Source organism: Kogia breviceps, chromosome 5, assembly GCF_026419965.1.
Source record: "Kogia breviceps isolate mKogBre1 chromosome 5, mKogBre1 haplotype 1, whole genome shotgun sequence".
Lineage (NCBI taxonomy): Eukaryota > Metazoa > Chordata > Mammalia > Artiodactyla > Physeteridae > Kogia > Kogia breviceps.
In genome coordinates, this window is record NC_081314.1 from 67,539,975 (window position 1) to 67,667,657 (window position 127,683).

Below are 127,683 nucleotides of genomic sequence, written 5' to 3' on the forward strand. Positions count from 1 at the left end.
CAAAGGGAATTCCTTTGTCAGTTCCCCAAACCCACTTCGCTGGTGTAATTTTTGCCTCTCCCACTCCTCACAGCAATTGGGATCCGGCCATACATCTTCCCAGAGACACCAGAGACAAAGAGGGAGAAAAAGAGAGAAAGAAAAAAGAGAGAGAGAGAGAGAGAATGCATTTTATTGTTCTGTTCAAGAAAACAAAACACAGGAAACCTCTGGCAGGAGGGAGAGAAGACCCAGATTTCCCTCCTGATTCCATCAGCTCGTGTGGCTGAAGGCAAGTCAAGTAATCTTGGTAGGCCTCAGTTTCTACTCCTGTGAAATGGGCTGAGTATCTAGCCTGAGTATCTCTCAGAGGGGATGTGAGCATCAGAGCCAGAGCCCTGCACCCAGAAACATTCGGTAGGTATGCTGAAGTGGGAGCCCACCTAGATGGCCCATCCTCAGACCCACTGACAAGCCTTCAGACATGTTCAGCATTTCCCACTTTTTCCCCTTTGTTTTTCAGGGGTCACTCATCGACCTACATACACTGTGTGACATGCACATGTAGAAGCTTGTGACGGGATGTGACATCAGGAGAGCCAAGGGGTGGAGGCACAGGAAGAAGTGGGCACTGGGGCACGATATGAACGTTCAGTGCCAAACAAGAAACACAAGGCCCCAGCCACCCCAGGGGTCAGAGTTTCACGTGTGACCAGTTGTCACAGGTGCCACTTATAAGAGCTGGGCAAAGCCCTCAGGGAGTTGAGTGGAGGCCTCAGACTGATGATGCTATTTTAGTAATGAATCATTATTAATCATTTAAATTATCAAACAAAATGTATTAATATTTTGTTAACTGTTAAAGTGCTAATGATGGTACTTACCAATTAATGTCTCAGAATGATTATGACGGTCACTGTAATAATGCTATGCTGAAGGGATTTTTTTGCCAATAGATAAATCAGAAAGCAATTGAGGTATATAACAGTGATTGTAGGACCGATGTGTAATGACAACAAAAAATAAGTCTGCATGTGTCCAAATAAGTATGCAGGTATCAAAAATGCCAACGGTCAGCCTTGACCACCAAGCTTGGTCAAAGGGCTCTGTCACAAAGAGGCGTTGGGCAGCAACAGCCCGGCTGCCAGAGCCCACACAGGCGAGGGTAGTAAGGCAGCCTGGGCCTGAAGGGGGCTGAGTCTGACCGGAGGACACTGGGAGACGCAGGCTGCAGGAGCTTGGGGGAGTGAAGCCAGCATAGTGACCAGAGGGGGCAGAAGTAAAAGCCAGCAAAGGGTGACGTGATGAGCGACGGGGGGTGGGGGGTGGTGAGAAGCATGCTGAGAAACGGCAGCAAAAAAATCTCTCTTGAACATTGTGCCAGTCCTGCAGCCAAGCATTGCAGTATAATCAGCAGGTATTAAGAAAATAGAAATGATGGGAATTCCCTGGCAGTCTAGTGGTTAGGACTCAGCGCTATCACTGCCGTGGGCCCGGGTTGGATCCCTGGTCGGGAACAAAAAAAGAAAAAGAAAAGAGAAATATGGTCTCCAGGCACCTGGCAACGCGGGCAGATGAAGACAGAAACTGACAACACGGAGGGATGATTGAAGTCCAGGGGCAACTACCTCTGCCTGAAGGAGCGGGGATGGGCCGCTAGAACCAGAAAGACAACCATGGCTTACACCTGTAATTAGGCAAAATGCTTACTTTAGTTGTAAGCGTAAAGTTGTAGTCAACTCTTTCTGTGACTTGGCTATTTACCGGGAATTCAGTCATTTCTTTGTTTTAAAGTCCCCACTTAAGAACTTCAATGGGATGGACCTACCTAAACTCCCAGTGTTCAGGCAGAACCGTTCACATCGTAGAGTCCAGAAAGGGACATCCTGACTGATTGATCCTGCCCAGGGACCTTGCTGAGTTTAGCATTCCCCCACAGGGGTGAGCAACCCAATTTATAAAGACATGGGATAAGCCTTGCTGTCTCCCACACTGGGCAGAGAAGCAGGGTCACCTCACAGAATTGGCTAGTTGCCCAGCCAAGAAAGAACTCACCATGTCTGTTGATGGGCTAGGAGATAATCACGGGAGAGGAAGGTTTGGGGCAGTGGCCTCCAATTCCCTGCCGGAGGAGGCCTTAGGGAGTTGTTGAATCTGTTTTGAATTCTTCCAAGATCCAGTTTGTCTGGGCCCTTAATCAGCTAGAAATGGTAGTCATCTTGGATGCAAGCAGTGGAAGCTGCAGCTAGCCTGGACTAGAAATAGAAGTGCACTTTCAAATACTCAGACATTTCCTTTTGGGGGAGGGGTCTAGGGTTGGGGCTTATACTCTTCTTGGCTTGAATCCCCAGAAACCTAATGGAAGGCCTCACACTGTCTTTTTGTAATCATGCTCACCACGTGGTGTTAGAAGGAAGTTGAATGCATTAAAGAGTCAGCCATTCTGTGCTGTAAAATAGGAAAATTCCAGCAACCTAAAAATCTCACAATGCCCTGAGTCTTTCAGCGAATTCTAGTGTCACCATCCACTGGTGGTCAGCTTGCCATGGGGCTGTGCACACAGTAGGGTCTCATGAGCACTTGTGCCCTCCCCTCCCCTCCTGGGGTAGGCCCCAAGCACTTAAGGTTATTATAACAGGTTAAGTCTCACTCGCCAATTTGTTTAACCTCACACCACGTTGGATATAAAGTCCTTAATCTAAATAACGGTCACTCATTTTCCCCCTGCCTTGAAACAACAGCTGGCAGCGCCTGGCAGACAGGCTAACAGGCTCTTATGGGCTGAAACGTGCTGCGGCTTGTTCCTGCTCCATCTCTCCTCCTTCTCAGCTTTTCTACAAGCCACATGCAAAAATCTGCCCCATTACTCGATTATCACATTTCATATGAAATTAGGTATTGCAGGTCTCATGTTATTCAATTAGCTTGGCTCAGGCTGAGGGCATGACTCAGAGGCACTCCCAGTTTCACCACCTTCCAGTCATGGCTCCTCCTTTATCCTGACCCCTGGGAGACCCTGTCTTGCTAGGATACCCTTCTTTCTGCTGAGGCTTTGGTTAAACCACACTCTCAGGCCCCTTAGCAGGACAAAGCTTTCCCCACCAGCTTCAGTTCCACCCTCTTGAACCCTGACTTGCCCGTGTCTCCTAGAAGTATCCAGATGAATGACCTCCACTGGCCTCCCTGATGGTGTGGCCCACAGCCCTGCAGACAAGCCCTGTGCTTACCCTGGTTCTGGCAGCTTTTTCATTCTTCTCCCTGTCACTAGACTAATGGTTTCTCTAAAAAGCTTCAGCCCTCCAGGCTTCAGTGTCAGCAGCTCTGGGTGGCCCAGCACACACTTCCTCCAGGTACACGTGAGCATGCTAAAAATCCTGGTCCCACCCTCACATCCTGGCCTGGTAACGTCCCCCTGTTCCACTTTGCAGCCTTCCTATTCTCAACTCCCACGTTTACATTTCATCAGAGTCAACCTCAGGCTCTCTGCAATCCCTCCATCAATCCGCAGTGATGTTTTTGGCTACACCCCCTGCCCCTGGAAATGACTTCCACCACTCCAGAGGCAGACACACGTGGACCTCCTTTTCTTCCTGGCACACTTTCCCTTCTGTGCCCAACTGTCTCCAGAGGTGTCAGGAAATGCGTTTGGGTTTTATTTGCTCATTCAGCACAGTTGTCTGAGTACCTACTATGCGTAAGACCAGATTCTTTACCTTCAGGATTTATAACCTAGAAGGAGAGATGAGAAAAATAATACAACTGGTAATTACAAGAGAGAAAGTGCCTCTTATGAGAGAGGTAGAGGAAGGCAGGACACTGGTGAAGCTTAATCTGCATATTCACTCTGGGAATTCTGGGTTATCAAGTCTGAATGACAAGGACCCTATGGAAACAGTGAAAAGGACTTTTGGGTCTGATGATCAGGTCTCAGGAGACTCAGTGAAGACTCTTAAAGACAAGATAAAGAATGAAGCAGGGATTTCCCTGGTGGCGCAGTGGTTAAAATCCACCTGCCAATGCAGGGGACAAGGGTTTGAACCCTGGTCCTGAAGATCCCATATACCATGGAGCACCTAAGCCTGTGTGCCACAACTACTGAAGCCCACGTGCCTAGAGCCTGTGCTTCACAGCAGGAGAAGCCCCTGCACCACAATGAAGAGTAGCCCCTGCTCGCCGCCACTAGAGAAAGCCTGCGTGCAGCAACGATGACCCAATGCAACCAAAAATAAATAAAACTGATTCTTTAAAAAAAAAAAGAATGAAGCAGTTGTGGTTCTGCCCTGTGGACCCAAAATTCACTTTTAGCTAGAAGAGAGTAAAGTACTGTTGAAAGATCCAGGTTCCCCTCTCTAATAATGAGCTGAATCAGCTTCCTAAGAAAGGCTTCCCCTAATTTGGGGGTTCCCTTTGGCAACAAACCCTCTTAATTGCTCTAAAATTCACATGACTGTTTGAAGCAAAATTATAACATTTTCTTGTGGGTTTTATAATATATGTAGATGAAATACATATGATAACTGTAGCATAAAGAATGGGGGTAGGAAGTAATGAACCCCTGTGGTTGCAAGGTTTCTACATTTTACTTGAAATAGTAACTCTAAGTGGATTGTGAAAAGCTAAGGATGTATGTTGTAATCCCTGGGGCAGTCATTAAAAAATTAATGCAAAGAAGTATCGCTACAAATCCAATAGATAAATTTAAATGGAATTCTAAAAATCCAAAAGAAGTCAGGGAAGGAGGAACAGAGAAATGGAAAACAGAGTGGGCAAATGAAACTAAATTCAACCATGTCAATAATTACATTAAATGTTAATGGGCTAAACATTGCAATTAAAAGGCAGAGATTGTCAGAATAGATTTTCTTTAAAAGACTATTTGCAGTCTGCAAGAGAAGTACTTTAAATATAAAGTCACAGATAAGTTTTTTTAAATGGATAAAAAGTTATAGACATTCAAAGCTGGAGAGACTATATATTATCAGATGAAATAGACTTCAAGGCAAAGGGTATTACCAGAGATAAAGAGGGACATTTTATAACGGTAGAAGGGTCAATTCACCAGGAAGGGAAGACACTCATAACCATGTATGCAATGTATAACAGTGCTTCAAACATATGAAGCAAAAATGGACAGAATTAAGGGGAGAAATAGGAGAAATATAATCAAAGATGGAAAGTTCATCAGTGAGGGTGGAGTTGTCTGATTTCACCTCCAGGACAAATGGGCTTGGGAGGCTATCCCCTGAACCAGTGCTGGGCTGTAGTCTGTGGCCTGTGGTGAGACACCTCAAGGAAGAAGCCAGGAGGGAGCCAAGCATCTGTTCAGCAACAAAACCTGGAGAGATTCTTCAAGGCTGGCACACTGGTGGCCCCAGGTGATGTTTGTGGACTGCCTAGAGCTTGGACCTCCCCTTAGGTGGGGAGGCAGTGGTTGAGGGTGTTGAAGCTGCTTCTGAAGGTAGTGGTGATAATGCCCAGGTGGCAATGATTATTTTTGTTGACTGTTCTGGAACAGGATGCCAAGTAGTGGAGTGGAAAGCACCAATGGAGGCCAAAAAGAGCTTCACCCACTTCATTATTAGCTGCTCAGGATTCCTTTATAATATACCTGATGAAGTGGACTCAGGTGTCAACGACCACACAAGAGCTAACCTTACCCTTAATAGTCATCAAGACTGATGGGGTCTGAAGAAGCAAGAGGTAGCCCAATGGTTCTTAAACTTGAGTGTGCAGCAGAATCACCTGGAGGGCTTTTTAAAACAGATTGCTGGGCCCCATGCCCAGAGTTTTTGATTCAGCGGGTATGAGGTGGGATCATATGCTGATGCTGCTGGTCTGGAGATACTCCTGAAGAATGACTAAGGTAAACAAGTGCCAAGGGGACCCGGAAGAGGGGAAAGTCTTTTTTGATACACTGAGTCGGTGTGGAAAGTCACAGTTGGGGGTCAGGGTGAGGGACATGCCAGGTAGAGGAGACAGAAAAAACAAAGTACATTTATGGGGCTGACCTGTTATGTCCATATATAGAGCAGAGCAGAGAAGCCTGGTGAGGTGGACCAGAACCCAAATCAGGCTTGGCTTAACTTAGAAATGAAGAACACAAGCTCAGAAATTGGATATGTGGGTTCAAAACCTGTTTCTGTTGCTTATTGGCTGTATAACCTAAAAGAGGTTACTTAAACTCTCAGAGCCTCAGTTCCACAATCTGCAAAACGGGGCTAATGCTAATACCTCCTCTCAGGATTGCTCGTGAGCGAGTGCAGGTCAACTCCTGGCACTCCTGGGTAAGAGCTCAGGCAGTCAACGCTAAGGTTCTTGCTGAACACTAGGCTAAGGGTTTGCAAGCAGAGCACACGGCTGACCCATCGGTGGGCCGCTGTTGACCATATCAGGCCTGGGCTACAACTTTAGCAACCAGCTAGTCAGATGGTATTTGTGAAATCCTTCCTGAGGACACCGGCTTTTGGCTCAGATAGTTCCAGGCCTCCAGCTGATGGTGATCACTTTCCTGGAAGTTAGGCTGTCCCCCAGCCCTGCTCCTTCCCGAGCCCCTTGGCAACCATAAGGGGTGGCTGAGGCAGCTTTACCGGGACCCAGGCTGAGGAGCTGCAAGCAAACTAGCCTGGGATTTATCACCGGCTTTTGGAGTTATCAGCTGGCATCCAACAGTGCAAAAGGCAGCAGCTTTTGGATGTCTTTTTTTTCACAGTGAGAAGCAAAGGGGATTGAGTCCATCTGCATTAAGGGAAGGGAATTCATCCTCCTCCTCCCCCCACCTCCCCGTGTTCTGAGATAAATTGGTTCATTTCCATGAAAATTTAAAGTCAGAAAAGAATGCTTGCTTTTTGAACTGTGAGTTAAATGGGAAAGGGGGAGCTGTATGCCCAGGACAGAAAAGCTGTGCCTGTCCCCATCCTCTCCTGGTGCCACACAGGACCCCAGGATGTGGGCACAGCTCCTGAGTGGTTCTGTATGGTCTGAGCCTTTGTGCTTGCAGCACTACAGGAATGTAGGTGCTGGCTTAGATTAGACTGAAGTTTCTATAACTCCTTGGAAATTATAATCTGGCTCCTGCTCCCCACCTTCCTTGGGAGCCAGGCTTTCACCAGCGCCACTACCCCTCTTCTCAATCCCAAGTAATTTGAGTTCTTTCCTCTTCTTATCAGTTAAGGCCTTAGCATGTTCTGTGGCCATGTCCTTTCAGGGTCTTACCATGGAGAATGGGCAGGGATGGGGAAGGAGGCACTGGTCCCACAGCCTGGAATCTTCTCTGGCAATTTCCTCATCCTGGGGCTTGTCCACAGCAAATTCTGACCCCTCAATAACGGTGCCTTGCCCCCAGTACCATCTCAGTTAATCCCCATCCCTACCCCCCGCTTTCTGTCTTTGTGGTTTGAATGGAGCTCAGGATAAAGCCAAGCCTGGTCATCTTGGGGAAGCACTGTTCGTGGTTGGAAATCATGAGCAAAATTTGAAAAATAGTAAAAAGAAAAAAATCCTGCTTAGGGAAGCAAGTTTCCTAGCAGGGGGAAAAAAAGCTAACTGGCAAAGTCCAACAGGAATTATCAGAAATAGTCTCTGGATTTTTCTCCTTTAATATCTTCCACCCCCCTCCCCATCTTTCCCCACAACATGGGTAACCAAGAGATACCCACATTAAGGTGATTGTCTAGGAAGAATCAACTTAGACATGAAGCCAAATTCCTAAGCAGTTTCCACTGCAATCCAGATTTCCTCGTGCTGCCTTCTCCAACTCCTCCTTCATCCAAATGCAGCTCACATTATATATCTGCTCCCCCGGGGGCTGTTGGCCCGGGCAGGTGTTTGTGGCAGAGCCCTGGGACCCATCCAAGGGTCAGACCTTCCGGGCCCTGTGTGTGGAGGTACAGCTTAAGGGTGTAGGTGGATTTATCTCATCGGCCAAGTGTTGCCTGAGTGAATGTCTGCATGAACAAAAGGACAGTGAACTCCCCTCACTTAGCCTTGCAAATCAGTCTCCCCACCTTCCCAGCCCAGGTGGGGGTATTTTCCTCCCTTGAGACTGAGTAGAATAAATGAGGCAGCAGCCCCGGTGGGAGGCAGGGGAGCTGGTTGTGAACTGATTGAGTCATCCCTCCAATCCCATCCCCCACCTGCTGTCCATAGATTTAATTCAGCCTCCATCTTCTCTTGCCTCCAGTAGGCATCAGCCTCCACTTACCGCAGAGCAGCCTTTTTACAAAGCAGCTATGAGTATGTGAATGGCTCAGGGTTTACACACACGGACCACCAGGTGTGGAGCTCTGCAGAGGCCTGGAAGGGAGATGCAAGCAAAGGTCCAGTCTGGGTTAGGCCTGAGCTCTTAGCTTCACAGGGTTCAGGGGGTTTTCTATCTGCAAGTATGTGTTGGTTCCTGCTGGTCCAGGTCGGGGTCTGAGGGGACTCATCTCCCATAGAGAATGTTATCACCAGGACAGCCATAGGTACTTAACTCCCCTGACTTCTTTAACCACCCCGGGGGAGGAGAGTGTGCTCCTCTCTGAAACACTCCCCCCCCCCCCCCCCCCCCGCGCGCCGCCCGGAGTGTCTGCTGTGTTCTGTGAGGCGTGGGCCTCCATGGAGGTTTATGGAATGACTCTGAGGCATCTGGGAATGCAGCTTTGGAGGGGGGTGAAGATGGATCATGTTTCTCTCCCAAGCCCTTCCCCAACTCCTTGGGACCCAGGAGTGGCAGGAGCTGGGCCTCTGAGAGTTGACTGGCTTATTTTTAGTTCAGATTCTAGCTCACAAGCCTGATTGTTTTTCGGTTTTGCCGAATTTGGGCCAGGTCCTGGCAGTTTCCTAGAACCCTGGCTTTGGCTGTTGAAGGTCTGTGGGACATGAGCCGCGGGGGCAGGGGAGTCCCACCAGCTTCCTGACCCAGGGCACTGGCAGAGCACAGACAGCCTAGCCAGGCTGCTCTGGGGCCTGGACCAGCTGCCCCAGTTGGAAGGGGAAGGAACCTGGGCCTCCCAGCGCTGAGCCTTTGGTGATTTGGGATAGGAGGGGTATAGACTTAACATCCTGTTTAAATTTGGCACTAGTAGAATTTTTTAACAGGGGTTATGACCCTCCCCACTCCCTCTCCCTGGCCTTCCTTACATATTCCTCTAATCAGTTTTTCCCTTTTGGCTCTAATTCTGCTCTTCACCTTGGAGCTTGGGTCCTGACCGAGGGAGAAGCAGTGTGATCACTGCGATTTCTTGAATGCTGCCTCTGAACAGAGCTGACCACAGACAGGCTGCCGGGAAGCCCAGCAGCCCCCAAGGGACCAAAGACGGGAAAGAGGAGAGGAGAGACAGATGGGTGTGAATGCACGTGCGCGTGTGTGTTGTCACATGTGAGTGTGCTGTGGCTAGAGGTGGTGGTGCAGGAGGTCTGAGAGGAAAGACGAGAGAGAGGGAAAAATGCCTAATTACAGCCAGGCACAAGTGCCTGCAAGCCCAGTCCTTGGCTGGCCGGCCATGTGAGCAGAGGCTCTGTAAGCGAACACCCAGCCCTTCTGTGACTCCCGGGCGGGGGAGCCCACATTCCTGCCCGGCAAAGGCTGCTTTAATCAAGGCTCCAGATCCTTCCTGCAGCCGCCCAGGGGGGACTGTAACGCTAAACACATTAGTGTGTGAGATTGAAAGGTAACACATTCTCATGGAAGCCCCCGGAACAATGGGCCTCGGGTCTGGGTTTCATTTGGAGGAACTGTGCGGTGGGAATTTCTCTAATCAAATAAAAGGAAAATGAAAAACTCTATCATTCGCAAACTTTAATGCTCTTAATTGCATTAATTTGAAAAACATACAAGGTCTTTCTGAGTGTGGTGTCGGAGCCTGATAGGAGAGGAAGCTTGGGGCCTGGTTGGGGAGAGGCAGGAGTCTGATGGCAGCAAAGGGTGCCCGGGAGAGGCAGCCAGTGTGGCCGGGGCCTGAAGGATGGCCTGGCAGAGACCCAAGTGATAGGAGGTTAGGCTTCTGTCCCCCTGTAGCCCCTCCCAGCCCTGGTATTTCCGGGGCCTCCACGGTGGCTGAAGAGGCCTGAGAGCCCCATCAGGCCACTTGGCTTGGACCTGCTGCTGTCACTCACTCCTCATCTGCCCAAACCCGAAGGGGAGGGGGCAGCTTCTCTCTGCTCTGTCAGCACCCACAGCCCGGGGCCAGCTGCCCATCCTGCAACACATCCCACCCTGGATGCCTCCAGAGGCCCAAATCCCAGTCTGCCCCTTCATTCCCATTCCGCCATATTGGACCTGCAGGGGTGTACCAGCCTCTTCCTGCCCCGAACTCTGTCTCCATGGAGGATGGAGCAGAAAGAAACGACCTGCATTTGGGTGTTGAGTCTGTCAGGATGGGATCCGAGTTCCCTAAAGCCTGAAGGAGTTAGGGCCTTTCCCCTGCCGTCTGCTGCAGGGCCGGGGCTAGGAAGGCCTCAGTTTTCCACTGAGTCAGGGCTGAGGGACAGTGGACTGGGCCCTGCAAGGAGTTGTGGAGCCTGGAGGTAGGTTCCTAACTGAGGCACAGCCCTCCCTGGAAGTTTGGGCCTGTGACTCACAGAGAGATGTGCCAGGCACCGGACATGTTGGGGTTTTATCGCAGCCCCTCTGCTCTCAACCTGCATGACCTTGAGGCAGTCGACCGTCATCTGCAGGAATAATGTAAACCCTACCAAGGCTGTTAATGTTGGTTCCCCTCGGGGACCCCCAGTCCTTAGGAGACAGTGGGGGAGTGAGGGTTGTCTGTGTGTACACAGGAGCTTCAGGCTGTCAGTTTTAGTGGCCACGCAAAGGACCCTCTTTCTCCATCCCATAGTTTTCTCCTTGAATTACTGGTGTCTTGTGGGTCCCTCAACTTAGAATTACTGTCTTATCCTTGAACTTGTAGAAAGCTCATCTCATCTCTCAAGTGTCACCTCCTCTGTGAAGGCCTGTGATGTGCCTGAGAGAACTGAGTTCCCTGGCAGGTACAGTGGGAACATGATGTTATTGTTCCTATTTTCTGGAAAACCGAGGTTCTGAGAGGTTTGTTGACTTGCCCAAGGTCACACAGCAGCAGAATCAGGACTAATATTCCATATAATGGCCTCCATTTTCTAGCACCTGCCATGAACCCAGCACTGTGCAGGTCACTTTATATTTTGTGTTTTTTTAAAATAAATAAATACATTTATTTATTTATTTTTGGCTGTGTTGGGTCTTTGTTGCTGCTCGCGGGCTTTCTCTAGTTGCGGCGAGCGGAGGCTATTCTTCATCGCGGTGCATGGGCTTCTCATTGTGGTGGCTTCTCTTGTTGTGGAGCATGGGCTGTAGGCGCACAGGCTTCAGAAGTTGTGGCACGTAGGCTCAGTAGTTGTGGCTTGCGGGCTCTAGAGCACAGGCTTATTAGTTGTGGCGCACAGGCTTAGTTGCTCTGTGGCATGTGGGAATCTTCCTGGACCAGGGCTTGAACCTGTGTCCCCTGCATTGGCAGGTGGATTCTTAACCACTGTGCCACCAGGGAAGCACCCCCAGCACTCTTAAATCTTTTTCATGAAGAATTTTGTCAGCCATCAGCCAACACCACTTACTTAGAGCGCTGGGCAGGGATGAATGAGGGATACAGTCCTTGCCCGGGTGGAATGCAGGCTGCCAGGGCGGCCAGACCTGCACCTTCTGGGGGAAGTGGGAGAGCGGGGACAATCTGTTTCTCCTAAGAGTCCAGCTCTTGTGCTGGTTCTGCCACTAACCAGCTGTGTGACCTTGAGTAAGTGAGGCAGCGCCTTTCCTCAGTTTCCCCATTTGTACCACAGGGAGGTAGAGGCATAAGGCCTCTAAGGACCCTCCCAGCCCTAGGATTTGAGGATTCTGTGACTTCTGAGAGTGCCATGGGCTAGCTATGCCTGGGTTCAGGAAGGCAGTGATCAGTGGGGGTCCTCATGAAGGTGCCTTTGTCTGCTCTAGTCTTGCAGTTTCATTGTCTGCCAGAGCTCAGAACTCAGGAGGCGGGCTCATCTGGGGTAAGAGGAGCCCTGGTTAAGATGATTTACAAAAGCAGGATGTGCTCAGGTTAGCAGGGCCTGATGGTGTGCTGAGGAGCAGGCAGATGTGCTCCCTAAGCTGGCAGATGTTATTTTTTAAGAACTTCTGAAGGCACAGTCCTGGCGGGGAGGGAATCTCCTGGCATTGTCTCTCCTGTGCCCCAGCAAATGCTCAGTGACTTATGAACATGACCTGATTTAATCCTCCCACCTGATCTATCGGGGCAGAACATTGCCTTCTCCTCTGTCCCAGATCAGAGGCAAAAGCAGCCCATAAGATGTGTAAGTTACCTGGCTGGGAAGTGGTAAAGCAGAGGTTCAGAACCAGGCCCAGGTGGTGCCCGTGTCCAGGGGCTGTCCCTCCACCATGCCACCCTGCACCTCTCCATGGTGGGAGGGTGCAAATGGCAGAGCTGGCAAGTGAATTCCAGCAGCAGGGATACTCAGAGAGGGAAGCCTCAGACAAAAGGGTTACAAACTGAATCCCCGTGAGCCTCCATTTAAGCAGATCCAATATACCCAAATCTAAAAATAGCCCTTTCTATTGGAACTCTTTCCCATATGAATTCATTCCCATAGAAAAAGAATCACTGATTCTTTTCTTCAAGAAGCCAACTCCATTAGTGCATTAAAAATACAACTCAAGTTGCCAAATGTGATTTCATATGCAATCCCCTCTCCCTATTCCCAGAACCAACAGACTTCTCACTCCTGATCCCAAAGGAATACTCCGCCTTGCCTGAAGAGAAGTTCGCCTACAGTGAGGGGGTCTGGTGATCAACATGGCAAACACATGTCCTGGATCTTCTGAGACTGTTCACTGTCTAATATTAGGTTTCCATTGTCCCATGAGGATACTTGGAACTATCAGGCGTTGGGGACTGATGCCTTAGTTAGAACAATGTGGTCACCACGGAGAGGAGGATGCTGTCCTGTCAAAGCCATTTTCCAAACTGGCAGGGCTGAAGGGTAGGCCTGGTCAGAGCGGGGAGCCCAGAGCCAAGCCTCTGAGGTTGGGGTGGGGATGGCGGGGGGCATGGGGTGAGCCAGCTGAGAGGCAGCCCCCTGGGTACCTGGGATTTATTAGCGAGCATGCCATGCAAAACAGACAGGCTGCAGGGATCCAGGGCTCCCTCCAGCGCTCCTCTGCATGGGAAGTGGGCGGGCCGGCCCTGGAGGGTGGCCAGGGAAGAGCAGCTCCGTGATTAAAGGCTTGGAGACCAGGACTTTTGAAGCGAGACCGAGGTGGCTGGTTATTTACACATTTCGCTCTGGGCCTGGCCTCCCCCCTTCCCCCACCACCCAGCAACTCTGGCACCCACAGCCTGGCCCTGGGCCCCACTCTGGCCTCCAGGAGGCTGGCAGGGAAGGCAAGGATTTCCAGAACCTTGACTGGGGACCTGGGGTGTGCTGGCAGGGGCATTAACACACAACATCACGAATCCTCCTGACCAGCCTATAGGGTGAGAGTTACTAGCCCCATTTTACAGGTGGAGATACTGAGTTGAAATGACCAAGTGGAACGAGGACCCAGTTCTTCTGATTCTATTTCATCACAGCAAAGAGATGGGAAGAGAAATCTGACCGAACCTCTCTAATGAGGGGGTTGTTTCCCCAGGGCTGTTTATGTGTGAAATGAGAGTTCTTAAAATAGTAACAATAATCTGATAGATGCTACATACACTTATTGAGCAGCTACTACATGCTCAAGGTTACTGCATGTAATCCTTCCAAAAATTTCCTGAGGTAGATATTACAATCCTCGTTTTACAGGTGAGGAAACTGAGACTCAGAGAATTTACCTGACTGGCTCATGGTCACAGAAGCAGGATTTCAAGCTTGGATTGTTCTGTCTTCAAAGCACACAGTCCTTCCATCACCCCATACCTCGTATAGCACCCACCTTATGGTTCCTGGAACTGCTTTCTCTATGGGAAGGATGTTCGGGAGGTGAATCTCAGGAGCCACCCTGGGAGCATCCACAGAGCACAGGAGGATGACCCCAGGAGGCTGCTGGCTGATGAGCTGTTTTCTGGGGTCCCACACTAGCTTGCTTCCATGCACTGGCTTGTGCTGTTTCCTTTCTGCATTAAAAACTTTTTTTTGCCTGTCAAATCCTACCCATCCTTTAGGCCTGAGCTTGGGTGGCTCTCCTTCCACTACTCCTCTTTGATCTGCTAATCACAGTGTGCACTCCTCTCTGAACTCTCTCTCTGCTTCTTGTGTAGCAGGTAGGACTCTGGGCCTTTCCTGTTTGTTTGGCTCAGTGGTTGGAGGAGGGAGATTGACTTAGGTTTAAGGAAGGGCTTCCTGGCTGAAATTTCAGAGTGGGGATTACGGAGCTCCAATTTGGGAAGGGTGAGTGAGTCGTGGAGAACCGTTTCTCTTGGTGAATTGGGTGATGAGGCAGCGAGGCCCACCCCCCTCATATGCGGCTCTGGTCCTGCATTGCTCTTTCACATTGGGAAGTCTGGGGTTTCCTGGCAAGCATACCACAGCCCTTCCTCTTTTTTTCTTTTTTTTAAAAAAATAAATTTATTTATTTATTTTTGGCTGTGTCAGGTCTCCGTTGCTGTGCACGGGCTTTCTCTAGTTGCGGCAAGCAGGGCCTACTCTTCGTTGCAGTGTGTGGGCTTCTCGTTGCGGTGGCTTCTCTTGTTGTGGAGCACGGGCTCTAGGCACACGGGCTTCAGTAGTTGTTGCTCCGTGGCATGTGGGAATCTTCCCGGACCAGGGATCAAACCCGTGTCCCTTTCATTGGCAGGTGGATTCTTGACCACTGCGCCACCAGGGAATTCCAGCCCTTCCTCTTAAAGCTGCATAATCATGGTTCCACCATGGTGTTGTAGAACGAACTCAGAACCAGGGGTCCCACAGGCTTGGGGTTTTCGTGGCCTCGGTCTGTGTGTGCCTGTGTGACCTTGGACAAATCAGCTCCCCTCTCTGGGTCTCAGAACTGGCCAGTGGGCTTTCCACTGGATTCAGAGGAATCCTGAGGGCCCCTGCTCTCAAGGAGCTCCCAATCTAGAGAGGGATACAGTCAGGTAAACAGATCATTATAAGTCAAGGTGGTTACTTCTGCAATAGAAGGATGGACAGTGCACTGAGGGGAAATAGGGAAGATCAGAGGATACAGTGACCAAGCCTGCCAGGGGGAGTCAGGGGAGTCCTCACAGAAGAGGTGACATCTGAATAAGGATTTGAAGGTTGATGGGAGTCTGTCAGGCAGAGAAGTGGGGGGTACCCCACTTTGTGGTTTACCTGACCTCTATTCCTGACTTCTGATAAGAATGTGCCTTGGCTTTCAGAGAGGGAGGGTCCTAGCGCCGCTAGGGAAACCTCAACTCAGCCACCATGTAAATCCTGACAAGATTCAGTGCGAGAGCGGCTCACAGAGGGAGTAGGTGGAATGATTGGAACAGAAACCAGAGAAGCAGGCCAGAGGAGGGAGCTTCAAGAGATAAATATTCAATATCATTAAGTGCTACAGGGATGGGGAGAGATGAGGGTGGTGAAAAGTACAAAAATTACTGGAATAAGGAAAAAAGACTGGAAGGAAGTACTCCAAAATGCTCACAGCGGTCACCTTGGAGTTGTGCGATTATGTATGGGTCGTTTTTCTGCTCCTGCACGCTACTCTGCACTTGCCGATTTTTCTATAATGAAGCATTTATTCAGTAATCCAAAAAATGGAACAATTGAAACTTGTTTAGAAAAGAAGGCATTGGTGACCTTGGCAAGAGCAGGTTCGGTAGAGTGGTACAGCCAAGCCAGATTGCAGGGCATTAAAAACGTGGCAGAGGGTGAGGAGGCAGAAGAAGTGTGCGCGACGCTCAGGGAGGTTTGGCAGGAAATTGAAGGATGGTGATGGTACCTGGAGGCCGCGAGGCTGAGCAAAGTTGTTTGTTTTTTATTTAATGGGGGAGGGAGTTTTAGAAGTAATGAAATTTCCTGAGTTGAAAAATCAAGATCTTAGAAAGAACTTTTGTGTCTCTTCTGGGTCTATGACACAGAAGGAGAAAATTTATTGGAATTTTTGGGACTTTTCTGTGGCTTTGGGGGACAATAGAAAAAAAAATGGTATGAAACTGGGATTGTCCTGGAAAATCCAAGCTTTGTGGCTGCTGAATATTGTGTGGGCTTCCAATCAGAGGGGATGAGCAAATGAAGCGGTAGATAAAGAGAATGCTGAGAAGTAGGGACACCTATGTTCACGGCAGCATCATTCACAATAGACAAAAGCTGGAAGCAACCCAAGAGTCCCCTGACAGATGAATGGACAAAAAAAATGTTGTATATATGCACAGTGGAATATTGTTTGGCCTTAAAAAGCAAGGAAGTTCTGACACATGTTACAACATGGATGAACCTTGAAGACGTTATGTTGAGTGAAATAAGCCAGTCACAGAAGAGCACAACTATATGAACATACTCATGTGAGGTACCTGGAGTAGTCAGACCCATGGAGACAAGAAGTAGGATGGTGGTGTTATTGTTTAATGGCTATAGGGTTAGAGTTTCAGTTTGGGAAAGAGAAAAATGTTCTGGAGATGGATGGTGGTGATGGTTGCAAAACAATGCAAATGTATTTTGTACCACTGAAATATACCCATAAAATGGTTAAAATGGAAAATGTTATATATATTTTACCACAGTTTAAAAAAATTAGAAATAAATATATAAAAAGAACTAAGAAAGGAGGAGGAGGAGGAGGAGGAGGTGAGGAAGTAGGTAAGAAGTGGTAAAGCGAGGACTCTGGGGAGGCAGAACTGGGGAGGCCTGGGTGTCCCAATGGGGATAGTTTTGGAAAAGTGGAAAGAATACTTCCTATTAAGAGCACAGAGTGAGTGAAAGGGGAGAAAGAGAGACAGAAGTATGATGGAGAAGGGGATGGGGTCAGGTCAGGCACCCAGAAGGAGAGTCTTCCCCCATCTGCTATGGCTAAGATTTGGAGAGCAGGTTGGAATTTTTCATTCATTCGTTTGTTCCACAAGGTAGGACTTCAGCACCAGCAGGGCCACCAGCATATACACAGTACTTTCATGCCAAGTAGAGAAAAAGCATCTCCCCGCTTCCCAGGCAGTCACAGCCTCAGGGGCACAGGCTGAGTAAATGGACAGCACCTCTGTGGGAGTGGGGGTCCCACCCCTCACGGGGCTGAGTGCCTCTGAACTGTAAACAACATACCCGAATGGACCCATTGACTCTTTGCACCAGGCACCGTGCCAGACCCTGTAGAGTTTCCTGAGCTGTAGAAGACCCAGCCCATGCCTTGAAGTATCCAGTGCTGCCAGGGTTGAGGAAGCAGAGGGAAGAGAGGAGAGGCAATCAGTTGGGCAGCATGAGCCTGAACTCTGTGTACTTTGCTTCTGCAGGGCTCTACTTGCAGGAAGCAGGGATGAAGAGGTGGCAGGAGTGATTGTGCCGGGCATTGACATTGCAGACCCAACGCAGGGCAAGGGGACGGGGCACGGGGAGGGAGGACCACACTGAAGTGGCTGGCCTAGGGTCCAGGTTGGAGGGGGAGCCTGGCTTGGCTGGGGAGGAAGGCGCCTGAGAAAAGCAAATATGCGTTAGGTGCTTAGTCAGCTCAAGGCCTGGAGGAACTGACTGGTAATACCCGGTGCCCTCAGGCAGTGATCCCTCTCTGTCCTAACCCAGGACACAGAGCTCTGCGGTCAGCACTGACTGCTTCTGGATCACCCCTAGGGCAGGATGCTGACAACTAATTTTATCTAGAGGTTATCTGACCTGCCCACTGCATCTGGTATGTGCCAGCCGCCTTCACTGTCAGCACAAGATCATTATCTTGAGCCTGTATGTGACTTAAGGTAACAATTTGGGGCTGGGGAGACCAGAGTTCAAATCCCAGCTCTTAACTCTACAATTTATAAACAATGTGACCCTGGATACCTCTCAAGTTTCTTTCTCTGTAAAATAAATTCAATTAGACCACCCACCCCCAAGGAATTTATAAAGATTGAATGGGTTAATATATATAAAGCACCTATTACAATACCTGTAAAAGCCAATGGATGTTCAGTAGATGTCACTTCACACACACACACACACACACACACCCCCACACCCGACTTGTTTAGAATATCTATATCAGTAAGGTTTGCTACCTGGCCCGTGTCAATGGGGTTACTGCAGTTGGGTTGGCCCAAGCTTCTCCCTGTGGGCATTCAGAGACCCATTCTCTTTGCTTGGTCCCAGGTGTTTCTTCTCCCTCCTGGTTCCTCCCCCACATCCAGTGGGTTAGAAACAGGGTTGCCTCTGCTGACTGTGGCAGGGCCTTATGGAGCTTCAGTGCCAGACACTGCATTTCTGTGGTATTTGTGGTGAAGTATGATGTAGTACACTGTGTGGTACCCTGTGATGAGGTGGAGTAGACACTGGGATCTCTCCAACAGACACTATCTTGAGAAGAGCCCAGTGACCTCCTAGCTGGGCTCTCCTCTGCCAGCATCCCTTGCTGCAGGGCAGTAGTTCACTTGGTGCAGAGCCCGCTTACCATGTATCGCTCTGGGTACCTAATATGGCCTGGTGGATGGATGAGCCCATTAATGGGGGACAAGAGGTTCACAGTGGTCAATTCTGCACGTACTTACTGAAGTCTCCCAGGTGTCACGCACTGAATCTTTGGCGACTCAGACCTGAATAAAAACTGGTCACCACACTCAAGGAGCTCAGTATGGCAGAGGACATAGACCCCTAGCTTCACCTGGGCTTAGAGCACTCCAGAGACATGAACCATAGATTCAGTCAGAGCAGAAAGCAGGCAACTAGCTCTCCCTAGGTAAGTCTGGTAAGGCTTCCCAGAGGTGGTGCCCTCGGAGGTGGGTTTTGAAGGAGGACTAGGAGCAGAGACCCAGGGGCCAGGTATTCCAGGTTAGCTCTCAGTAGCTCCAGAAGGCTCTGACTGGAGGGATATATGTTCGGCAGAGGTTCTCCAGGGACTTGCAGTCGCACCCTGATTGTCTGAAACCCACGGGGACTTTGACAGGATAAAAGGAGCAATGATGGGGCTACAGCTGTTTCTGTTTAGAGGGAGGTGGGGGAGGGAGGCGGTCAGAAAACCTGCCTGCACCCAGCTCTCCCAGTTGTAATCTAGTCATTTCCAGTCAGGGAAGGAGGGTGGCATAGAAGGAGAGGGAGGAACTGGGTGGGCTGGGCTTGACCAGCGGGGCACTGGAGGGGCTGGCTGTTGGGTGGGAGGATGCTGTTTATTTGACTACAATGTATATTTAAAGGTCTCAGTTACAACGGGCCCCAGGCACTCTTTAACAAGCTGCAGCTGTCTGGTCTCTCATTAGCTTTCCTGACATCTTCTTGGGGCTCGTCCTGGGGGAGCAGCCCCCGAGCCTCCTCCCTGGGGGTCAGGGCCCTGGAAGGCTGACTTCTTGCCCCCAGTACCGGTGCCACCATGATGAATGCTGCTGCTGCCCCATGCAGACAAACGCCTTCCTGGAACAAGACCTGTTTTCTTAAGACAAACAATCCCAGTCAACTCTGGTGAAAGCCCCTGGAGGAAGGTCCCAGCCTTGCCTGCCACTGCCTGCCCCTCTGCCTCTGGGCATTGGGAAAAGACCCATCAGGGGCCAGGCAGCTCTAGGTACTGTCCTCAGAGTGGGGACAGAGTGGGGTCTCCAAGGACAGCAGGGCCTGGACATCTTCAGAGGGGAACTGAGAGAGAGAGAGAATAAGTCCCTGCAGAGAAGTGGAGAAGTGGAGGCACCATGGGAAAACAGGGTTTTCAGAAGCTCAGCAACTGTTCTCTGCCTCTCCCTACCTGTGTCTCTGCTCAGGTTATACGTCTCTTGGCCTCGGGTCCCTTGAACATAGACTAGGCCAGTTTGTTAGATGAATGGTTCTCAGCACTGGCTGCAGACTGGGGTCACCTGAGGAGCACTGAAGAAATCCTAATGCCCAGACCCCATTCCCAGAGATCCGATTCAATTGGATTTCAGGAACTGCCAGTTTTCCCCGAAAGCCCTCCAGTGATTCTAATGTGCAGCCAAGGTTGAGAATCATTGGTTTGGGTGGTTCCCAAGGTCTGACTCTATGGCTTATTAGGTCTTCCTTGAAAATTCCTGGTTCCTTAGCAAACACCTCCAGGAAGCCATTAATTTGCAGAATGTGGGCCCCAAATTTCCTCTACTCAGAGTTCCTCCTGAACAAACCCACCTGGACTGGAGCAGGAAGGGACCTCAGAACGCATCTGGTCCAAATCAGTTTCAGAGATGGCAAACTGAGGAGTCCTCTTCTCCACGTGAGGAACCCCAGCCCACGTGGAAAGTGTTTTGTTAATGTAAACATCCACAACGTGGGAAACTTATTATAGGTGGAATAATTGAGGATGGAGAGCAAGACTGGAGCATTGGAATTATAATTACTCTCTGTCTTCCCAACTAGATTATAAGCCCCTTAAGAGCAGTGATCAAGTCTCCCCTCTTTTTTGGTCTCCTCCTCCTGACTTAGCAATAAATGACTTTGTGGATGGATGGATGGGATGGATGGATGGGCACCCACTGCTAGACTTGGCTACAGGTCACCTGGACTGCCATCACCATTGTCACTGCTGTGAATAATGGAGGGGAAGGGGTTGGGGGAGGCCCTGAAAGAACCTGGTGGCCTTGGGACTCAGGGGAGGGCCATTAATAAGAAGTAAGGGGGCTTCCCTGGTGGCTCAATGGTTGAGAGTCCGCCTGCCGATGCAGGGGACACGGGGTCGTGCCCCGGTCCGGGAAGATCCCACATGCCGCAGAGCGGCTGGGCCCGTGAGCCATGGCCGCTGCGCCTATCTGTCCAGAGCCTGTGCTCCGCAACGGGAGAGGCCACAACAGTGAGAGGCCCACATACTGAAAAAAAAAAAAAAAAAAAAAAAAAAAAAAAAAGAAGTAAGGACCCAAAGCTGGTCTTGACAGACTTGCTGTGAATGGCACAAGGGCAGATTACATGCCCATTATACTCTGCTGTAAATTCACATCTCCCAGCACCTATCACAGTGTAGCCAGGAAGTTCATTTTCTCAAAGGTCTTGTCCTCAAAAGGCCAATTTTGCCAAAGGAAGAATGTGGGCCTGCAGGCATGGGGGAGCGGGGGAGGGAGAGGGGCTCCATGCTTGGTGAGGACAGGAGTTAGTGCCTGGACTGGGTCTGTATAACTCTCACCAAAAGATAAAGACCCTGCCCTCAAGGAATTTACAGTCGATGAGTAGAAGCTGTCAGGAGAAGAGCAAAGTGGTCCACAGAGGAGGATGTGCCGAAAGGGTCTGGATGTCGACTCAGAGGAGGTGACATTTCAGCTCAGTGGGGTGTTCTCCAGCATGGTCGAGGAGTCTGAAATCTTTTTAAGATTCGTTAGCGGATTCTGTTGTGCAGACGGGTTTAGGGCATGGCTAGTGGCTGGTGGGAAGGCATCTTGGGCAGAGGGTACTGCATGATCAAAGGAAGGGAGGTGGGCTGAGGGCACACAGGAAATGGGCAACAGTCAAATGTGTCTGGAAATGGTCCTTTGGGGGAAAAGAAGGAGATATGACTTGGGTGGGAGGATGGACTTGAAATGGCTTTTTGTTAGAATCCTTTACAATAACTCCCCCAGGAAGCAATAATCCATTTCAGTCCTCTGCACACGGTGCTGATTTGCCCATGTTGCGGGGCGATCTGGTGCCGATTACCAGGTTTCGGTGCATTAAGTAATGCAACAATAAAATTTGGGTCATTGCAGCACAAAGTCCCCTTTATTTTGACAAGTGTAGTTTTTACTATGAAGTGTTATCATAAATAATTAAATTAAACCAGCAAATGGCTTGTAGTATGCTTTGCTGCAGTAACAAAGTCTCTGTAACCCCAGACACTAAGCCACTCCTTTGGGGGATTCTTGGCTCAGAACCATTTGGGAATTTTTCATAGCTCTAGTATTTGAACTAGTCAAGGGAGAGGGTAGAGTGGAAGGTTCATCTCACTCCCCTGCTGTCCCCTTTCCACCAGTGTGTCCCCATTTGGCTGTGTCCCATCCTGTCATCTGACCTGTGGTCTGTTGAATCTGAAGGGATTGCTCCCCAGCCCTCGGCTGGCCTGGGATGGAGGGGTCGGGGGCTCAGAGCACATACTGGGCTGTCTTTTTCTTTCTTCCTTCCTTCCTTCCTTCCTTCCTTCCTTCCTCCCTTTCTCTCTCTTTCTCTCTTCCTTCCTTCCTTCCTTCCTTTCTTCCTTCCTTCCTTCCTTCCTCCCTTTCTTTCTTCCTTCCTTCCTTCCTTCCTCCCTCCCTTTCTTTCTTCCTTCCTTCCTTCCTTCCTCCCTCCCTTCCTTTCTTTCTTCCTTTCTTTCTTTCTTCCTCCCTTTCTTTCTTCCTTCCTTTCTTTCTTTCTTTCTTCCTCCCTTCCTTCCTTCCTTCCTTCCTTCCTTCCTTCCTTCCTTCCTTCCTTCCTTCCTTCCTTCCTTCCTTCCTTCCTTCCTTCCTTTCTTTCTTTCTTTCTTTCTTTCTTTCTTTCTTTCTTTCTTTCTTTCTTTCTTTCTTTTTCTTTCTTTTCTTTCTTTTCTTTCTTTTCTTTTCTTTCTTCTTTCCCTGCCCAGGTACCAGGTACATACTTTGGATCTTAGAGTGGAAGGGCTTGTAGGGACTCTCCAGACCATCTGACCACAAGAGAAGGGGAAACAAGGAAAAGAGGCAGGAGTGAGTTTTGTTGGATTGTAGGGAGCTTTGAACCAGGCTCTTAGGGGACATCCAGGAGGAGACCCTGAGAAATAATCATCAGAATCCTCAAGCATCCAGACCACTGCCCACTATATCTAGACAGTTCTTAAAATAAGCAAGAGAGAAGCAGAGAGATCTTTCCAGTAGAGAGGGGAAAAAAACATGCTGGAGAGAATCCCGAGAGGAAGAATGTGCTGGTTACAAACAGGGAAGAGTTTTCAGACACTCCTCAAGGTGACTGGACAGGCTTTTCCTCCTCTCCCATCCGCTCCATCCCTCCACCCATCCTCTTCCGTCATCCTGCCTGCTGGACATCCAAGCACCAGCTTCCCTCCTCCTCCCGGGGCCCCTTAGCTAAGGTGGCAGCTGGTAACTGGGTTGGAGAGGGGTGCATTTCTGTCATCGCCTCTTTGGGAGGTATTCCAGGCCTGTGGGACTCCGTGCAGGGACAGTTCCATTCTTAGAGCCAGAATTCCCAGCGAGAGTTCCAGAACCCAGGCTCCCTCAGAGTCCCAAGCCACTTCCAGGAACTCCCAGGGTCTCCGGACTGAGCCAGCTCTGGGGAGAGCCTCCTGTCTGGAGGAGCTCGTCAGAATGAGGTGCCTGACAGTCCACATGGCTTTTCTGCCCACCCGCCTTTCTGAAAAACAGACCGAGTGTTTTTCATAGCACCTTCAGTGGAAAGGAAAGCATGTTGTTCTAACTCCAAGGAACTCTGAGCTGTGTAAACAATAGACATGGAGCTTGGAACAAAAACCACCCGCAGGGCACACAGAGCTGTACCAGAAATTCCAAAGAGAAGGTGGCAGAGACTCCAATGTTCCAAGGTGGTGTTTAACAGTGCTCACACTTAGATGCTGGTGTGGTGTCAGGTGGCATGGGGTTTTGGCTTGGGGCTGTTGATCTTCCGTTGGAGGGTGGTGGCCCCCTCTCTCTCTCCACCACCCAATGCCTCCTTCACAGGGAACGTGCACAGGGGGAGGGGGAGCGAGCCCAGCTGACCTGGAAAACCTGACTGAGGAGGCCTGTGCCAGCTGGGAAGCCAGCTTACTGGTCCTCTCCACCTCCCACAGGCCTATGGGTTCAAGGCCACCCCTTGGGCAGTGGTGGCAGGGCACCAGAGGTGAGAGGAAGAGGGGATTCGCACACTAGGTGGTATCTGAAACTGCTCCCAGAAACCCACGGGTAAACTGTGTCCTCAGGGAGCTTCTTCTGAACTGACCTGCCCTCCCTTCTGGCCTCCCCCTCCTCTGAACCCCAGGGCTGACCTGGGTACCCTCCTCTGTGCCTCACTGTACCCTGTCACCCTCAAACCTTATCTCAAGTCTGTCACCTACCTGCCTCTGTGCCCATTTCCATATACAGTAGGTGCTCAATAAATCCCTGTTGAACAGAACAGGGTATCTCTAGACAAGGCCTGATATTTGGAGACTCTTCAGGGCTGATGGCTTTAGTGGGTGGCCTGGTCCCCTGGCCGCAGCTGCACTTGGCCTTGGGGGACCATTTGGGGAGGAGGCCTGGGAGTCAGAGCCGTGGCACCACCCTCAATCCAGCCACCCGGTCTGTGGTCTGTTCCCTGTCACAGCCGGAGCCTATCTCCTCCTCACCAAGCAGGTCTGTGGCTACTGCATTCCCTCCCTGTCAGGCACTGAGGGGATGTGTGTGTGGCCAGGTTGGGGGGAGGGGACTTTAAACAAACAGCCCTGGTCCCAGTCAGTGCCAAGGCTCACCGCACCCCCCACTTCCCCCCAGACAGACGCGGCTCGCTGGACCGTGTGACAAGGAGCCAGCAGAATTCATTTAGCAAAAAAAGATTTGGTGCTCTGTCTCCCACTCCCCTGGCCAGACCAGATAGCACCTGGGTACCCCTCCTGCTCCCCCACCCACCTTGGGACTTTCACCCCCTAATCCTCCAAGTGGGGAGCGGTCACATGGGCCCACAGCTCTCGACAGGAAGCTGTCGGCACTGCTGGCCTGCAGGGCCGGCTCCCTCACCACCGGGAAGGCAGGCTGCCGTCCCCCAGCCCGGCTCGCTGAAACCCAACCCCTCTTTCCAGCTGCAGCACGAGAGAGCCCCAGGCCTGGCCTTCCCCAGGGACTCTGCAGCCTGCAGATCTCACGGTCAGGGAATTTTCCCCACATAGTGTTCCAAGCCGGCAGAGACTCCGGAACAATGGGCAGGGAGAGACAGCGACCATCTCCCCCCTGCACCGAACCCCGACCAGTCCAGGGAAGGGGAGACCCAGAGGACAGAGACCATCAGTCCTGGGGAGGCCTGTGCCTTGGGAAGCAATCCCTGGAGGATCCAGGCCCAGATCAGTTTGGAGCAGTCAGTCCCCAATTCTTCCAGCACTTTCCTCCCAGGGAGGAAACTCACTTATGCTCACCCTGACATCCCAATGGCCATGCGTGGTGAGCGACCCTGTGTCAGAGTCAGGCCTGCTCAGAAAGGCCTCCCGTGCTCCGCAGAGAAGGGGATTGTGGCTGGGTAGTGGGGAGGCTCAGGTTCCAGAACAGTCACTAATTCCTTTACCTGGGGAAAAGCCTAGTTACAAAAAAAAAAAAAAAAAAAAAGGGCTTTTATTGCTCCTAAGAACAGACTGTTCCTCAAACTCAGCTAATAAATGATTGTCAAGCAGCAGTCCTGGTAACAGTAGAATAGAATGGGAAGATCCCATAAAGCCAGGAATGGTTTGAACCCCAATTTCACCACTTACTAGCCATGGGGCTGGTTCAGCTGGAGGGATCCCCTGAGATACATTATAAACAGCTCTGAGCCTCATTTTTCTCACCTGTAATATGGGACTATTATTGCCATGCCTGCCTCCATTCATTTAGCAATCATTAAGTACCTACTATGTTTCAGTCATTTAGTTGCTGTAGACTGAAAAATAACAGCATCTCCACCCGAAGGGTCACATCCAATAGTGTGTATGAAGGTGCTTGGAAAACTGAAATGTTGAAATAAATAGATAAGGACCAATTGTAATGATTTCATTAACTTCCTGCAAAAGAGGCTGCTAAGGTGATTTTTTTTTTTTTTTTTTGCGGTACACGGGCCTCTCACTGCTGCGGCCTCTCCCGTTGCAGAGCACACGCTCCGGACGCGCAGGCTCAGCGGCCATGGCTCACGGGCCCAGCCGCTCCACGGCATGTGGAATCCTCCCGGACCGGGGCACGAACCCACGTCCCCTGCATCGGCAGGTGGACTCTCAACCACTGCGCCACCAGGGAAGCCCTGCTAAGGTGATTTTTAAAGTTCTTAAAAACGGTTTTAGGTTAACCAGACCTGTCTGTGTAATCTAGCCTGCACTATTTATTTGCTTAGCAAACTGTTTCTTCATAGTGTAAAAGGAAAGACTTCAGAACCCTCCAAGGCAGATTGTACCCCAAATTCAGAGTTAGTGGGGTTGCTCTGAATTAATTAGGTCTTTCTGTAGCTTAATGTATAAACCTGGGCTCAGGAAATTTGGCCTTTAAAGCAGGTACCCTTTCAAACGATGTGGATTTCATGGGACTATTTTAACTTCACTTCAGCTCCATTACCCTTTATGGGCTGCAGGGATGGTAGGGGGAGAGGGAGGGGTGGGATCTGGTGCAAGTCTGCTTCCGTGAACCATAAAACAGCCTTCTCCCAACCCAGTAAATTCACACTTTCAGCCCCTGGGCGTGGGCCTCCTTCAGCCCCGGTGAAGGCAGGTGCGAAGGCTCCCAGTCCTACTTTTGCGACTGGTTGCCTGATGGGGTTTCCTTCTTCAACCTCTCACTGGCCCCTCGTGGTCTTTGGACCGCAGCACCCCCCCAACTTTACTGAGGTATAATTGAAAAATAACATTATATATATTTAAAGTTTACAATGTGATGATCTGATATACATTGTGAAATGATTACCATAGCTAAGTAACATATCTATCACTTCACATAGGTACCTTTTTTTTGGTGATAATACTTAAGATCTCTTAGCAAATTTCAAGTATACAATACACTGTTATTCACTATAGTCACTAGGCTGTACATCAGGTCCTCAGAACTTATTCATCTTATGACTGAAAGTCTGTACGCGTTGACCAACATCACCCATTTCCCCTCATCTCCCAGCCCTTGGCAACTACCATTCTACTCTGTTTCTATGAGTTTGACTTTTTTCTTTAGATTCCACCTGTAGGTTTTACCATAAAATATTTGTCTTTCTCTGTCTGAATTATTTCTCTTAGCATAAATGCCCTCCAATTTCATTCATGCTGTTGCAAATGGTAGGATTTCCTTCTCTTTTTAAGGCCACTGTATAAATATATCACATCTTCTTTATCCATTCATTTGTCGACAGACATTTAGGTTGTTTCCATATCTTGGCTTTGTGAATAATGCAGCAATGAACACGGGAGTGCAGATATCTCTTTGACATAGTGATTTCATTTCCTTTGAATATATGCCCAGAGTGGGATTGCTGGATCAAATGTTCTATTTCTAGTTTTTTGAGGAACTCCATACTGTTTTCCATAGTGGCTGCACCAATTTACATTCCCACCAGCAGTGCAAGAGGGTTCCCTTTTCTCCTCATCCTCACCAACACCTGTTATCTCTTATATTTTTGATAATAGACATCTTAACAGCTGTGGGATGATAAGTCACTATGGCTTTGGTTTGCATTTCCCTGATAATTAATGATATTGGGTACTTTTGCATATATCTGTTGGCCATTTGTATGTCTTTGGAAAAGTGTCTATTCAGGTCCTTTGCCCATTTTTTAATAGAGTTATTATTATTTACTATTGAGTTGTAAGAGTTCCTATGTGTTTTGGATATTAAATCATTTTTGGATACATGGTTTGCGAATATTCTCTCCTATTCCACTTGTTGCCTTTTCATTCTGTTCATTGTTTCTTTTGCTGTGCAGAAACTTTTTAGTTTGGTGTAGTCCCACTTTATTTTCGCTTTTGTTGCCTGGGCTTTTGGTGTCAAATCCAAAGAATAATTGCCAAGAACCAATATCAAGGAGCTTTTCCTCTATATTTCTTCTAGGAGTTTTAAGGACTCAGGTCTTATGTTCAACTCTTGAATCCATTTTGAATTGATTTTTGTGTCTGGGATAAGATAGGGGTCCAGTTTCATTCTTTTGCATGTGGCTGTCCAGTTGGACTTCTTATTCTGGCTTGTGGTGGTCTCCAAATTCTCCAGCCATCAGAGTGCCGCCTGGGATCCAGGTCACTCTCTCATTTAAGAATCTCTTGGCTAATTCTGAAACTCTTCAGCCCCCGCCCACAGGTCTTTCCCACCTCCTCTTATTACCTGCTCAGTGGGATTCCAGGTCAACTGTCCCTTTAGCCAGTCTAATACCATAGCCCCTAGCCACATGTGACTAGTCTGAACTGAGCACTTGTGGCCAGTCTGAATTGTGCTCTTAGTGTAAAATATACACCAGATTTTGAAGACTCAGGATGAAAAACGTAATGTGAAATATCTCATTATAATTTTTATATTGATAACACATTGCAATAGTAATATTATAGATATATTGTGTTAAATCACATATATTTAAAAAATTAATTTCACCTATTTCTTTTTAACTTTTTAATGTGGCTACTAGAAAATCTGAAATTGCATCTCTGGCTCCCATTCGTGGCTCACATTATGCTTCTACTGGACGGTGCTGCTCTAGAGCATCAAGTAGTATAGAAGTGCCTGGGCTGCGGGTAGGCATATTTCAGTGACCTTCCTGAATTTCTGCTTCCCTTTTTTGAAACAGGATTAAAAGTACCTGCTTCAGGTGATTGTTGCAAGAACACAGATGAGTTACCAGTTGTGATAGTGCCTAGAGTGTACAAGTTAACATAATACATGTTGGTTTCCTTTCCAAATCACGTTTTGAAACACCCCCTAGAGCAGTGGGTCTCCATCTGGTATGCACCCAGATTCACCTGGGCAGTTTCTTATTTTTAAAATAAATTTATTTATTTATTTTTATTTGTTTATTTTTGGCTGCACTGGGTCTCCGTTGATGTGCACAGGCCTTCCCTAGTTGCATTGAGCAGAGGCTACTCTTCATTGCGGTGTGCGGGCTTCTCATTGCGGTGTCTTCTGTTGTTGCGGAGCACGGGCTCTAGGCACGCGGGCTTCAGTAGTTGGGGCACGCAGGCTCAGTAGTTGTGGCACAAGGGCTTAGTTGCTCTGAGGCATGTGGGATCTTCCCAGACCAGGGCTCAAACCCTTGTCCCCTGCATTGGCAGGCAGATTCTTAACCACTGTACCACCAGGGAAGCCCTCAGTTTTTAAAAAAAATGTGCCCAGGCCTGGGTCCCATTCTGGTTTAATTGGTCTGTGAGGCCTGGGCATCAGCATAATTTCAAAGCTCCCCAGGTGATTCTCATGCCTAGCCAGGGTTGAAAACCCCCGCTCCAGAACTGTTTGCTCCTTCACTCCTCAGTGCTCTGAACCCCTTCCTTTACACAGTGTCCCTTTAGCATTTTACATGTGTTTTGTGCTACTTTAATTATAACCAATGTTTCTGAAAGCCTACCAAATGCCTGGCACTTTACATATATTTTCTCTAATCCTTCCCACAACTCTGCAAATAAATTAGATTTTACTCTGCGAGTAAAAACCCCATTCTGCAGATGAGGAAGCTGGGACTTAGAAAGGTTAAAGTAACTTACTTGTTCAATAAGTGGAGGGGAGTCAGGGGGAAGCCCTCCACCCAGCTAAGTCTAACTCCAGAGTGCAAGCCATTGACCATGAGACTACACTGTCTTTTTTTGTTTGTTTGTTTGTTTTGCGTTACGCGGGCCTCTGACTGCTGTGGCCTCTCCCGTTGCGGAGCACAGGCTCTGGATGCGCAGGCTCAGCGGCCGTGGCTCACGGGCCCAGCCGCTCCGCGGCATGTGGGATCTTCCCAGACCGGGGCACGAACCCGTGTCCCCTGCATCGGCAGGCGGACTCTCAACCACTGCACCACCAGGGAAGCCCCTGTCTTTGTTTTAAATTCTACAGTAACTAGACTGTAAGCTTCTGGGGGCAGGGATGGTTTCTTTTTGTTTGCAGCAGGACTCAAACAATGCATTTTTTGTATCTGTTTGAGAGCATCCTTGAGCAGGCTGATGGGCTGGGGGCCCACCTGGGGATGAGGAAGGACTGGTGTCTGTGCTGCTCTCCAGCAGTGGAGCGGGGCCTCTCAGGGCTGCCTTCCACAGGCCGGCCCCTAACAAGTGCAGGAAGGCTCTGGAAAGGACAGCAGGCAACTGACAGAGGCTCCTTGGTTTCCAGTCTAACATTCTTCTACAATCAGTCTCTCCTGGCAACTCTCTGGCCCAGAAGCAATGTTGAGAACCCAGGTTCTGCAGGGCCAAGAAGGCAAGGGGCCTGATTTGTGTGGCTCTGAGCTGGTGGCAGGTGCCCCAGCCTCACCCCAGCTGTGCCTCTCCGACCCACAGGCCCCCTCCCCAGTCTGCTGCAACCAAGGGCTATTTGGATTTTCTGGACCAGCTCTGAGTCCATATAATTTTATTCTTTTCAAAATAGGAGGTTTATTAAAGGTTGACTAAATGTGATTCGTTTTCTACTTAAAAAAAAATTTTTTTTTAAATTTTATTTTATTATATTTTTATACAGCAGGTTCTTATTAGTTATCTATTTTATACATATTGGTGTATATATGTCAATCCCAATCTCCCAATTCATACCACCACCACCACCACCCCCCGCCACGTTCCCCCCTTGGTGTCCATACGTTTGTTCTCTACATCTATGTTTCTATTTCTACTTTTGTAAGACTTCGGATACAAACATTCTTAAATCAGAGGGTGGAAGCTTTTGCCTTGACCCACACAGTGGACTCCCCTACAGTCGTCCAAAAGTAGGACAGGCCAACTGCACAGCAACATGGGAAGATGATTTTATGTCATGACAAGTGATGGGAAAATCCATCCACATTCTGAAAATGGCATAATAACAATTATTTTAAAAAATTTTTAATAAAAAAGAGGTGAGAGAGCTGGGAAGGAACTACACGAGAGTGTTACCAGTGATTGTGTTATGGTGGTAAAATTACAGTTAATTCTTTTTCTTCTATTTGCCAGATCTTCTGTAGTATGTCTATATGACTTTTACAATAAGTGGGAAGAAAAATTATTTTGGGGTGATCCAGCCCAACAAAAACCATAGGATTTGATCTGCACTCCGTTGTTCTCTGCCTCAGTCCAGGCCACCTCACCCTCACTCCTTCCTGGGAGATGACAAGGAAAGAGGGGGGAAGCCAGCCAGGCCAGGCCCTGGGGTGAGGACTCTGACATTTTTCCCCACAGCCAGTCTGGGAGTGGAAGACTGGAGGGCTTCCTCTCCTCAGCCCGACCCGCTCCAGGAGCAGGGTCCTTGGCCTCCATAATTAGGCCCCTGTTGCTCTTCGGGGGCTCCCCCATGCCTCCCCCAGGTTTGGAGCCGAGCACTGGAGCAGGTCACTTTGGACACCCGTGCCGGCTAGGCACAAGGGCAGGGCAGCCCTGTGGTTTAGTCTGGTGTGTGCAGGCTTGGCAGGGGTCCAGAAGTGCAGTTACTGAGGGTAAACAATTTCCCCTTTCCTCTTCGGCTCTCTCCTCTCCCTGGTGTCTGGGGACCCTACCCAGAAACTAGCCCAGCCTCGCCCAGCCTGCCATTTTGGGCTGACGGGACAAGCAGGCAATGGGTAGGTCTTTGGACCTAAACAGAACCTGGTTCAAATCTTGTCCAGCTTTGCCCCTAACTTGATGAGCAACCTTGGGAGAATTACATCTGGTCAGAGCCTCATCTGAAAAGAGGCATAATAACCCCTGTGTGGCAGGGCTGTGATTAGGGTCCGACGGACAGAAAGCACCTAGCACAGGCTCAACAAACAACAGCAATTATTGCTGGAGCCAGGGAGCTTCTGTGTCCCAGGCTCCTCCTGAGCTGGGCTCTTGGGGCTGAGGCAGGGGGATGGTGGAGGCAGGGCGTAGGAGCCGTAGATTTGACTCTAAGGATCAGCGCCTTTTAGTGCTTTGCTCTTCTGGCCCTGACTGAGGGGCTGGCTTTGGGACTTCAGGCTGCTCCCTTAGCCATCCCTACTCCTCCCTTTCTTTACATCTGCTTGGCTCTGGAGGGGTGAGGTAACGCCTGGGAGAGAACCTCACTCCTCCTGGAGGGTATAATCACTGTCCTCTTGCTGGAGGCTGGATGATGATGGTGAGAGGGTAACCTCACCCTGGCCCTCCTGGCCTGGCTGTGCCCCAAGGCAGTATCGGTCAGGAGACAGAGACTCCAGTCTAGAAGGCTCTCGTGGTGTTCCCCTGAACACATCCACAGGCTTGGAGGGTATTTCTGAGGGACAATGGCTGTTTTTATAGTGCTTGCAGCACTGTAATAGTAATATTAATCATCGTAATTATTATGTGTGGCACTGCGCAGTTTGCAAAGCCCTTTCTCATACCCCATCTTATTTACTCCTCTCAACAAACAACCTCGCGGGGTGGTATTGTTATTATCTCCACTTCAGAAGTGAGGCCATGGAGGCCCGACAAGTAAATGACGACCATAGGTAAGTGATGTGATCTCTTCTGACCACAGATCCTAGAGAGTAAACATGGTACACATGGGCTCAACAGCAAGACCCCTGGGGGCTTCTCCCTTTGCTCTGAGTGCCTACACACACCAGGAGGAGGTCCTTTCTGTTCTCTGTTCAGTAAAGAAAGGGAGAATCTGATTAAAATAGAGGTGGGGAAAACAGAGGGGAGGGAAGGTGATTTTCCCCAGGTTCTGGATGTGGACTTAACGAGCTGAGACAGCAGATGCCTCTGTGCCATGGGTGGTGTTTCGAGTGTAGGAAGGGTAGCCGGCTCCACACTAGGTGCCTGTTAGGTGGCCACTGCCAGGACACAGTCCAGTCCTTCCCACAGCCCAGCCACAGCCTTGGAGAAGAGAACAAGGTTCACCTTTGTGGTGCACCCCTGCCCTGCTGGGGAAGAGAAATCTCTGGGAAGGTTTTCCAGGGAGCAAGACCGCCCTCCCCCCACTCCTTCCCCACCCCCGCCAACACAGAGTGCTCAGAGGGGCACTTGTCCTGGGGCTGGGTCAAGTGCCATGTCACCTACCTGCTACTACAGAAAGGCATGGGGGCAGGCTTGCCAAGACCAGCAGGGAGCTGCTGGCAGCCCGCCCAGTCTCCCTTTCCCCATCGGCAGAGAGAGAGGTGGCCCAGGACCCCACCTCCTTAGCACTTGCGAGGCCCAAACCCAGTAACAACAACTGTGGAGGAAAAGAGCCTTTGGAAAGAAAAAAAAAGAGCTTTTGACTTGCAACTTGCCACCATGTGCTATGGGGTAGGCAGGAGGAAGGGAAGTCCCCACCAATTGTCCTGAAGCCAGCTGTCGGTTTAGTTTGGCCACCGCCTGTCCCTCTGCCTTTGCGGCCAGCTGTGTGGTGGTACTATTTTCAGCATGAGTGGCAGAGCACCAATGTCCTCCCTGCAATCAGCCCACGTCTGCACCTGGAGCACTAGGGGCCCCTCCACTGGGCGGCGGGCAAGCAGGGCCTCAGACTAGTTCCTGGAAACGTTATTGTTCTTCTCCCTGCTCTGCTCGGTGCCTTTGCCAGCGATTACTCAGATAATAAGGCACTGTAGTAACGGTGACCATTTATTGATCACCTACCATAGGCTATGCTTCGTGCAAGGCGTTTCATTTACGTTATCTTATGCGTTCCCGCTTGGTCCTGCTTGTTCTATACCCTGCTTTAGAAAGAGGTCTGAGGGACTTCCCTGGCGGTGCAGTGGTTGAGAGTCCGCCTGCCGATGCAGGGGACGCGGGTTCGTGCCCCGGTCCGGGAAGATCCCACACGCCGCGGAGCGGCTGGGCCCGTGAGCCATGGCCGCTGGGCCTGCGCGTCCGGAGCCTGTGCTCCGCAACGGGAGAGGCCACAACAGTGAAAGGCTCAGGTTAAAAAAAGAAAGAGGTCTGCTATGTAGAGAACAGGTATATTGCTTCTTGTTCATTAAACTTGTGGCTGATAGAGTCTTCTCTTAAAACAAACAAACAAACAAACAAAACCCCACATTGTTTTCATGGGAAAATAGACTTCATTTATATCACTTTGCTTTGCAGGAAAACCTCCAGAAACCTCAGTGGGCACTACTTCTGCAGACATGTCACCTAAAATTCACTAGCATCTTCCTGGTCCCAGCTGTTCTTCCCATCAGGGAGGCTGTATTTTAGGGTCTGTTTCTCCAGCCTTTCCCTCCCTTGCTCAACAACTGAGGCCTTTCCTATCAGAGTTGGAGGGGCAGAGGTTCTGGGCCCAGCTATGGACTGGTGGGCCATCGGGGGCCTTGGCAAGCCTCCCCTTCCCAGCCACGGGGGCCCTGGAACGCTGCCCGTGAAGGAGCTGCCAGGAGAGTGGAGGGTTTGTGGGAGGGCTGTCGGTGTAGGGTGGGAAAGGAGAACATTTCTCCAGCTGGTGGCAGGAGCTGGCTAGCCAGAGGCTTTGTTCACGGCCCAGTGCAGTGCGGCTCTTGTGTTTATGAGCTTTGTGAGATTTAGAGTGCTCTGTATTAGCCACAGGTTTTTTGGGGTCACATCAAAGGTTAGAAAGCCGTGGAAAGAGTTCTTTCCCCATGAATCACACTTCCCCAAAACTGTAATTCTCTGAGAAGAGCCAGCTTGCTTTATAGAGCTGGCAGGAGAAAGGAGATAACAGGGACTCCTGGGGAGTTTTCCTGTAGAAAACTTCTCTGGAGGGCTAGACAAAGAAATTCCCAGTAGAGGAGCCAGAGGAGGAGAAAGACCCACTGGGACCAGGTTGAGGGACTAGGATTTGGGTATTGGGATGAGGGGGCAACAGGGCTTCAGATGCTGCTGGCCTGGAAGGATTGAGCCCTTGCATTCATTGCACAGCTCCAGGGCACACCCTGCCTTCTGCAGTACACGACCTACACAGCCACATATAGCAACGCTTTCCTTTCTCCCTCATGGATGGATTGTTTATATCGCTAATGGGCTCCCATAGAATCCTCTAGATGGTCGAAGAATATGATTATCCAGGTGCTTATCTGCACCACATTTCCAGCCACTTCACAGTTGCACCTTTGAGAACAGGGACCCTAACTTCGTAGCTTTTGTTTTCCAGCCTGACACATAGTTTAAACCCAGCAAATGTTTGTGGAATGAATGAATAAACATTGTCGAGAGAATTCTTTTAGCATTTAGGGACTGGTATGGCTAACTCAAGTATTAGGAGCCAAGAAGACCTTTGATTTCTTTGAAGAGAAAGAACTATCCAAATACACCAACTGTTTTAAGACCCAAATGGACCACAGCCCACTTTTAGGAAGCCCCCAGATGAATTTTTGTTTACTTAGTTCCTCTTTCATTTCTCAAACACTAGTCCCTGTCTCAGGCACCATGATGGGATACGCTTGAGAAGCCCACAGTCCTGATGGGGTGACACACACTGGGACTTACAATGGAGTGGTCAAAACTGTCAAAACGAAGGGCACGTGTGGGGCATGTACAGGGGCTACAGGGCTCTAGGAAGAGAGTGGCTCACTCACTGCCAGGATGGCAGGCTTCACAGAGTGGGTGATGGGGGCAGGGGCTGGAGAGCAGACATGGAGGGAAACTGTCTTTGCTCTGCTCTTACCTAGGCTTTGTCTCTCTTGAGCACAAAGACATTAAGTGTCTACTCCAGGGTCACATGGCTAATGAGTAGGTCTCAAAGCTGATTCTTCAACGTCATATCCTGTGACCTAGCACCAGCTGTCTCTCTGTGCTTGAGCCCAGGCCTTGATAACCTGTCTGTCCAAAAGTCCCTGTGGCCTCACAGAGCATCTGATGTAAGAGGAGGCCTCAGCCATGGAGTTGATTCCTGAGCCATCCTGATGACATGTCTGGGCCTCTTTTTACCTGTCGTCATTCTGTTAACAATCCAGCTTGTTCCCAGCTCTGCACCTATCTTGCTCAACAGTTTGTTGCTCTGCTGACCTACTTGGCAGCTCTTGTACTTCCTGCTTTGTTCCCCAGGCTCTGCCTGGCAATCGTCCTCGTGGATTATAGCACCTTTGCATCCTCGGGCAGCTGGCCTCCAGGTTGTCATGAGGCACTGGGGGCTTCAGTTCCTCCAGGTCAAGGCACACCTCACTCCACCAAGCCTCCTGCACAAGCCAAGGCCAAACAGAGTCCCTGCCCCTGCTGCCAGATATACCCAGCTGGGCTCCTCTGCTAGGACTTCATCTCTTCCCTCAGCACACCAACAGGAGCACTGCCCATCCCTGCCCCATGGGCTGCAATAGGAGAGAGGCCATGGGCTCCACAATCAGACAGACCTGGTTCAACTTCAGCACCTGTCAGTTTTCAGAAGTTCCTTAACTTCCCTGAGCCTTATTTTCCCATCTGTAAAATGGGAATAGTAATACCTACCTCACAAAAATATATGCACAATCCATCCCTGGTACATGGCTGAGGAAGTGGGACCTGACATGATCTACTACTTATAAAAGTTTTTCAAAAGCTCCTCACGTACTAGGCTCTGGCTCTCTTGAGCACAGAGAGGTTAAGTGTCTACTCCAAGGTCACATGGCTAGTTAGTAGGTCTCAAACCCAATCTTTCAACTCCACATCCTGTGACACACCACCATCTCGCTTTCTGTGCTCAAGCCCCAGCTTTGATAGGTGGTCCAATCTATGGGTCTTTTTTGACCCTGAGATGCACAGAGAGAGCCTGAGTTAGCCCATTTTACAGTGAGGGGACTTGGGCTCAGTGCAAATAAGTGAGTTTCCCTAGGTTGCCCTGCTTATCAGGAGGGAGCTGGGTGAGAACCACTTGATTCTGCATTCTATGGCCTCAAAATAAATCCTTCCCATCTCTTCCCTCCACTGTCAGGGGACCCAGCCCTATTCTGAGAAAGCCTTCTCTCCCCATGATCAGAATGTCTGTGAGTTCAGGCATCATTCTGGCTCTTTCCACGGTCCCAAGCAGACCCTTCAAGTGCAGAACAGTGAGAAGGCCTCTCTGGATAGGTCTTGGGGGATGAGGAACCCGGTGCCTGGAGCCCTGGGAAGGAGGAGACTGCTGGCTGAGATCCGCTCCGCTCCTCTTGCCGCCGCGTCAGCCCAGACTCTCCACCCCCCCCAGCCCCTGGCCAGAGCAACCCTGTGGCCAGTTGACGGTGGCCACCCAGCCCCCATCCCCAGGCTGCCGATGTTGGCAGCCTCACGGCCATGCTGCACAACTCTGCGCCTCTCCTCCTCAGTTTATTCCTTCCAGATACACAGTTGCTGCTTTTTATTTGGATCACTTTTCTGTGTTATGGTATTTCGGTTGTTTTTCCACTCCTTCCCCCCATCCCCCTGCCTTTCCCCCATGGCAGGATTCCTGAGAAGACTAGCTTTTGGAAAGAGCTGCAAGCACATCTGCTCTCTGGCTACAGCATTCCAGGAGGGCCCTGTCAGGGGCTCGGCTCTCAGGGAGCCAGGACACGCTGGGCAGCAGAGGCTGGGGGGCAGGGTTCAGGGGCCCTGGCAGTGGAGGCCCGTGGTGGGCACACTCCCTTCAGCAGGCAGGGCTGAGCCTCAGGGCCTGGGGGTGCTGCCTAAGCCCTGGGGCCACAGCTCACCAGCTCCCCGGCCCTGCTGGCTGTGACTGTTGGCTCTCTAGGCTCAGAACTGCGTATGCCAGACTTGGGGTGAGAGAGAAACCAGGAGCCTTGGAAAACACCCTGGCCCTTCATCTCTTTTGTCAGAACCTCTTTGGTCAGCAGTTCTGAAGGGGTGGGGGTCCTGTGTGTGTGTGATCTGTGTAGGCGAGGTCGAGTGCGCTAGAGAGTGTGTGCTGGTTGCGTGCAGGCTCGTAAGTGACAGGGCCGGGGTTCGATTCCTGACTTCCCACCAAAGGCTGTGTGAATCTGGGCAAGTCACCGCGAAGTGGGCATGATAACATGCCTCCCTCCAACGTTGTTGTGAGGGTGAACTGAGTTAACACATGAAAATACTTCCTTGCGCGTAGTAAGTGCTCAATAAGTATTTTAGCTATCATTATTATATATGCATGAGGGTACGTATGGAGTTTAATAGATTTGGGGTGGTGCTTCTTGGACTTTGGAGTGTGGCAGTCACCTGGGAAGCCTGTTAAAAGTGCTGGCTTCTGGGCCTCACTTGCAGAGATTCCGATCCGGCAGGTCTTAGGTGGGCTCAGGAATTTACTTTTTAATCCAGAGACCCTGGTGGTGCTCATGCACTGGTCCAGGGTCTGATCTGGAGTTGTCTGAGGTGTCTGGTGAACAGATCCTTGGGATCCTGGGCTCTGGTACATCCATCAGAACTGCTTTGCAAATGTAACTGGAGACCAGATAAAGGGGTGGCGTGGGATGAGGCTGAGGATGGACAGGAGCCATCTCAGGCAGAGCCTTGAGGCTCTAGGAAGGGATTAAGGTTGTTGGAGTTTTAGGCATGGGATAGACACAGTCCTACTGAGTGATTTGGGTTGGACCAGTCTGGTTTACAAGCCCAGGGCACAGCAGACGGCAAAGAGGGTGTAAAATTGCAGTTAGCTCAAGGCCAGAGTGGCAGAAGTGTCTGTGCCCGTATAGAAGCAGCAGCAGTATCTGGAGGGAGAGAGAATGGCCCAGATTGAGCAGCCGTGCCAACTCCCTGCTCCCTCAGGCTGGGCATCTGAGCCACTGGCAGAGCAGCCAAGCACGGCCTAGGCTCCACGAGCTGATCGCCTCACCCGCTGAGCCAGGCTGTGGCCGGACTGGAGGGCCTGGCTTAGGGTAAGAATCCGGATCTGTCAACTCATCCATTCAAGAGCTTGTAGTTTCTTGATTATTTTTCTCTTTTTCTCTTAGTAAAGATCTTTTAGAAAAATTCTTTATTTTGGCTGAGCTAAGGAAAGAAGGAGGTGGGATGTACTGAGGCTGGGGAGAGGGCTGGTTACTGCTCCAGGGAGGAGCCTGGGGAGGCCAGAAGTGGGGCTCCTGATGGGGAGGTCACCCCTTCAGGAGCAGGCCTGTAGGGGCAGCTCTGAGAGCTGGAGCCTCACCTGGGATCTACTTTCAGGCAGTGGATTTGATGTGTTAATTAAGCGTATGTGAAGGTGAGTGAGTGTGCCCGTATGTGCGTGCATGCATGTGTGTGCGTAGATGTACATGTACACAGGTGAGGGTTGCATGCACGTTTATTCATTCAATTCATTTAACGACAACCACAAAATATTTATTGAGTGTATACTATGTGCCAGACACTGTTCTAGATATCTGGGATCCATCAGTGAACAAAATGAAATCCTTGCCCTCAAGGAGCTTACTTTCTATGGGGATTTTGTGTGTGTAGAGGGGATGGATATGTGTTTGTGTGTATGAGTCTGTTGGACACACATGTGTGAAGAAAGAAGAATAATAACATGTGAGTGCACAGGCAGACCTGGGTCAAGAACCATCTGCCATTTTCTAGGCATGTGATCCTGGGCAAAATATTTAACTTTTCTGAGGCCTGGGTTTTTACAAAAAGGGAAAATGATCCCTTTCTCTCACAACTGTTGTGAGACTAAATGTAAAAATACTTGGAAAGCTCCGGGCAAAGTACCTGATATATGATAGTTGCCAAATGATATTTTTTTCTTCATGTCTCCTGTGGATTTGGAGGAGATATTTCTACATGTATATAGCAAGTGTGCATTTGCATCTGGGCAACACTCTTTGTGTATCCAAGAGGCTGAACGTGAGGATTCTCCCTGAGTGAGAACCTCCCTCCCTTGGGATGTGTCCTGCACTGTGGAGATATCTCAGGTCTGATCAAAGGTGATGGTGTTGCCTGGAAAGTTCCATTCCGAGACAGAAGGTCCATTATAAAGCGGGGAGAGACAGGCTGCTAAGTCTGGAATCCCATGAGTTGGCCCATTTCAGCCTTGGTTAGGTCTGTCCTGAGTCCTTCCAACAGCAGTGGGACTGTGTGTTTGCAATGCTGTTTTTAGTGCACAGTAAGAATCTTGGCCACCCCTTAGCTGACACCCACCTACAACAACTTGCAGCTTCTCTTTTCCTACTTCCGTGACTCCCTGGCCATGCTGCCCCCTCTGAGACCTTCTTCTTAGCCCCCAGATCATTTGTAGAAGTATATCCAGAAGATGGACCCAGAAGGCACCTGCGGAGGCAGGATTGCATTTCTGTGTAATCTGCTTGGGACCGCCAAGACCTTTGCTTTGAGCAAGAAGAGAGATGGGTTAGGTTCCTGCCCTCCTCCCTTTACACTCTTTCCCAAGGAGAGAGTCCGCGGTTTGGGCTATGTCTTCTAAGAGGCTGACTCAGAGTGTCTACCTTCAGCCTCGGTGTCCCTCCTCTGCTCCATCTCCAAGTGTCCATCAGATGTTCAACTGAGCAACTGAGACTCCGTGTGACTGACGGGACAGATCCATCTTCTTGACCACAAACCAGCTCCCTCTGGGCATCCAGATGTTCTAGTGAATGACTCCAGCATTCTTCCAGACATGCCAGCTTGAAGCTGCTGAGTCATACCTCACATGTCCCTCTGTTGTGTTTCCCACAGCTGATCAGATATCCAGTGGTTCCAAGTTACTCCCCCAACCAGTCCTTTCCCACCCCCATTCCTGCTGCACCCCTCCCCTGGTCAGGCTGCCATCTCCTCCAATTTGGAATGGCCTCCCTGCCTCCAGCCTCCCCCTTCACGAACAGCCAGGCCACCGGCCTTGTGCTCATTGCTCTCTCTCAGCCGCTGCCCCCAGCTGCTCTCTCCATCCACAGCACCCTCTCCTCTCCTCCACAAACTCTTTTCCAATCTAACTGGTCCCCTCGTGATTCCCAGGACACCACACCTTCCTGCTACCTGACCTTGGCTGAAGTGGTTTCCTTTGCCTAGAATCCTTTTCTCCATTCTAAGCTTTTACCTAAATTCTAGCCATCTCTCACGGTATATAAAATCCCTGGCTGAGATGTTATAAGGCACGGGCGCCTAGAGCCCGTGCTCCGCAACAAGAGAAGCCACCGCGATGAGACGCCCGCGCACCGCAGTGAAAGAGTAGCCCTCACTCGCCGCAACTAGAGAAAGCCCGCGAGCAGCAACGAAGACCCAACACGGCCAAAAATAAATAAATAAATTTTAAAAATTAAAAAAAGAAAACAAACATGATGAGAAGGTGGGAAAAGTGGGGGAAGGGAGCTAAGCTGCTAGCAGTTTGCTAGAGACAGAGGATTTAGTTCACCTTTGGGGCAGACTTTTGCTCTGTTTCGGGAAAATCAACACCGATCTAAAACTGTGTAATCACTGTCAGAGCGAATGCATATGTTCACTGTTCTGGTTCAGCAATGTAAATAGCCGTGCCTTGGGAGACAGGGACTGCCTTTTCTCTCCTTTTTTCCCTAAGGTTTGAGGAAAAGAGTTGTGGTGGAAGTTGTGGACTGGTCCCTGTGGAGGTGACTATTTTCAGTTGAAGTTTGGAGAGTCGCTTGCAAGAGATGGCAAGCAGAGACTAGCAGGCTTCCTGAGGAGGTTGGAGAGTCCCTGGCACTGCTGCTTTGGAACCCAGGTGACATTTCTTGACACAGAGCTGGGGAGAAGCACATTCTATCCATGTCTGCACAGAATGCAGCATCCCTCTAGAACACTGGGGGCGTCCGAGGAGGCAGCAGCCATGGATGCTGAGGACTCCACAAGGACCATCTCCAGCAGAAGCTCCTTTCATGGGCCTCCATAAGCCCTGCACGGTGACTGCTGTGGATAGATGGATTTGTGACATCATTTGAGATGCCCCACTGGGAGCTCCCAGAAGTATTTGAGGGAAATATTGCATGGAGTGGGGCTCAGTGTCATTGTAACTCATTGTTAAAGTAGCAACAAATTGTTTATACCCTTGGCAGGTGGAAACTAAATACACTAGAGATAGACATAAAACCATACTACACTGTTAAACATGGCTGCCTCTGGGTGCCAGTATTCTAGAGAATTCATTTTCTTTATATTTTTATGGAATAAAATATAAAGAAATATATATTTTTCTCCACATTTTCCACTACAAGAATTTGTAATTAGAAAAACAAAAGCTATGAATAAGGAATATCTCTTTCCTTCCCTTTCCAGGCCCAGTGGAAGCCTCTGCTGCCTAAGGCTGCTGTGGCTTCTTCCCCTGCTGAACTCAGGCAGTAACTCCTGGGTGCAGATCCGTGTTTATTCATTGTTTTAGGTACTCGTGCCAGCTCTGCAAGCTCCTTCAGGAGAAGGAACACATCTCCTTCTACTCAATCCTCCCCCATCACTCTCTGCTTGCAGGAGCTACTTCTCAGAACCTGCCTGGCCTGCTTCCACCCTTGGCCTTCATACTCACTGTTCCATCTGCCTGCACCCCCTCCTCCCTGGTCCCCCCCAGACAGCTTGTGGGCTTCCTGCTTCTCACCTTCAGTTTTGACTCAAATGTCTCAACGAGGCTTTCCCTGAGCAGGCTATTTAAAATTGCACACCCTCCCAGCACTCTTTCCCCCTTTCCTGCTTCATTTCTCCCTACAACATAGATCTCCATCTGACGTGCTATGTATTGTGCTTCTTTATTATGTCTCCTCACACCGATCTGTAAGCTCTAGATGACAAGAATTTTTGTCTGTATTGTTCTCTGCTGTAAGCTCACCACCAGGATGTATGCCTGGTATGTACAGAAGATAAGTGTTTGTTGAATGAGTGAATACAGTTTATAATAACACTAGTTACCATGTACCAGATCCTGTGCTAGGTGCTTAGTAATTCCCTCATTCAGTCGTCTTCACAGTGTTTTGAGGTACACAGCAATATCTCTGTTGGAAAGACGAGGAAACCAGAGCTCAAGAGAATTAGCTAACTCAGGTGAAGGCACACACTCTCACACGGCAGAGTGGGGTGGAATGCAGATCTGTCTGCTCCAGGGGCCAGGAGCTTTCCACTGTAGGAGACTCCTCTGTCCTCATGGTTGTCTCTCACTGTGCTGACACCCCTCTGCGTCTTGGGCACCATTTCCCCCACTGCAGGAACCATAGTGCTGCTGCCCTGAGCTAGCATTGCTCCAAGTGGGCTCCTCTCCCAGTTTGCATCCCTTTTGGTGACCCAAACCCTGCAATCAGAGAAGCCAAATTGTTCCTTCCCTGCCTCACTGCCTCTACTGTGGGCGCTCTAGGTTATGGTATAAATGAGCAGGCCCAGAGGTTTTCTTTCTTTCTCCCGCAGCCCCATTCTCCCAAAGGGAGGTTGGTTGCTCCCTGAGAACCTTCTGCAGACTGGCAAGGTGGAATTACAGCAAGAACCTAGGAGATTCGGGTTCATGTTCAGGATCTGCAGCTCACTAGCTATGCCATGACTTTTGGCAAATCTTTTAACTTGTGCATTGACACAATGAAAGGAATTCTTCTTTCTTTGTGGTTTGCCTACAGTACTGTAATGATGGCAAGTGTAGAATCTGTCTCATGGGGGTGTTGTGTAGTTGCATGAGCCAATTTGATTATCATACTTAGCACCATGCCTGACAGATAAGGCTTAATAATTGTTGGCTGATATTGTCATCAGTCATGAGTAGCCTGGGAACTGGGCAGGGTTTGCAGTCAGCTGGTAGGATGGGTTGTGGGTGGATTGTAGCTAACCACTAACTCCAATCAGCCTCCAATCTAAACTTTCCTAGAGCTTCAGTCCTCAGAGTTTAGAATTCCTTGTTCAAGGTCACATAGTCATGACTTTTATAAGGCCTTGATTGGGACACTTTTCAGAATACCTAACCTCTTTAGTCAGTACACTATATTTCTGCTGGGAGGTAATTGTTGCTATCTCTGCTGGGCTACACAATTTGAGGAATAATTTGCACAAGCATCAGTTGCCACCAAGACCAAGGCATGAAGCATAATTATCTCAAGTGGAAACTGTGATTGAGCCTGTGCACTGAGGCCTGGTTTGCAGGGGCTGCAAATGAGCTGCCACCTCCAGAGCACTATGTGCCTGCTAGATGCTGGGGCTGTAATCAACTGGAGCCTGTTTCCAAACACCCATTCTCCAAGTTCCAGTGGGTCAAAAGTCCCGACTCTGGTGAATGTCAAGATCCCCGCAGAGGGACTTCCCTGGTGGTGCAGTGGTTAAGAATCCGCCTGCCGATGCAGGGGACACAGGTTTGAGCCCTGGTCTGGGAAGATCCCACGTGCCTCAAAGCAACTAAGCCCTTGTGCCACAACTACTGAGCCTGCGCTCTAGAGCCCCCAAACCACAACTACTGAAGCCCGTGCGCCTAGACCCCGTGCTCCGCAATGAGAAGCCACCTCAATGAGAAGTCTGCGCACTGCAACAAAGAGTAGCCCCCACTTGCCACAACTAGAGAAAGCCTGTGCGCAGCTACGAAGACCCAATGCAGCCAAAAAAAGAAAAAGAAAAATCCCTGCAGTCTGTGGCTGAACTGAGTGAGACCTTCCCATTGTCTAAGACTTCATTTATAGTTTTCAAGGGAATTTGCTATCTAGTTGTGGTATAGTACGTATGATTTGGAGTAATCTATCTGCCATCACTCCCCTGACATCTCCTTGCTCTCCCACCCACATGGTTTCACCTGGGAAGATCTAGTTCTGTTTGTGCCTGAGGGGAAGGAGACCAGGGATCCAGGCCTTCCTTTTCCCTCATGTGAATGACCATAAGCAACAGGAGAATTCATCTCTTGCGCTCACCATGGCCAATATCTGCTCTACACATGGGCCCAGGGGCCACACTTTCAGTACTTCTGAGAAGTTGATGATGGCATCTGTGAAATGGGAGGTCTTTCATCCTGAGGCAAGGGTACAAGTTCTGCCAGCCCTTTGTACCATCTGGAAACAACGCTGGGAATCATATTTGCAGGTCCAGAAGTGTTATTTGATTGTTTCATGGCATGAAAGACTTAATTTGAGGCTTAGTGGAGAGAGCAGACTAAACAAGATTTAGGAAACATGGCCTACAAGGGCAAAAAGTGCTGAGTTTGAGTAAAAATACACATTCTACACGTAGTCAGCACTCTCAGAACACTGGAGGTAGGCAGAGCTGGAACCAGTGTTCACAGATAATTCTCCAACTTTATTTTACCCTCCCACAGGCCAGGGTCTTGTCATAATTACCTTGCTTATACAACCCTTGTTTGCATCTCCAAGAGAGACAGCCATGTTTGGAAGAAAGAATATGAGTCCCCAAGTCTGAAAGGAGTCCCAAGAAGAAGGAAATGTAAGATAGTGAAAAATGTGGAGTTTTGACTAAGTCAGACTTCAGTTCCAATCCTTGTTATATCATATACCATCTATGAGAACTTTACAGCTTCTCTGAGTTTCAGTGTGCATAGTTCAAGATGGAACAGATAATATCTATCCTGTTAGATTGTTATAAAAATCATTAAAACATATGTAAAGCATTGAAAAGCTGGCTTATATTATGTATTGAATAAATAGCAAGAATTAATATCTGTAAAATGGAGGTATTTCATAATACCCACTTTGCAATATGGTTGTGAAAAGTAGGGGGGAAATGCTTTTGGCCTATAGCAGATGTTTAATAAATGGTAGTTGTTAGTCCTGTCTTGCTGTGAAATATATGTCTGACTTTCAGCAAAGTCACCTCTGCTGACAGTGAAATGGGAAGTATTTCTACTCTACTCACTCCCATAAGGACTGCAGTGGCAACTGGCAATAATCACACATGCCTCACTTGATTTTTGGAGTTGTGATAAATAAAATCACATACAATATATTGGAAGCCAGACACAGGGAACAACGTACTAGAATGAAACACATTGGGAGGCAAGGGACTTGGGTTCTAGTCTTGGTGCTGTCTTTTGCCAAGTGACTGTAAGCAAATCGCCAAGTAATCAGACCCTCAGGTACACACACTGCTGACCTCTCAGCAGCTGTGAGAAAATGCAAATGTGAGAAATTATCGCTATTGCTCCTTGAGGGTAAAGACGGCTTTCCCTTTTTAATCTTTGGAACCCAGCAAAGTCCTTGGCATATAGTGGGTACTCAGTACTTTCATTTAATGAATTATAAATTGCCCAGAAATCATATTTTTAATCATTGGTGAACTTTTTTACCCATAAGCTTATAGCCTTTGGTCTCATTATGATTGGTTGGATCCCTGGGCCTGTGTCCTGCAGTATTTGTATTCCATGCTAACCTTAACATACTCAGATATGTTATTCAGATGCAACTGAAAGCACACACACCCACAAAACCAGCAGTAAAGAGAGAAGAAAGCAGCTCTTCTGTATATGGCAGCTGTACGGGGACGGTTTCATAATCCTACACCCAGTTCTGGTTTGGTTACCACTCCTCTAGGTTCCTTATTACTCTATGTACCCATTCTACAGAATTCATCCCCAGAGTGAAGGTGGTAGCCACTGAAGAGGCTCAAGCTGCTTTTGAAGATGACTCTTCATGGGTAGTTAAGAATGTGAAAGATGCCTTACAGTTCTCCTCCTAATGGGAGATGGCAGGTGGCAAGTGGCAAGCAGAAACATGGATGAGGGTGCTGGGCTTCCTGGTGCCAAGGGAGAGCCGTTGAAGACTTCTTGGCAGTAGAGAACATCACACGTGCCCTCCACACTACATACCGTTCCAGAATTGTTCAAGTATTTGGTCTCTGAGGGCTTTGGTAGAAGAGGAAAGCTTGTAGAGATTGAGAGAAGGGAGATGGAGAAGACCAAAATGCTAACAGTCCCCATCATTACGTGTGCACTGTAATAAACTACCCTGGACCAAGGGCACTGGCAAAGGTTGGATGTTTTCCAGATCTGCCATGTATCATGTCTTCCCATCTTACTGAGGAGCATCTATGCTCTTAACTCATTTTTAATACCATCTCCCACCCTCAACTTCTTCCTTTTTTCCTTCCCCTCTTCTCCACCCACCCATCGTTTCTCCCTCCCTACCCTGAAGTCCGACTAAAGGTAACCTCAGGCAAGCCTCACCCAATCACCCCAGCTGGGTTGGGTGTCCCTCTGCAGCCTTCAACTCAGCGCACTGTAATTTCTGGTTTATTTACTTACTGTCCAGTTCTGAAAAGTAGGACCTTTATCTTGTTCACCATTTAATCCCCAAATACCTCCAACAGTGCATCACACAAAAGAAGATGCTTAACAAATGTTTATTAAGTGTACCAGGTTATACTTCTAATTTATTGCATTTCCCCCCACAGCTACTACAATAACTAAGCAAACAGAGTTACATGTCAGTCTTTTCTCTTTGCACAGTAGACAAAAACTGTTGGAAAGCCAGATACCAATCAGCTATTTTTTTTCCTGGTACCAGATCATCCTACTGGTGAGTTCCTTCAAACCATTTAAGTATAGCATTCAGTGCTGCATAATTTGTTCAAGATCACAGAATAAAATGTAAAGTTTTTCAATTAAACTTACAAAAGCAGCAAAACTCTACAACAAAATCCTACAGAAAAAGTACCAATCTCATTTATAAACATCAATTTAAGTGTATTAAATGTAACAAAACTTAGCAAGATACAAAACCTAAATCCTAGTTACACGAATCCAACTGCTACAGAAATAACGACCTTCTCCCCACCTAGTCTACTTATGATTCAGACAGTAGCTTTTATACCCAACTTCCCCCCGCCCCACCTCTGGCTGGCCCTCACCAGGGGTGGATGCCGGCCCCAGCATTAGCATTAGCCCTGGCCCTAGCCCTCACACTGCCCCTGTCAGCCTCGTCTGCCAAGGCCTCACTGGCCAGGTACTGCACTGGCCAGTGTTGGGGTTCTTTCTTATGGAGCTTGGCCACGAACCCCAGGACTTTCATCTTGCTGGTTTCCAGGTCGCTTCGGGGACCCCAAGAGAATTCACATGCCGGTGGACTGGTGTGAGAAACACGCCGGTAATTGAGGTATCTCAGCTGCACGAAATCTTCCATAATAAGCCTCCTCGGGTACCCAAAGAGGAAGTGATACTTTGAGGGACGCACCTCCAACCGACGCAGCATCTCCCAAACCTGTGCCTCCCTGGCGCTATTACCTTTCATGTAGATAAAGCCCAACATCATCATTAAAAGACCCAGTCTGGGGCCATCTCCTCCCAGATCCTCCTCCTCCTCCTCAAGAGGTTTTAGTTTGTTGATCAGGATGTTAAGTGTTGTGCTTGCGGTCAAGCTGTTTCAGCTTGAAACCAAAGACATACCGCAGATGCTCTGCGGCCCTTGCGATGACCTCAGGGAACAGATCATTTAAGTCTCTGATAATGTATTTCACCATCTCGGAGAGGGTGATGGGACTCTTCTTCCTGTCCTTCACCAGCAGAAACTGCACCAACTCGGCCACCATCTGATCCAGACGGAGGCAGGCCCTGCGCCGGGACAAGGTTTTGGCTGCCAAAGCCCTCGCACCTTTCAGGGTAAGGGAGGGCTCCGCAGCCCCCTCCTCCCTTACAGCGCCAAGGTCCTCCTCGGGGCTCTCTTGCAGGAGGGGGCTCAGGGCCATCTCCTGCGAGAAGGTCAGGGCCTGGGTCTCACTGTCGTGGCCACCATCCATCTCCCCCTCGGCCTGAGGGATAGGGAGATCCCCCGCTCTCTGGTTTCTGCAACATGTTTTCGGGCAGGCAGATGCAAAGTGCGTACACTGGCCGAGGGGTGTGCAAGCCGCTGCACAAACCCGGGCAGGCAGATGCAAAGTGCGTACACTGGCCGAGGGGTGTGCAAGCCGCTGCACAAACCCCGGCGGAGGGGTTGGACAGCGGCTGGGACGGCTGGAGTAGGACTAGGAGACATGACAGAGGGAACTTTGCGGCTTCCGGGCTGCACCGCAGAGGGCTCGGGACGGCCGCACCGCCTCCGGCGCGGAAGACCCGCGGCGAGGCCACCGCGCAGCCTCAGTGCGCGCCGGCAAGCCGACTTGCCCGACCACTTCCGGCCAACTCAGCCAACATGGCGGCCCCCAGGCCCCGTGAAGCCCCTCCTTTTACTGCTCCCGGTGTGGTGGGAGTGAGCACAGCCTTCTCAGGATGCCAGGGCTGTGGAGGAATGTGTCGCCAGCGCTGTTTTTTAGACTCGCAGGCTGGAGGGGTGTAATCAGGGCTTTTCTGAGGTTTCAGTGTACAAGGATGAAATAGGGATGGAGTTCCAGCCACGTACTTTCAGCAGGTGCTTATTTCTATGTGTGTATCTAAGATTTTGAGTAATTTACTGTAACTTAGTGCGGAGTGCATGAAGGTGAAGGCTGAGAGATAAGGCTGTGCGGGACAGTTAGTGACGGGTCTTGACAGGGTGCTACGGAGATTGAAATGTATTCTGAACACGATGGGAATTCGTAGTACAAGGGGATTTAAGCAAGGGAGTGTCCGGACCAGATCTGTATCTTTCCAGTCTCTCTGGTGGCAGTGTGGAGGGTGGATTGGAGTAGGGCTGACCAAACGCTGGGAATCCAGCTTGGAGTATTGGTATTATTATAGTGCAGAATAGTAACTGAGACTCGCCTGTCTTTTTCGTTGTTATATCCTCAGTGCCCAGAGCAGTGCCTGGCACATAGAGGCACTCCATAAATATTGTAAAATGGATGACGAGGGGGTAAGGATAGCAGATTCTACGGGGGTCAAAGAAGATGGTAAAAGATATACTGAGGTACAGCTGGCAGAAATAGTAACTGATTGGAGGAAAGGGGAGTTTTTTTTTTTTAACCTAATCAAACTTAACTAGTCCCATTACTTTTTTCTTTTTGCTTATTCTACTCTGAGCTTTCTCCTACTACCAGTCTGTCTCTCTCCCTCTCTCCCTCCCTCTCCAACTCCTCCTCCTCCTCCCTCTTCTTCCTCTACTTCCTCCTCTCCTCCCCTCCCGTGTCCTTTCCTCCTCTCTCCTCTCCCCCTCCCTTTTCTCTTCTCTTCTCTCCTCCCCTTTCCTCCCCTCCTCTCCACTCTTCTCATCTTCTCTCCCTCCTTTCAAGGCTCAGCTTAAATGTCACCTTTCCAAAGCCTTAGTCTCCACACATGGAAGTTATTTACTGCCATTTCTGAATCACCATAGCAATTTGTATTTGTTTAACACCCACTTGTATAGACCTTATTGTGCACTAGGCTCTGTTCTGTTGTTCAGATATTAATTTGTTTAATTCTCATTAAGGTAAGTACTGTTATCACTATCCCCATTTTATAGATGCGTCTTTCCTATGGAATTTGCTATTTATTAGCTATGTAATCTTGGGCAAGTTACCTAAACTCTCTTTCCCTCGGTTGCCTTATGAGTGAAATGGGCATAATAGTAGAGACAACATTGTGGAGATCATGTGAAGTAAATGCATGTAAACAATTTAACACAGTGCTTGGCACATGGTGTTCAGTAAGTGTTAGCTATTATTTATTGCATACTTTTAATGTGCTGATAATGTACTAATTTTTTACATGTATGAACTCATCTACTTCTCATAACAGCCCTGCAAGATAAGTGGTATTATTATCTGCATTTTACAAGTGAAATAACACAAAAAGAGGGTAAGTAACTTCCCCAGCATCACATGACTGAGCCACTATTTCAATCATATGGTATGACTCCAGAGACCATGCTCTTAACCACTGTATTAATAGATGTTCATTATTATCATTATTATTGACCATACTCTGTATAATAGTTATTTTTGTGCTTATTACCCTCCAAAACCAAACATCCCAAAAGCTAGGGCTATGTCCTTAACTCTTTTGAAGAGCCCCTCAGCGTCAGCACTCAGTATGTAATTGTCACTGAATAAATGATGAAAGGCTTTACTTTTTTCCAGAGGAAATAGCATTTATGTTAAGTAATATATGACAGTTAGACTTTTTTTTTTTTGGCCGCGGCACGCGGCATCTTTAGTTCCCTGACCAGAGATGGAACCGTGCCCGCTGCAGTGGAAGCTAGGAGTCTTAACCACTGGATCACCAGGGAAGTCACTAGACTTTTCTAGATATAATCATGAACTCTTCATTTTTAAAAACTTCTGAAAATATATACCCATTTCTACTTTATGACTTAGAGAAGCTGAAAGTGTGTGAATGAAGCAGGAGGATGTTTATTATAGTTTAACTTGAGGCTGTTATTGGTTTCTATTATGTAGAATATAAACATAAACATTTTATGTGCAGTATAATTTAGTCCTCACAGATCCCTATTAGGAAGGTATTATTATTCTCATTTTACAAATGGGAAAGTAGTCACTGAGAGGTTAAACCACCTGTCCCCCACCACCCATCTGTTAAATGCTAGACTGGAAATGAGGACCTAGATCTGTCTATTCTGAAAATTGTACTCATGACCACCATGCTGGACTGCCTCGTTGTCAGTTTCTCCTGAAGGTAGAACCACTCCTACCTAAAAGGGCATCACTGGAGGTAAAATAGTCTACTTACATATCTTTCTCAGTTCAAGTATTGCTGAGGAGATACAGAGGAGATAGATGCATGGAAAGGAGCATGCAGGAGATACATTGAATGGGAAGAATTTTGAGGGGCAAATTAGCAGTAATATGACTGGATTTTGAAAACTGAATCAATAATGTAATGCTACTCATCAAAAAAAAAAGGAACAAACTACTGATACAACGTGGATGAATCTGGCTGATGTTATGTTGAGTGAAAGAAGAAAGATACAAAAGATTATATACAATATGATTCCAGTTCATCTGATGTCCAAGACAGGTTTAGCTAATCTGTGGTGACAGAAATGAGAACAGTGGAGGCCTGGAGTGGGGTTGACTGGAAAGGGATATGCATTAACTTTCTGGGGGTGTTGGCAATGTTATGTATCTTGGTTTAGGTGTAGATATACATTTGTCAAAACTTTTCAAACTGTACCCTTAATATCTGTGTATCTCATGATATATAAATTATACCTTAAAAATTATAAAAATAGAAAAGTTTTAAAATTGAGGTATAATTGACAGATAACATTAGTTTCAGGTGTACACCACAGTGATTTGATATTCATGTATATTGTGAAATGATCGCTACAATAAGTCTAGTGAATATCTGTCACCATACATAGTTACTAGATTTTTTTTCTTGTGGTGAGAACTGTTAAGATCTATTCTCTTAGCAGCTTTCAAACATGCAGTACAATATAATTAGCTATAGTCACCATGTAGAAAAGTTTCAAAAAGTTAAATGAATAGGCCTTTAGGTATAGGAGGTGATGAGGGTATGAAAGATGAATGGCTTTGCTTTGCCACTTGCCAACCCCTGGATGCTACAATGTTTTGTACTGAAAGGGACCTAGACAGTCATTTGCCAATTTTGATTGTGCCGACCTCACACTGGACAGGCAGACTTTTAAAACAATCCTTACCTAAGCTGTTAAAAGGGAGGAAATGTATATCTCTTTGGTAGGGGTTGCGGGGTGGCAGCAAAACAAAATTTGATGACTGTTCGATGGAAACGTTTCTGAAGGATGCTCCTTTGTAGGCTAGACTACAGTGTTTAAAAGCCTACAGCGCTTAGCACAGTTTAGTATGCGGAAAAGGATAAGGGAGTTACACTGGAAAAGCAGAACTGCAGGATGAATTATCCTGGAAATGTCTGGCACTCTGTGGGTGTAGAAAAGGTGCGTCCTAGAACAAAGCACTGAACCAGGTCAGAAGACCTGAGTTCTGGTGTCCCAACCCCTTCATTCATTCTGTGACCTTGCACGGCATACTTAACCTATCTGGGCCACTGTTTCCTCAGCTTTAGGCCTTGACAACCTTAGCTTTACCAGCCCCAATAGTTGTTTTGAGATTCAAGTAGCATTATAAATGTAAACGTACTTTTAAAATGCTCTACCATTGAGAAACAATTATAAAATGTTACAGATTTTTTTTTTTTTTTTTCTAAGAGACCTGGTAGAAAAATCTCAGTAATGAATGTCACTGGCCTCTCGTGCAGACATTTTGGAATGAGCTTACACATTCCTGGTTGAAAAAACTGTCTGGCCAAAAAAGATTAAATAAAGAAATGTCATGTCCTGACACTCCATCTAAGGCTAGTGAATGCTTTGGTGGGAAGCCAGAGTTATCTTGTTGGATTCTTTCTAAATTTGTCAATGGATTCCTCCAAGCTCCTGAGTGCCTTCTTCACACAGATGCTAAGTAATGTCTCACTCCAGATCTGAGTGAGCCCCAAACTGCATAGGTGCTTGTGTCTTCTCTGTTTCTCCTGACAGTTTTGATAGCCGTGCAGCTGATCCAGCTCAAAGAAGGGATCAGAGGAAGAGCTTTGTCCCACATCCCTGGGCCAGGGGCAAAATGGAGGCCAGTTTTGTCACAGCAGAATGGGCAGAGTGTGAAGCCCTGGGTCCTGTATGTGTGGCTGGTATTGAAGCGGGATGGCCAGGCGGATGATTCGATCTGACTTGGGTAATGAAAATTGTTTGTTACTGTTTGAAGAGCAATTGTGTAAGCAACAGTACTCCTGTGTTTGGCTGCCTGTGACCCACCAGTGTCTGTAACATAACACCCGACCCAGAGGAGGAACAGACCCTGGCTGGCAGGGGAGGGGAGAGATGCAGGGGGCACAGGGCCCCCTTCTCCCCTCCTCCTCCACTGTCCCACCCGCTCTGTAAACCTTGAAGGAAAGTTGGCGAGAAGGCATTTGCCACCTGGACACAATGAGGCCCAGTGCGAGGGGCAGGCGCAAGGCTGGCGGGGAGCCAGGGCCCTGGTCTGAATGGCCGTCGCCAAGGGGCGGCCAATGGCCCATCTCTATCCCCCAGAGGCCGGGCCAGGGCGGGGGCCCATCTACCCCCATCTCCGAGGCCCTGCTCACACCATTTGCTGGCCGTGACCAGAATGCACGGGACGCGGGGCCTTTGAGCAGCTGAACAGAGCTGTTTCCCCTCTGCTGGCCGCCAGTTCACTTGGATTAGAGCAGGCTCTCCGGAGTCCCTTTGTTGGCAGCTTGTTATTCTGCACATACCGGGCACTGTGCATTCATCTTTATTAGTTCTAATTGCTTCCCTATTCTAATGGGATCTTGATATTCCCATACAATTGAAAGGAAATGTATTCATTAAAATAATTCTTCTCCTAACTGCCGCTTCAAGCTGCTTCTCTAAGTGACATTGTCTCTCCAGCCACAGCCTGCTGAGGCCTCTTATTAAGACTCTAGTCAAAAGCCAACTTTGGGCAGCAAACTTTCCTTGCAGGAGTTTCCAGACACTGAAGAGAGGGTGCTTTTTAATCGGCTCACACACTGAAGTTGGAGGCCAGCTGGTAGACCTGGGGGTGCCGCTCGGGGCGGAGGGGAGGGAGGAGAAGGGCTGGTCTCCAGCACTGCCTGCCTCCCGTAAGAATGCCCCCTTTCTCCACGCTGACTGGCTAATTTAGACAGGGCTCTTCCCCCATTGTCATCTGGGTGGAACTTTTTGTTTATGCGTGAGCAGTGACTAGGTGTGTTCTTAGAGCAGGCGCTGAGTAAGGTGCTGTGGGAAGTGTGGAGACGGAGCTGCAGTCTCGAGGTCTTTACGGTCTCTGTGGGTGGCTGCCCGCTCTGAGTCCCTCAAGTGATGCAGGAGAGGGGAGGCTGGGAACAGCTCTCAGTGTTCAGAAAGCTTCATGGGATAGAGAACTTAGAAAAGTGGGATACTCTTCCATCGGTGTGTTTGATTTAATAACCAAAATCTTTCAAGCCACGGGATCATGGGGATAATACAAGAAGGTTCCTTGGGACGTTGGGAACCACTGATCTATTATAGTGAAATAAGCCATTGTAAAGAAGCACGCCTGTGTGAACACCTGCTCTTTACACGAGTGGTATGAAGACTGCTATAGGGGTTTGGAGGAGCGGAGGGGAGCATGTGCTGGGCACTACACTGTTGCTTGAGTCTTCTTGTATCCCTATAACAGCCCTGTGAGGGAAGCACGGTTACTCCCCATTTTACAAACGAGAAGTAGACAAGTTAGATAATTTGTCCAGTGTCAAGAGTTGGGAGTCAGGACTTGAACGCCAGCCTTCTGATCCCAAAGCACAGGCTGCTTTCACAGGAGCCTGCTGCCTCAACGTTGCATCTGTCAGGGCCAACAGAGGAGGTTTAATGTGGAAGGTGGCATCTGATCTCCCTTGAGGCCTTTAGGGGTGGTGGGTCGTCAGCAGGTGGAGTGGGGTCAGGAAGGAAGAGCCTGAGCAAAAGTGCTGGGAAGAACCTAAATCAGGACGTGACAGGAGTCCCGGCGGCCCAGCAGCTGGAGAGCAAGGCGTAGCAGGAGGAAGGCAGCAAGGTTTGTGGGGCCAAATTTTGTAGATCCTTGCCTGGCAGGAGTTTGGATTTCATGCTGTAGGTACTTCTCCAGTGAGGATATTTGAGCCTCTGGATAAACACATTATTTCTTTCAGTAGCATCAGTTTTCCTTGAGGTGAATAATTTTAAACATCTTCATATTAAAAGAAATTCAGATAGATCATGGAATAGAGTGCAAAATTCTCATGAATTTTTAAGAGAAAACAGAAGACTTCAAAGAGAGCTTGGGTGTGTTGGCAGGAGCTTCAGGCTGTGTGGTCCCCTGGGGGAACTGAAGGCGTTTCTTTTGTTTGCTGTTGGTGTGCTTTAGCAGAAAGTTTGAGAAAGTCTATTTTGGAGAAAATGTTTTGATCCCAGGAATAAAATAATTAGGTGTATTTCAAGAAGGATGGCAGGGGCTTGGAAGACAGGTGGGACAGGGCAGGGACCAAGAGCAGGAGTCCAGATAAGAGATGGTTACAATAAACTCTTAGGAGACATGAAGGGTCTGGGGGGCTACCTGGGCCTCAGACCCCACCTCTTCACCCGAGCCTTTTTGGAGGCAGCCTGCCTGAGAGATGCCCCACCCCGAAGCCACTCCTTCCTTTTAAGGGGCTCTGCAATTAGACTGGGATGGCTGGCCAGGGAGGCTGAAGCAGAAGCAGTTAAGGGAGAGCCTGGGCCAGGAAGTGGTCCTCCCAGAGAACCTTTGTGTCCTGGCCACCTCACCCACCATGTTGCCTGCCGACCACTTTCCAGCCCAGCAGGTTCATTAGCTCACCTGCTGGAAGGTACCAGAAGGCAAGTGGTTGGACCAGTGGATTCTCTGCGGTGGTGGTGAGAGCAGGTCCTGTCTTGTTGCAGTGTCTGCTCCTATACTGGTGGGCAGTGCCATTGGACCCAGCATGGTGGCCAACACCCTGTGGTCAAGAAAGACTCAAAGGGAGGAAGGAGGGAATAAGACATCTCAGCTTAGGACCAAGACCTCATCTACTTCTCCTTATCATCAGTAGATGGAGATAGCCCACCTTACTTAGCCAGACTCTCCTTTCAGGTGGGTGACTTTTTTAGGTAGCTTAGAAATGAACTTTGAAGCATCATTTTTTAAAAAGCATTAAAAATTTCCTTAGTGCTTTATTTTTTTCTCATTTTAGAAGAGATTGTTGTACAGCAATGAGAAAATCGTGACCATTTAAAAGAGAAAACCTAAAAGCGCCTATAATTCCACTACCCAGGTGTAACCACAGTTAACAGATACCCTGGTGTGTATCCTCCCCCAATTTTTCTAAGCATTTACTTTTATTGATTGATTGATTGCTTGATTGATTTAGGCTGCGTTGGGTCTTTTTTTTTTTTTTTTTTTTTTTTTTTTTTGCGTTGGGTCTTCATTGCTGCGCACGGGCTTTCTCTAGTTGTGGTGAGCGGGGGCTACTCCTTGTTGCGTGTGCAGGCTTCTATTGCAGTGGCTTCTCTTGCTGCGGAGCACAGGCTCTAGACGCAAGGGCTTCAGTAGTTGTGGCACGCAGGCTCAGTCGTTGTGGAGCACGGGCTTAGTTGCTCCGCAGCATGTGGGATCTTCCTGGACCAGGGCTCGAACCCGTGTCCCCTGCATTGGCAGGTGGATTCTTAACCACTGCGCCACCAGGGAAGCCCCAGCATGTACTTTGTTTTAAAAACAGAGTTATCTTGTATACTTTGCTTTATATACACTATATATATATATATATATATTCACATACTGTGAATCTCTCACACTAATATTTTTCTATAATGTAATTATTTGTGATTGAAAATATTCCACAGATCCCATGTCGCCTTTAATGCCTATTGTATATTTAGGATGTTTTCAGATTTTCATTATTAAATACAATGTGATAAACTTGTTTGTGGCTAAATCTTTCCTATTTCCCAAGATTATGGAAATTATTATATAAGAATATGACCATATAGATATGTGATTTTTTGAAAGACAAAATTGGGATTATTCTATATTTATTTCTATGACCTAATTTATACACTAAATCCATTTTGAAAATCTTTCATGTCTACAAAAATGAATCTGCACAATTATGTATTAATTTCATTGAAAAATAGTACTTTCACATAGTTAAAAAATCAAAATGACATAAAAAAGAATTTTTTATAAAATTTTTAATGAAATTCTCAATTTCATAAAATTCAAAATTTTTGCTTGCACCCATGTCCCTCTTTACCTGGTGTTCTGATTTCCCCTCCCATAGGTCACTGCTTTTAATAGTTACAGTGCCCCTTTTTGAAAATATAAGCAAATGCAATTATATATACCTTGCCCCTTCTTACAAAGAAGTTAGCACACTATGTTCATTATTAGGCACTGTGCTTTAAACAAAAAAACAAAAAAACTTAATAGTTTATGTAGTGGAGACATTTTCATATCAGCACATAGCTTCCTGGCTTATTATGGTTTGGATGGACAGTAATATCTAACCAATTCCATGTAATTGGACATTTGGGTTATTTCCAATCTTTTACTATTAAAAGCAATGTTATAATACAGACATATATCATTTCTGTATGTGTGTAAGTATATTTGCCTGAAAAATTCAGAGAGAGATTGATGAGCCAATAGGTAAATACATTAGTGACATTAATAGAAAATGCCTTATTGCCCTTCATAGGTGTGTATAATTTCCTATTCCTACCAGCAATGTATGAGGGTGCCTATTTCCCTACAACTTCCCCCAATCAGGTGTATTTTGGATATGTAAAAATCTGATAGGTAAAAAAATGGGTATATCATTGCAACTGTAATTTGTACTCATTATTACTAATGAAGTCGAATGTTCTTTTATGCACTAAAAAGCCATCTGTATTTCTTTTTTCTGAAAAAGGGCATTTTTTCTATTGGGTTATTAGTCTCCTTGATTTATAGAAACAAATTATGTATTAGAGTGATTGACCCTTTGTGAAGTGAGTTGTAATTTTTTTTCCAGTTAGTCTTTTGTTTGTTTTGCTTATGGTGCTTTTGCCATGCAGGAGTTTTAAGATTTTTATATAGATGTATTTATCAGTCTTTTATTTCATGACTTCTGGATTTTTGAATCAGTTAGAAACACCTTCATTACTCCAAGATTATAAAGGAGTTCTCTTATTATTCCGGTAATTTTATGGTTTTATTTTGTGCATTTAAATCTTTGATCCAGTTGATGCTTATCGTGGTGTACTGTGTGAAATACTGGTCTAGCATCTATCTTTTTCCACGTAGTCCAACACCGTTTGTTAAAAAGTCTGGGGCTTCCCTGGTGGCACAGTGGTTGAGAATCCGCCTGCCAATGCAGGGGACACGGGTTTGAGCCCTGGTCCGGGAAGATCCCACATGCCACGGAGCAACTAAGCCCGTGTGCCACAACTACTGAGCCTGTGCCCTAGAGCCTGTGCTCTGCAACTACTGAAGCCTGCGCACCTGGAGCCCGTGCTCCGCAGCAAGAGAAGCCACCGCAATGAGAAGCCTGTGCACTGCAATGAAGAGTAGTCCCCGCTCGCCACAACTAGAGAAAAGCCCCATGCATAGCAACGAAGACCCAACACAGCCAAAATAAATAAATAAATAAATTTATTTTTAAAATAAAGTCTGTCTTTGCCTCACCGATTTGGTATTTATCTTATACCAAATTCTCATATATATTTGGATCTGTTTCTGGGCTTGTATGTCTATACAGCATCATTTTTGGTAGCTGCATAATATTGCTTCCTATGTATATAACATAATTTATTTGACTAATTCATTTTTGTTAAAAATCTCGGTTGCTTCCAATTTTTCAACATTCCAAAGAGTGCCTCAGTGAATAGAATCCTTATATACGTTTTATGTGTGCATGTGTGTGTAGTAGATCCATTTTTTCCTTTGGATAAATTTTTATACATGGAATTACTGGGTCAAAAGTTATGTGCCTTCTTAGGCTTTTTTCATACATATTGCCAAAATGCCTTCCAGAAAGATTGTACCAGTTACACTCCCTCCAACAGTGTATGAGTGCTGATTTCCCCTCACCCACACCAACTCTCAGTATTATCATTCTTTTTAATCATTGCCAATCTGATCAGAAAAAAAAAAAGGGCCTCTCATTGCTGTTTTAATTTGCCTTTCTTTGAATGCTAGTGAGGTTGAACATTTTTTCAATTTATGGTGGTTTTTGATGTACAGAAGTTTTTAATTTTTAATGTAGTCAAATCTATCAATCTTTTCCTCTATGGTTTCTGCTTTTGTTGACATGTTTAGAAAGTCCCTCCCATCGTAAGATTATAAAATATCCACTTATATTTTCTTCTAGTACCTTTATGGTTTCATTTCCATCTTTATCCATCTGGTATTCATTTTGATGAATGGTGTGAGCTGGGAAAGAACTTGTATTATTTATTTATTTATTTCCCAAATGGATAACCCGTTCTTTCATCACTGTTAAAAAGCATATATTTGTGTGTGTGTGTGTGTGTGTGTGTGTGTATAAGTGTGTAACTTTCTAGAATGAACATCTTGAATAGCTGGATACTGAGGGTAATTGAGTTCTACACTCTGGGTCATCATTAGAAACATCAGTCATACTAAACAGGCAGATGTGACACTTTCCAGCATACATGGGCTTTTAAGGACCGACTGACATTTGATATTCAAATCCCAGCATTGCAGCTCAATGCTGGTGCAACTTTGAGGGAGACCATCCATGATTCTCCTTGAGTCTTGTTTTTTTCATCTGTAAAATGGGGTATATTCCCTTTGGACGGAAGCCCTCCCTCCTGGCTTCTCCATCTAGTGATCACCTCAGGCCCTTACTGTAAATAGGATATGCTGGAGAGGGGAGGGGTTGAGTGCTGTGTTTGCTTTTTATAGGTTTTCTATCTTTTCACTTGTGCTCAGACTCTCATTTGTTACGTCTTGCTGGTTTTAGTGTCTTTTCATTAGCAGCTTTTCTCTCCCTTCTGAATATGCAGTTTTTAATCATATACCAGCTAGGAAACCAGACAACTGGATTGTTAGAAGTGTATATAAATTAAGAGTAACTGGGATCTGAGTGAGGGCCTCTCCTGTTATATAATGTCGCGGTTCTCAACCCTGGCTGCACATTAGAATCACCTGGGGAGATTTTAAAGCATATCCACGCCTGGGTCCTACCTCAGGCCAATTAAATCAAAATCTCTGGCGGTCGGCCCCAGGCCTGGGTGTGTGATGAAGCTCTGCAGGTGATTCTAATGTGCATGCAGGGTGGGGAACCATTGGTTGAGTGCCCTGGCTTTGTGAGATCAGTATTTACACTCAGTGGTCTCCCCCTCTAGTTCACTTGGAAAATGTGCCCCAAGTTGTGAGGGTGGCCCTACAGAACAGAAGGCCAGATAGCAGAGATGTCAGGGATTTTCTGGAGGCTGGAGGCTTGCTGGAGAGAGCAGCGCCAACTCTCAGGCCTCTGTCACCCTGGAGATCACATTCCTCTGGAATTTGGAAATGGTGTTGTCAGTTTCTGTTCAGAAAAACAGAGCCATCCTAGTCTCCCTGATGCAGTTCCTCCTGCCTCTGGGGGCTCTCCTGAGGAGTGCAAGAGGTGATGAGAAACAAACGTTGAGAAAATAGCTTTAGTTATTTCTGTCTCATCTATTTGTTTATTCTCTTGTTCTCTTGGCCCCTTCTGTGTCACCCAGAACACATGTAGGTGATGCATGTCAAGCCACGCTTGGTCCCCAGCTTTGGTGACTCCATCCTATCTGTGATGGAGCTGCTCTCTCCCAAAGGCAGGCTCACCTTCACCAACAACTGGTAGACTCACTTTTGTCACCTGGAAAAATAGATACAGCCCACAGGATGAGTCCCAACATCAAGTCTCTTTGCTACAAGATCAGCCTTCTCAAGTTTTGATAAACTGACTGTGGGCTTAGCCCATGCGCTCAAGCCCCCTTCTAGGTGTCTCACCTGGTTTATCTAAGACTAGGGCACCTCTGATTCCACCAGACTCTGTGGGGAAAAGTTATCGCCTTTACTAATGAATGAAAACTCCTCCAAGCTTACTGATGAAGGGAGACACTCTGTGGAGAGAGGTGACTGGAATTTTCCCTTGGGATTTCTCACTCATCACTGACACTAATCAGTGGCTCCACTCTCCAACACACACACATACGCTGGGCAGCTGAGACAGGATCTGGATCCTTCAGACCAGCCTTTACTGCACGTTGGGGATAACAAGAGAAATAAACGGAAGAATAACATGACTTCATATAAGTCATGACTTGTCATTTGCAAGATATGACTTGATCACGAGGGCTCAGGGCCCACTTATCCTAGTGCGGGGCTGCCTCTGTGTAGTCAAAACCATCCCAGCAGCCCTGGGAAACCTGGACAGATGCTCTCTTGAAAGTTCAGGTGGATCCACCAAAATAATGAAGCCAAGGAGGAGACGAGAGTTTCCCCTTCTGTCTGGTGCCACCATCTGAATTCCAGTTACTTGTCTGAGGATCTGCCTTTTCCTGGGATGATTGAAATGATAGCTCCTTTTTATGGGAAATAGAACTCAGATTCAAGTAAGGTTCTGATGCTCATTAAGGCTCATACAGCAAGGAAAGGGGTGGGTACACACCAGCTCACCTCAATGACTTGACTGGTTTTGCCAGAGGTACGGTTTATATCCACAAAAGACAATGGTTTTTCTTTTCTTTGACTATGTTGTTTCCTTTAGATACGTTCAGTTGAGAGACACACAACGTTGTGAAGTCCTCTAGTGTTTATTATTATTATTTTTTGCGGTACGCGGGCCTCTCACTGCTGTGGCCTCTCCCGTTGCGGAGCTCCGGATGCGCAGGCTCAGCGGCCATGGCTCTCGGGCCCAGCTGCTCCACGGCATGTGGGATCTTACCAGACCGGGGCACGAACCTGCGTCCCCTGCATCGGAAGGCGGACTCTCAACCACTGCGCCACCAGGGAAGCCCGAAGTCCTCTAGTGTTGATTCAGGATGGAGCCATAGGTGAGCAAACTGAGGGTTATTTATAGACTGCTGTTGATGTGCTTTTCAAAGAGGTCCCAATAGTTGTCCAGGGGGAGAAAAATGCAAGCGTCTATCAATCAGTCTGCTGAGACTTTTGCTCTACCTGGAAGTCTATGTGAAATAGCTCTGCCTAATATGGTGATTTCTTCTTCATAATCATCAAGAGAGACCTCATTCCCTATGCATGGGGGAATGGCCTTACCCTATGGCCCCAGCCAAACAAGAATGTAGCAGGACACAGCAAATCATTGGGGTCTGAGTGCGAAATGCTGATAGATTTCCCAAATGCTGTCTGTCTGGTCTGTGTTCCTGGAGGTTGTATGGCCATCATCCTGCATTCCTTATGGGTTGAGTAACCCCATAAACTGTGGCCCACTGATCTTCAATGGAGGTAGTGCTGCCCCCAGAGGCATTTTAGGAATATGCAGTGTATTTATGTTTGTTGCATTGGTTGCTGGGGCACTACTTAGGGGAGATTGAGGGGGCCAGACTCCTTGCCTTAGGTGATGCAGTTTTATCCAGTGATTTGTCCTGTACTTCATGTGACATTTGAATGCCCCACCCAACATTCATATATAGGTAGAAAATCTCTTTATATTGGTCTGAGCTTAGAACCTAATTCCATTTTGTATATAAACACAAAGTACTTTTTTAAAAAAAATAAATTTATTTATATTTGGCTGTGTTGGGTCTTTGCTGCTGTGCGTGGGCTTTTCTCTAGTTGCAGTGAGTGGGGGCTACTCACTGTGGTGCGCGGGCTTCAGTAGTTGTGGAGCGCAGGCTCAGTAGTTGCGGTGCACGGGCTTAGTTGCTCTGCGGCATGTGGGATCTTCCCGGACCAGGGCTCGAAACCCGTGTCCCCTGCATTGGCAGGCGGATTCTTAACCACTGTGCCACCAGGGAAATCCCACAAAGTACTTTTTGCATAGTTTTAATATACACTGAATTTTTCATGAATGCTGCTATCATATAAATCGAGAATACTGTATTTTATCTTTACCAGGAGTTGTTCACCATTTCAGAAAACCACAATACGAATAGCAAAATCCTCGCCATATTTGAATTGCCAAAATAACACCTCTATTCATCTGCATTCGTATATATCTGTATGAATATATAGTACTTGTTTAATCTTGTTTCAGAACATCAAATATAAAGAAGTACCCATAAGGTTGCAGTCAGTAATGTTTTACTGCTCTTAAATTCAAACATTCATTATAAATAGGTCTAATTGTCTTATATCTTCTTATGTAGTTATGCTCAAACATTTATAAATTTAAATACATATTATTTTATTCTAAATTATTTCCTTTTAGTTTTTTATCTTATAGTTAGGGCTATTTGTTGATTCTTTAAAAAATTATGTGCATATGTGCATATCTATATGTGCATATCTATAAATTTCATTTCAGAATAGTAAAAGTGGTCTTACAAAATACTTGCTATGAAAAGGGAGCACTGGGTCTGATAGAGTTGGGATGCACTGCTCTCAGTAACCTCCTGGAGGATGTTTTGTTTTATCTAATTTTCACAACAGCTGTATGAGCTAGGTCCTATTGTGACCGCCATTTTGCACCAGAGGAAACTGAATCACAGAGACATGCGGTACTTTGCCCAAGGTCACATATCTGGAAAAGGGGAGTCAGGATTCTAGAGGACTTTCACAATACCAGGTCACTATTCTGCCTTCCACCCATCATGTTTGGCCCATCTCCCATGATTTGCCCAGGTGTCTACCAGAAGCCCATCCTCTGGCCTTGTTAGGCCTTTTACAGGGCCCAGCAGGGACTCAGACTGGAAGAAAAAATTTTTCCTTTTTCCTTTTGGATAAAATTTCAATAGAGTAAATCAAAGGGAAATGCTTTGCATAGAGCAGATCCCCAATAAACTTTGCTGGATGAATGAGTGAATGATTTGGTAGAGTGGTACTGGGTCCTTTGGAACAGCCCTTAGATTTTTTTTTTATAGCATTTAAAAAATTTATTTATTTTATCTTTGGCTATGTTGGGTCTTCGTTGCTGCACACGGGCTTTTCTCTAGTTGTGGCGAGCGGGGGCTACTCTTCGTTGTGGTGTGTGGGCTTCTCATTGCGGTGGCTTCTCTTGTTGTGGAGCACGGGCTCTAGGTGCATGGGCTTCAGTAGTTGTGGCACGTGGGCTCAGTAGTTGTGGCACGGGGGCTCTAGAGCACAGCCTTAGTAGTTGTGGTGCACGGGCTTAGTTGCTCCGCGGCATGTGGGATCTTCCCGGACCAGGGCTCGAACCCATGTCCCCTGCATTGGCAGGGGGATTCTTAACCACTGCACCACCAGGGAAGCCCAGCCCCTAGATTTTTAATAATTTATTTCAGTAAGTTGATGTGAATTTCCCAGCCATTGACACCAGGTTCACAGGTCTCCCACCTCAAGGATGGAGACTTCCATTGTCTCCCTGGGGCTGAGAAAAACTGGCCATTCTTTTTTCCCAGGAAGCACAGCTGTTGAAACAGGAACCAGCACATCTCCCTCATTCGTTCGCCATGCTCGCTGATGTGGGCCTCAGGCCCTGGATGTGGGGTATTCTTTAAATAATAGCCTTTCTTCAGGCCCTTGCCTGTGATCTAACTGATGCTGGCCTGGGAGATGGCATCTCCTATAGTGGGTACCACAAAGAGATGCTGCACTGTGTTTCCTATGTGTCTTTGGCAGGTCTCATTCTGAGCTCCTGCTTCTTTCCTTCATTCAGCAAATGTTTTCTGAGGGCTTGCTTTGTGCCAGATATGGGGTGCAGGGATAAGCAATGACACATGGTCTCTACCCTCCAGGACAGAGGACTGACTTTTGCAATAAAGTATGGAAAGAGCTGTGACAGTGGAATATACAGAGGCTCTGGGAGCCCAAGGAGGGGGGCAACTGACCCAGACTGGGAAGAAGAGGGAAGGCTTCCTGGAGGAGGTATTGCCTGAGCTTAATCCAAAGGAAAGCTTATGATTTAGCAAAGGCAAGGGATGACTCCATTAGTCAGGGTCCCAACAGAGAATGATGACACACTAAAGTTAGGATGATTTGAGGAGGGTTTATGTACAAAGGGGTTATTTGCAAAGGTGTGGGTAGCGGGTGGGGGGATGTTACGAGATACCACAGAAACCCAGGCTAGCGGCAGGCCCTAGGCCAGAAGGGGGATTACTGTACTCTGGAAGGAGAGAATGTCCTGTAGAACAGGCTGCCTTGATAGAAGGAGCGACCCTCCATCTGGGAGCAGGCAGCCTGATAGGACTCGACAGGGAGGGAATAATTACCCTGGCTTCACTTTCTCTTATCCTCCTGGTTCTCCCCATTGGCTAAATCCAACCGGAAGCCATAGGGCTCTGGAGTTCGTTTATGTGATCCATACGGGTCAGCCTCTGGGGCACAGAGCAGGGCGGAGAGTGGGTCTGGAGGATCCAGCAGATCTATCCAGCACACTGGGTTAGGGAAGGCCTGGAGGTGGGGGAGAGCATGTAAGCTGGGGAAACATATACTTTATGGCTGGAGTGTGGAGTAAACTGGGCTGAGATCTGTTCATCATGAAAGGCCATGAATGTCTTTCTGAGGAATTTGAAAATTTGTCCTGAAGGCAGGGGGTGCACTAAAGGATTTTAGTCAGAAGGTGACATGATTAGATTTGTGATTTTAAATGGCCCCTCTAGCCCTGGTGTGCAGATGACCTGGAAGTACCATTTCAGACTAGAGATAATGACGCCTGAATCAAGACAGTGGCTGTGGAGAAAGAAGTGGATGGATTTGAGGAATTTTTAGGATGTAGACTCAAAATGTGATCAAGGATTGTATAGGGAGGTGCCAAGACCCTGGTTTTTGGCTTGAAGCTCAGGCAGGGGAGGGAACTTCACGGGAGCAAGTTGGTCTTCCGGCCGTTGCCTCCCGGGTTTTGCTTTCTGGATTCAGAAGACATAGATTGGCCCTCGTTAGCGGGACCTTAAGCTTTCAAGGGGGCTTTGGAGGGCCTTCTTAGTCATGCAGCAGGTTGGCCCCATCTTGGCTGTTCCATGAGCAAATCAAACTAGAGAGCAGGAGAAGGCATCTTCTGCTCTCCCCCCTGGGATCTCCTGAGCCAGAACCTGCTCCCCTCCAACCCCTGCCCCTTTCCATATGGAGAGAGGATGTGTTTTCTTTTAACGTGCTTCACTGCAGGGGCAAATGAGGCCCAGCTGAGGGGAGAGAGCCAGCAATGAGGCAGAGCACGGGCTCCGCAAGCTGGGGCGAGCGCTGGGGTCCTGTCATCCCTGGTTTCCTTCCCCAGCTTTTCTGAAGGCACAGGTCCCCATAGGCTCATATTTCATCACTTGCAACTCTGAGGAACCTGCTATCCAGTAACAGGTCCCACTCCTTGGAGTTCTCTGCCCTGAAACCTGGAATAATTTTCTTTTGTTTTAGAGGGAAATGCTGAGGTAGTTCTTTCAAGTCCTAAGAACTTGGGTCGTCATGGCAACACATAAGGGTGGGAGGGGTGGTGGCGGTGGGGTGGGGGGGCTTCTTAGCAGCATTTTGTTTCAAATGCCTGATTAAAGGAAAAGCTTTTTTGGAGTTTGCCTCATTAAGACATAGCTGGGTACAGGCTTGCTGGATGATTTTCTGGTTCATCATTTTACGCTTTACATTTTGCCTACATTTTCTCACCTGACGGACAGTCTTCTGGGATTTCTCCCTGAGAATTTTGGCTCGCGCACTTCTCCGAAAATTTCAGCTCATTCCTGGCAAGAGATTTGGTGGGAGTGTTTCCTTTGTTCTCTCTGGGGCCTTGTCCTGTAAGCCCCTTACTAACAATAGGACTGCCACTTAAAAGGAAAGAAAAAAAAAGGTGTGCTTATTGAGGTTTTGTTCAGTCTGTGGAAGGAAAGATGCTAGCTGAGCAGCCATTTCACTCCACACTGTGCTTTTGGTCCAGGATCCTTCTCCCATTTTGACCTGGGCCAAGGGCTAGGGGCATCCAGTGCTGACTCTGGCTCTGGGGGATGTCTTCCACCTGCTGTCTGTGGGAATCTAGGAGAAAATAAATGTGGAAGTGTTTAACCCAGAGGCTGAACTTAAGTCTTTTTTTCCCTAAACTGAACTGTAAATCCTCACTTGACGTGACTTCAGAATTCTCCTTCAGCTGGGACCGGCCTCCCCACTCCACCCCAGTCCATACCTTCTTTCCCGGCAGGAAATTCCAACTCAGACCTACAAATGATACTCAATCACCTTAAAATTGCTCGGGGTTTCAACTAAAATATTTCCCACACTCAGTCACCAAGTCTTGTCATTTATTCCTTCAACGAGACTTCTAGATTCACCTAGTAATTTTAAAAAAATATTTATTTATTTATTTGGTTGTGTTGGGTCTTAGTTGCAGCAGTTGGGCTCCTTAGTTGCAACATGCATGTGAGATCTAGTTCCCAGACCAGGGATCGAACCTGGGCCCCCTGCACTGGGAGTACGGAGTCTTAACCACTGTGCCACCAGGGAAGTCCCTCACCTAGTTATTAATGTTCTTATTAACAATAGCCCCCATTTATTATTTTTTAAAATAAATTTATTTTATTTATTTATTTTTGGCTGCTTTGGGTCTTTGTTGTTGCTCGCAGGCTTTCTCTAGTTGCGGTGCGCGGGGGCCACTCTGTTGCAGTGCGCGGGCTTCTCATTGCAGTGGCTTCTCTTGTTACGGAGCAAGGGCTCTAGGCGCGCAGGCTTCAGTAGTTGTGGCTCGCAGGCTGTGGAGCGCAGGCTCAGTAGTTGTGGTGCGTGGGCTTAGTTGCTCCACGGCATGTGGGATCTTCCCAGACCAGGGTTTGAAACTGCGTCCCCTGCATTGGCAGGCGGCTTCTTAACCACTGTACCACCAGGGAAGCCCCCCAGTCCCCACTTATTGACCATTACTGAGAGCCAAGATTTCTCTGTGTCACCTAATTTAATAGTCACCCAGACCCTGTGAGGCAGGTATCATTCTTGTCATCTTACAGAGGAGGGAACTGAAGACCCCAAAACTAATTTGTCCAGAGCCAAGGAGCTGGTCAGGAGCAGAGCCGGGTCTGTCTGCTGCCCTTCCCTCCAGGACACAGCGGGAGCCTCGACCACCACCTAGCTTTCATCCTCTCTTACTAGACCTCGGCAAGCACTCCTGCACAGGCTCTGCACTTTATTTCCCGAGTGTAGCCGCTGAATGATCTTCCCAAAGTTTCCCTTTCATTGCTCCCCCAGTAGGCTCAGTTTTGGGGGTACAGAGACACAGCTGTCTTGTTCACCATGGTGTCTGTAGGACTCAGCCCATAGAAAGTGCACAATCAGTGCTTACTGATTTACTTCCTGAATCAATGAAAAGTTCTCTTTCCTCCACCAGCCCTTCCCTTATTCCCTCTTCTTGGGTCCCTCCAAGCTGTAGCCACTGCTGGCCTCCATCATCAGGCATGGCTTACCTAGCTCCTGAGCCAGTACTGTACAGGCAGGTGGAATCCAATCAGAGTATGCTTGTGTGGTTATAGGGTACATGCCTGTGGAGCTCCTGTAGCTCTGGCTGCTTCAGCTTCTGCAGGGAGAAAGTATTTCTGCTGCAGTAGACCCAAGATCTGGGGGTGATTCCTGGGCGCCCAAAAGCCCCCTGGATCCCATCTTTCCTCCGCTCCCTCACATATCAGCCTCATCTATAGAGTAGCTATTACCAAAGCACCTACTGGGTTGGGCATTCCATGTACATTGTCTCATTTAACTATCACAGCAACCTCAAAAAGCAGATATTGGTGTCTCCGTTTTACAGATGAGGAAACTGAGGCTTGAAGAGACTAAGTCACTTGCTAAAGGTCTCAGATAGACACCGGTGGAAGGGGGATTTGAGCAGGGGCTTATCTGTGGTTGGAGACTCTGATTTTTTTCCTGACTGCCCTTCCTCACCGGGGCCAGGCTTCTTCCATGTTCTACCCATCAAACCTAGAAATCCCTCCTCATTTTCTGGGAACCTGACAATCTCAGGGGCTAATAATCATAGTAAGAACAGGGGCAATTCTGTGAGCATCTATATATGCCAGAAGCTCTATAAATGACCTTATTTAATCTCCACTTCTAAGAAGCAGGTGCTATGATTATCTCTATAGCTAAGAAAACTGAGAGATTAAATGTCACCTCCAATGTCCAGTAGCTACTCAGGGGAGGAAGCTAGGATTCAAACCAAGTGTGTCTGAGTCCCAAACTCATATTCTTTATTACTCTTGCCAAAGCCATCTGACTGGGAATGAGACCCTGACAGTCCTCTACTCCTCTGCTGCACCCCACTTCTAGCAGAGGTCCAGCCACCAAGAACCTGGTTGCCTCTGCCTTCTGGCCTCTGGACTCCTGCTGCCCTACCCCACCTGCCTGATGGACCAACCTTCCAGGTTGACCTGAACTGAGCCACATTCGCTTGCCCCTTTGGTTGCTGTGCTTAGCATGTCTGGCCACCTGGCAGCCAAGTCAGTTCCTTTGGCCTAGCTTCCTCCACAGCCCAACCCCTGCTCTTTCCTGTGCATGGAAGTCCCTGTGTGAGTCTCACCACCCATGATCCCCCCGCGAGCTCGACAGGCTATGACACTCTGCTCTTATAACTACATGGCTTTCTAAGGTGGCCCAAGTGAGTCTCAGCTCCTCTGCCTGGCTTCCTGGGCATCCTGTAGCTTCCCTGCTTCTATCCACCAGTGATAACCTCTTCTCTGTGGCCCTGGGACCCTCACATTCTGGGGCCAGTCCCTGTGATTGACCGAGCCTGCCTCAGGGCCTCCTTGGCACTGTGGCTGAGGCTTTTGGCTGGCTGCCTGCTCCCTGCTGACCTGCTAAATGGTTCTGCCCTGTTCTGCCATTTGATGGCTGCCTGAGTCTATCTGCACTGACTGCTACCCCTTGTCTCCCTCTAACCCCCAAGGAACGCATGATGCCCACAAGCCCTAGGTCCTGTCTTGCAACCTGGCCCAGTCACCGCTCTCACCCCACTTGATGAGACATTATCCAGCCTTTATTTCCCAGCATCTCCCAACTCGGACTCTGCTCCACTTAGAGCAAAATCAATCACTCAACTAAGAATAAAAGGTGATGGCCCACGTGTAAGACATAGTGGGGGACACTGAGACGTCCCAGCTGCCCCTGTTCCCAGACCCACTGTCCCACACCCACGCCCTTCGTCCCTGGTTTTGCTCTTCCACTTGATTCCTCCTAAGACATCCGGCCCCTCCCCTCTTCCCATCTCACCGAAGGCCTCCCATGCTCTGAAGCCAACTCTTGAGGACTGTAAGCCGGGGCTTTCCTATGTTCATTGCACACAAAGAAAAGGCAAACTGGGGTAAGTGGAGTGATGGCTGGCAGCCAAGGAAGAGCCTGCCAGGAGGTCCAGACACCCCAGGCTTGGCCCCAAGGGCTAAAGGGGTGGATGAGTCTCTGTTCACCTGGAACCCATTCTGCTGAGCAGCTCTGCATTGAGCCATGGCAATAAACAGTAATAGCTGCCTTTTATCAAATGATTAAAACATGCCAGGTGGTGTGTCAGGCATTTAGATGCATCTGTCTGGCTGGTCCTCTGAGGCAGGTAGTCATTATCCCCATTTTACAGATGAGGACTAAAGCTCAGAGGCATTCATCAGCTTGCCTGAGGGCTTTGCCTCTCTGAGCTTCCAATGTGCTTAAAGTCAGCCTGTGATGAACCCTCCCGCATTCTTTTTTTCCTCCCTATGCGCCCATCTTGCAATGAAACGGGAGCTCTTTGAGTGCAGAGCTGGGTCTGGTTCCTGTCTGCATCCCATCCTGCCTGGCACACTGTAGCTGCTGCCTATTCTCCAGGTCCTTCTAGGAAGCCCCAGGATTCTGAGGCCCAGCTCTTGCTGCGATCCTGAAGGAATAAACCCAAATGCCTTCCTTGAGGAAGGCCAGACCCCTTATCTGGGCAGGGTGTTTGGGAAGAGGGGCTGAGCTGTGGCCAAGCGGCTTGGTGACTGTGGCTGTATGGTAGTGAGGCGTTTCCAAGACGAAAACTGTAGGAGTCCCTATCTCTTTGTGCCTCCTGGGCAAGGCATCTGCTCACGCTAACGTCCCTGGTCATGGCCTCAGGGATCTTTCCCACTTCAGGTACTGAGAAATCGCAGGTATCTCTTGAAAGATGATCCCATCGTTTTATCCAGCTCCTCATGGCAACCCCTGGCAATCCTTGAGAGAGGAGAGGGCCAGGGAATTGAGAAGTGGGTCCTATTTCCACACTCCTGCCTCCATCCTATCATGTATAATAGACAGTGTTAGGTCATTGTGACCCCAGATATTGCTGGGCTGGTCCAATCTCTCCATTTATAAATGACAAAGCCAAGACTCAGAGAGATGATTGTTTCCTGCAAGGTCGCACACGAGAAGAGGCATTTCAAAACGCCCTGACTCTTCATCCAGTGCTCTTCCCACAGGATACATTGCTTCAGCATCAACTCTGTTACCAAGGCGCTACCACCCAGTTTGGGGTTCTGGAGGTCACTGACTTTTCTTGGTTGCTTCTTGGTTGGAGGACTTTGTGTCTCACCTGGGAGGAGGGGGGATGGGTGGGTAAGACCACCAAAGGACAAAAATCACAGGTGCCTACCTGGGCCCTTTTTGGCCCCTGCAACTTCACAAAATGGCAGGCTGGGCCACTTGTGCTCACTGTTGCCCACGCCCGCTCTGTTCCCATTGTCTGGAAGCTTGGTGGGAGGGCAGTTGTCTCTATTTTGAGGACTGTGGTTGCTGTGGGCCCATTAGTGGCACAGACTTTCTACTGAGTAGAGGTCTGTGCTCTTTGGCCAAGCAAGGGTCTGGCTCTTCCTAGGCTTGGCAGGACAAGTTGGGTTAACTGGGAGCTGCCCTCCTCCTCGTTGTCGCCATTTCTTCCAGAGGGAAGGAGTGAGCCATCTGCATATTTTCAGCTGAGTTATATTTTGCATAAAGTAAACTTAGCAAACAGAGAACACAGTGAGAATATATTTGGCTTTGAAGCATCAGTGTTCTGACAGGCATTTCCTATTAGCTATCTCTGAGCCGACCAGCTCGGCTGGGTTTTGCTTAAGTGGCATAATTCTCCTGCAGTGGAGACAGCTCATTCATTAGTCATTCCAAAAGCCAAATACGAAATATCCTTCTCTAAGCCAACTCCACCAACCAGCCCTGCAGCCCACAGCCCAGGCGGAACAATGAAACTGTGGAGCTTATGGGCCAGTCAGAGGTCGGCCTGGGAGCCACCTGTCTGAGGGCCTTGGAGGATGGCTTTGGCTTGAGCCTTTCATTCCCTCTGGAACAGGAAGGACACATCTTCCCCCGGTTGGCAGAGGCCTGGAGGTCCTTTTGGAGGATGGGCTCTATCCCATGTCACTACTGAGTCACCTGCAACAACTCGAAGCCCTGATTGAATACACTCCATTTGGTTTATGTTTTTTTAGGTCCTAGAACCTAAGGGTACTTGTTCTAAGAGGAAGCAAAGGAATGTGTCCTTTCCTGTTGTGCCTCTCAGCTGAACTCAGTCCTTCCTTGATTGGCATCCTGCGTGTTAGCTCTTTTAACCTCTGCGCAATGAGGGCTGATGTCCCCATTTTACAGATGAGGGAACTGGGGCTCACAGAAGTGAAGAGACTTGCCAAAGTTCACACAGGCAGGGTTCGAGCCTGTCAGTCTCCAAAATGCATCTTCTTTCCTCTGTCAGGAAACCTCCTTCAGGATGATTATCTGAGTTTAAAAATAAATATACATATGGAGGTGAGGATCTCCTTTTCTCAACTTTGGAAGAATAAGAATGCCACTGTATTACAGGCAGGATGGGCTGAAAAGCCAGCCAGGACGAAGCAGGGAAGGCATTGCTGTTCTGAAAGGAAGGCTGAAAACACCTGGGGTGGGAGCTGGGGCGGGGGTAGTTCTGATGGGGGCAGAGCCTCGTTTGAGGTGGGCCAAGAGCTGGGACCAGAACAGGGACAGGGAAGGGGTTGTTGTGGTTCCATGGCCCAGCTGGGGATTCCACACATGCCCCACTGAATGGGCCATCTGACCAAGCAGAATGCCATGTGGTAAAGACTCCACTAACACCCGGTAATGGGGGGAACACCAGAGGAGCACCGAGAAAGTTCCTGTGCAGAGGCGAAGAGCTGGCAGTTGTGACCACAGCTGGTGGTTAGTGTCAGACTCTCCAGAGGGCCTCATTAGCACTCCAGGTGGACAAACACACTCACAGGTGCCCAGGCCAACAGGGAGGTGGGGGGGAGACAGGCCATATCAGAGGTAGAATATATATATATATATATATATATGAGCTAGGAATGAGAATCTCAGAGTCCTTCCAAAGTAGACCTCCAAACTAGTGGTGCCCTCCTTAGCCTGGCATTAGACCTTCCTCAGGCTGGCCTCAACTCACCTCTGTAGTATCATCTCCCACCTTGCCCTTCATCCCTCTACTTTCTGTCTCAAACTATTTGTGGTTTCCAAACACACATAACACTTACTCTACAGCTCTTCCACATGCTATTTTCTCTGCATGTACTTCATCTCTCCCATTCATAGCCCCACTAACAAACTCCTATTCACCCTTCAAAACCCTGCCTAAATGTATCAGGAAGCCTTCTCCATTTTCCCAGGATACCTTTTTTTTTTTTTTTTTTTTTTACTATGTTCCTGTCCCCTTTTCTATAACTCTAGTAAATCATTGATTCTCGTGCACTGTGGGAAACCCTGTCCTATTTTATCTCTGGATTCCCAGGACCCAGTGGAGAGCTGGCATATAGAAAATGTTCAGTCAATTGATAAAGCAGCACAGCCTGAACGGCTGAGAATTTGAAAACGTTTGCCACGGAATCATTGTGCCTCAGACCTGAAAGAAAACATACAGTTGATCTAAGTGAACCATCTCTCTGATGTGGTCCCACCTCGTCTATATTTCCAGCCTGATGTAATGTACATACCACCTAATCTAGTAACTGGCACATATTAAACACTCGAAGAATGGTAGCTGATGTTGTTGCTGTTGTTTCTCAGGGACTCAAAATGGACCTAGAAGAGTCCATAGAAAGAACACTGAATCTGGAGTCGGGGCTGCAGCTCTGCGTCTAAGACTCCAGATAACTGGATAAGTCATGTCAGCCTCTCTAGACCTCAGTTTCCTCATCTAGAGTGACGGATACAGCCATATGTCCTATAATTGGGTCCCTTCTAGCTCTAATGTAAACAAGCCAAAACAAAACCAAAACAAATATCACTGATAGATTTAGGGATTCCAGCTATGATCTTCCTGGTGTGACCCCTGATCAGAAACCAGGGAACCAACCCCAACCTAAATGGTTCTTCTCGGGGTGTGTTTTTCCCACAGGCAGGACCAATCCTCAGGGAGGCAGAAACTCCTCCTTGCCAAACTGGCGGCCAGTCATATCTGCTGTGCCATCCTGGAGAAGGAGGGAGAGAGTCTGTCATGGAGCTTGTGGCAAAATCCTTCTTCCTCCGCAAACACCAGCTATGATTAGCTGTGTCCTCACCACGAAACTGCAGGGCTGTGTGCGGGTGAGTCACAGATGTTCAGATCACATTTATAGAGTGCTTGCAAGGCGCTGGGTGTGTGTGTGGGGGTGCTTCGTGGCTGTCAGAAGCACCCCAGTTCCCTTTCCCTAGCCCCAGCAGTTGTTGAGTCCTTAGGACCCAGGCATTTGGGTTACAGATTTTAAGAACCATCCTCTGATGCTACCCAGCTTCCAGGCAGTTCCTTATGCCAGGCCTCTGCCATTCAGAGCAGGCCACCTAGAGGTGGATAGGGACTTGCCCCTCACACCGTTGTCTCCACCCCATCCCACCCAGCAGGACTGCCACAGGGACAGACCCAGGCCCGAACCCCTCTCTCCCTGGTCCCTGTCATCCCCAGGGCTCCTCTGAAGGAACTGGACGATCTCTCTAGCAGTGGTTGGTCTGAACCTCACAACCTCCAGGGGCCCTAGCTCCATCACCCCCATACCCCAGGCTTACTCTGTGGCTGCTGATGTGAGGCAGGGCTGCAGCCAATGGTGCAGGAGTCCCAGCCCCTCTGAGCTGGGCACTCTGTTCCCAAATGCCCCCCTCAAGCCCCCATCCCATCCAGTGATGGAGGACCCTGAGCTGCCAATAGGAGCTAGAAAAGAGGCGGAGGCCTCTTAGGTGGAAGAATTCTGGCAGACAGGCAAGTCCCAACAGATGGACCAGGGCTGTGGCATGCAGACAGTGAATCACCTAGGTCCCCGCTGCTTACTGGACAGAGCCAGGATAATGACAATAATAATAGAGATCCAGGGTGCTGTTATTAATGCCCACCTTTCCTCCCAGGATGGTATCTCGCCTCCATCTATCTAACAACCCTCAGGGGCAGGGAGTTGCTAAGGGCAGAGATTTTGTTGTCCTGTCTTAAATGGGTGGAAACTGAGGCCAAAGTTATTCTCTGCTGAACCCAGGTAGTCCTGAGAAAAAGACCCTGTTTCCCAATGTCATCCTGATATCAGGAGAGTCACGCCGGCCCACAATTACTGGTCCTCCTTACTGGCAAGCTCTAGGCTCAGGTTTTTTTTTTGTTTGTTTTAGTTCACAGCCTTTCCTCTAATCCTTACAACAGCCTTAAGGGACAGGGATGATTATTAGCCCCATTTTACAGATGAGGAACCTAAACTTCAGAGAGGTTAGGTAACTTTTTCATGGTCACACAACAAAGGAGTAGCAGGGCCAGGATTTGAACCTGGTGGATTGACTGTGCCTTTGCAGCCTCCTGCGCAGCTATGCCATCCACAGTCAGGAATCCCAGGATCTCCAAGGCTGGCTTCCTAGGCCTTTCCTGGCCTTTCTCTATGGCCTTCCCCTCCTGGATTCACTCTATCTCAAGATTAGGGCTCTTCCCAGGGTTCCTTGGAAGCCAGCTTTCATTTTCATCTCTGAGCAGCCGTGGAAAAGTAAAGATTTAACACTTTAATTCTGGGGTCTTAGTAATTATCTGGTAACTACCACCCATTCAACTCTACCCACTAGTTATTATAATAACAACTATTCTAATTTAGAGAAGCAATCATGATGATCACAGCGTTCACTGATCTCCCATCGGAGGCTGGACAGAGATAGATAGAGCCTTGCCCTTTTTAAAATTTCCAAATGGTCCTGGATTTGGGAGTCAGGAACACTGGATTCTAGGCTTAGTTCTGGCAAGGATGCCAGACATCATATGGCTGAGTGAGCCCCTAAATCCCTCTGTGTCTTCATTTTCCCCTCTGTAAAATGGGAATAATAATTTTGCAAGGTGAAGTGTTTAAGCTTCTTGAAAAAACATCATAATAAGACAATCTTTTCTTATTTATGATTAAAAAGCACCCTAGGGTCTGATGCCTCAGTGGTGCATTATCTTCACGCCCCAGTCTCCCACTGCTCTGGCTGCCCAGCCCTTGGGGAGGGTACTGGATCGGGGCTGGGGCAGGGACTGATCTCTGGGTTGCAGTGGAAGTCTTACTTTTCCAGCCCTTATCCTCAGCAGCTGTCCTCTGCCAAGGCCCTGGAGCTAGAAAAAGAGAGGCAATTGCCTGAGCGCAATAAATGCTTTTATTAGTCCTTTTATTAATGATGGTTGGTATTTGTTGAGAAGCTGGGACAATAGTTATTCCAGTAAGAGGATATTAAGCTCCTGTGGACAGGCCCTATTATATCTAACATGCTCTGGCCCCCGCCCTCCCCCGACACTGTTTTATTACAATGCAGCACACCCCTGGCCTCCTAGCAACTCCAAGAAGAGAGAGGAGTGGGGGGTGGGGGGGTGGGTAAGGATAAGCTGGTGTCATTAAACACATAACCCTTTTCAGAGGTTACGGTAAACCAATAGCAGGAAGCTTTTGCTTCCCCCTTGAGAGCTTAGGGAGCCTGGGTGATTTTTGCATTCTTTTTTTTTTTTTTTTGCCTCCTCTGGGTTCTTGGCTATTTTATAGCCAAGATAAGTTGGTAGTGATGAGTTGGTAAAGGAGGAGGGCATCCTTGACCATTTGTTAAATTTGTGACCATTCCTGTTCTTTATTTTCATCTATTTTACATTATTTTTAATTTAACAAACACATTTATAATACTTACTATATGCTGGCAGTGTTCTGAGTGCTTCTCAAATACTAATTTATTTAATCCTCATAACATCCCTATGAAGCAGGTACTATTATTATCCCTATTTCATAGATGAGGAAATTGAGGCCCAGAGAGGTTAAGTGACTTGCCAAAGGTCACACAGCTAATAAGTAACAGAGCCAGGTTTGAAACTAGGCAGTTGTCTCCTCTGTGCTCTTTATCTGAAATTGAAACTGAGTGTGAAAAGAACTGGGAAATATTTCTAAAATTCAGCACCTTAATTCTTTACCAAAGGGAATTAGATATTTTCATATAAGTAATAGTATAATAAATTATAATAGCAATCCTGAAAATCAGAATATCTGTGAGTTGAAAGCATCCTTAAAGGTCATCTGATCTAATCCTCTGATAAATACAAGAATTCTCTCTGCAACATCCCTCATATGTGATCCTCAAGCTTTTGCCTGAATACCTCTAGTGACAGGGAACTCATTACCTCATCAGGCAGATCTTTCTAGGTTTGTACAGTTCTCACTGTTACAAAAGAAAGTTCTAGGACTTCCCTGGTGGCGCAGTGATTAAGACTCTGTGCTTCTAATGCAGGGGGCCCGGGTTCAATCCCTGGTCAGGGAACTAGATCCCACATGCATGCTGCAACTAAGAGTTCTCATGTCGCAACTAAGAGTTCGCATGCCGCAACTAAGGAGCTGGTGAGCTGCAACTAAGGAGCTCTTGAGCCGCAACTAAAGGAGCCCACCTGCTGCAACTAAGACCTGGTGCAACCAAATAAATAAATAAATATTTTTTTAAAAAAGGAAGTTCTTCCTCGGGCTGGACTGAAATTTAGCTCCCTGTAACTTATTCTCATGAAGCTACCTTAGTCTTCTAGAACTGGGGAAGAAAAAAAAAAGATGTCTCCCTTTTGTATAGGAGGTAGGACTTAAAGTACTTGAAAACAGCTTTCATGCCCCCTTAAATCTTTTTTCCTCTTTGGGGTTAAACTTCCTTAGTTCTTATGTGGTCCTCATTTGTTATAATTTCCAGATTCTCTGTCTTCCTGTTTCCACCCCTCAGATGCATAATCCTTTGTCAGTGTTCATCCTAGAGTGGTGTCGGAAGGAAACACACATCAGGTGTGGTCCAGGAGCTCTGAGAAGAACAGGATCACTTCCTCCATCTCTTTCTTCTGTACTCTACCCTTCCAGTGATGCAGCCTAAACTCACCTTACGTGCTTTGAGAGTCACATTATACCCTTGACTCATATTGAGCTTGCAACCAACGTGTGGCTCTTTTAGCTCCACCTTCCAAATTCTGAAATTGTACTGCCATGCTGGGTTTTTGTTTGGTTTTGTTTTAAGCCCAAGGGTAGTAAATTTCATCTTGTTAAATTCAGTTCCTTGTCCAACCTATCAAGGTTGACTTGGAACCTTACTCTTTTACCCATTTAGTGATTCCCTACCTGATTTTGTATCATCTGAAATTTTGATAAATATGCTATCTGTGTTGCCGTTCAGGTTGTCATTAACTTTTTTTAAGCCAAATAGGAAAATTTCCAAGGTTAGGTTTGTGGAGGAAGATGGGGTAAAGCTAGAGTGATTCCAAAAATACGTTTTGTTTTTGGATCAATATGGGTGACTAGTGTTATACACTTTCTGGGAGTGTGAGTATCTGGGTAATTGGGTAAAGACTCATTCAGCATCATTTCTGTGTCAGAGCCTGTGACCCATGATGAGGCAGGAAGGCAAATATTGACAGCTTGGTTCATAGATCTGATTGTTTCCTATATACCCTCTGCCGACCAGTACTGAGCGTTGAAAGGGAGGATGTTGTGAAATAGAAGCAAGGCCCACTGTGATGAGACAAACAGGACTCCCAGACCACAAAAAGCCAGGAGGTTGCTGTAAGCATTAAGATCTCCAGAAGTAAAAAAGAAGACATTCTTGGAGCAAAGACAGAGCTAAAAAAAAAAAAAAAAAAAGAGCTTTAGCACCCTGCATGGAGTTTGAATAAATTTTTCTCAGCTTGAACAGCCATTCTCTTCTGTCATTCCTTAGAGGTCACACCTAAAAGCCAAAAGAATCAGACTGAGACGACCTCATTGGGGTTCACAGAAGGGGGGTCTCTGATTATGCCAAAGGGTGTTGGAAATCAATTTAATGTCGCAATCTTGCTCCCTAGCCCACTCATACCCCGCACCACAGGAGTATATTTTTAGCTCTTTCTAATATTCACCCAGATTGTTCTTCTCCTTGCCCATTTTGACACAGTCTTTTTATTCTCTAGTTCCCACCTCTTCTCCACATGCTGCGCCCCACCCCCCTCAGGAGTCTGGTGCGCTGTGGTGTCCCAGGCACCTGAGTTGGATGCAGACGCAGGGAGGAGGTCGATTTTGTTGCCTGGGGGTAATTATTTGTGGCTGAAACTTATGGGACTTCCAAGACAGTTATGAAGGAGAAATGGAACCAGGTTGCCAAGTCCACTTAGGACAAGCCAGTAAAGCTGAACTGGGACCAAGTGGGAGCCAATGTCTGGGGCAGACAGAACAGTAGATGCTGAACTGATGGGCAGGCAGGGTTTTTCATGTGTCTTCGGTGGCCAAGGCAGAGGCATGCTTCTTGGGGTAAGGGTCCAGGCTAGGCAAGAACATCCTCAGCCCTATGCCTCCCTGCTCCACACTCCAGCCCTGATGCCCACCTCAGACTCTTTCTTGCTTCCACGATGCACTGCTTAGTCCATTAAGGCTGCTATAACAAAAATACCATAGACTGGGTGGCTTCAACAGCAAACATTTATTTCCCATACTTCTGGAGGCTGGGAAGTCCAGGATCAATGTGCCAACTGATTCGTCATCTGGTGAAATCCCATTTCCTAATTCATAGACCATCATTGTCTTACTGTGTCCCTACCTGGCAGAAGGGGTGAGAGAGCCCTCTGGGTCTCTCTCTTTTTTTTTTTTTCCCTCTGGGTCTCTTTTAGAAGGGCACGAATCCCACTCATGAGGCTCCATCCTTGTGACCCAATCACCTCCTAAAGGCCCCACCTCCTGATACCATCACATTTCGGATTACACGAACCTTCAGTCTATAACAGACCCGCTTTGTCCGTCTACTGGACTTGATGCACAAGGCCCACTCTCAACTCAGGAGGTACATCCCTTCCATTCGAAGGGCCTGTAATCAATGTAAGAGACACTCCTGTTACCTGCCTCAGCTCATTGGAGCCCCACTAGGTGGACCACCCCACCTGGGCTCCCTGCTTGGCCAGGTTGCAGGGAGTTGGACACTCACGCAGCATCGGACCCTGTGCCCAGTAAGAGCTGAGCTCAGACAAATGGGGGTGGCCCCCCTCAAAAGGATGGAAACCACTTATCTGTACAGAGTCGACATTTCCATTACTTTAGTAACTGAGACCCTTGTTCAGTTAAGTCACTAAAAAGAAGACGAAAGTAAATGGAATATGTTTTTTAAGTCATATACATTAAGGGAGTACATAAACAAACCAACCCCTACATAGTTGGTCTGGATTCTGTATTTCACTCACAATTTATCTTTCAGTCACGCCAATCCAGTTAAAGGCCATAGGGCTTACTTATGATTATTTTCTATTATTAGGCAATTTTTTATTTGCTTGTGGTCTGATTCTTTCAGGTGTAGGCTTATGGGCCTGTGTTAATTTGTAGGGTTATTTATGTCATATTACAATCTAGTCTAGTCTATCGATTTCCTACACATTTTCCTCTCAAGATGATCACGAATTTGAAATGAATTAAAACTCTAAACTCAGGAGTGGGATAAAAGGAGTGAGATGGGATTTGAGAAGAATGGAAGGATCCCCTCTTGGTATTTTGCCCCAGTGTCCTGGACCCCAAAGGCAGAAGAAAGCAGGCATTCCCACGCACTGCGCACAGCTCTCAGCTCAAGGGAGAGGGAAATAGGAAGATAACAAAGATAAAAACATCAGCTCCACCCAAATGACTCAAATGAAGGCGCGTCTCAGAGTCTTTCTGTTTTCCTGAAACTCAAGGCCTGAACCTAGGAGAGCACTGTCCAGCTGCCTGTGCTCGAATGGGAGCCTCATAAATCTCCAGAAAGTCTCTGACCCTTTCTCTTTTCACTTTGGCTCTGTTTCTTTCTTTGCTGAGGGTCCCTATTTGTCAGAGCAGAAGGGAATTGCATCAGTCAGTTTTGAATCAGACAAAACAAAAACAAGTGGGCAGCCTTCTTTGGAAAGGAAAAAATACTGGTGGGATTTTTTTTTTTTTTTTCACCACCCCTGACTTATTAAGCAGCACTAAGTATCTTAGAGGAGGGTGGCCAGTATTTCAGATATACGAAGGGGAGCAGCAATTTGAACACTGTAGTGGGGGTGGGTTGGGTAGGAAAGCAAGGGTTTGGATTCAGCCTCACGGTTCTCCCTCTCCCCCTGCAGGTTAGAAGAGGCAGAGAGACAGCACAGCCTGGGGACGTGCAGGTGTGAAGGTGCGTTTGCGCAGGAGTGACCCTGTACACACGGATACAGGGAGCAAACAGAGAAAGGAGTCCAGGAGAGGAAAAGAAAAGGTGACTGAAGTTGAACAAGAAAATACTCTGGGCAATAATAGTGAGGATAAGAGTGATAATAAGAACCATATGCTGCATTCATTCGTTCAACATACATTTACTCAGTGCTGCTCCGGGCAGGGAATGTTTTAGGCTCTGAGGATATAGCAGTAAATGAAACCAACCCCTGCCTTCAAGGAGCTTAAGTTGTAGAGTAATACATGTCAGGCCTGTAACACCTGTTATCTCATTTATAGACCCCACGAGGTGGTTACTGTTATCCCATTCTACAAATGATGTGGCCAAGTCTCACAGTTGAGTCAAAATTTGAACTCAGGTCCCTCTGACTCCAGAGCCCCTAGACTGTGATACATACCCCCCCACTAGCGAGATCCCAGCGAAGGCCCACTGGCCCTGCCTCAGTGGTGAGAGCTCATTGGACAGACCACTTTCCCTCCTTGAACCTCAGTCTATCCATCTGTGGAAAAGAGGGGATGGATTCATTGATCTCTGAATCCCCTCCTGCTTATTTGGAAAAATATTCTATACTGGTATCCTCCCCCTCCCGAGTGCTTCCTGTGGAGACGAGCGATGACCACCCAGAGTAACGCTTCCCACACTGGGTTCCAAGGAATTCTTTCAAGGGATTCTGAAGTTTTCTATGAGAGTTTTATTTTTCTGAGACAGATTCCTGAGAACCCTCAGTTCAAGAGAGAAGCAGCCCTGGGGTGGACCTCTGGCTGGCAGAGGAGAGAGAGAAATGGGGTGGAAGGGAGGGTGGGGAGAAGGGTCCGCTGGGGGTCAGGATGCAGCTAGTCCAGGCAGTTGCCTTTCTTCTGGGAGGGACAGGGCTGGGGCAGTCCCAGTAAAGCCCCTCCCCTTTCCCCTCCCCCTTCCCCACCCCTCCCCTTCCCCTCCTCCCTCCTCCTTCTTCTTCTTTAAATACCAGCGAGTCAATACCTTGCTCAGGTGCAGCCGCCCTGAGGCTGGGAGAGGTGGAAAGCAGCGGGGGCCTTGTGGGGCCCAAGGCTCAGAGCCCAGGAGGGTAGATGTGGTTCAGGCTTACACCTCGGACTCTGAGGACCCGGCTAGAACGTTTGAGGGAGGAGGGATGTGTCGCCAAATGGTAACGGATGCCCAAACAAGGTGAGATGGGTCCCAGCTCTGCACCTTAACCCTGACTCACCTCACCTGGCTGGTCAACCGCTCTACTGTGGAAAAGTGAGGTAACAGCGTGAGCCCGGCTCGCACAGCGGCTAAATGCAGCCCAGGTCCCCCCTGATAAGCTTGGTCAACTTATTAAATTACACAGGAAAAATCGAGATGGATTATTAATTCTGCACACCTCTCTTCTCTGCCTGGGGAACCTGCCTTCCCGGGTTTCACTTTTCAAAGGCTGAAATAGATATGGAGATTTTGCACTTAACTAAAGGAGAAGGGAGCTCACTTCATCTTTTCAAAACCATTTTGGTTCTGAGCTCAGTGGAACCAGTAAAGACCCAGTCACCCTCTGGCATGAAAGGTGTTAACTTGGAGTCTTCAGTCAATTCTAGACATCAGACTCAGGAACAAAGAGAATTAATTTCGGAGGCCCCCTTAGCCGGCCCCTCCCCTTCCAGCCTGTAAGCTGAGAGCCTCTGTCTTGACTTGCTAGGTATTAAAAAGTTAAGTCTGTGAGGTCACCTGCAATGCAGAACGCCAGGTGCCGGAGCTTGCCCTACAGGGCAGGATTATCTTATCAGCCAGGCTGATAACACTCAGGAAAGTCTGGCCATGAGGAACAAATACTTATAAGCCCAACACCTTTCAGTCCATAATAGATTAGGTGCAGAATGGGAACAGGAGCAGGGGGCTGAGTTAGCAGTCAACTCTGGGCATTGGAGCCTGGTTCCTGATCAGAACCTTCCTGCGCTGGAGAGAGCTGTGAAGAGCTCATTGGACAGACCACCTGTCCAATGAGCTCTTCGGCTCATTAAGAACAAGGCATGTTGAGTGTTGAACTTGTTCAGGAGGTACTTTCCCATATGTCACCTCACTTGACCCTCACGACAGCCTGGTGAGAGAGCTATTGTTACCCCCATTTTACAGTTGAAGAGACTGAGGTGCAGAGAGGTTAACTAATTTGCCCTTTCACACAACTAGCAAGTGGGACTTGAACTCAGGTTTTCTGATTCCAGAACCTGTTTGCTTTCCACGCTCCAGTGGTGGCCTTGACCTGTTCTCACTTGGCTACCCTTTGAATTGACAGCTCCCCAGGAAGCCCCCTTTGCCCCTCTGTCCCCTGGTCACAAGCTCTGCTCACTTGGCAGATGAGGCAGGCCAGAATCTGATAAAGAGAGAAGAGGAGATAGTGACACCATGGGAATGGTTGAGGGGTGTTCTAAAACAGCCCTGGCCCCCCAATACATACAGCCTTGTGGGCTCTCCTGGGGCTTGGAATTCATTATCCCTGGGAGAGGTGATTAAATGATTAAATACAAAGGAACTAGAATGAGAGGTCATGCTTGGTGTCAGAGGAGGGGTCACTGGTTTCCTCTTGTGCTAGTGTGGAGAGGGGGTAGAGGAAGCCTCCTCCCTCTGGGGCCTGAGTTTCTCTTCTGCCAAAGGAGAAGCTGGACTAGATGATCTTAGACATCCCTACTTCTGGCACGTCTCAGAAAAACCTCCTGGGACGAGGATCTCTGTAAGCCCTTTTCTATCCATCCTCAGCCAGGAGTGGGAGAGTGTTCTGGAGGAAGCAACTTCTAAGCTAACTAAAGAGGAGGTGAGTACCTGGGGTCTGGAAGCAGCCCACGCAGACGCCTGGAGGTGAGCGCCAACATGTGTGTGCCTGAGTCACTGTGGTCCCGAAGCTTAGGTTACAAGAGGCTGAGAGATGAGGCTCAGAGATAAGCAGGAGCCAGATTACAAAAAGTCTTGTAAGACCATGTCAAGGAGCGTAGGCTTTATCCTAAGAGCAATAGGGAGCCAGAAAGGAGTTAAAGCAAGGAAGTGGCATGACAATATGTGTGTTTTAGTACTTTCCCTCTGGTGCAAATGTGGAGACTAGATTGGAGGGTGAGGGACAGAAGAAGGTGATGGGAGGAGAAAGGGCAGGGGCTGAGAGACCCCACCTGGACTTATTTCTGCTTCCCACCCCACCCCTTCTTCTGACCGAGGCTGGCCTGGTTGTGATACCCATATTTGCAAAAGTAATAATAATGGCTACCATTTATAGATGCTTCCTCTGTGCCAGGCCCTGTGCCGGTGCTGTGCGGACTTTGTCTCATTTAAACCTCACAGTAACCCTGCTGGGTAGGAATGCTTACCACCCATATTTTTTTTTATTTTGCGGTACGCGGGGCCTCTCACTGTCGTGGCCTCTCCCGTTGCGGAGCACAGGCTCCGGATGCGCAGGCTCAGCGGCCATGGCTCACGGCCCAGCCGCTCCGCGGCACGTGGGATCCTCCCGGACCGGGGCACGAACCCGTGTCCCCTTCACCGGCAGGCGGACTCTCAACCACTGCACCACCAGGGAAGCCCCCACCCATATTTTATAGATGAGAAAGCTCTGGTCAGAGAGGCCAGGTGTCTTGCCCTGAGTCACACAGCTGGTAAGTGGTAGCACCACCACCCAAGCAGAGATGTGGCTCATTGTTTTTAACCACTGGGTGCCCTGCCCCCTGAGGTGCCATCCCCATAGTTAGCCTGCACTCTCCGGAGCGGGATGGAGCTGCGTTGGCCAGCTTCCTGCAGCAGAGGAGAACTAGAGCAGTCCTAGTTGGCACAGACGTGATTTGCTGTGGGTCCCTTTAAACAAACTGTGAGTTGTGTTTGGAGAGGGTGTGAGATCTTTGGGAGTGTTTGGGGTCCCACAGCTAGTTTGCCTTTGCCTGTCAGAGGGGAAACAGAGCTGGGCCTGGGGCAGGGTCTGATGCTGGGGACCCTCCTCCCCATTCCCCTCTCACATGAAGGGGCCTCTCAGGATCCTTGGGGCTTCAGGAACCGCTTCCCAATCCAGAGGGGAGCCAAGAAGTCACACTTTGCAGAGGCTAGAGAATGTAGAGGGAGAATGGCTACTATCTCTTTCCCACGCTGCCTTTTCCAAGAGGGGGAATAGGACCCAGGTCTGGGTCAGGGAGCTCTGGAGGGCACCCCAAGGTGATTAGAGCACCCCAAGGAGGTTAGCACAGGGGCAGTGCTCCCAAATGCCAGATGTCTGTGCTGGGCCCTGCCGTAGAGAGCTGGGTAACCTTGGAAAGGTCCCTCCCCTACTCCCTGTACCTCAATTTCCCCACTGGATGAGGAGATCCCTAAATCCCCCCTCTCCCAGCCCGGGAGTCCGAGTCTCCAGAGCCTGGATGAGGCTGTGGTCCAGGCTGACTGGCTTCACAGCTCTCTCCAGCCATGGGGGCCCATCCTGTCTCTCAGGGCCACCGTGGAGCCAGGCTAGAGGGCAAGCTGCCCCTTGGGGCTTCCACAGCCTGAGCCAGAGCAGCTGCTTGCCCGCTCCAGGCCAGCGCCCTGCCCCTGCCCCTGCCCCCACTTCCTCCCTACCCTGTAAGGACACCAGCCCTTCTGGGTTTGCTCTGTCAGTTGGAAGATAGGGCTGGCTTGCACCTGCAGAAAGGCACACTGATTAATTTATTTTGCATCATTTTGCATTACCTGGCTCCCGGGCCTCCAGCTTGACATGCAGATTTATGTAAAAGAGACCCGACATGCAAATGAGCGAGGCCTGCCACTTGTTTTAGTAACAGGCAGGGCTGCATCGCTGGCTCCCCAGCTCAGCTGCTCTTCCCATGGCCCACTGGCTCTCCCAGGCCGAGGAGGTCCGTCCCCACACTGTGTTGCCTCTGCTCTGCTCAAAGGCCAGGCCAGGTAAGGAGTCAACTTGACAGTGAGGTTAGAAAGAAGAAGGAGGCTCAAGACACTGCTTCCCAAGGAGTTTCTGGCTGTGACTTGTTGAGAGACAGAGTGGAGAGGTAAAGAGACACACACAACCAACCAGAGAGTACGAGGCCAACTGAGAGAGAGGCAGGCAGCGATTCAGACAGGGGAGACAGGCCTGCACACAAAACAAGTATGGTCGGAGAGGGATAGACAGATAGACAAAGAGCGGGCAAAGCATAAAGTCAGAGAGGGTGAGAAGCAAAAAAAAAAAAAAAAAAAAAAGCAAGCAGGAGAGTCGGGGACATAAGAGGGGGATGTTGATGGAGGGGGCGGACACCAAGAAAGAAACAGATTTCAGAGTTGCTGTGGAGGAAGAAGTGAGGATATAGCAACAGCCTGGCTGTGGGGAGGAAAAATGAGGGAGGAGTTGGCAATGACAGCTTGATGCTGGGGAGTTGGGGGAAAAGGAGTCACAGGCGGATGTGACGGGGGAGACCTGTGGGGAGAGACAGGGGAGCTGCCCTCTTGGAAGCCCTGGCAGCGGCTTGGCTACCACAGGCAGAAGCGGTGCCACCACCTCATAAAGCCTGATTTGTATCCGTCTAGCTATGTTTACACACACATAGCTATAGACACACACTTACAAACCACACAGACATGCCTTGGGTAGAAGAAAACATTCTAGAGCTATGAGGCTCTAGAAAGGGAGCTTGAGGGGTTGTCTAGTGTGGCACTGGCAGTGTGTCTGTCCTCCCAGGGCCCAGGGAGAGTTCACAGCCTGCCACCCCCACCTTCCAGCTGGAGAGCAGCTGACACCCCTGGTCCAGGATGTTCCTTGCTCACCTGTCCCAGCCAGCCTCCCCGCTTCCTGTCCTCCGAATGCACTCGATCTGAGCAAGAAGGTAAGCAAGCAAGGAAATAAAAAACAAAGAGGAACCCCCTCTTGTTCCCACAGCCTCTTTTGTAGCGAAAGTGACACTGTGGGAGGACAGAGCCACGTGTAGGCCCGGGGTGGGTGATCTTGGAGGGCAGGCAGGGGCAGGGTGGGAAAACTCCCTTGGCTTTTGGATAATCTCCAGCTCCCCGCAACGAGAGTTCCAGGGAGGGGACAGAGGAGGCATTTCTTAAAACCTGAGGTGGTGGCACTGAAGGTACCCTCAGAGGCCCTCCAGCCCAACCTCATCATTTCACAGAAGAGGGAACAGTGACCCAGAGAGGTCCAACAGCTTGGTTAGTGCATAGTCCGGCTAGTGTGGGGTTGGGCTAATGGATGTTTTTGCTAAACAACTATTGTTTCCTCCAGATTGTTTCCTTGGCATTGATGACCTTCCCCTCTCTTTTTCTGATTCTTCTGACTTGGTGCTGGATACACACACAGCCCCTTGAAGAGTGGACTCTAGTTTTACTCTGAGACAGATGAACTTTGTACACATTGTGAAACTTACGGGCTCAGATGCTGCTGTGCACTTTTCACTGGTGCTCCCATGAAGACCTAGGACTCTTTGGGTCACCTGTACCATCTTACCAGCTAGTACTTGCCAGTTCCCTGCAGATAAAGCCTGCAAACAGTTGAGTCCAGTGAAGGCGTAGGATTTCACCTGGCAGAGATCTGCTTTAAGATGGGGTCTGCAGGCACCCGGATCATCTCGGGAAGCCCTCCCTGCCCCTACACACACATCTAGAAGTGCAGGTCAGCTCCTGAGACTCACGTTACTGCCTGGGCCTGACTCTCCGCTTGGTTCAGCCAGAGGTCATCTAGCTCCCCTCTGGCCCTGTCTTTTGTGTCACTGTGTCCAGCTTCAAGTATCACCTCTGTGTTAACCTCTAATCCAGTGATTGTTAACTTTTTGGGGGTGAGATACCCTTTTGAGGACATGATTAAGGCCGTGGAGGTTCTCCCCTTATGGTACTGTTCATGCCCATGAGACTTTTCATATGATGTCACGGAATTTGTGGACTCTCTGAAGCCCACAGACCAATATGGACCCAAGAGTCCTCCTGGCATCTCAGACCTTAGGAAGCGAGGGTCCCAAGGCCCCAAATCATTTCAGAAGAAAACTGAAGCTCTGACAAGGTGGCATTCCTGGATACTTCCCATAGAATGTCTTCTTTCCCTCTTTCTGTCTCAGGGATTCCTTTCTAGGCAACTATTTCTTCCTTGCTGAAAAGTCAGATCTAAGCTTTACCACTATCCCCTAGCTACGTATCAGGCAAGCTCAAATGGCACATAATTCACAACTCAATTTTACTTTCCCTTGGACTCCCTTTCTCTCTGTCCTCCTCTCCAACAGCCCCTCCCACTCAGCCATGCCCCTAACCCCATTTTGCTCTGTCTCAAGCCAGGGCTCAGCTGAGCACCAGACCCTGAGGTGGCTCCAGAAGATGAACAGGGTAGGTGACACACTCTCAGGGAGTTGAAAGCTGGTCAGTCTTGTCCCTTTGTCAGCTAGGGGAGACCACAGATGTCCATGTTCTCAGAAAAAGGGCTTCTGAGGGCAAGAGTGGGTTGGAGGAACAGAGAAGCCAGAGGAGAAAGGGAGGGTGGGTAAGCAGAGTGAGGGCTCTCTCTGCAGATTCCAGACCCTGAGCACTGCCCCGTCCCTACCCCCACCTCTCCTTTTCCAAAAGCTGGTGATAGAGGAGGTTGTGGACTCTGGGCTCTGGGCCTGGCTGGAGAAGCTGAGGGGCCTCTGTGTGAAGGGGAAGCGACGGGAGGGCTGGAATCTCTGGGGGCCAGGGCAGGCTAGGGGCATGGGAAGTTCCTTGTGGAAGGCCTAGGACTCAGGGTGGGCCAGGGCTCAGAAGAGTGAGAGCAGGCCCCTCGCCAGAGAGAGGTCGGCCAGCCCATGGGGTGGCCCAGGCATCCAAAGTGCCTTTAGATGGAGAAAGCTGTTTAATCTCCCCCTGGAAATCAGGAAGTTGGAAACCAGACAGCTGAATACGGGGCCAGAGGAGTGATTTCAGAGGAAGGATGAAAAGAATTAAAGTCAGCTCAGGAGGGAGCAGAGGAGAGAGGGCTAGGGCAGGTCGGGAGTGTGTGGCGAGGGGTTGTCTGCAAAGCCCCTGCACCCTGAGCCTGGCTGGGAACAAGTCTTAGATGTCACCTCCTCCAGGAAGCCTTCCTTGCCCCCATCCTTAGCTGTCCCCCCTTGCACGACAGCACCCTGGGCACACAGGCACACTCCACCTGGTATCAGCCTCACGTCCTCTTGTCTGTCTTCCCCACTGGACCCTGCACTCCTTGAGGATAGAGGTGCTGTCTTCTTCATCCTGAATCCCCTGTGCCTAGAACCATCCTGGCACCCAGCATGGGCTCAGCCAGGGCTCACCCAGTTGGTTTTAAGACCCTTGACTGCCGAAATCAGTGTTAGTCACCCACAGGCTGTGATCTAGAGTGCCTCCTTGCTGAGGCGGAATCTGTGGGCGAGGGTCAGTCCTGTCATCCACGGGCATTCTGGGGAGGTGAGTGTCAAAGCAGAGAGGGGCTACCAGGGGGTTCTGAAGATCATGGGAGAGCTCTGAGAGGAGACAGAAAGAGGCTAGGAACAGAGCCTCAGCCCAGATTTCCAGTCCAGGCAGGACCACAGAGTGTGTGTGTGGGGTGCTCTTGTGATGGGGGCACGGCTTGGTCCTCTTAACTGTCCCTCTACTCCAGGCCTGGAAACTCCAGCCCCAAATCTCTGGCTAAGCAGCAAAAAGGGAAAAGAGTGTATGGTGGGTGGGTTATTTACCCCTGGCAGAAAGTGTCACCCAGGGCATCCTGGGGCTGAGGGGCAGGGACAGGGGCTATGGTCCCAGGAGACCCTAGGTTGAAGGACAAGGACTGTCCTAGGAAATGGCCTTGTCCTGCATCAGGTCTAGATGGGAGAGTCAGTACTGGAGGACAGCTGGGACTCAGGCAGAGCCTCTGGTGACTCCTCTGTTCTGCTGTCTGCTCTAGTCACACACACACACATACACACACACACACCATCAGCCATACTTGCTTGCTCTCATATTTCCTCCCTCCCTCTCTCTCTCTCTCACACACACACACACACTCACATACATGCACACTTAAACATACATTTAAATAACTTGCAGACATATATTAGCAAAAACATTCCATCCGGGCTGGGATTTCTCTCATTGCTTTGAATTCCCCTGAGTTTTAACTTGAAGAAAAAAAAAAAAAAGGAAGAGGCAAAGATTTGACTAATGTTGGGTTAAGATTTTTTTCTTACCCCTTTCTTTCTTGGTTACTGACTGCCAAGAATTTATGTTTGTAAAAGGAAAAGAATTAACTGTGTTGATTAAGAGGCAAACTCCCTGGAAATGTTCTCTCTTAACCCTTTGGTACCCTCTCAGTGAGAGATACTGGGGTACTCTGGCCCAGGGCTTCACATCTCTGGGCTGGAGGCCCAGAACCTTCCAAGGGGCTGATCCTCCTCAGAGGGAACTTACAGAACAGAGGCAAGCCAGGCCCTTTGGGCGTGCGAGGGCGTGTGAGCGTGTGTGTGGATAAGCAGATGTGTAGGTAAGTGTTGTGAGAGTCCGTGTGTGAGCATGGGTGCTGTGAGTTCACGTGTATGCGTGTGTGAGTGTGCAGGTGTGGGAATCAGCGTGCTGGCTGCATGCCTGTGCCCCAGTGGATGTGGGGTGCGCTGGGTGTCCCTGCTGCCTGCTGGCCGGGCGGCAAAACACCAGGAAGGGGAGGGGAACTTCACCTTGACCAAATTAGTGGGCACTGATTTGGCAGAAGCCGAGGGCCTGGGGGTGGGGAGGCTTTAGCTGAGGAAGCAGGTTCTTTCCTCATATCTAGCAGCTGTTACCACAGACTGACCACACCAAAGCCAACCCTGGCCATCACTCAGTGTCCTTGCGTGGGGAGCCGAGGATGGGGGAATTCTTCCTTTTTCCAGCTCAGCCTAAGCACGCACCTCCCCGTTCTCCTTCCACAGCTTCCCCAGCCCTTAGGAATAGCCCGAGCCACGTGGCTCCCGAGTTAGGACAGACAGCAGAGGGGCTGAAGCCTCTGTGATGAGGCAGCCCTGGAGCTGGGACTGAGGGTTCTGACTGGAGAAAGGATGTTGCAGGGAGAAAGAGGAGCAAAGGAGAGCTTGCTAGAAGCTCAGAGCCTCGTGCATATGCATCCAACCATCCAGAACTACCGGTAGTTCCTGAGCCCTCCACCTGGTCTTACTCCTCCCGGACCTTGCACTGTTTCCCTCAACCTGGACAGATCTTCCATCCCTCCTTTGTTTAGCCAATTCCTACTTGTCCTTCAAGTCTTAGATGTCACCTCCTCCAGGAAGCCTTCCTTGCCCCCATCCTTAGCTGTCCCCCCTTGCACGACAGCACCCTGGGCACACAGGCACACTTCACCTGGTATCAGCCTCACGTCCTCTTGTCTGTCTTCCCCACTGGACCCTGCACTCCTTGAGGACAGAGGTGCTGTTTTCTTCATCCTGAATCCCCTGTGCCTAGAACCATGCTGGCACCCAGCATGGGCTCAGCCAGAGCTCACCCAGTTGGATTTAGGACCCTTGACTGCCGAAATCAGTGTTAGTCTCTCCACAGGCTGTGATCTAGAGCACTTTGTATACACGCCCCCGCTATAACACTTACCACAAGACCCTAGTGTCATCTGCACATATATTTGACCCTCTTAATTTTCTGTGAGTTTCTCAGGACAAGCATTTGGTCATAGTCATCCCCAGGGCCTTGCACAGTATCAGACAAATAGTAAATGCCCAATAAATGTCAAATGAATGAAAGAGTAACCAATGCATGATAAAAAGTCCAAGAACATATATAGAGGGGCTAATGTAGCTATAAAGATTGTTAAGGGCTAGAGTGCAGAGGGGAGACTGTGCTATCAGAGCAGGATGGGAGGATAGAAGGGAAACATTCACTGAGCACTTACTGTGCACCAGCACTGCCCCAGGCATCCAGGGGTCATTATTTCATTTTATCCTCTCCATCTTGTGTGTGGGGGGTACTTACCTCGTTTGATATATCAGGAAATTAAAACTAAGAGAGGTTAGGTAACTTGCCCAGGGTCACACAGCGGTACAGGTTCAGCCGGGATTCAAACCCAGAGCGTATGTTTCTCCCAATGTGCCGTGGTTCACGAAGGACGTGAGTTTTGAGCAGAGTTTTGAAAGATGAGAGGGGCATGGCTTTGTAGAGAAGGATCACAAGCTCAGGCAGGTGGAAGACTGAGGTTTCCTAGGAAGAATTAATGCTGGCTAGCTTGTCCCGTGAGTTTACATAAGCTACTTTATGTCCAGGAAGCAAGGGGAGGACCAACGTGACAAAGGACAGTGCAACCGTGGAGAAGGCAGCAGAGCAGAGAACAGTCCAGGAAGGCCTTCAAAAGTAGATCTGAAGCCCAGTTTTGAAAAGGCAATGGGTGGGGATTTTCAAAAGGAGCCAACACAGATGTAGGGCTAATTGGGTGGCAAATGCTATGCTGAGCACATATTAACACATTTAATTCTTCCAGCAAGGCTCGGAGGTGGGTCCTGCTATGATCCCCAAATACTGGGGAGAGTGGAGGCCCAGAAGGGTTAAGTAAGCTGCCCCAGGTCACAGGGCTGGTTAACGGTAGACCTGGGATTTGAACCCAGACAGTTTGGTTCCAGAGTCTGTGCTCATGGCCACTGAACCAAGGAAGGTGAGCAGGGCTATGGAGGTCCCTCAACATGGAGGGTCACTCTAAGTCACATTGGCAGACCGTCTGGGAGTGTGATCCGGATCTGGTTGGAGGGATAGGAGAGGTCAAGTTTAAGGAAAGACACAAATCCCAGGCTGATGAGTGAGGACATCATTTCAGGCTGGGGAACACTTAAAAGTGGGGGGCAGGGACAGAGTCTCTGATGATCTAAACCTTCTCCATGCATGTGAAGAACTTGTCCTTGCTTCAGGGACTCTGGAGTTCATCACTCCTGTCCCAGCCCCCATGAGGGAAACCCCAGAGGGCTATGATGCTGTGGGTTATTCCTAGGCTACTTCCCCTGGAGCACGCTAACCTATTTCCTCTCTACCCACCCAGCCTGTAAGCAGGGGAGTCAAGCCAGACGTGGCAAGTAGGCCCACCCCTGGCCTAGCCCTTGTTCCTGCTGGATGCCTGCTGCCCTGGGGGACGGGGCCTTCTCCTTGTTTCCATTCAGGCCAGGACCCCTGGGAAGGGGACTTGCAGCCTCCTGGTATCTCAGCTCTAACCTCTCATAATTAGAGGGATTCTGCCTTCTCCAGCCATGTTCCTTTGTGGTCTGGGTGGGTGTCACTGTCCCAGGCCAGCCCATGCCTCTGTCCAGAGAATCCAGAGACACTTAGGAAGAGGGCAACAGCCAAGCCATGGGCTGAGGGAGGATGATGACCCCCCCACACACTGTCCTGGTCTTGTGGTTTTGGGGGGTGTTAGATCTTTTTGAAGGGGGATGCTTTGTATCAGAATACTAAGAGCTGTTCTCTCGAATACACATGTTCAAGAAACGCTTTCTATCCAGCTTTGGAACTTTGGGTCTGGAGGGAACCGGCATCTTGGGATTCCCCTATGACTTCTCTTATAGCCACGGCAGATCAGCCGCCAGCCATCCTCTCCCTCCCCTTCCCTGGGCAGGAAACCATCTTAAAACATACCTTTGAAAGGTCCTCTCAAAGAGCCCTTTACCTTGGTACAACACCTTAAGAGTGACCAAGCATTCTTGCATCCTTGGCCCCCTCCTCATATCAGCCCTATAAAGCAGGCAGCTCAGAGATGATTAGACCCATTTTACATATGAGGAAAATGAGGTCACCTGGTTGGTGAATCATGCTGGTCCCACTGTTATATCTCTAGGCAGTGAGATCAGAAGGTAGTCTGGGAGGGGAGGGGCTGGGATCTGGATCAATGCAACCAAGGAGATGGAATTGGAGAGATGAGTGATCACAGTTCCTCTGTGTTCAGAAAGTTCCACCTTGAGTCACCTGCTCTTCTCTGACCATGACACCCTCAGCTTCCCGCTGAGTGGTGGTGAATCAGCTCCAAGTTGCTCTCAGCCAGACTCTCGTATGATCTGACTCAAGGTCCGTTTCAGGTAGGCAGTATCTGTGGAGACTTCTGGTATCAGGCCCACATCTAAACAAGAGCGAGGATTTGAGAAATATTTGTGAAAAAAGGACAGCACGAGCAGCATTTGGGCTCTTCAGAGAAAAGAGATGCACAGGCTACAGGTGCGGCTACAATAGCAATACACAATTACATAGCAGCATCACCACAACACCCTGCATTGCTTTAGCACTGCTTCCAAAGAGCTTTAAACACCTTCAGGTTTATTAGGCTACTTGATCTCATAAAAGTCCCACAGATGGGTGGTGATAGTTATTATGACCATTTTATAGATGAGGAAACTGAGGCCTGGAAAGGTGTTAAGTGATGTGCCCAAGGCCTTACAGCAAGAGAGTGGGGAAGTAGGGCTGAGTCTGTCCTGTTTCTAGAAGTTTCTCTAGGTGTTTTGTTCATGGGACTCCCTTTTGGTGTCCACATTCCTATGAGGCAAGGTGTGGACAGAGAAGGTGACTGGCAGCAAGCTCAGAGAATTTTCCTGCACAAGGTCACTGAGAAACAGTGAGTCAGGCTCCCTTATATTGAGGTTAGTTTCCTCTTTCACTTCTCCAAACAATTGTTGGGGAGTGAGCTCACTTGTTGTTTATTCTCCGATGAGGTGCCTTGAAGGGTACTTGCACAGGGGTACTTGCACAGAAGGGTACTTGCACAGTCTCCCCTGAAGGGTTTGATAGTTGTGGTGTTCTGAAAAAGTGGCCAGCGCTCTTGCCCTGGGAGTCCAGCCCTCCTGGCCCAGTAGTGCCCCAGTCAGGTGAGGGGTCTTCGCTAGCCCTGTGGGTTACCAGAGTGTCGACACCGGTTTCCCGACCTCTAATATCATTCCATTCAACCCTCTCCATGGCGGAACTTCCTAAAGCTCTCCCTCGTTCTCAAAAATTGTCAGTGGGGTCCCATTCCTTCCAGCCTCAGCTTGGCCTTCAAGACCCAGCCAATCAGGTCCCAAACTGTCTCCCCAGCTTCAGCTCCTCCGCCTCGTCCTCCTCTACAAAACGCTGTCTTCAGCCAAGACTGTAGGGCTTGTCTAGACATGCTTTGTTTTCCCAACTCCACTGTTGACTGCGATATTATTCCCTTGGTCTGGAAAGCCACTCCCACCCTCTCTGCTGAATTTCTATCCATCCTTCAAAACCTATGATGAATGTGATCTCCTTCATGAGGACCTCCTTGAGGACCTCCTCCAACCACCAGGAAATGATCCCTCCCTCCTGGGATGTCTCACTTGGCATATGGGTCTCTACACAAGCAGTTCTTGGTGTGTTGTGGCAATGGTATAAAGCCTTGGATGTTTGTAAAACTTCAGAGATTGCAGAATTCTGTAATACCACGTGTGTGTGTGTGTGTGTGTGTGTGTGTGTGTGTGTGTGTGTGGTGTGTTTATGAGAGGTGAGCACAGCTATGTAGAACACCTCAGCACAAGAGGGATTGGACATTTACTGGGTTTGAAATGTGTCAATCACTTCTGCTCGGCCAATGTACAGACAGCCAGGTGTATCCCTCAGAGGAGAGAGAACGCTCACTATAAAATCCATAAACACTTGGAGGAAGAAAGAACAGAGAGGGGGAGAAAGTGAACAGTATGTATTGATCACTCTATATTCCAGGCACCGAGTTAGAGAGGAAACTTCATACGAACGATGAGCTCACTTAAGGCTCACAATAGCTTTTAGAGGTAGGGGTTATTGCCCTCATTTTGTGGATAAGTGCCATTGAGGGTCAGGGTCTTCAGGAAATAGACTCTGAGAGGAAGACTGTGTGCAGGAGGTTAATTGGGGACTGTTCACAGAGCAAGGCCTGTAAGGAAACAGGACTGGGCGAAGGGAGAGGTTGAATGGCATTGGAGTTGCCACGAGCCCTCAGTCGCTCCCATGGGGCACACTGAAGCTTAGACCCTTCAGAGATGTTCCCCCTTCCAGGGAATGGGGCTGGGTCATTGCACCCCTGGGAAGGGGCATAACTTAGGCAAGGCCGCTCCCTGCAGCTGAGGGCATTTCCTGGGGAGGGACAGCACTCACTGCATGTACAACTTTGGACTTGAGAAATGCCTGTCCTGCACACACAGCACTGCTAGCAAGTGGGAGGATTAGGGATTGAACTCAGGCCTGTGCTTTGCTCTGAGGCACCATGTGGCTTTCAATCCATCTCAGAATTCAGCCTGGCCACCCTGTACCCAAAAGGCACCTTCAGGAAGACCATGCCCAGAACGTCCCCCGCGGAAGTCACCCCATGAAGAGAATGGTCTCCACTTTTTGGAAGATCTCAGTAGATCTGGCATCCAATAATAGCAGTGAGAAGGCAGGTATTGCTGATCAGTTAATGATGTTTTCTGATTCTTACACTTTGGAAACTTTGATGGTGGAATACAAGTGTGATATCCAAAATATTTCTCAACCAGGAAAACACCCAGGACAGTCAGAGGGCTAGCCGTATGCATCCCAGCTGAACATGAATTACACCTGGTGGGCTCCGGAGGACAAGACTGCAGCTCTCCCCAAGAGCCATGTGCTGGGAAAGAACCTGGGAAGGGCTTTCTTCAGAAAACAAAGCTGAGAGAGGAAGGTCATTTGATTAAATTGGCCATTTGCTTCAGCATCTGAGGTTAGTGATCTATGCTGTAAGCTTCTCCTTTTGCAAGGACAGTGTCTTACTCAGCTCTGTATTTCCCAAAACCTGGCACAGTAAAGTTTGTTACATGAAATCTGTATGACCCTGGGCAAGACCCTACCCTGCTCTGTGTCTCAGTGTCCTAGTTTATAAGATGAGAGTTTTCCAAACCCTGTTTCTCCTTGAAACAGGAGAATCTGGTGAAGCCCCCTTAGGAGAAGGGAGATGAGTGGGCTGGTCCAGGGCCTCCTATCCTACTTTACCCAGAGCAACTCCTCTTGTATTTGTTTATGCTTCCATACGGTTTCACTTAAAGCAGCATTCCTCAGCTAAAAACAAAGCCTGGGAACCACCGGGCTGCATATGATATCTGAGGTCCCTTACACACAGCTCTGACATGTGTGGGTGTGAGTGATCGGATGGTCAAATGCACGAATGAATGAGTGAACAAATGAATGAGTGAATGAACTCTTTGTGTACCTAGCTAACATAGGGCGGTCCCTGGGCACACCATTCTTGGAGCTGATGGCCAGCCATCCTGGGAAGTTTGGAAATTGACATAGGGCTTTCCCAATGTCCTGTCAATTGCGGGAGTCTGTCTGTCTCTACCATGGCCATGGATAAGGCCTCCTCCCTACAGATACCTTGGATGCCACCAGGTCTGGGCTGCACTTGTCTTTGACTTTCCTAATACGTTGACTCAGCTGAAAGAGATACTGACAACAGCAGCACGAGTCCCTGGCAGGTTTGGTGAAAGAATCACTGGGTTTTCTCAGTGTGTGTCCTGGGGTGTGGCACTAGGTCTGCTTGCTTCAGCTCCCTTCCCTCATAGGGAAAGGGGTCCCAGTTTTGGCCTTGCCCTCCCTCCCACAATCCTTCCCTCCCTTCCTCCATTTCTTTCTTCCTCCAAGGCAGTGGTTCTCAATCTTGACTGCATGTTGGAATCAACTAGGGAGACTTAAAAATTACTGATGCCCAGAGATTCTGATTTCTTGCTTTAGGGTGTGGCCTTGGCAATAGGATTTGAAAAAGCTCCCCAGGTGATTTAAATATTCAGCCAAGGTTGAGAACAACTGGTCTGAGGATAGGGAGTAGGGCTCCCAACCTCAACTAAAACCGTTTCTAGCCGTGGGATTCAGATGTGTCTGCTGGATTTGGGGAGGTGTGGGGCACAGGTTTCTCTTAGCAATGGGGGGCATAAAGGGAAGTGGAGGGAAGTACACGTCACCACCCCTGCCCCACTAACTTAGCACTGAGTCCTGTGCGAGGATAGGCCTCAAAGGAAGCCGAAGGGGCTATTTTCATAAAGCGTCCTATGAGACTCAGGGAGATCAGTCCTGTTTGGGGTCTAGGTGACAGGGTGTGACAGCATGGGGGAGGGGCAAAGGACACTATGAGGCTCCAGGGCACAGAGGACACCAGGTGGGCATGGTGGCAGCACTCTTAGAGGGCATGCTGGCAGCAAGGCCCACCCTGGGGTGACTGTGGTCTGCATGACATCAGAGAGCAAACAGGGTTGGCAGAGAGAAGCTTTGGTGAGACAGGGTGTCCACTCCCCGTGACTGTCCTACTCACAAGCACATGTGGGACATTCCCAAGGGGTCCCCCAAATCACAGAGTGAACCTATGGCAGACAAGAGCAAGCAGCAGTGAAATCTGGTCATTTCATTGAGGGGGACCCACATGGACTTGTGGGATGGTGAGGTCTGGGGACACTTGAGTCACAAATACAAGCCACAGTCTTGAAACTGTCTGGTGGTGGTGGCAGTGTGATAAGGTACGACAGAGGTGAAGCAGAGGAGCAGACGTTTGTGACCTGCTCTGAAATGGCCCCCTGGTTGGATCAGTCTCCCCAACAGCTTTCCCTCGCGTGCTCACATCCAATCAGGGTCTTCTCAACTCAAGGTTTTTCTGCGTGCAGGTTCTCAATGTGAGTTATTGCTTTTACTTCCTGTGCAAGTTCTTTCTCTCTCTCTTTTAAAATCACATTTTCTCCTAAATTAGAAAGGCTCTTTAACTGTTAGCAGGAACTGAGTTTTTGCTCCTTGCATGGACAATATCATTAAACACTGGAAAATAAACAAACTGGAAAACTTTAAGACATTTTCAAATCCTTTGCTTCCCAGAGGGTGTCTGGGGTCCTGGGCAGGACAAGGTTCTGCTGGCCTGGGTTTATATTGTGGTGATGACTTGACCCCTCCAGCTGTGAGAAGCCAAACTGACAGCAGGGTTGTTTTTACTAAACTTCCCAGGATTGCAAACTTGATTTGGGAGGCATTTGCGCTGAGGTCTCCAGCGACTGCGCCGAGCTTCCTCCGTGGGCAGAGTGCATGATGGGAGTGGCCAGTGGCCCTCGTAGCTGACAGCTGTTGTAAACCATCGCTGTCCTCCCGAGCTATTCCACAGGACCCGGGGAGGTGAGGGGAGCCGTGGGAGGGGTGGTGTGTGAGAACATTTCTTTCCATCTTGCTGAAATGTGAGTCTAATGAAATGATAATGAGGTTGTGGCCTTTAAGCTCCATTGAGCTTCTTGTGCATTGTAATTTTACCCAGAGTGGGGCTAGTTTTTGAAATGATTAAAACTATCGATTCCTAGGCCTGTGTGGCTTGAATCGGAATTCATTAGAAGCCCAGAGGTGAGGGATAAACGTTTCTCCCTAGTTCAGCTGGGAAACCGATCTCATCTTGTCTGAGTCTCCTCCTGCCCGCCCACCCAGCTCTCCAGCAGACCCCTGGAAGCATAACCAGCTGGTGTGGGAACCCCTGGCAGTGCTGGAAGGCAGACAAAAAATAGGATCCAGCAACCACAGAGTCGCAAGTTATGAAAGTACCAGCCATGAGTCCTAGCCCATTTTCCTGGGACCTCGCCCTCCTGTTGGAGGAGGGAAACTCTCAGTGTTTAGTCTTGGTGCTATTTTCTTACAGGCATTATAAGTGAACTGTCTTTTCTGTGAAAAGAAACACACAGAAACACAGAAACCGTCCAAAGTTTGACCCAGAAGAATCCTGGAAGGAGAAACTCCAGCCGGGAAGGTGGCTGACAATGTGGGGTGAACTTGGATCTCCTGAGTACCATCCTTCTTGGCATAGAATGAGGGGTTTCTCCCTCTGGTTTTTGTTATCACCACCATTCTGGCTTCCAAGAGCATAAGATGACTCCTTTCAAGTTTAAAGCTGAGACAGGCTGGCATCTTAAAAAAATAACCTTACTTTGAAAACGGTATGGAGGTGTCTCAAAAAATTAAAAATAGAACTACCATATGATCCAGCAATTCCACTTCTGGGTATTTACCCAAGGAAACAAAAACACTAACTCAAAAAGATATATGCACCCCCATGTTCATGGCAACATTATTTATAATAGCCAAGACACAGAGACAACCTAAGTGTCCATTGAAAGATGAATAGATAAAGAAAATGTGGTGGGGACTCCCCTGGTGGCGCAGTGGTTAAGAATACACCTGCCAATGTAGGGGACACGGGTTGGAGCCCTGGTCCGGGAAGATTCCACATGCTGCTGAGCAACTAAGCCCGTGAGCCACAACTACTGAAGCCCGCGTGCCTAGAGCCCGTGTTACACAACAAGAGAAGCCACCACAGTAAGAAGCCCGTGCACCACAAGGAAGAGTAGCCCCTGCTCATCTCAACTAGAGAAAGCCCGTGCGCAGCAACGAAGACCCAACACAGCCAAAAATAAATAAATAAATACATTTGTTAAAAAAAAAAAAAGAAAACGTGGTGTACATATATACCGTGGAATATTATTCAGCCACCAAAAGAAAAAGTAAGGATATTATGCTAAGTGAAGTCAGACAGAGAAACATAAATACTATATGATCTCACATATATGTACAGTCTAAAAACAAGTGAACAAAGAATAAAACAAAATAAAACTGAACTGGGTGAAGGGGATCAAAAGGTACAAACTTTCAGTTATAAAATAAATAAGTCATGAGATGTAATATACAGCATGGTGACTGTAGTTAACAATGCTGTATTGTATATTTGAAATTTGCTAAGAGTAGACCTTAAAAGTTCTCATCACAAGAAAAAAAATTTGTAACCTGAGCTGATGGATGTTAACTAGACTTATTGTGATCATTTCACAATATATACAAATATTGAATCATTATGTCATACATCTGGAGTGAATATATTGTTATATGTCAATTATACCTCAATAAAAATAAAAAATAACCTTGTTTACTATTAAAGCAGACCAAAAAGAAAATAATTACAGAAGATGTCAGTAGCGTAAGGATGGGCATGCTTCCTAAGTATGGGTGTCTTCTACCTTAGCACTGTTCTTAGGTCTGCTCTTATCTTTAAGGGCTGAAGCAATTTATATACACTTGGCCTGGCCTGGCTTCCTGCCTGTGTCCATGTGGGGTTCGCCATCTTAAAACTGGTCAATCTCCCCTCTTAATCTCCTCTCTGACAAGCCTAAGAGATCACATTTTAACGGCCCACCTGGGGCCTCCTACTCATGTGGAGGTTCTGGTCTGAGAAGAAGGTTTTGTCTGTAGCAGCCTGTGGGTAGTGCAAATGACCCAAGGAGACAGTTGGGGTGCTGTCCTCCTCATGGGGCAAAGCAACCCGGCAAAAAGTCCCCTTGACCCCATGCCCTCCTTTTTTACAGCCTCCCTGGGCAATCGTGGTCATAAAATGCCCATCAACCATTATATTCAGACTGGAGCATCAAGGTCTGCCTTCAAGGTCACACACACCATGAGCATATCCATTTTGGAAATAGTGTGATATATTTCCAATTTCCCTGCTTGCCTTTTTACAGGTAAGCATCACTGCTTCAAAGCTCTCTGTATACCAGGCGAGTGGCGTGCCCTTCCTCTGGCTTTCCAAAGCACCACATGCATCTAGGGTCCCCCATATTATACCACATCATCTCATCTTTTTCTCTGTGTGGCCCCCACTAGACTGTGGGCTCCTTGAAGGCAGCATTTGCATTTTATTCCTTTTTGCATCTCATTACTCAGCACAGTATCTGTCCCAAAACATACCTGGGCAGATGACTGTTGACTGAATGAATGAAGGGAAGAATCCATGATGGAGGTCATTTGTCATTTAATTCTCAGGACAACCTTATGAGACAAGCAGGGCAGAAATATGAGCACTGATTTCCTGAAAAAAAAAAAAAAAAAAGAAAGAAAGAAATGGAGCTCCAGGAGGGTAGGGCCTTTGCTTATGGTCACCTGACTTCTGGAGCTGGCGCCAGGGCTATGGTGCAGTCTGGTAGGCAGAGAGGTGTGGGTTTTGCTGCCCACGCTTGCTGCTCTGGGGCTCCTAAGGTACTGGTTCGGTCTTTCCCGAGGTGCCACCTACACAGGTGGTTCCCGAGAGGTTCAGATCAAGGTCCCCTTTTATTTTCTCCCCCGCCCCACCCCCCATACCAGGGCATGAAAGATTAGGCCTAGCAAACGAACTGCAATTATGCAATAATAATGACTCCACTTTCTCCTTTTTATTAATAAGACACACATGCAACATGCCACTCAGAGCTTTCAGTTGACAGAAAACGAGTTCTATTCTATTCACCAGGTGAACAGAATTCCACCCAGAGGCAGACAGTTAACAAACAAACTTCTGGGCTCAGGGCTCGGCTGGGAGTCACAGCCCCGCACTTGACAGCCTGTCGATGGGCCTCCATTGAGCCGGCCGCCTGCCCTGGGTCTCTGAAGTCGGAGGAGACAGGGGCCATTTCTGTTGCTCCCGGCTTGCCTTCCCATCCCCGCTGCAATCAGCAGACCCTGACTTCTGGAAGAGCGTTACTGCGATGTGTCAGCTGCTGTGGAAGAGCCCAGAGTGATATATTCCAAGACCTGCCAGGAGAAAGGGCTTACGGTCAGTTAGGAACTATAAACTCTCTCCCGTGGTATTGTCGGTGGAATTTTAATACTCTGTCTCCCTCTGTCTGGGCACTTCCTTCCACTCTTGGCCTGCTCCGCAATGCATATGAAGCAGGGCTCAGGTCTGAAGGTCCCCAGGGAGAGCACACGGTCTCACTCGGTCCAAGAGTCATGGCGGGAAACGGGAGGCGAAGCTCAGACAGGACTCCGGCCTTCCCGCCGGCCCTGAGCCTTGGCAGGGCCCCCATTCATTCTCCCGTGTTCCCTCCCATTTCAAAGCAGGAGTGAGGCCCAGCACAGGCATGAAGCCAGCTGACAAATGGAACCCTAGCCTGGTTCCTCCTTCCTTCCTTCCTTTATTCAGGCAACAAACTCTACCGAGGGCCTCCCTACTGAGGGCCCACGGTGCGCTGGGCAGGGAGCTAGGAGCTGGGGCACTAGAGGGTCACTGTCCCAGTCCTCATGCCACCCTCACTACTGCTATTCAATTCTAATCACCCTACAGAAAACAACAGACAGGGAAAGAGGGGACAGTAAGAGAGAGAATGTTGCTCGAGGAAGAGCGCGTAGCCAGGAGTGCCCTTAAGAGGTAGTGAAACAGGAAACTATGAATGGTTTGGGAAGCCCAAATCTCCCCCCTTCCTACAAAATGGGTCTCAGTCCTCCACTCCTCTCTCCAAGAAACTCATCAACCACATCTACGCTGATAACTCCGCGAAGTCTGTATCTCTTGCCCAAACTTCACTTTTGAGGGTCAGGGACCACCCCCACCCCCGCAACATAGGTTTATATCTATGTCCCCAGAGCCCAGTACAGTCCATGGTAGATGGTGGGCATCCAGAAATATTTGTTGAAAAATGACCAGCACCACTTCATAAAAGAGGCAGCTTGTACGCGATCAACTTCCCTAATTTTCCCTTGTAACTCCTCTCATCTGTTTCCCCTCAAGGAATGACCATCCTGTGGCTACAACTCTCAAGACTGTTGCTTCACCGAAACCAAAATGGAACTGGTGAGATTTCTTCATCCCACAGGGGACTCTTTGACCAATCTGGGCGTGGAAGGGGGTTGTCAGGACTTGCCTTTGTATCCTAAGTCTTCCAGCCCAGGGCTGGATTTGCATATGTTAATATGGAGAACTGGAGCTAGTTAATGAGAAGCAGTGGGCCATGTGGGTGAGCGGAATTCCTCAGAGTATTTTTTTCAGATGTCTTAACTCACTCTCTTTGTTGTATTTCGGCAGATCCAGGTGTTTGGATTGAGTTGGTCCTGGTCCCCGCTCCCCTCCCCCAAATCTCTAAAACCACAGATCTTTCTAGATGCCAGACTCAGCCTTCTGTCCAGAGGGTGATGGTGGATGGTGGAGCTCTCTGCCCACCTGGAAACAGCCTCGAGGAGTTGGCCTGTGGGAGCGGGCCCCAGGCTGGAGAGCCCCAGGATGAGGGCTGGCGGTGGGGTGGGGGGTGTTCCTGAGGGGGGAATGGGGGGAGAGGATAGAATTCCAGAGGCAAGAACCCTCCACGGAGACAGCCCGCTGGGCTTCCAGCCCTCCATCTGGGTTCCACTAAAAACACATTTTGCGTGTTTCTGTTGTTCTTAAGTCTGGGTTTATTTCAAGGGGAAAATTATAGAGAAACATCTCTGCCTTTATTTCAACAGCAGCCTGTGCTTGGGTAGATTCTCATCTGTCTGGCCTGTTCTGCCTGAAGGTGAAAGAAGGGGGTGAGGGGAGGGTCCCAGAGAGAAGAGGCCCCAAGAGACGGAGGCCCTAGGCTCTGCTTGCTGCCAGTGTCCCAGACCCGTGGGTCTGTCACCAGTGCTCACCTTCCCAGCTGATAGCAACATCGATGGCAGAAGAGAGCCTTGGTGGTTTGAGAATGAGAGGTGGGGACTGGGGGAAGCACAGGGCAAGCAGAGATCAGTTCAGGCTGCCCCACCTGGGAAACCTCCACAGACAGAAAGGCAAGTGACAGCATCCCCACAGGTATTTGAAAGAAAGCCTTCCTCTCTGAGGCCAGGGCAGCATTCAGTATGTGACCACTGAAGTGAGTCTGGGTGTTTTCCTGATAGGAAGCCAGAGGTAGCAGAGGCCCATCCTGAGGATTCAGGTTCTAACCCTGTCGGAGAATCCTCAAGGTAACCTGGAGCCCTTGAACTTGAATCAGCCCTCACCTCAGAGACACAGGAAATGAAGGTCAGAGCTAGAAAGGCCCTTAGCCACCTAGCCTGGTGCTGTCATTTCTCAGGTGAGGAAACTGAGGCCCAGTGAGGAGAAGCTACTTGCTCAGGACACACAGAGGGTGGGTCAGTTGGTGGACCAGACCTACATCCCAGGTCTCGGGGCTGTCTGGTCCTTTTCTGCAACGCTGCTTATGAGGGTAGGTGGGTGGCCAGATCTCCACGGAGGGGCCAAGAGCTCTCATAAACACATCATTCAGGGACTAGCATGTAGGCATGCACACAACACGAACACTGGCCCTCGGACCCTGTCAGCAGAGCTCATCGGTTCCCGCATCCCCAGCACAGTCTGGTTCCTCCAGGGTCATCTTGGACGCTCAGGCTCTGGACAGACACAGGGACTCTGAACACCATGGTAGATATGGTCCTGTCTTTGTACAGAGCTGATGTCAGACACAAAGAGCATTCGTAGCCCAGGCGCTAGGCCCTGGCCTTTACCCGTAAGAGAGCAATTCTTAAAGAGCTCTCTCCCTCTGAGAAGGGCCTCCACAATGACTCAAGCTGACCTGCTTGGGGAGGATTAGATTGCCCCCTGGTGGCCATATCTGGCCATATCTTCACGCCCCTCTTTCCGGGGCCTCAGCCTATTCCTTCAGCAAGTTTGTACTGAGCCCCCCTGCTGTGGGCCAGGAAACTGAGTGGTCAGTAGACTGTAGGAGATTGATATGCAAAGCAAGAATTATAATACAGGTTGATTAGTGCTATTAGAGAGGTAAGCTTAGGGTACAAAGTAGGCTTAGGCAGGGAGCCTAAGAAAGACTCCTGAAGGGGTATGGGCTGACATGCTTCCTGGGCTATGCGTAAATACTCAATTAGTATTATTTATTATTATTATTATTTTGTTTTTTAGAGTAGAAAAAGGTTTATTGCAGGCCTTGCAAGGAGGTGGGTGACTCATGCTCTAAAAAAACATGGACTTCCCAAAGGGTTTTGACAAAGCATTTTTAAAAGCCAGGTCAGCACTCAATTAATAAGGTTCTCTTATTTGGAGTTTATAGTTTACCAAAAGATTGCACTTGCATATTCTAGTTTATCCCACTGACAGTCTCATGAGGTATGTATAATTGTCCTTATTTTACAGATGAAGACACTGAGGCTCAGAGATGATCAGTGATTTGCTCCAAGTCACAGTCTTGTAATTGACTGATTTGATTTGTGCAGTTTCCAAACTACTCCATCTGGACCAGACAGCCAGGGGGAGGTGGGTATATCAGGCAAGGGTTACCGGTGATGGTTGGTGTCCACCTCTGCCACCAAAGGGTTGGTAAGGTAGAAGTTTGAACAATTCTCTCCCATCCCCCAGGGAGCAGACTTCTTTTCTTCCAGAGCTGCACAGTGATGCCGGGTGGGCCCCATGGGGCAAATGCAAACTGGAGAGTCCTGGGCCTGGTGACTATATCCCATTCTCATCACACATTGGGAAGTGATGAAAACAAGGGATGTTTAATTTCCTCTTTGCTGCCCCCAGGAATGTAGTTAGCTTCGAGCTCGGGAGCCCAGGGGGAGCACTAAAAGGCCCTCTGGATGTGATCCTTAGAGCCACAGCGAGATAGGCCAGCCTCAGGGTGGGGAGCACAACCCCAGGAGGAGCCTCGTCTTCCACAGCCGAGCACAAGCTGGAGGTCCCAGGTCCTTGTTAAAGAATGAAAAATCCGGTGCAGCTATTTAAAAACAGGCAGTGTAATGTGGCCAACAGCAGCAGGGCACAGCCCAGGTAGTATCTGGGAAATCATCCACCACTGCCAGCCCTGGAGAGAGAGACCTTGTGTCCCTGGCCAAGGGAGTATGTGGGTCTATTTAGACTCCACTCTCCTCCTCCTGACCCAGAGCTAGTTCATCAAGGGGTCCTGCTGACACCCTCCCCAGACTGTCTCAACAATCCCACTGCTGCCCCAGGGCCTAAGTCCCATCATCTCTGCTGAGAAATCTGGTTTGTTTCCCAACTCTTCTCCCTCTCTCTTCTCCCCACAGCCTCTCTCACAGGGAAGGACCAGGGCATCAATCCCACCTGCTGGGCTCCCTCAGGGTGAGTCTGGGCCCCAGGATGTACAGATATCTCACAAGGGTGGTGGGCTGCCTCTGGGAAGGAGCTGGAAAAGACTGAGGGGAAAGAGCTGGGCTGAAGAGAGAGCCTCAGTGTGGTAAAGCACAGAGGTGGGCTTGAGTGTGAGGGGCTGTGTGCAGTGGCCTGCTGGACCAACAGGGCGGACTACTGCGCATGTTGACATTTAGATGAGAGAGGATGTGAAGACTGCTGGGGCTCGGAGTGACTTGTACCTCCCCCCGGGATTCTAGGCCTATGTGTTTTCTAATGAGCTCTTAAATGGAAGCAGTGTGTTCCAAGAACAGGACTCAATGAAGAAGGTCCTTTGGACCAAAGAAATTGACAAGGGGTGGGGGATTTAGATTCAATGAACCTTCACTGATAGCCTACCATGGACCCAACACTATGACAGGTACTTGCTCATATTTAATCCCATTTAGTCCTCACCACAGTCCTATAAAGTGATGAAACTCAGAGAGGTTAATAACTGACCCAAGGTCACAAAGCTGGTAAGTGACGGCACTAAGATTCGAACCCAGGCCTCCTGATTCCAATGTGATATGTTACAAGAGTATCTTTAGACTTTGCCAGTTTCTGGACATGATGTGGAGACTTCCATGAAGGAGTCACATATTTGGGAAGTCAAATATTCAAGGGAGGGAATGCCAGGTATTTTTATGTAAGCAGATTGCCCCGCCACGGAGTCTGATTTCCCTGCCAGCTCTGTCCTATCCCAGGACACATATTCTCTGCCATGCGTTTGGTTTTGTCAGTGCTCTATAGAACTGCATTTTCAAGGACTCCATCACTCCCCAAGCATACAAATGTCTATCCTTCATTTTTCCTGTTAAGCAGATTTAAAGAATGAACTAAGGGGACTTCCCTGGTGGCGCAGTGGCTAAAAATCCGCCTGCCAATGCAGGGGACATGGGTTCGATCCCTGGTCCGGGAAGATCCCACATGCCGCAGAGCAACTAAGCCTGTGCACCACAACTACTGAGCCTGTGCTCTAGAGCCCGTGAGCCACAACTACTGAAGCCCATGCGGCCTAGAGCCCGTGCTCCGCAACAAGAGAAGACACTGCAATGAGGGGTTCTTGCACCGCAACGAAGAATGGCCCCCTCCGCAACTAGAGAAAGCATGTGCTCAGCAAAAAAAAGACCCAACGTAGCCAAAAATAAATAAATTAATTAATTTTTTAAAAAAAGAATGAACTAAGAATCTTGGCTGCCATTAATTTCACAGCCTAGAATTATTTGCATCTTTTTTTTTTTTTTTTTGGCTTGAGTCATTTAAAAAAGCCCTTATGATTCTTTTCATCCCCTTTGGTAGAGCAATTCCATTCTCTTCTCTCTTAACCTTCTCTCTCCTGAATGTCCCCTACCCTACCCCCACCATGGAAAGCTTTAAATAATGCAGCAAATTCTTGTTTCATTTCCTTTTCTCTGTTTCCGGATGGATTTTTCTCCCCAAAACATCCCTGGGAATCATTTCTGTCAGTTGCTTCACGGGATGTCCCTTGGTCTTTACACTCATCTAACTTCTCCTCACCTCAAAATTGCAATTTGCTATTTTAATTATAGTTTCTTTTGCCACACTTGAGGGTTTTTTCCTATTGCGGTCTTCTACCTTGCTTAGATTTTAATCCTCTCTTCCAGTGCAGAGAATTCATTAAGATTTCTGAATTACTCCAATTTGCTTCCTTGATGGTGAATAATTCTTCTTAGTCTATGTATGATTCTGATTGTTCAGATGCTGAATTAAGTTTCTAAGCAGTGAGGCCAGGGTGCCACATGTGAACCAGTGGCCCCATCCAAGTGCAGATTGAATCACCACCCTGGAGATGGCACGTCTCTGGGTCTGCCTGGTTGCTGCAGTCCTGGGAATGACTGTCTCCTAGACCCCAAGGGTGGCCCTAGGGCAACTGACTGCATGCCTCTACCTCCCTGACCAGCTGGTGAAAGCTCCTGGGACTGTTTCTCCTGGTGAGAGCTTTGGGTTCCATGAATTGCTCCTTGCAGGCTGGGCTGGGCTGGCCTTGACACAAACTATCTGGGTCACCTGCAGCTGTTTCCCAGGTGCTGCTGGGCCTGTGGGCTGAGGCTGCAGCTGGAAATGAGTCTGGGCAGGAAGTGAATGGGGCAGTAACCCATGTGACTAGGAAGCTGATGAGGCCTCCATGCAAGGGGAGGACTGGAAAGCAGTTCTCCAATGCATTCCCTGCATAGAAGATGAGCTACTCACCATGGAGAGGAACTACTTGAAAGCTTCCACCCATCCTGTTTGGGCTCACAAACCTGTCCCTGTTCTGTCCTTCAGACAGGTATGTAGGTCAGTGCTGGTGAAAGTCACTTACAGTGGGAGTGTGTAAACTTCAGCTTTGAACCTGGCTCAGTCAGAAACACAGGGTCCTCCAAGGTGACCTAAAAGTCCTGGAGAAAGGGTGATACACCAACAGCTGCATAACCTGGGTGGGTCACATTACCCCCCTGAACCTCAGGGCTGATGTGATACAAGGTTCATGAAGGGCTAGTAATGGGCCATACTGATATTATTACACAGGCAAGGATGTAAAAGGGACTTCATTCTCCTGGTGGTTCATTGCTTATCTCCTTCTGTAGGGGATTTGAGATAAGAGACCCAGCTGGAAAATGGAGAAAGGAAGAATGCTGTTGAGATCCCTAAGCATAAGTCTGCCATTGTCTCCAGTGGGAGTAAAGGAAGCAAACAGGAGGGTGGCCCTGTAAAGTCAGCTGAGTAGGGAGAATACAGAGGTGGAGGCCCTAGAGGCCCTGGGGCAGGCTCATCAGGGGACATGGAAGGAGCAGACAGGTTGTGCATCCCTAGTGAGCTTGCCTTCCTGTCCCAGAGGGTTCCTGCATTGGGAACGAGCAGGAAACACCTTCTAAGACATCTGGAAAACTAAATAAGATGGCAGAAAATGAGGCAAATAAATGGTTCCAAAAGTTGAGGTCATACCATTTTGTGAATAATTCTGACACCTACTAGGTACACTTTGTAAACTGTGCTTTTCTGTACAAAAGAGTTGTTTGTGGGTTTGCCTCTTACACTTCCTTTAATAGTTCAAGGGCAGTACAGTGTCAAGGAGTGTGGCTTGGAGAGGTATATTTTGCTCTTCTTCTCTTTATCAGTCAGTCCCCCAAAAAACACTAAATAAAAATAACATGTTTTGACATGGGCCGTTGATGTAAATCAACTTCTGCAAAGTGTTAATTCAAGCCCCTTTAGAAAAGTTGCCATGTTAGTTGATCTGTAAAGAATCAGCTGAATGCCCACCACACCCTGGAGACAAGTCCTCAGTTCTTGCTTCCAAGAAGATTGCAGTTTCCAAGTCTTTCCAGGCAGAAAGCTTAGAGTCCCCATTCCAAGGGTGCTCGATGAGGTACCTGCATGAGGGCCGGCTGAAAGCAGAAGCTTAGAGCGGCCTGGAGCCATGAGGGATGAGCTTGTGGCCCAGTAGGGATTTCAGGTGGGCTGGATGCAGGGGTTGCATGTCCTCTGGGGAGGAGGGCAGGGCAAAGATGGAGGTGGGAGAGAGTCTGGCTGCTCTGAGAGATATGAGGGTTGGTCTGTCAAAAAGGTGGGTGTCTGGAAAGGAGAAGAAGGAGATGAGGTTGGAAAGATGGTGGTGCCAGACCCAAGAAGGCCTTGGTGCTGGGTGAAGGAGGCAGGTCTGTGTCCTTGAGCAGGACTCTCCACTGAAGGCTTCTAAGTCCAGAAAAGCTGGGGTGAAAATCGGATTTTAGGAACATTGGTCAGATGTAGGATAGCCTGGAGGGTGGGGCTGGCCAGGGAGGTCAGTAGGGAGGCTTTGACTCTGAGTCCAGCATGAGAAGCAAGGGCCTGGACTAGTGTGTATGTCATAGAAATGAAAGGGTACATAATAAGTGAAACTGAAAGGACACGACAGTAGGAAGGGGACAGCCCAGGCGTGGGAGGACTTGAAAGTTAGGAGGAGAAAAACGCCCCAGAAGCAGGTGACATGGGCACTTTATATTCCCAAATTCCCCAGAGAGGGCTAGTTAATTAGGCTAGTTACTGCCGTCCAGCCCTTGCTAATGTGTGTACTACAGCAGCAGAGATTTTCCACAGGAAACACAGATTGAGGCAGGTAGAGGTTAATGTGGTCTGCAAATAAACCGCAGATGAATCCTCAACAGTACTTAATGCAGGGTAATATGTGATAAATTATTCACATCATACAGTGTAATAAGCAGGTTGAATCTGTGGCACTAGGCCTCTTGAGCTGTATTTTACATTAGATCCTCCTCTTATTCCTCTTATTTAATCATTTTCAGAACACCTGACTGAAATAAGTATTTCAGGTCCCATTTTTCTCCCTGCAAAAATAAATTTGATCATACATTCATCTCATGACATTCTGACATTTACCATACTCTTACATTAAAATAAAGATGATTAGAAAGAGAAGAGCTCAGTAATTAGGCACAGGAGGAAGCTGGAACATACTTTTCCTAAGGTTACCCCTTCTGGCCTTCACGGAAGAAGGAGGTCTGCTCTAGAGAGGCTTCAGAAAGCTCATTTGCATAAGAGATACTCCCAATTTATGGTTCATCTGAGGGAATGAAATCTGTTTCTTTTGAGCTGACAGGGATTCTGTCTCCTGTGGAGTGGGATGTCTGGGTAGAGGTTCTCATAGCCCTCTGGGGTGTCTGTAAAATGTATTATCATGAATGGGGCTTTTGTAGCCCGGAGCTTCCCACACATGGGCAGCGGTTCAATGGCTCTAGTCCACGGCAGCTAATTGTCCTGAACAATGGGGGATTTGCTTTACCTTCCTCAGGCAGTCTCCCCAAAAGGGCACAGAGCTCTGTGAGTAAAAGGTTCTTGAGCAGGGACCATTTCTCTCTTAGATTCTGCTGTCCATGGAACTTAAAGCCGGCGGGGTAATGCTAGAAACCACAGGAAGAGGAGGGCAAACTAAGGCATCGCTGAGAGACAGGGGAGAGAGAGAACAGAAAGAAGAGGGGGAGAGCTAGCCAGGAGGTGGTGGACGAAAGAATCAAGTCCAAGGAAAGAAACGAGCCCTGGGGAAGGGCAGGCTAAGGTGGAAGGTGAGGTGGGCAGGGAACAGCCAGGGCTGAGGATGAAGTTTTGGAGAAAGAATTAGGGCTCTCGGAAAGAAACAGGAGCCAGAAAGGAGGGACTTGGGAAGAGGTCAACCAGAGAAAGAGCTCCAGGAAGAAGACGGGAAGCAGCCTCCTTCCCGAGCCGTTCTAATGAACCAAGCTACGGGTAATTTAACTGAGTTGTCATCTGTTCTAATCCCAAATCTGCTTCTCTCTGAATAAAGCAGGACACACACACACACACACACACACACACACACACACACACACACACGTTTGGGTAGTTTCTGATTTCTTTATTGCATTACTGTCTGTAAAGTACTTGGCAAACTCAAACTGCTCGTTTCCTTCCCCACCCAGTGTTGTTCGGGGTATGCCCCTCTCCTTCACTTCAACAGCCAGGCCAAAGAGGGTGTTTTTGATGTTTAATTAGAAATACGAGACAGATGGGGACTAATAGGGTCTGCAAATGCTAACCAAGTGGTGGGTTCTTTGTGTCTCCAAAATGGGCTTTTGGTGCCCTGGGCAGCCCATTCAGCACATCCAGTGAGACGTGACGGTGGCCCTGACCAGGACGGCTTCTGAGGGAGGGACTGACGTAGATGGGAGTGGCTGGGCCACAGTGCTGGGAGCTTCTCTTGCAAAGGGAAGAACTGTCAGCAAATGTTTAGGAGTGAGTTCCTTACAGATATTCAGCAGTGACTGTGGAAATTCCAGATGTGGTTGAGGAAGGCAGTGGTTCATATAAGAACTCAGAGAGAGAGATGCAGCCCACATTTCCCAATGGCTGTGAAAACCTGAAAACACTCTGATCTTCACCTCTGAGGTAGGAGGCACCTGACTGATGTTCAGTGGTGGCGTGTGCCATGGGAGTGAGAATAACTGAAGGAAGTCTTTGGGGAGGCTGGCAGGCAAGCCCGGAGATAAGGGAACATCAAGCTGCAGGGGCACGTAGCTGTCCGTGCGCTGCCCGCTAGGACCCCCTCGCAGCCCCGCCTCCGCTTCCTGAGCAGGTTCATCGTAGCTCCCTATTAGTGCTACAGAGCAGTAGATGGTGAGCTGGGATGTCAGCGCCAGGCTCTGGAATGTTGCCTGTCCACCATGAGCATGCAAGGGAGGCCCCCGTCCAGGCTCCCCTGGGCAAGACAGCGGCAGTGTGGAAGCCGGAGACGGGGCATTGGCCATGAAGGCAGAGGGGCTGCCGGGCCACCTTGGAACACAAACTGCTACAGAGCCACGAACTGGAAGAAAAGAGTTTGCAGGGTTCCCTCCTGGCGTAGCCCTTCTGAACATCTTACTGAAGGTTGGTCTTTATTTCATTAGGTCAATTAAATGGAATCAATATTTACTGAGCCCTCATTTAAAGACTGGCCCTCAAAGAGCCCCCAGTCCCGTGAGTCCAGTCTGAGAGACAGACGAGTAAACCAGTCATCTCATACTGAGGTAAGTGCATGGCAGACATTTGAACAAGGTGCAGAAATGGCATCGAAGACAGAAGAGGTGATTTATTTGAGGATTGATTAGATAATTAAAACCCAGCAAACATTTATTGTTTACCATGTTCCAGACACATTGCTAGAACCTTCCATCAATTAACTCCCTTAATGACTAGAAAAACTCAATGAGGTGGGCTCTGTCATTATTCTCATTTTACAGAAGAGAAACAGAGGCACAGAGGGTTTTTAAAAGTGACCTAAATTTCCAACTAGTAAGCAAGAAAGCAGGATTTGATGCTGCTCCATCCAAATGACTTTCTAAGATGGTAGATGAAAGAGGCGCTTGCCTGGGAGAGAAGGTGGAGGAAAGCACTGCGGGCAGAGGGGAGCACATCTACAGAGCATGGAGGCGTGAGGTCACACGGCATGTCCTGGGAACGACATGTAGCTCATGTTTACAGGAGGAAAAACTATAAGATCAGGAAGGAGTGGACTGTGAGGTCGGAGGGGCAGGTGGGGCTGGGCCATGTGGGGGTCTGAAAGCTTAGATAGCACCCTCTTGTCACGAGGGACCCTTGAAGGGTTCTCAAGGGTTCTCATATCTGAGTCACAGAGTCAGATACGCTTTTAAGAAAGACCACTCTGGCTGCAGGGTGAACTGGGGTGATGGCAGTGGAAAAAGGGTTGGGAGGCTGCTGTCATAGAGAACAAGTGAGACAATGAGGAACTGAACTAAGGCAGTGAAAGGGGGTATCTTTTTTTTTTTTTAATGAGGACCATTTCTTAAAAGTCTTTATTGAATTTGTTACAATATTGCTTCTGTTTTATGTGTTTTGGTTTTTTGGTCACGAGGCATGTGGGAGCTTAGCTCCCCGACCAGGGACTGAACCCGCACCCCCCGCATTGGAAGGTGAAGTCTTAACCACTGGACCACCAGGGAAGTCCCAAAAGGGGGTATCTTTTTGAAAAAATTTTTAGAAGATTGATTGCATGTGGGGGTAAAAGAGTGAGAGGTAGTGAGGGGGTGTCCTAGGTTTCTGGCATGGGAACTGCTATGGCCACCAGTTGAAGTAAGAAGAGCAGGTTTATGGGAGGGTGAAGGAAGGGAGCCAATGAGTTCAATTTTGGACTTGCTGCTTTGGGGGTGCCTGAGAGACTTCCAGGTACGTAGAAAGCAGCGGGCAGTTGGATACATGGATCTGGATGGCTGTTGGCCACCGTTCCATCTTCTCTGCCCTGTCCTTCAGACAGTTCTTCCCTGGGAGCAAATGACAGGGAACATGAGACAATGGAATCTGGAGTTGGCAAGGCTGAGTGTGATTAGCGCAGAAGAAATGAAGTCAGTATTGGATGGCAACAACCCCAGACTCTGTTAGACACAGCAGAAGGTGATCAAAGAGGATGGGATAAAAGGTGGTAATGGATGCTCAGAATATTCACTCCTCTAGACAGGGGGAATCCTGAAGTGATTGGAAGAGAGAGTTCAATAAAGACACGGCTGTCTTTTATTTTTAGTGTCAACTTTTAATTCAGTCCAATGAAATTTGTTGAACAGTCATCATAGTCATTGAATCAACATTTATTAAACACCTACTGTGTGCCATGCATCTTTATACGAGCTGGGGATAGAGCAGTGAAGGAAACAGGCAAAAATCTCTGCCTCGTGGAGCTTCCCTTCTGATGAGGGAGGGTAGGTAGACAAATGATAAACAAAAAAGAAATGAAATACATAATATTCAGGTATCAACTTACTTATAGAGCATCTTCATGCAAATTAGGAGAAGGTCACTCCTCTGGGCAGAGGCTACCCGGTGGCTGGGCACACAGCTTGGCAAGCAGAGCCTGGGTCTGCGCTTGGTCCTTTGGCCAGGCATCCAACCCACACAACTTTCATGGCAGCCCTAGAAAGAATGCCAGTTGAACTACGGAGAAAAATAAAACAAGATAAGGGAGCAAGGTGGTGAAGGGGAAGGGGTGTTGCAATTAAAAACATAAGAAAGCCTCAGTGAAAAAAATGACATTTGAACAAAGACTCAAAGGGGATGAGTAAGCAAGCTGCGTGGCTCTCTGGGGGAAGCGTAGGTAGAGGGAACGGACAGTGCAAAGGCTTGAGACAGGAGCCTGCCTGGCATATCTCAGGAGCAGCCAAGGGGCCAGTATGGCTGGAACGTGGAGGTGGCTGGAGCAAGGAGTGCAGGGTAGAAAAGAGTAGGAGATGGATTAGAAAGGCAGCTGGGGGCCAGACGCTGGGAGGACTTTGGCTTTCACTCTGAGTGACAGGGGAAGCCTTTGAAGGATTTTGAGCAGGGGAGGGGCATGACTTGACTTACTTTTTAATGAGCTCCATCTGGGCTGAATATACAGTACAGGAGGGAAGAGTGGAAGCAAGGGAGCATTGAGGAAGCTACCACAATGACCAAGATGGGAGACGATGGCAGCTCAGATGGGAGAGGTGGCAGGGGAGGTGAGAAGTGGTCAGATTCCAGATATACTCTGTGAAGCCGACAGAATTTGCTGACGGATTGGATATGGGGTGGGAGCAAAGAATGACTCTAAGATTTCTGAACTGAGCAATGGAAAAATAGATTACCATTTATTGAGAAAGAGAAGGCTGTGGGAGGCAACATGATTGGGCATAATGTCAACATTTTAATTTGAGTACTCATGTGAATGTGCAAAACCACCCTTCCTATAATAGGCCCTGACCCTTGTAATGACCCCAAATTACCAAGGACAAAACCCAGAGCCAGAATAACTTGTTTGGCTCTTGCCCTGCTAATAAGTGACTGAACTAGGATTCAGACAGATGTGTGTGACTCCAACACCCATGCTCTTTGCCCCATACCACATTATCTCAGAGAATTTCATCACCACTGTCGGCCAGACAGTGACTACACCATGAGCTGCATGAGAGCCAAGGCTGTACCTCTTTCACCTCTGTATCCCTAGCGTCGGGATTTGGTTGGAGGACCTAGTAAACGACGCTCCTCCTCGCAACTCGAGTCATGCAGATAGAAAAACCAGCTTTATCTTTGATAAGCTTGGGGTGGAAGATGAGGCTCTACTGGGTGGCCACAGTAGGCTTCTTGATGTTGCCCCCCACCCGCCAGAGCTTGGATGCTGCCGCGGGCCACTTCCGGCAACCTTCTCTTGGAGGAAGTGTCCTGCAGGGACACCTGCTCCAAGAGAGAAAGAGAGGGACTTCCCTGGTGGTGCAGTGGTTAAGAATCCGTCTGCCAATGCAGGGGACACGGGTTCGAGCCCTGGTCCGGGAAGATGCCACATGCCGCGGAGCAATTAAGCCTGTGTGCCACAACCAGTAAGCCTGCGCTCTAGAGTCCTCGAGCCACAACTACCAAAGCCCGCGCGCCTAGAGCCCGTGCTCCACAACAAGAGAAGCCACTGAAATGAGAAGCCTGCGCACTGCAACAAAGAGTAGCCCCCGCTCTCTGCAGCTAGAGAAGCCCGCGCACAGCGATGAAGACTCAATGCAGCCAAAAATAAATAAATGAATAAATAAATATATAAGTTTATTTAAAAAAAAAGAGAGAGAGAGAGAAAAAGAGAGAGGAAGGGGTGGGCTTGGCTTACTCAGGTCTTTCTCCCAAAATCGCTGTCAGATAAAGTACTTCTTCCACAAGAGTACGGAAATGAGGGTGCCCTGTCCCCCACCCCAAACCTAGTGCACAATACAATAGGTACTCAGCAAGTCTTCAGGGATTTTTTTTTTTTTAATGGCTAAAATACAAGCAAGCACTTACTATTTTGCAAAGACTAGAGAAGGCACTTTGCATACACCTCCTTACTATAATCCTATGAGGTAGGCACTACTTTTATTTCCATTTTACCCAATGAGAAAATAGAGACTTTGAAAGGTTAAGTACTTGACCTAAGGTGGAGCCAGGATTTAAAGCAGGCAGTTTGTCCCAAAGTGAGACCAAGGAATGAGGACACATACACCCCTCCCGTGCCATGGAAGCCCCCACGTGTTGAGGGCATTAGACACACTGTTAGACATTAGCACGAAGTGTGCTGGGAACCAGATGAGTGAGCCGTTAATGTTGCCTGGATTTGGGGTGGGGGGACAGAGGGTGTCGTGAACAGTCACAGAAAGAAGGTGACAGTTGACATGGGTCTTGAAAAACAAGAAGGAATTTGTCCAAAGGCACAAGATTAAGGGAGTGAGGAAGTGGTGGAGGGACCAGCTTGGGCAAAGGTCCCGAGACTTGAACAAATATATGGCATGTTTGGGGAATAATGTGTGGACCAGATTTCTCAAAATAGAGATCATGAAATGGCAGTCCACCCTCCAAATTCAACCTGAAGACACGAGTAAAGTTTGTACTTGTAAACTGCATAATATAAATGTATTTTTAACGGGCCCAACTTTTAAAAAATGAGTGATTTCCCATAAAATTCTGGACTTCTGGCTTTTCTTGAAAAACCGTAAGGTCAGCTGAAGTCACCCTAGGCTTGTGTCCCTGTGCGGCCGACTTTGCTGAGAAGTTGCTTCCTCCTCCGGGTGGACACGTGTTCCCTAGCACTCCCTCTTGCTCCCAGCACCTGCCTGTGACTCCCATTTATTTAACAAACCTGCCTGGCTCCTACGGGCTTTTGAGTATGCAGCCTTTGGTCTAGATGCTCAGGCTGAGTTTTGAAGGGCCATGGCAGGACTTTAAATTTTATCCTGAAAGCAATCAGGAGTCTATGAAGGTTATTAAACAGAGGAGCACATGATCATATGAGTACAAAAGACAGGAAAATGGGAGAGAGATGAAGGCAATGTTGAAATTGTTAGGCACAAAATTACCAAAATTACCCATGGACCATCCTGGAGAGTTCTTCCTCCAGCTGAAGCAGTAATTGTTCCAGGAGGGTCACTGCCATGTGCACCGGACTTGGAGTCAGAGGACCTGAATTTTAAATTTTTAAAAAAAAATTATTTGTTTTATTATTTTTGGCTGTGTTGGGTCTTGGTTGCTACGCGTGGGCGGCATGTGGGATCTCCCTAGACCAGGACTCAAACCTGTGTCCCCTGCGTTGGCAGGCAGAGTCTTAACCACTGTACCACCAGGGAAGCCCAGAGGACCTGAAATTTAAACGAAGGTTCTCCTTTCAGACAGGACCTCCAGCAAGTCCCGTCTGTTTAGTAAAGAAGAAGGAAACAAGCACAAACCTGGGTCAAAGTCCCGACTTTGCCATTTGCTCTCTGCGTATTTCTGACAAGTCACTTAACTTCTCTGAGCCTCAGTTTCCTCAGCTGTCAACCAGGAATAACATTACCTAATTTGCAGAGTAGTTGTGAACATTGAATGAAGAAAGGTGTTTGAGCATGTTTGTAGACTGTAGAGATCCTAGGGGGTGTAGAGGATTACTGGGATTGATCTTATAGGAAGACCCCACCTGTGGGGCTTGGCTCTGGGAATGCCAGACATCTAGAGGTGGCACAAACCCCAAAGAATCTGGCATTTCTGCCATCCTAGGGCTTTTACCAATGTCAGGCCACATCAAGCTGCATGAGCAAGAACATATGTATAAGGATTTATATCACCTGACTCTCCCCAGTCCCCAACACACACACACACACACACACACACACACACACACACTCACACACGAAGGCTGGTGCAAGGGCAAAAACCCAGCACGTGGTCTAAGCTGGATCTGGTTTCCTGCGTCTTGCCTACAGCATCCCCATACTTAGGGAGGGAGGCTGCGCAATCAGCCTGGTTTCAGCCTGTCCTTTCTTCTCTCCCTTCTCTGCCCTGCTGCTCCCTCACTTTCCCTCCCCCTCACTCTGTCTCCAGCCCTGCAATTCATCACAGCTCTGTGTCCATGCCCTCTGTGACCGCGTCTCTCTCGGCAGCATTCCTTTCGCATTTTGATGTTTAAACAATATTTTACCCAATATATGACAGCACTTGGAGCATTTGCAAAGGCCTTTCACATCTGTTATTTCATTTGATCCTCACCAGGTCATTGTCAGGTAGGCAGGGAAGGTATTATTAGCAGGGGTGATAGTCAAAATATTTAACAACCAGTATCCTAGGGGCCCACCGATTGGAATGCGTGCAGGCCATACAGCTGAGAGAGGCCTAGAGGCCTCCTCCCTTAGTGAGTGGAAGAGGGTCCGGGGAAGGGAGTGGTCCCAGAGTGGGGACCAAGAAGGACGGGGTGGGGAGGCATATTTGAAGGACTCAGGGATATGGCTTTTTACCAAGCAGTCTGGAAACATTTCTGTTTCTCAAGCATGTATAACTGTACCAGTACACACAACTGACTGATTGTCAGGCCAATTGCGCTGCTGTGGGAATTGAGGTCCAGGGAGGTAAGTAATTCGCACAGGGTTGGAGGTGAAAAGAAGACCAGAAGTTAGGTCCCCTGACTTCTCAGGCAGAGATTTCTCTGCCACCTCAGAGTGCAGGCTAAAGGCAAGAGCTTTTGTCTGCATCTCACCCTCCGTGATGACAGCACAGCAGCCTGGAACACTGGTGATTGCTGCTCCTGAAATGCGGTCCCCGACCTCACACTTCCCTTCACCTTCTATCGCTAAGTCTTTGTATCTGCTCATGGTCTCCTCTGTCTCCCCCTCACATGTGTCATGATTCTGCCCCTGAATTCCCTCACTTGACTGTCTCACTAATGGTCTCCACTGAGTCCCATCTCTTCTCCTATTATTTGGCTGGGAACAATTTCCAGAAACTCCCTGAGACCCTCTTCCCTCTCCTGAGCTGCCACTGGGCCTCTCCCTCAGGTGTGCTCCTAGGTACCCCACCTCTACACGCTCCAAGTGACCTCACCACCTTCTCCTCCCAGCCTGCTCTCGCAGTGCCTGTAAATGGCAGCACCATTCTCCCAGGCCCCTAGACCAGACAGGAGACATCCACAGACCACCCACAAGTGCCCCATGACAGACGGCCAGCCTTCCGTCAGCACCTGATGCTCTCGGAAACCCCAAAGAAGATCAGTTCTGAAGTCCAGCCTGAGGCCAGGTCTGGTCTTCCATAGCCGTTGTCCCACGCTGAGATCATGACCTCATCTTCCTTTGCACTGTCTGTTCATTTTTATTTGTAAATATAATTTTCCTTTTCATTAAACTAATACATAATACACTGTTTCAAAAGCCAAATAGTCCAAGTAGGTATGAAACAAATTGCTCTCTGCATCATGTCTCCCCACCTCTGATTTCTACTTCTCGGAGTTAATTGCTTTCAACATTTTTTGCTATTTCTTCATGCGTTTACCTCGATTTTCTAATGGAAATAAATGCTTATGTTGTAATTTTAGAGTTTTCTATTTTGGACATTATCTATTGACTTCTATCTCAGATGCTGTTGGTGTCCCACCTGTGTCCCTTAGACCTTCCCATGAAGCATCCTTCCTCCCTTCTAACTGCCAGGGTTGCATCTCTGTACCTGAAGGCTTTGGGGCTCTGCCTTCACATGTACAGGCTGATGTTCCAGGAAATGACTATGCCATCCCCCCTTCCTTCAGTGGTCCTCAACCAGTGACTTTCAGGAATTGGTATATGAATACCTCAGCTCCCTGCCCCTCAGGCAGAATAATTCTGAGACTGTGTTTTGCCCCATTTCCCAGAGTTTTCGTGGGAGTAAGTTCTAATCACTCATTCTTTATTGGTTGTTTTCCCTTCCCTATGTCACTTTCCCACTTCTCTATGAGTGTCCCCAGCACTTCCAAATAAATGACTTGCTGGCAAATCCTTGTCTCAGGGTCTGCCTCTGGGGAAATCCAAACTAAGACAACTTCTGTAGGAAGATGAGGATACATCTTTCTTACAGGCCCTTTCCCTGAACACACACACACACACACACACACACACACACACACACACACACACTCACACACACACACACACACAACCCCACATTCCCTCAATATTGTTGAAGCATGGGGTTTTTAGTTAAATCAACATTCAGCATTTACATGATTATGACTATGTAAATATTGCTCACAGCTGACTGATATAATAAACTATGTATGATTACATTTCTTTTTAAAAATAACATTTCCCTCCTAAAGTTAATAATTGCTTCTTTTTCCCCCTGTGCTTAGTTTTCTATGTACTTTTTGCTAATTCATCCCTAAACTCTCTTATAGGCTAGAACTCTCTCTATAATACTCAAATAAATCAGGTTATCCATACATATGTTCCATTAATTTCTTCAAAACTTCACGCCTGAGGCATGGGGCTCTAGTCTGGATTGGTTGCTCTCCTGGGTTGCTGCACAACTGTCATCCTGGGGCTTCCTTCATCATCTTTCTGGAAAATTCTTTAGTCTTTCTCCCATATTAGATTCTCCTCTTTCCTTGGGTCCCATGTCTTCTTTCTTGGTTTATTCCTCATAATATCCTTTAGTAGCTTTATGAGAATGGGTACAACAGAGATGCATTTTTTGAAACTTGGCGTGTCTGCAAGTAACTTCGTTCATGTTTTATTAACAGTTAGACTGGCTAGAGAATTGCAGATATAAAATAATTTTCTTCCAGAATTTGGAAAAGAAATTGCTTGATGATTTTCTAGCTTCCATTCAGCAGTGCTTTTTTTTTTTTTTTTTTTTTTTGCGGTACGCGGGCCTCTCACTGCTGTGGCCTCTCCCGTTGCGGAGCACAGGCTCCGGACGCGCAGGCTCAGCGGCCATGGCTCACGGGCCCAGCCGGTCCGCGGCATGTGGGATCCTCCCGGACCGGGGCACGAACCCGTATCCCCTGCATTGGCAGGCGGACTCTCAACCACTGCGCCACCAGTGAAGCCCCTCATCAGTGCTTTTATTTGTTCTTGTTTTGCTTTCTAATTTATTTGAATGATATGATTAACATTTATACATGGATTTTATAATTAGCTGTTTTGTAACATGTTTATACATTTTTGTATTTGAAATGCTTTATATATTAATTCCACAGTTTTTTATTTTATGAAAAAGTTCACATTATTGAGATATATTATTGGATTTATAAAATTCACCCATTTCAAATGTACAGTTTAATGATTTTTCACTAAATATACCAAGTTGAAAAATCATCACCACAAAACAGTTTTAGAAAATTTTCATCACCCCAGTAAAATCCCTCCTTCCCATTCAGCATTGTTTTTGAGAAGTCTGATGCATTCTGAACCCCAATCCTTTATATGGGGCCCAATTTTTCTCTCTAGAAGCTTTAAGGATCTGCTTTTTATTTCTGATGTCTGAAATATTACAATGATGTGTATTAATATAATTTTTTATACTGTTCTGGAAAATTTTTAAATGACTTCTTTAGCAATCAGTTCCAAACTTTTCTCAGTGTCCTCTTTCTGGAACTCCTGTTCTAGTATTGAGCCTTTTAGAATAATCATCTAGTGTTCTTGTCTTTTTTCTCTTATTATTAAAAAATATCTTTTATTGTTTTACTTTTGGGAGATTTTCTAAAATTTTTTCTTCCAAACATACATAATAAAAAAAATTAACTATCTTTATTTCCAAAAGCTCTTTCTTATCTCTGAAGGTTCTTTTTTCTATAGACCCAATCTTGTTTCATGGGTACAATAGTTTCCTTTCCCTCTGAGGATATAAATAATGCTGGTAAAATTTTTTCTTTTCCTTGAATTGACTGTTTCTCCTGAGCTCATTGAAATCTCTTTGTGTGTGCACTGGGCTGGTTGAGTGGTAGATCACATTTCAGTTTATCCAGCAGACACTTCTCCAACCTCTTTCCTCTAGAGTGTAAGCCAGGCTTACACTCCCAGCATTGTGGGAGCCTAACAAGAAAAGAGGTGGAGGAGACTTTTACTTAAGGTAAAAGTTAAGAATGGAGACTTTTACTTAATCCCCCTGTTTTCAGTATGGTGCCTTACCTCTTCCATTTGCTTTGCCTGGTGTCTTCCCCAAGTCCACAGTCTCTCTCCTTTTGCCTCTCCAGAGAGTGAAACTCCTGTATTTTGCTGGGTGGGATGGAAAATTCATCTGGCTACAAGGACTGGAGAGAAGAATCAGACTTTCAGCTCTTCCTTGTGTTTTCAGCCCAACTCCATCCTTTTAGCTTCAGAGTTACCTGGTGCCTATTTTTCCTAAACTTTTCTAGGTTTGGTGGGTTTTTGTTGTTGTTTGTTTTGGTTTTCATATCAAACTGGCTTCCTTCTTGGAGGCTTCTCCACCCCATGCCTGCCCTTCAGGCAGCTTTATTGTCTTTACTTAGTCATTTAATACTCACCTAACTACTTTTCATCTTCCACATTTTTTTTTAATATCTTCCATCAGCTATTGTCTCTTCTCTTGTTCCTGGAGTCCTCGTGGGTTTATACGTTATTACTTTACTATCATTTTAGGAACAGAGTCAAATGCATATGTTTAATGTGCGAAGTCTAACCAGAAATTCCCTTCCTGTTCTGCTGCCATACTCTCAAGCCTGACTAACATTTCTATTGTGGACTGCCTACTATTCCCCAAACAAACAGGCTCTTTCTGGCCCCTTTACCTTTGCTAATAAAGTTTATGGAATATTCTTCTCACCTTCTTTGTGTCCTTGAAGACTAATCTTAAATATCATATCTGTGAAACCTTCTCCAATTGTCACTGCTAGAAAAATACCTTGCCCTCCTCTAATTCCCACTACATGTTTCAGGTCTCCTAAGACACCTTCTATCAAATGGTATGCACATCCATCACCTCCCCTATGTAAGTTCCTTGAGGGAAAGAACAATATCTTAACATCTTGAATCCCTTTCAATCTGCTTAATATATATTTGTGGAATAATAAGAATTGTAATAATCAAATGTCTGCTCTACTGAGTACATTTTTTAAATGTGCATTTTAACCACAGTGGCTTTAATACTCACAGTAATTCTGCAAGGTAGAGTTTTAGCTTCAATTTTTAGATGAGGAAACTGATGCTCAAAGATGTTAAACAACTTGCCTAAGGTCCAGCCAGAGGCAGGATCAGAAGTCAAATCCTATCCTCTCTGCCTCTAAAGTCTAAAGCCCAGTTGCTGTGTTTCACTTATTTTTTAGAAAAGTTTTTGTTAGTTACCTTTGTTTTATTAACTTGGACACTTAACCTTTTTCATCCAACTGTGTGCTATTCTCTCCACTCTGAAAGTGTAGGTGCATCATGGTTATGCCATTCATTCCAAACCCTTGTCCCTCAAGCTGGAATCTTTAGCTTGGCCCCTGTGGATCTATATCTGTTATTTATTAGGCACTTACTCTCTGCCAAACAATTAGTAATAAATATAGTTAAGGGCATGGGCTCTGAAGACAGGTTTAAATCCAGACTCCTCCACCTTCAGCTTTGAGTGTGGGCAAGTTACAACCTATCTATGCTTCAGTTTCTTCCTCTGTAAAATGAACATAATAAAAGTCACCTAAGGTTATGGTGAGAATTAGATGAATTAAATACACATAAACTGCTTTAATGAGTGTGTACTAATTAATGTTACCTCTTATTTTCACATGGTTTATCTCACTTAACTTCACACCAACCCCATCAGGTGGAAATGATTATCTTAACTTTGCAGTAAGGAGCCTGCTATACAGATATAAATTGAGGTCTGTTTGATGCTAAAATCATGTTTTTAACCACTGTGCTACACAGCCAGAGAGACAGATGCTTTTTGTGGACATTTTTCTGGCTTTTAAAATTTGGTAAATCCATGAACAAGAAGACAGTGAACAACTTTGGTCTCCAGTGCAAATCTGGAGAGAAAGTGAGAGCATCATTCTGTGTAGGAAGAAGAGCCATCCTTAGCCCTGATCACACTAAAGTCAGGAAAGCAGGGCTTCAGCACTCACTGCTGTGTGACATCCTCCCCACACCCTCCCCTGGTCTTATTTCTCTCATCTGTAGATGAGGGGTTGCACTGGCCATCTCCAAGAGCCTTTCAGCTCTCTTGCAGTTTCCCAGCAAAGCCAGGGTATTATCTGCTGAATGCCAGCACCATCTGGCGGCCGTGGGCCATAACCTAAGCCCATTCTTCCCACTACCACCCGGTGGCCACTAATGCCACAATAAGTTTACATGGCATTTCGAATTAAAACACAAAAAACAAAAAGCACTGATACATTCATACACGTTATCTTTATAACAACCTGATAAGATGGGTAGGGCAGGTGTTTGTACTCCCTTTTACCAACAGGAAACTGGTGTGCAAAGAGGTTAGGTGAAAGGCATGGAGTCATGGCAAGCCGTTTGGGTGTCAGAGCCTGGTTTAAAAGTTTCTGAGATATTAAGCTACCTCTGAAACAGTTCTAGTAGGTATTATTGAGAACGAACCAAGTGCAAGATGCTTCACATTTCATTTAGTCTGATACTGAGTATCAATGATACTCCGTGAAGTTAAATAATTCACTCAGCATAGGGTATAGCAAAGGTAGAATTTGAATTCAGATTCTACAACTCTACCCAACTATATTTCTCCTTGTCCTCAATGCCTGGTGCTGACACACAGAACAACCAAGTCTTCTACTCTCCAGAATCCTGTAATTCCTCTTCAGAACTGAGTCCCTAAGTTGTAGCAGGGCTGACAGTCACCCAGAATAGAGACTACATTACCCAGCCTCCCTTGCAGCTAGATGTGGGCAGAAATGGTGTAGTCAATTTTAAGAAAGAGTCTCTGAAGGGAGTAGGCATAACCTTCTTTGCTGGCAGTTTCTAAAGTGGCTGCCAGTGATCCCACTTCCTGGAAGTCACACTCTTGTGTAATTCTCTCCCCTTCGGTGGGCTGGAGATAGTGCTTCTAACAAATAGAAGTCAAATAGTAGCAAAAAAAGATGGGAAGTCACTTCCAAGATCAGCTTACAAAGGACTGTGACTTCTGTCTTGCTCACATTCTTGATGTCTCTTCTTGCCTGCTCAGATGAAACAAGTTGCCATGTTGTGGGTGGCCTTTTGGAGAAGCCCATGTGACAAGGAACTAAGGCCCTTGGTCCAACAGCCTGCAGGGAAGCAAATCCTGCCAATAACCATGTGAGTGAGCTTGGAAGCAGATCCTTCCCAATTTGAGCGTTGAGATGTCACAGGCTGAGCCAACCCCTTGGTGGCAGACTTGTGACAGACCCTGAGCCAAATGGCCTGGCTAAGCCATGCCTGGATTCCTGAAACTGTTAGATAATATATGTTGCTCTTTTAGGCCTCTAATTTTTGGAGTAGTTACACAAACAATAGATAGCTTACATACCTTCTTCCTTCCTTTTATCTTCCTTGCTAGTTGGAAGGTGGATGTGATGGTTGGAGCAGACTAGTTGGACCAGGAGATAGACTTGGGAATTGAGCCCCCCACCCCCACCCCCACCCCACTGCCATGGAGGAAAAATGAGAAAGAAGAAGTCTGGGGCCTGACACAGTGGAACATTACTATTGTTTCGAATTTTCTTTCATTTTCATCAGAACCCAACTCACCCCTTTCTGTGTTAAAGAGGTATGTGTCATTTTGTGTAAGCAAGGCTATCCTCAGGCAAAATGGTGAAATAGGTGAAATTTGCATTTGATGCCCTTGTTGTTTCTGCATCTTCTCTACTCTTTTCTTGCTCTTTTCCTTGTCTGATACCCAGTCCAAGTCTTTAGTGACTGCTTAGCGTCCCTTTTATACGCCAGATCCCAACCCCCGACCTCCCTCTCCACCCTCTTTTTGCTATTAAGTTCCAGCAGGGCTCCTATGATGTCACTTCTCCCTTCAAAAGGCTGATAAATGCATGCTTATTTGCTTGCAGGAGTATAGGAGGAGTGGCAGGGGTGGGGCTGGAAGACAAAATACTCTAAGTAGATTTCAAATGATGGCATTTCTGGAATTGTGAATTTATCAGAAAGATATTTTTAAATAGTGAGATCTTTTTCTCAATTAAGTGTACACGGGCTGCTCTGTACTCTAAGGCTGAAGGGAAAGAGAATGTGCAAAGGCACTAGAGTGAATGGGTGAAGGAAAAGTGAAAGGCAACGTCTTATCAAGAATA

General features: G+C 48.2%; 1 protein-coding gene and 1 long non-coding RNA gene across 3 annotated transcripts; one reads left to right on the plus strand and one right to left on the minus strand.

The window, feature by feature from the left end:
- Positions 1-47,267: 47,267 nt before the first annotated feature.
- Positions 47,268-48,248, minus strand: MAGEF1 (MAGE family member F1). Its single transcript, XM_059063762.2, is given in 3 exon segments — positions 47,268-47,793; positions 47,795-48,220; positions 48,222-48,248. Coding segments are annotated over 3 exon segments (942 nt in total). The 3' UTR covers positions 47,268-47,304.
- A 332-nt stretch (positions 48,249-48,580) lies between these two features.
- On the plus strand, positions 48,581-104,228 carry LOC131756823 (uncharacterized). 2 transcript variants are annotated; one of them, XR_010840708.1, is made up of 6 exons: positions 48,581-48,801; positions 74,208-74,395; positions 81,372-81,502; positions 87,111-87,255; positions 96,590-96,737; positions 96,838-98,565. It is a non-coding gene; the product is annotated as an uncharacterized lncRNA (long non-coding RNA). The 2 variants fall into 2 exon arrangements; XR_010840709.1 differs by lacking the exons at positions 96,590-96,737; positions 96,838-98,565 and adding an exon at positions 103,860-104,228.
- The last annotated feature ends 23,455 nt before the right edge of the window (positions 104,229-127,683 follow it).